Source organism: Trichosurus vulpecula, chromosome 8 (assembly GCF_011100635.1).
Source record: "Trichosurus vulpecula isolate mTriVul1 chromosome 8, mTriVul1.pri, whole genome shotgun sequence".
Taxonomy (NCBI): Eukaryota; Metazoa; Chordata; class Mammalia; order Diprotodontia; family Phalangeridae; genus Trichosurus; species Trichosurus vulpecula.
In genome coordinates, this window is record NC_050580.1 from 55,214,121 (window position 1) to 55,358,299 (window position 144,179).

Here is a 144,179-nt window from a genome sequence, read left to right on the forward strand (position 1 = left end):
AGTAGAAAGCATAATGATGTAACAAATTATGGCAGAAATGAGACTTCTGTCCATGTAGTGTGGGGGTAGGGTGTCCCCTCTTCAGTTCCCCTCTGAGTAAGATGTATCAGACACGTCATTGCAGAGAACTTGGGAGAGAAAACAATAGGAGGATGACTTTTTTAAGGGAAAATATCAGTAAAAAAAAAACCTTGTTGACGGTGCAAGTCTGTGTTTCTACAAGGGGTCAAGGCTCGAGCAATGCCCAGCTTATTCACTTCATCCCCTTCCTCTGATAAAGTTGCCACGACTGCTGATAAAGCCTCTGTTCTTAAAAGCCTAAAGGTCTCAAAAATTTAAACTGAGAGTGCTACACCACAGAAGAAAAGAAAAGGCAGTTAGAGGATGCTCGGGTCCTTTGGCTTGGTCAAGAACATGTTCCAGGTGCTACTTTGGGCCTTCTGCCTTTTCATCAGAATCACACCAGTACTGCCGATGGGTGAGTGCGTCCATGGGGTATCCTGCCCTTGGCCCATGCTTGTTGCCACTCGCTACTGTAACCTGGGATCCAAGAGCCAGAACCCTTCAACACTGGCTGGAGGAGGGCCTTGAGGTTTTAGAATCCCTGTTGGCCTGTGAGAACTTGCTTGTACAACATAAACTGGGCCTCTTTTCTCTTCTGTTGATTCAGTCTCCTGGATTTCCACAAGTCTGGCTGCTCCACTAGTTTCTTGATGCGTTCATCACTAGACTAACATCTCCTAGGTCTAGTCATTACTCTAATGCCTTGCAAGAAAAAATACTAAAATGGAGGTGTTAACATCTCAAGGCTCTTTTTAGGCAAAATAAGACAGGAATTCAGTTCAGGGTGGAGTTTCCTTTTAATTGTTGTTTAATTAATCCATCCCTTCTACTATCTCCCCCTGCCTGCTCCCCCCCCCCACACTGAGCATTTAAAAAAAAAAAAACTGCAATCCATAGCTGGATAGCCCAGCAAAACAAATTCCCAAGTTGGCCTGGGAGAAGAGAAAGCTTCGAGGATGATTTGATGATCTGTATTAGAGGTTTTCACATATAATAGACTGAGTTCAGTTCTCACACTTATTAATCTCTAGTAAGGGCAGGAAAAGTGGGTTTAAGTTATAGCATAAGACAAGAATTAGGAGCTTTCTTAAATCCAAAAATGGCTATTGAAGTAGATTTTTCAGAATTTTTGTGTCTTTTTTAAAAAAATTTATTTTCATTTCTATATTATCCTCCTCCTTCCGGCTTCTCCTTGATCCATTAAGAAGGTAAGAAATATAAGACCCATTTTACATATGAAGTCATGCAAACTATATTTCTACATTAGCCATATTGAGAAAGAAAAAAGAAAGCAATAAAAATAAAGTGAAAAAAAAATGCTTCAATCCACTCAGCGTTCAACAGTTCTCTCTCTCTGGAGGGGGATAGCATTTTTTATCATGAGTCATTTGGACCTGCCATGGATCATTGTGTTGATCAGAGCAGCTAAATCTTTCACAGCTGATTAACATTACAACATTGCTATTACTGTGTTCTCCCAATTCTGCTCACTCTACTTTGTATTAGTTCATCTAAGTCTTCACAGGTTTTTCTGAAACCAGGCTTTTCTTATTTTTTTACAGCACAATAGTATTCCATCATAATCACATAATATAATTTGTTCCACTATTGTCCAATTGATGGGCATCCCTCAGTCTCCAATTTTTTGCCACAGCAAAAAGAGGTGCTGTAAATATCTTTGTACATGTGTATAAATGTATATTTTTCCCTTTTTCTTTGATCTTTTTGAGATACAGACCTAATAGCAATATTGCTGGGTCAAAAGGTATGTAGTTTTCTAACCCTTTGGATATAGCTACAAATTGTTCTCCAGAATGATCGGACCAGTTCATAATTCCAACAAAGAATTACTGTATTTATTTTTCCAAATCCCCTCCAGCATTTGTCATTTTCCTTTTCTGTCATGTTAGCCAATGATGAGTATGAGGTGGTACCTCAGAACTGTTTTAATTTTCATTTCTCTAATCAATAGTGATTTAGAGAATTTTTTCATATGAGTATAGATAGCTTTGATTTCTTCTTCTGAAAAATGCCTGCTCAGATCCTTCAACCATTTGCCAATTGAAGAAAGGCTCTTATTTTTATAAATTTGGCTCAGTTCCCTATATATTCAAGAAATGAGACCTTTATCAGAGAAACTTGCTGTAAAAGTTTTTCCCCAGTTTCCTGCTTTCCTACTAATTTTAGCTGCATTGGTTTTGTTTATACAAAACGTTTTTTAATTTCATGTAATCAAAATTATCCATTCTACCTCCTGTATCTTCTCTATCTCGTTTGATCACAAACTCTTCCCTTATCTATAGATCTGACAAGTAAAATTTTCCATGCTCCCCTAATTTGCTTATATCACCCTTTAGGTTTAAACCATGTATTTGAGCTTATCTTGGTATACACTGTGAAATGTTAGTCTATGCCTAGTTTTTGCCAAACTGCTTTCCAGTTTTCCCAGCAATTTTTGTCAAATGGTGAGTTATTGCCCCCAAAGCACAGATCTTTGGGTTTGTCAACACAAGGTTACTGTGGTCTTGTTTAGTGTGTGCCTGATCTATTTCATTGGTCAATCACTCTATTGCTTATGCAGTATCAAATTGTTTCAACAGTTATCACTTTGTAAGATACTTTGGGATCTGGTACTGCTAAACCTCCTTTGCTTTTTTCACCCCATTTTTTCCCTTGATATTCTTGATCTTTTATTCCTTTAGATGATGAATTTTGTTATTTTGTTCCCAACTATAAAATAATTATTTGGTTGTTTGGTATGGCACTGAATAAGTAAATTAATTTAGGTATTCTCATTTTAATTATATTGGCTCAATTTTCCCCTTGAGTAATAAATATTTCAATTGTTTAGATCTATTTGTGTGAAAAGTGTTATAATTGTGTTCATATAGCTCCTATGTGTTTCTAGGCAGGTAGCTTCCCAAGTATTTTATATTGTCTGCACTTATTTAAAATGGAATTCCTCTTTCTATCTCTTCTTGCTGGGTTTTGTTGATAATTTATATAAATGCTGATGATTTGTGTGGGTTTATTTTATATTCATCTATTTCATTTAGATTGTCAGTTTTATTGGCATATAGTTGGGCAAAATAGCTCCTCATAGTCACTTTAATTTAATCTTAATTGGTTGTGCATTCACCCTTTTCATTTTTGATACTGGTAATTTGGTTTTCTTCTTTCTTTTTTTAATCACTGCCTTCTGTAATCTACCCTCCCTCTTATCACCACCCCCTTTCTCTTAGCCTCTTCCCCTCCTACTTCCCAGTTGGGTAAGATGAATTTCTATATCCAACTATATGTATTTGTGTGCACATATGTATATACGTATATGTGTGTGTATATTTTTGTTGTTCAGTCATTTTTCAGTCATGCCCAACTCTTCTTGACCCTAGTTGGGAATGTGTGTGTGTGTGTGCGCGCGCGCACATACACACACACACACACACACACATTCATCTTTGAACCAGTTCTGATGAGAGTGAGGTTCATGAGTTGCCTGCTTCCCCATTTTCTCCTCTATTGTAGTTGTTTAGAGGGCTTTGTACCTTTTTTTTTTTTACCAAGCTATTAATTCTCTTTTTTGTAATTTTCTTGCATTGTTCTCATTTATTTTCCCAGTTTTTCCTCTACTGCTCTTATTTGATTTTTAAAATCTTTTTTTTTGTTTTGTTAAAAATCTCTTTTTAAAATTCTTCTAGGAATTTTTGTTGGACTTATGTCCAATTTGCATTTTTCTTTGAGGTTTTGATTGTAGATGTTATTATGTTGTTGTTGTCTTTTTCTGAGTTTGTGTCTTGATCTCCCTCGTCAGCATTTAAAAGGGGGGAAAAAGCAGCTTTTCAATGGTCAGATTCTTGTCTAGTTGTTTGCTCCTTTTCTCAGCCTTTTTCTTGACTTTGACCTTTACATCAGAGTTGAGCTTCCATAGCTAGATTTGGGAGTCTAGGTTTTTGGTGCTTCTAAGGTGGTGTGAGTTCTGGTCTCTACCCTCCTGATCTGTGCCCTGGTACTTACCCAAAATTAGGACCTCTGCCACCTTGTGACCACAGACCATAACTTCTCCTCTCCATCTTGGAACTGTGACCCAGAACTGGGTAAGTGGCAAAGGAGCTACCACATGGCCCCTGATCTTGCACCCATTGCCAGCACAAGGGTCCTCTGTAATCTCTTCTGATGAGGTGTTTAGTCCCTCTACTATCCTTAAGCTCTGAGCACTCCTGGTGCCGCCATGTTGTTTCTTCCTCTTTGCATAAAAGGTTTTTTTTTCTTTGGTAAAAACTATTCCTTGTCCTAAAACTTGGTCCTAGTATTGCCCATTTAAGAAGTGGGCTCAGCTCGTCCACACAAAAGGCACCCCCTTTGAGCGATTCTCTCCATTTCCAGCACTGGATCCCTGCTCTGCTTACATTAGCTTGAATGAGCCATGGAGAAACACCGAACACCAGCTGAAGGAGGACGATGGTCAACCTGCCTGTGACAGTCATGTGGATGGGGAGTGGTACCGCTTCACAGGCATGGCCGGAGATGCCATGCCCACGTTCTGCATTCAAGAGAACCACTGTGGCACCCACGCGCCCATCTGGCTGAATGGCAATCACCCAGGAGAAATGGATGGCATCGTGCAACGCCAGGCCTGTGCCAGTTTTAATGGGAACTGCTGCCTCTGGAACAACACTGTGGAGGTCAAAGCCTGCCCTGGAGGCTACTATGTCTACCATCTGACCAAGCCCAGTGTCTGTTTTCATGCCTACTGTGGCCGTAAGTAACTTCTCTCTGTTTTTTCCTCTCCCACTGAGGCAGAAGAATTACTGCTATCAGAGAAAAAGTGAAAAGGAAAGGGGTTATGAAATGTATTGCATCTAAGGGTTCCTAGAGACAGAGCTACGACTAGGGTGAGGTGACTGGGATGCTGTCTCAGGGTACAGAAGATAATTGATATCGGAGGGCATACTTACTCCCCCTTGGTCATGATCCTGTGGCCTGTTGCTACCACAAACTGACCTCTGTGACACCACCTGAGGTGAAGCACTCCTCTCCTAGGGCATGTCCTCCCCTACCTCCATAAGAATAGGCTGTCTCTTTCCCCCAATCTGACTGCACCCAACAGTGTTAGACTGTTCCCACACCACCACCCTTCAACTGAATTTATGCTGGGAGCCAGAATTTTTCGTTAAGGGTTTGCCTGGGGATCATGTAACAGAGAGCCTTTCTATTTGGTATTTCTAACAAGAAAATTAAGCCTGTTGGACCAAGAGTCTGTGAGACATTCCTGAAGGATAGAGAGGTAGTAACTGGAATCATGCTATCAAGTCATTCTTGTAATATTTTTTTCTGTCACCTTGGTCTGACAAAATTTCAGAAGAGAAAATATTCTGGTCAGTTAGAGACTGTATCTACAAGACAGAAATGTCAGTGCTTCTCCCTTGGTACCCTCAGAGTAAAGTTGGGAAAATCATGATCATCTACTTAATTCCACTGGCTTCAGGAAACCATCATGGCAGCACTTTGGATAACATCCCCAAAATGGGGATGGTATACACCAGTGAGAGTCTCTAGGCCCTTTTCCCTAATCATCACTATGTCTCTGGCCTTACTGCAGATTTCTATGACATCTGTGATGTGGTGGACTGTCATGGTACTTGCTCTAACTCTGAATGCACATGTTCTGAAGGAACCATCCTGGGCCCGGACCAACAAACCTGCCTGGGTAAGAAAGCAACAGTGAGGTGGGGAATTGGCCAACCAGGTAAAAGGGTCCAGCAGGCAGTTGGAGATACGAGATAGACATTGGAGGACAGATGGAAGCTATGTTTAGAGCTCTGGAGTTGTCTGTGTGGAGATGATAACTGAAGTCACAGGAAGAGGGGCAGTAGATCAGGCCAGTAAGACTCAAAGGGCAAAAGAAACTGGGTGAAGGTGTGCATCTGCAGTTCTCTGGGCAGAGCAGGGCTCAATCCTTCTGCCCTGCCAGATCAGGGGTAGAATCGAAGCGGGGTTTGGTTTATACTGTGATTAGATGAATAGGGACAGTCTAGCACTACCTAAAGAAATTCTCTACTAAAGTGGCACCAGGGTATTTTTATCTTTCTTGGGCAGCAGAAAGATAGGGATAATGGGCAATTTGAAAAGAATCCAGGGCTGCTTAAATTACTTCTTCCACTCTGTGTCTTAGAGAAATCATCAGGCTGAAGATCCTAGCAAATGGGACAGCCTTTTCCTTTCCCCTGATATTTTCTTAATTCAAAGGGAGCGAGATTAAACTAGGACTAATAAAGACCGCCCTGCCTGGTGGCACCACCAAAAAAACCCACCAAAGATGGGAGAGATAATTAGGGGGCCATTCTTACTGGCCAGATATTTTAATTTGTAAATTCAAATCAATTCAATATACAGTTATGGAGTACCTGCTACATCCAAGATACTGCCTTATATACCCTGGAGATAAAAAGTTGAAAATGAAAGTCACTGTCCACAAAGAGGTTACTTTCTGCTGAAGTTATAACATGTATATGGATAAGTAAATCTAAATTATACACCAGGTAATTTTAGGAGGGAGAGAACACAAACAACAGGACCGTGGTGAGAGGGGAGGAGAGAAACAGGGAGCCTGGGCTAATCCTAGAAATAATCTTGGGATCCTAAGAGGCAGAAATGAGAAGTAAGGGCAGTGCAGGCATGGACCATCTGTGAGAAGACATCAAAACAGGAGAAGGAATGTCACATATGGGAAACAAAAAGGCCAGTTTAAGTTTTATGTGTGAATGTGAGAAAAGTGATATAAAACTGGAAAGAAAACCCTTCTGTCCTCATTCCCAACACTAGCTTCTTGTGAAACACCACACATGCCTTAATAAGGGCATACCCATAAGGACTCTTGGTTTCTGCTGAGCTGTTTGTGGGTTTATTCTTCAATCTGTTGACACTAAGGATCTGTGATTTCATCAGTGAGAGATTCAGACGACGTGCTCCGGAAAAACATGAGGGAGGAGAAGTAACTTATTGCTGAACAATCAGAGGTTTTTCCTGGATGAAGGGACGCCTGGGCTGAGCCCTGAAGGTAGCGATAATTAGAGAGGAGAAGGGAGTGCATTCTCATGTTAGGGAAGGCTGCATGAGTGCTTGGAGACTGGAGAACGTCAGGGATCAAGGAACAGTAGTAGCCCAACACTCGGGCCACAAAGAGGGAATTATCACAAGGTGAAAGGAGGAGAAAGTCATATATTTTGGGGCCTGATTATGAAGTTAAAACCCAGGCTAGGTTTTGTTTTAATTTTTTCCAACAGGCAAGAGAGAGCCATCACCAATTCTGGAGCAGTGCAGTGACATGATTGAAACTGTGCATTAGGAAAATAATTTTGGCAGCTTGGATAAAATTGAAAGAGAAAGGAAGCAGAAAAATCAGTTAGTAAGCTATTATAATAGTCCAGAATGAGGTAATAAACTAGGTGGTGGCAGTGTAAGAAAAAAGGATGAATGTGAGAGATGTTATGGAGGTAGGATCAACAGTACCCAGCAATTTATTGAATATCGAGGATGAGAGAATTGGTATAGTCTATGACTCCAAGGTTTTGAGCTCGGGTGCCTGGGAGAATAATAGTAGTTCATCAACAGAAACAGGGAATTTAGGAAGCAGGGCAGATTTGGGAAGGCAAAGATGAGTTCAGTTTTGCATATGTTGAGTCTGAAGATCCAAAACGACAGCCAGGTAGAGGGATACGGCAGATAGTCAAACATAAAGGAAAGGGATTGGGGCCAGGTAGTAGCTTTGGGAGTTATCTGCATGGAGGTGATGACTGAAGTCATTGGAGTAGATGAGATGAAGGAGAGAGCTCAGGGAAAGAAGAGGCTCAAAAGCAGAAACTTGGATCATTGAAGGGTGATAATAAACCAGCCAAGAAGCAGCAGTTATAGCAACAGGAAAAGGACTAAGAGAACAGAGTCACAGATACCAAAGATGAAGAGAATATTAAGGAAGGGGTGGTAGACAGCACCAAATGGTGCAGAAAGAACAAGGAAAATGGAAACAAAACAAGCCGTTAGCTTTGGAAATTAGATGGGGCAATTTCAGTAGAGCTGGGGTCAGAAGCCACATTGCAAGGAGCTGATATGAGTGAGGGATGAGGAAATGGAAGCAGAGGGAATAAGTACAGACTATTCTTTCTAAAAGTGTAGCTGTGAAGGGGAGAAGAGACACAGTCTGATAGCCTGAAGGGATGACAGTGAAGAGAAGGTTGGGCTTGGAGATAAACAGCTTTTCAGGAATGCATGTTTAAGGTCTGTCTGTTCTTTTTTTCCTTGTTTCTTTTTCCCCAGTTACATGTAAAAACAATTTTTAACATTTCTTTTTAAAATTTTGAATTCCAAATTCTCTCCCTTCCTTCTTCCCCAACCCTCCCCCCTCATTGAGAAGGCAAGCAACTCGATATAGGTCATACATGTGTAGTCATGCAAAACATTTCCAAAACAGTCATGTTGTGAAAGAAAATTTAAACCAAAAAAAAACCCTCAAGAAAAGTAAAGAAAGCAAATAAAATATGCTTCAATCTCTATTCCGACGCCATCAATTCTTTCTCTAGGGATGGATAGCATTTTTCATCCTAAGTCCTTCACAGTTGTCTTGGATCGTTGTATTGCTGAGAATAGCTAAGTCGTTACTTTGTACACAGTACGTTTCATTTTGCATCAACTCACGAAAGTGTTTCCAGGTTTTTCTGAGAGCATCCTGCTTATCATTTCTTATAGTAAGGAATCCGTGTTTTGAATAAACAAGGTACACCTATACTACGCACTTGTTAGTATATCCTGACCTGCAAACGTGCCTGCATGTCCCACAGTTTTGCACTGCATATGATTGGAGAGAATTGGCCAGTAGTCTAATTAGTCTTCTATATTTTAGTAGAGAGAAGCTATACTGGTAACCTGCTTGGTGGGTGGAAGGTACTTTGGACCCACTGTGTAATATATAGAGTAACAGAAGGCATGCTGATTTTGCCTGGGAGAATGTAGGTGTTCTTCCAAGGGGTTTGAGTTTCCCTGTAATGGGGACTATCCCGTCTGTTAGAAGAAACCCCCCTCTCCCCTCATCAATTACTGCTTAGTCATGTGTGCTTGCATAATTTCTACTCTACAGATGAAAATGAATGTGAAAAAAACAATGGTGGCTGCAGTGAGATCTGTGTAAATCTGAAGAACTCATACCGCTGTGAATGTGGGGTTGGACGTGTGCTGGGAAGTGATGGCAAAACCTGTGAAGGTGAGAATGGGGGAGAAGGGATTCAAACTAATGGCCAGAATCACGTGTGCAAATTGATAAGAGAAAACAGTGATATTGACTTCCCCATTTCTCTGCAGAGGAATGATTCTCTTATACTAGAGTATAACCGTTGATTTACTGTCCTAATGGGTTGGGTAGAGCGTCAGACCTGGCATTAGGAAGATCTGAGTTCAAATCCCACTTCTGACCCTTACTAGCTGTATGACCATCAGCAAATCTCTTTGTCTCTCTTAGCCTCATCTGTTTAAAAGGGAATGATAATGCCCACAGCACCTATCTCAGAGGGTTGTTATGAAGGTCAAATGAAAAAAGGGTAGTTGATTTTACACCCTGTGAAAGTGCTTTAAGACAGAAGGAAGACAAATAATAAATTCTTCTTTTCAAGATTAGAAATGGGGTATGTATTTTATATAACCAAGCAATAATGAAGCCACAAATTAAAATAATGCTTTGTAGTAGTTATGTAATAGGTGAAACGAAGAAGGCATTTCTACATAATATTCCAACAGCCCCTCCCCTTCAGGATGCCTTTCCTGTTACAGGTAGTTTGTTGGTGTTCAGTCATTTTCAGTCTGACTCTTTGTGACCCCACTGGGGTTTTCTTGGCCAAGATACTACAGTGGTTTGCCATTTCTTTCTCCTGTAAATGAGGAAACTGAGGCAAACAGGGTTAAATGACTTGCCTAAGGTCACAGAGCTAGTAAGTGTCTGAGGCCAGATTTGAACTCAGGAAGATGAGTCTTCCTGACTCCAGCCCTGGCACTCTTCCTACTGCACCACCTAGCTGCTGTCTTCACCTTTCTGGGTCTCAGTTTCCTCATCTGTAAATTAGAAAAGAGAATAACTGTTGGGTAGAGCTCCCATGAGGAAAGTGTCTTGCAAACCTCAAAGGGCTCTGGAAATGAAAGTTGTGTTTTTCCATAAGCTCATTTGGGTCTAGTTGGATTAAATGTTACGACAGCACAGAAAGACCCAAGCGTGACTTGCACCAATATGAGTATTTGAAAGTCTTAGATAAAGGATGTGTTAACTACTGCAGTAGTTATTATGTGCTGCATATGCAGACAGTGCCTCTAAGAACAAGGCTAAATTTATTTGGAATTTTATTGAAATAAATGTAATGGCTTGGATTGTTCCTTAATCTTCTTTATTTTCTGCAATAATCTTTGCATATTTGAGCACTGCAGGAGATAATTAATTCCAAAGGAGGCTCCTGAGGAGCATTCCTAATTATTCAGTATCAGTTTATTAGCTGAACATGTAGTCCATTCATCAGACTTCTCTCAGCTTTGTCATCCATAAATCCATGGATTGAAAAGGAAAACTTTGGCCAAGTTCTACTTCAGGATTTATTTTCCTCTGTTTCCCTTCAGTGACCTGGCTCCTGGTAGTGCAACCACAACCAACTTACCAAAAACTCTTCTTTTATCTAAGTTACTGGAGACATAGAATCTTGAGGTTGGAGCCACAGGGGCTCTAGCCTGAAGCAACACCCTTCTATAACATCTCTAATCAACAGAATCCATTAATCCCTTAGGCCATTTTAATTTCCCCAAAGATGAGAGTACTTGGAATCAGAACTGGTTGAATATTAAAATTTGCTCTTAGCATTTTTCTAAAGAAAAGAAACTTGAGAATTCATCCAATCCAACCTTCTCCTTTTACATGAGGAAATGGAGATTCACTGAATGACAGAACTTTAGAGCTGGAATGGACCTTGGCTGCCATTTAGTTTAACCCAGGGGTGGGAAACCTGCTGCCTTGAGGCCACAGGTGGCCCTCTAGGCCCTCAAGTGTGGCCCTTTGACTGAATCCAAACTTCACATCCTGTGAAAGACCTAGAGGGCCATGTGTAGCCTCGAGGCCACAGGTTCCCCACCCCTGCAACTTTAATCTATATCCTCCAAAAGAATTTCCCTTAAAATATTCCAAGTTGTTATATAGTCTGTGCCTGAAGGCCTCCAAGGAAAGGGAACCCAATAGCTTCTGTTAGGAATTTTTTCCTGATATCCAGCCTTAAATTTCTCCTTTGCAACTTTCCCCTGGCTCTGGCCTGGCCTCTAGCGCCAAGCAGAATGCATCTGATCCCTCTTCCACAAGCAGCACTTCAAATACTTGAAGCAGCTAAATGACTTGTCAGGACCATTCATTCAATTAATCAACATCTATTAAATCCCTACTATGTGCCAATCACTATGCTAAGCTCTGGGGATACAAAAAAGAGGCAAAAGACAGATCTTATCCTCAAGGAGCTTACAATCTAATATGCAACACAAATAAAACATACACAATACAAACAAATATATATATAAAGCAAACTACACATGATAAATAGAAAATAATTAACAGAAGGAAGGCACTACAATTAAGAGGGGTTGGGGAAAGCTTGTAATAGAAAATGGATTTTAGTGGGAACATAAAGGAAATCCAGGGAGGTCACTAGTGAGAGCGGAGGAGAGAGAGCATTCTAGGCGTGGGGGACCACCAGAGAAAAAGCCCAGTGGAGAGAGGGAGGGTCTTCTTCATGGAACAGCCAGAAGGCCAGCGTCACTGAATGGAAGAGTATGTGTTGGGGAGTAAGGTGTAAAAAGACTGGAAAGGTAGGAGGGGGCTAGGCTATGAAAGGCCTTGAATGCCAAACAGAGCATTTTGTAGTTTCTCCTAGAGGTGATAGGGAGCCACTGGGGTTTACTGGGGAAGGGGAAGGTGTAACACATGATCTAACTTGTGTTTTAGGAAAATTACTTCAGTGGCTGGAAGATGAATTGGAGTGGAGAGAGGCTTGAGGCAGGCAACACCCCCCCCTCCCCAAAGTAGGCTATTGCAGTAGACCAGCTATGAGGTGAGGGCCTGCACTAGAGTGGGGGCAGTGTCAGAGGAGAGAAGGGGACGTTTTGGAGAGGTGGTACAAAGGTGAAATCAATAGGCCTTGGCAACAGATTGAATATGGGGGTGGGGGTGGTGAGAGATAGTGAGAAATCCAGGATGACTCCTAGGTCGGGAGTCTGACAAATTGGGACGATAGTGTTGTCTTCTACAGTAATAGGGAAGGTGGCAGGTGGGGAGGGTTGGGGGAGGGGGCTCAGTTTGGGACATGTTGAGTTAGTGATGTCTGAAAAGAGTTTGAAGATGTGAGATTGGAGGTCAGCAGCATAGAGATGCTAATTAAATGCATGGGAGCTGATGAGATCACCAGCTGAAGTAGTACAGACAGCAAAGAGAAGATGACCTGGGACAGAATACCTACATACAGAGGGTAAGATCTGGAAGAGGATCCAGCAAAGGAACAGAGACATTCTTAATAAAAGGAATAAGGAAAGGAAATTTTAACGTTGACTTTTAATATTTTTTCCTACTTGAAGATGCCCAATTAATCATTATTACTGATTCAAACCTGGGATTTCATCCATGTAGGGAACTCCCAATGTGGAAGCACCTTCCACAAAGACAACATGAGAACTTATAGTCTTAGGCAGTCTGCTTAGGTTAAGAGAGGCTCCTGAGAGATGGATTAAGTGACTTGCCTGTGGTCATATATCCAGTACATGCTGGAGGCTAGAATTGAACTTGGGTCTTCCTAAGTCCAAGCACAACTCTTTGTCCAATATACCACAATGTCTCTCATGCAATTAGATAGAAATTTTTCCTCCAGTGGTTTCAGAGGCCAAAGGATTGCCTTTATCTGTTGAATTTATAGCTTCATAAATAGGATTGCCTTGAGTTTATCCATGCTAAGTTTCACAAAGATTAAATTAATTAAATTAAATTAATTAAAAAGTTAATTTATTAATGTTCAAGAGAAACAATATTTTATGCAATCATTGTACACAAAATAATTGAAATCACAACCAGTGATTTTTGTCCCTTCTTGAGCACTTAGATGGCAACCCCATCAAGGAAGGGCCCTTTTTAGATGCTGAGACAAGAAAGTACTCCCAATGAGGCTCTTTTTTGAGGCATCTAGGTGGTTCTGGGCTTGGATTCACAAAGACCCAAGATCAACCTTTCTTAGATATTTACTAGCTGTGTTAATCTGGATATTTTAAATCACCAGAGTGGATTTCAGTTAGGAGTGATCAGGGCTTTGCTCCAGAGCACCAACATTGGGTGGGCGGGGGCGAGGGCAGGGGGAGGGACACAGCCCATACTTCCTGCATGGGAAGAAGGCAAGCTTCCTCTCTGTAATATTCCAAAAACCAGGGCACTGCCTGGTGGTTCTGCACATCCTGGGCAACACAACTTCCTCAAAAAGTACCCTTCGAGGCTCCTATACCTGTGACATTCCTCTCCCTGGACCTGCCTTCCCCTTCCATTTCACCTTGTATGAGATGACCCCTTTCTCAAGTGTTCCCCATCCCCAAACTCACCTACAAGTGAATTTGTCCAATGCGCAAGCATACCTGCTAACGGCTCTGTTTCTATAATGGCACTCAAATGCTATACATTCATCAATATTTCACATTATTGGTCCTCCATTCATCCTCAGAAGACATATGGTTCCTATCTGTAATATCCCAGAGTCATGAGAGAGTGGTTCTAAAGCAGTAGCCTTGATGATGCTTTCCAAAATTGGATAAATTAGTACATTCTTTGAATCTGCCTTTTCCAGTCTCCTCAACAACTTCTTTTTTGCATCTAAGAATTTTTACTGTTCCTCTGGAAGTTTAATAACAGCAAGGTTTGTGTTCTGAAGGTGACAAACTGAAATTATGTTCGCTATAACATTTTTCTTAGGAAGAACATTTTTACTTGGGAACTTGAAAAATGTAATGGTCTTGAATCTTCCCCATAAAGGAAATGTGGGTAAAAGCTCTTTTGGGCAATGTTTCTTAATGTTTTTTTTTATTTCATTCTATTCTGGTTTCGTTTTCATATCGGGCTGTTATCATTGAAAGCCTTAACCTGAATACACTTGGGTTCTGAGATCCCAAGAGCAGCAGGTAATGGACCAGTGGACAATGAATCCAATTCACAAGAGGAGCCAAGATCTTGTCTAGTTGAATTCACATCCTGACAGTAAGAATAACAGATTCTTTCATATTCAATACTGCTCTACAAGCTTTCAAACAGGATGAAGAGAATATTTCGTCAACTGAAATTGGCTTGTTCTGTTTTCCACAAGCTTGGCCTGATTTTCAAAATAGGGAAAATAATAGCATCTACCTCTCAGAGTTTTTTACGTATCAAACAATATACATAAAGCATTTTGCAAACCATAAAGCATTATGTAAATGTTAGCATTACCATTATTATATCACTAGATCACCTATAAGGTCCTTTCCATCTCCAAATCCAAGATCTTATGATAATTGTTTTAAATTAATGAAGGGAGCTTACACACTAGAAGTTCTCTAAACTGAAGAAATCACAAGTCCAGAGCCCAGATCTTGCAAGAGTTTTACTGCAGCATTGCCCTCCCAGGCCAGGAAGTTCCTAGGGTGATATAACTGGCCCACTTGCCTTTTCTGTTTCTGTTGCAGACATCGAGGGTTGTCAAAACAAAAATGGCGGCTGCAGCCATTCTTGCCGTGGATATGGAACAACTTACCAATGTGAATGCCCTCGTGGGTTGGTGCTATCTGAGGACAATCACACTTGCCAAGGTAGGACTTGGGCTATGCCCCAACGTCTATTGAAAGTGACTTAATAGCCTTCTCCTCTCCTGAACCTGCTGCCCTCCAGGTCTCCTCACCCCTACCACCCTTCAATGCAAGCCTTCCTGAGCATAGCATATTCCTGAATCAGTATCCCAGGACTATTCAGGAGGGTAAGAAACTTTCCAGAAGATTTATAACTCCTTAACTTAATTCTTTGAATTTGCCTTTGTATCATTTCTATAGCTTTTATTTACTATTTTAAGTAATAATGATGAAAGAATAGAGAGCCAGGATCAGAGTCAAGTCTGACCTCAGCCACATCCTGGCTGTGTGATCCTGGACAAGTCACTTCCTCTTAGGGCCCCAGGCAACATTCTGAGAATACATCTGTAGAATATCTGCAGATCACTGTTCCTAGTTTATAGAAAATGAGCCATGATGGCTGGCTCTAAATGCAGTAAGGCACACTGGAAAGAGCCCTGAATTTCGCATTAGAAGATTTAGGTTCAAATCATGGTTCTACAACTTGCAAATCACGTATGCCTTTGGCCAGTTTACTTCTCTTCACCTAAGTTTCCTCATTTCTAAGATAAGATTGGGTTAGATGGCTTCCAGAGTCCTTTCCAGTACAAAATTATTGACCCTATGATCACCTAGCAAAGAGATCTAAGTCTCCCTAGATTATGTTGTGATTACATGGCCCAACTCACTAGACTGTGTTGTTACCTGACCATAAACAGACAATCCCATAAATACCTAACCAATATTTATTTTCCTAACAAAGAAGTGAGAAGAATTCGCATGGATGAATGATTCTCCACATAGGTACAACAGCATTTTCTGTTTAATCCTCCAGGGACTACCCCCTCAGAGTAAGAACTTCTCAGTGCTCAGAATGTGATTTCTCCATATTGATTATTATAGGTTTTTTTATTATATGTTGGGCTTTGTCTGGACCCTCATTGGAGACAGGAACTCTGGGGGCTGTCTAAGTTGGAAGAAGAGAATAAGTCACTGTACCTTAAAGGCAAAGCAAATTTTTGTATTAAATGAAAATTAAACTTAATCAATAGTTTGTGGCTTACTAAGTCAAGCAATGACAATCTGAAACCTTTCCCAAACCACACTGACAGCCTCTGTTTTAGGGGGCAATGATTAACAAGAAGGCCACGGGAGTTTGCTGAGGAGGTTTAAGCCTACACATAACAGCACTTTTCCTGCATTGCCAGTAAATTGACTTTATGGGATAAATAGTAATCTTTTAAGAGTTCAGGTCATGGCTTTGTGCTGGCCATATCTTTGGAAGAGATCCAAGCATAGAATATTTTCAAATTCTGGACATGATTCCCCTTAAAACAACAAGAATAACAGAATATATAAGAAATGTATCCCAGAAGGAAGAACTCTTGGGTCATATTCACTGACTTCCTTTGATGTCTTTGAAAGATATTGGAAAACACTAACTCACATAAACAGAATCTTAGCCAACTCAAGTGACCCTAAGGCAAAACTCTTTCCTCGCAGAATCTTCCTTCCCCCAGCCCTTGCTTAGGTTTTCTGGTTGTGCCTGAAAATTGTCACCTTTCTTTCAGTCCCTATGAGATGCCAGTCGAATGCTATTGAAGTGAACATCCCCAAGGATTTGGTTGGGGGTCTGGAGGTCTTCCTGACCAACACATCTTGCCGAGGAGTTTCCAATGGCACCCACATCAATATCTACTTCTCCCTCAAGACCTGTGGCACTGTGGTTGACGTAGGTTCCTCAGGAAGGGAGGACATGGGGGATGATACAAGGACCTAAAGCTTGGGAAATGGTTATAGATTGAATGTTTTAAGTCACAGATAAAATAGACCCATAATAGGGAATTTAATTCAATTTAATGAGCATTTACTAAGCACCAACTGCGTGCCAGACACCTACATAAGAGGTAGCAAGGTGAAGTGGATGGAGAGCTGGCTTCAAAGTCCTCGGGGAACTTACATTTCACTGGACTGCACTTCACCCATGAAATATTTGAAGATATTTTCATGAGAACATCAAGCCCAACTTCTGCCAGACTTTTGGTTACTTCTCAAAGTTGCAATCTCTGCTGCTCTCTCTTAGAATCCCATATTTCCAAATATCTACTGGATATATATCCACCAAAATGTCTCACCAAAACCTCAAACCCAACACATCCAAGACTGAACTCATTATCTTCCTTTAAAAACCTGCCACTCCTTCTAACTGTCCTAATTCTGGTGAATGGCACCATCATTCTCCCAGTCTTTCAGATTTGAAACCCTGCATTCTTTTGTGTCCAATACAGAATGAAGTCCCCCTAATCCTCTGTCCCCTATTTTATCTCTAAATATGAAAATTTTCCTGCTCCTGCAAGGCTCAGCTTAAATGCTACCTTCCCCATGAAATCTTCTCTGAGCCCACCCAAGTAGAAGGTTTGACCTCTTTTTTGGGGGCAGGGCAATTAGGGTTAAGTGACTTGCCGAAGGTCAGTAGTGCCCATTAATGCCAGCTAGTACATGTGTCAAGTGTCTGAGGCTGGATTTGAACTCAGGTCCTCCTGACTCCAGGGCCAGTGCTCTACTCACTGTGCTACCTATCTGCCCCAACCTCTTCTATGAACTTAATTTGTATTATAGTTATTTCTGTCCGTATTTCATGCTTCTACTAGCTCATAAACCTCTGTGTTAGGGATTTTGTTGACTTTCATCCTAGTATCCCCAGTTCCCAGAATAATACCTTCTACACAATATACACTTTAACAAATATTTGTTGAATTAAATTGAATTTTTAATTTTAGAACACAGTGAATGATATAGAATATATAGAAGAGAATCAGATTAAGGGTAGAAAGTTCATTCATTTATCCTTTATTCAGCCTTCTCTATTCTACAAAATACTACTCTGACGCCTCATCACGGCATGTAGGTGACCCTGAGCACTTAAAGGCTGTGCACAAAGCAAAAGTCTGATAGACACTACCATAATGAAAAATGTTCAGGTATAGTACCTGTGATAGACTATATAACCAGTTTATTTGGTGCTGAATTATTTAGCAATGACGATTCACAAAACAAAGTAAGATACAGAACAATCTTTAGTCCTGTGCAGGCTCAGTCCACATCTGCAGTGAAATTCATTCAGTCAACACAAACTTGAAGTATGCAATAATTTGCAAAAGGGCCTATGGGAAATACAAAGAAGCACACAACACCATCTTTACCCTGAAGAAGCTTGCAATCTAGTTGGGGAGAGCAGAAATACATGTGGGGAAAAGTCAATAATTAGTGCCAAATATATGGTTTAGACAATAGGTGTTTTAGGAATTGACCAGAAGGGACTCATAGGAGCTGTCTTGGTCAAAGAAGCCTTCATGGAGAACCTGAACTGAGCCTCAAAGAACATATATGATTTGGTAATGTACAGCAGAGATGGTCTGGCAAGGGAAAAAAACATGAACAAAAGTTCAGAGATGGGAATGAGTAAGCTATGATCTGGAGTCAATGAATAGATCACCCTCTTTGAAACAAAGGGTTAATTTGAAAGTTGTAGGAGATGTAGTTGGCACCAGATTACAGAATACCTAAAGGCTAGGGGGAAAAAGAGGTTAGACTTTATACCATACTAACGGCAAGAACTGAAGGTGTTTTGACAAGTATTGATGTGGGGTTGTGCTTTTTTTGTAGTTATTGTTTTAAGAAATAGTGTTCTAGAAACTTTATTCGTGCAAAGGTGTATAGCTTGATTCGATAGATAGCTATTTGCTGTTGCTGTTGAGTTGTTTCAGTCACATCTGATCCTCCATGACTCCACTTGGGGTTTTCTTGGCAAAGATACTAGAGTGATTTGCCATTTCTTTCTCCAACTCATTTTACAGATGAAGATCTTAGGTAAACAGGGTTAAGTGAGTTGCCCAGAGTCACAGAGCTATGAAGTGTCTACAGACAGATTTGATCTCAGGAAGATGGGTCTTCTTGACTCCAGGGCCTGCACTCTATCCACTGTACCACCTAGGAGAGAGACAGAGAGAGGGGCAGAAGAGAGAGAGACAGACAGAGACAGACAGAGAGACAGAGAAAGAGAGAGAGATCCTTATATATAACATTAATGGTTTGCACTCCATACTTCTAGGTAGTCAGAGCCCAAACCAATGATTCTAGAACCTAGGGCAAGGAGAACAAAAGGTATCATCAAATCAACTTTTTAAGACAAACTCAGTTGGGTAAGGTGAGGAGACCCAGAGATCCTAGGCATTCTAGTGAGAAGAGAACACAGAGCACTACCCCAAAGTGGGAAGACTGAGACCTTGGTACACTTCAAGGCTCCTGCTAAGGAGGAGCAGAGGGGCAGAGCCCAAAAGGGTAGAAGGTCACTGAGGGCACAGTCTTCATAAGGAAGAAACAATACCTTCCTATTTTATCTAATTATTCTTGCTGACTAGGCACCAAGAGGCAGAAGTGTAGAGGACAGAAGACTAGCTTACTTCAAGAACTGCTTTTAACACAAACTAGCTGTGTAACCTTGGACAAACTATTCAAGTTCTCAGCACTCTAGGCAACTAAGTTTCAGATGTTTTTCCAGTACAATCCACACTGGAATCCCCCTATACCAATTAAGTCATGGTACAGACCAAAACAAAACAAAACCAACAAAAAACCAGGTTCTAAGGTCAGTTGTTTCTATGCTGCAGAAGGAGTGCATGTGCCTACTAAATTGCACTATCCTGGGCAAAGACCCTAGTTACAACTTGATGAAGAATAGTTAAGTCTCTAGAGTCACAGAACCAGGGAGAAGAACGTACAGAAGGTTGACCATCTTGATGTCATTCCTAAAAGTAAAAGAAGCAAACAGAAACAATCAAAAGCTGATGCCTGGGTCTCCTGGGGAACTAGGACACAAATAGAAATGCCTTCTGGGTAGGGGGTGGAGCACTACAACCATAACAGCTTCTTTCTTCCTCTACTTCCTCCCACCTTCAGGTGGTGAATGATAAGATCATTGCCAGCAACCTAGTGACAGGGCTCCCCAAGCAGATGCCCGGCAGTAATGGCGACATCATCATCCGTACCAGTAAGCTGCTGATCCCAGTCACCTGTGAGTTCCCTCGACTCTACACCATTTCTGAAGGCTACGTGCCCAACCTCCGTAATTCTCCCCTGGAAATCATGGGACGCAGCCAGGGTATCTTCCCCTTCACGCTGGAGATCTTCAAAGATAATGAGTTTGAAGAGCCCTACCGGGAGACACTGCCCACCCTCAAGCTAAGGGATTTGCTCTACTTTGGTATCGAGCCCCTGGTGCATGTGAATGGTCTAGAAACCCTGGTGGAGAGCTGTTTTGCAACCCCTACAGACAAGATTGATGAGATCCTCAAACACTACCTCATCCGAGATGGGTATGTATCTCCAAATGATCCTCTCAGCCATTTCATCTTGCTCTATTCGTGTCTAGCTGCACCAATCTTGAGATAATACAGCACTCTTGGAAGCCTTAATCATTTAAAAAATGAACTTTAATTGATATCTTTTGCTTTTATATTCACCTTAATGCCTAAATATGCCCCCCTTTCCCTCCTCATTGAGCCTCATGAGCCATTGTCCTGTAACAAAGATTAGGGGAAAAAATCAGTTCAACAAAACTAACCCGCATATCAACTATGTCTGACAGTATATGCCAAGCTCCACATCCTTTGCAAATGAGGGAGGGACATGCATTTTTTCTCATCTCCTTTTAGGTCATCCTGACCATTATATTTACAAAGAATTGAGTTTGGGGTTTTTTTGGGTTGGTCTTGCCATTTGCGTTGTTGTAATCTTTGTGTACATAGTTTTTTTAGTCCCACTTTTCATTCTGCATTACTTCACAAAAATCTTCCCATGTGTCTCTGAAATATATATATATATTCTTCATTTTTCATGGCATGATAATATTCCATTACAATTATATACCAACCAGTCAATATTTATCAAATACCTACTATGTACCAGGTACTGCGCCAAAAAAAAAGAAGCAGTCTCTACCATCAAGGAGCTCACAATCTAATGGAGGAAACATCAAACAAACAAATATATAAAAACAGGCTATATAGAGGACAGATAGGAAATAGTTAACCATAATCTAATTGATAAGGAAGTCCTTTATTCTAAGTGTTAGCACTCAGAGCTTTCCTAACAATCCTTAGTACCTTTAGGAATACTGTGAGTCATTTGTGGCACCTACCACCTATGAACCAGGCAATCGATGCCTCTATAATTTCAATACTTCAAAGAGCTATAATTTTGTCAATGAGATTATTCCCTCTGCTGTTTGCAGATCACAGCCCCTCTCCAACTGAATAAATGATCTTTGGAAGCTTCTGGGACCAAAAAAATTCATCAACCCAGCCTATGTGGTGACGAGGCTCTCCCAACTTGCATTTTATGGTTTACAAAGTTCTTGACATACCTGATCTCATTTGATCGTTGCAAAAAGTATCATCCGCCTTCCATAGATGAGGAGTCAGCCACCATTACCTGCTGCTTTTGTCCTCTAGAGGGGGTCAAAGCTTCAGTAAACCAATGCAAGCGTCCAAGGGGCCAAGTTCAGCCCTCAGTCAAAAGGGTTTGTTTGGCCTTGCTAATAGAGTGTCTCTTGAGAGGCCAGATAAGTTCAATGCACCACTTCATGGTTACATAAGTGTAAGGGTAGAGGTGGAGAATAGAACCAAGTTGTCTCTCCCAGTGGTCCCTTCCCATCTCCTATTTCCATTACTTGAAATGGAAAGCTTGTCATTCTGCACTGTAGTGATAAGCAAAGATAGGATCTCACAGGAAATTATCTCTTATCTTGGTGACCTTAACTTTTCCAAATGGAAAGCAAAAGCATTGGATTTTCCTGTATCATTCCATTTTTTCTTTTTAATTAAAAAAAAAAAGCATGAGCTTTGTACAGAGTAGTTTAATGGCCATATTTACTTTTAGCAAAAATAAAGGCATAATAAAAATATATCACTTGTCCAGAGAAGTTCTGTAAATTTTGGAACATAACCAAGAAAACAAAGAAGGCCTGCATACAACCAAGATAGCAACCATGAAGCCCATGCATTTTACAGTAAAGCCCCAGGCCCTTACTTGAATACCATTTAGTCTTATTTCAGACAGTTTGAAAGCTTAGTTATCTTGTTTCTTAGCCTACAGAAAATAACAAGCTGCAAATTAGACAGAGGTGAGAAACTCCACGGGTAGGCATCAACTCAACATTCCGAGAAAAGGTCAGAGAAAAAACCCACAATCAGACACAATTCAAAAAGCATAGTCTGGGTGTGTGTGTGTGTGTGTGTGTGTGAGAGAGAGAGAGAGAGAGAGAGCGAGAGAGAGAGAGAGAGAGAGCGCAAATGGCCTCAAACTGTAGTGGCTTCCTTCATTTTAATGAGAGCAATTATCAAGTAATTCATGGACACCCTCCCAATTTTAACCCTCCTTTGTTGACCAAAATATGCCCCCCAAAACAAACACTTAATTGTTTAGTAAACAGCACTTACCCAAAGGAGAACAAGGTGATGGGTAGGTGTTGTGAAGGCAAGAAAAGGGAGGCAGGATTGTGTTCCTTTCCGGACCCCATCAATTCAGGAAGGATATTGGTAATCTGGTATGTGCCCAGAGAAGGGCAACCATAATGGTGCAAGGTCTTGAGTCCACGTCATATGAGAATCTGTAGAAGGAACTGGAGATGTTTAGCCTGGAGAAGAGATGACTCAGGGTGCTTCTCTTTTAGTATTTGAAGGCTGTCTTGTAGAAGAAGTTAGATTTGGGCCCTTTGGTCCGGAAGAGCTGATCCAGGAGCAATAATGGGCAGAAATTGTAAAGAAGCCAATTTAGGCTAAAGCTTTAAAATGCACTAAGACTTTTGGGAATCCCAGTGCTTCCTAAGACAGAGAGTAGTCCAAGCAGGACTTCCTCCGCAGGAGGAAGAGGCTTTTCCCTCCTAGGAGGGCTTCAGACCAAGGCTGGAGGACCACTTGGGTGTAATGGGGATTATTTGGGGGACGGGGTGGACTCCAAACGGAGCTGCTCCCGGTTCCCGTTCTTCTGACTCCCCACTTCTGATCCTCGGTGGAGGGTCTGGGCCACTGAGGGAACTCCCCCAGGTTTGAGGGAGCAACGGCTCTGGCCCATACCCTCCAAAGGCCTGCCTACTTCTTTCTCTGACTCTCAAGCACTTGGCTGTTGGTTGCACTTCCCCAGCTGATGGGAGGAAGAGCTCAGGCTGCACGGGAGGTTCATCACCTGCCCGCCATCGCACCTGGTACCTTCGGTATTCCTCCGCCTAGGTAGAAGGCCCAACCTCAACCTGATGTATTCCTCCACCTGTGTGGTATATGTGTGTGCGTGTTGGCACTGGGATCTGCTATGTTCTACCTGCTGTGTGTTAGCCCTGGGGCCTTTCTATTCCTACACGCGCGTGTTTGTGCGTGTATTCCTCCAACTATGACTGGATATATGTGGGGGGGGGGAGGAAGGAGTGAACGCTGAGACCTGTATATTCCTCCACCTCCGTGGAGTGTGTCTGTCTGTGCATGTGTGTATGTGTATGTGGGGCGGGGGGTGGAGGATTGGAGGTGTCGTCTATAATACAAAAAAATAGTCTATGAAATAGTCTATATGGTGAAAATAAGTAAATGACTGTTGTTCATCATAATGAAAATCCATAAAGTGCCGGCGTAGCAAAGGTTGAGTGTATTGTTGTTTTGGGAGTATCCCGCATTGCCATTTCTTTCCCTTGAAACCAATAACTAAAATTGACCTTATAACTAGAGCGTTACAAAAGGCCTGATTTGGCTTTGAGCCAGCGGCACGGGACAGTGGAGGGAGGTCTGAATTTGAAGTCACCGGACTCGGATTTAGATCCCAGTGGTGTGGTCAAGTCACTCACAGCTCTGGACCTCCATTTTCTTATCTGTGAAAGAATGGGTTGACCTGGGTAACCTCTAAGGTCCATTACTTCATTTCTCTAGCTCTCGGTTCCCTCTTCTGTAAAATGAAGGAGTTAGACTAGATAGCCTTTAAACTTCTAATTCTATGATGCCGTGTCACAGCGTGAAGGTGACCCTGGGTTCTCCAAGGCTGTGCTACTGGAATAGAAGCTCTAGAAAGTTCTATCAAACTGGAAAGGCTCCAAATATGGTCTTGGATGATGAATACCTACCTGCCAGGGTTGTTGAGAAGGTAAAATGGGACAATCTATGTAAAGCGCTTTGAAAATATTAAAGCATTATATACATGCTTATTATTATCATCGAACAAAAATCTAGCTTATAAACTACCAGAGGAATTAGCCCATATAAATGTCAACAGTGAGATATAGAAGTTGCAGCTAAATGGAAGCTTCCCATAAAAGATGGCATAAAGAGTTGGTTTCATCTTGCACCCAAAGGCAAAAAAAAGAACCATCGTTTCATGAGATAGTCATTTACCTCTTCTTGCAGTGTTCATGGTAGAACATAAGCGAAAGATAATCACACCTTATTTCTCAACATCTGTTACACAAGATAAAGAAGCAGAGAAATTACTTGAAGAATTTGACTTTTTTGTTTGTTTGTTCAGCTATTTCAGTTGTGTTCGACTCTCTGTGACCCCATTTGGGATTTTCTTGACAAAGACTCAATGGAGTGGTTTGCCATTTTTTTTCTCCAGTTCATTTTATAGATAGGAAACTGAGGCAAACAGGATTAAGTGACTTGTCCAGGGTCACACAGCTAGTAAGTGTCAGAGGGCAGATCTGAACTCAGGGAGATATATTTTCCTGACTCCAGTCCTTGTACTCTTATCTAATGTGCCACCTAACTGGCAAGATCCTTCAAATTGAATTGAGATGAACCTGAGTACCCAGCAACTTCAATGCTAAGATGGGCACAGGAGAGAACAATGAAAAAATGTTAGAAAATACAGTTCAGAATTAAGAAATGAAAACAGTCAGAGGCTTATAAATTATTGAAGAGTCTCATGTTTTTATATCATGAACACAGCCTTTAAGAACAAAGTTGAAGGTACTCAACATGTGCACCAAATTGGCTATATGTTAACAGACAGAAAACAACTGGTCACTGACATAGGAATCATTTCAGAATCAATTATGTGTAGTTAGACCACTAACTGATTAGAGCAAAGGTCAAGGCACTAAATTAAAGTGTAATGATGAGAAGACATGATATACAACTGTTCTAATCTTATCTACTCAAGCAAATTATGACTGAAAAACATAACATGGTTTACAGTAAAGACATTGACTCCAATGATTACTATTTCTTAGAGAAGTTCTATTGATATAAACAGCTGCCGATGCAAGGAAGCCAAAAGAGCCCAGAAAACCACTTCACCCTGCAACCATCTGATCACCTTGAAAAGTAGAGGGAGGTGGCAACCAAGATCAGGAGGAGTATAGAAGTTAAGCTCATTTCCAAAACATTACAGAAGAAGCTGGAAGATTATTAACAAAGTAGTGTCATGAAACAGCAAAAAATATTGGAGAGTAAAATGAACCTACAGCTAGCATGGTGTGAGACCCAAGTAATATAGATTATCCCAACAGCATTTATAGAGAATCTAGAATCTAATTCCAACCATTGTTGTGTGACATAGACCCCTTTGGCAGGCTAGTGAAACCTATGAATACTTTCTCAGAATAATGCTTTTAGATACGTAAAATATATAGAACTGCAAAGGAAACCAACTATATTGAAACATTTTTTAAAAACAAATTAATGGATCCCAAGTTGAGAATCTGTAATAGAAGGCAACAACTAGACACAAAATGGTTTTGCCAGCATTTGTATATCAATCTCTTCACATCATCAGGAAAATCACCACATATAAAGAAATAAAAATGGGGTTTAAGAAAATGGCATTGGGAAGAACAGCTGGACCTAACCAAATCCACACACAGAAGAGATCCATGCTGGATTTAACATAATTTTCAAGGCTTTGGGGAATTGATTTTCAAGATACCTCAAAAAGAGAAAGAATCTTTAAAAATTACAAATGTAATCAATCAATGTTTTTATTATTACATGTATTTTATTAAATTAAACATTTCTATGTTCCAGGCACTGTGCTAGAAGGCTAGGGATAAAAATACAAAGAATGAAACAATCCTTACTCTCTCATCTCTATAATATCTTTAAGAAAATGGTCTATATACATATTGAGAGTGTGCTTGATGAAAGGAATAGTCAGGATTTTGTAGATGATTTCCTCCAACATGCCACATCTACGGTCACAAAATTGAGAGCTGTAGAGTATACAGGATCCTATGTTTATTTCTTACTGACATTTTTATTATAATTGTTTTATTTAGTAAAAACAAACTACAGCCTTCAAGGCTGTCCTCCAACAAGGCGTCTCTCACTCATATGTTAAAGTCATACATGATTTCTCCTTAGATGCAACTACAGAGATAATTGTTCAATGATCTTCTAATTATCACTATCAATGCATCAATATGTCAAAAATCTGTAATATCAATACAAACTGAAGGAAAAACCAAGGAGTATGTACACTAACCAAAGGTATTTGTCACTATCAAAAAGGCTATCCTGGTCCTCTGGATGCTCCTGTTTGTGGGTGACATTTTGCTAATTGCATTAAGTCATCAGAAGACTACTAATTGAGTCCCCTCAATGAGATCCACAACCATTCAAAAGGGGAAGCAATGGGAAAAATCAAGTGACTGAAGAATGCATATTGCCTAGGGCATGAGATACAATTGGGCAGTCGCCTCATTGAGTTGTTCCATCACTATCTCCATCTTAAACAGGAACTATAGGATGGGCAATAAGTTGGACCCAGAATTGAGTAGGAAGAGGAGAGCAGGCTGAATTGCATTTAGGAAAATGGACAGTGCTTTTAATAACCCCACACTGCTCACTAACACAAGAACCCAACCTCTAAGACTATAATATTAGCTTAGTGGTGCTATATGATTACAAGTCATGGAACATCTGGATCTTCAAAGAATCAAAATTGTCAGCTCCCATAGTAAGCAAAAACAGGCTGATGCAAATTATGGATGACAACTTGCATATAAGAAGTGGTGTAAAAGCCATTATCAAGAACATATATGACCAAAAAAAGATTTTGTAGTTAAAGCAAGAGAATAACAGAGATACCTCAAAGGCCAGACTGGTACCCCAAAATGTTGAAGGACCTAGAGGAAAGGTTTCCATAGATCCTGTCAACTGTATTTCTGGAAGGAATAGGATTCATACAGGATGAGAAGACAAGGACCTATTGTAATCTGAACCATCGGAGGACATGTTCTCATTGTTGAGATCATGGATCCATTGGACCCATCAAAGTAATTCAAGTATGTGTAACGAACATAGCATGACCTAATCTCACCAAACACCGGACCAGGAGCCAAGATTCCCGAATTTGATTCTGTACTGTAGTTGTGATTGACAGACTGACCCTGAGAAATTTTACCTGCCTGCCTCAATTTCTCCAAGTGAAAAATTGCTAGTAAGAAGTATTTTCAAGTAAAGAAGTATTTAAAAGTGCTTTGGATATCCTAAGATGAAAAGAACTGTTAGAATATTGAGTACCAATTTTTTTTTGGTCAAAAGATAAACCAAAAGGAATGTGCTTTAGGGAAATGAAGGAAAGGAAATAAACGAGAGCAAATGCAGAAATACTTGGTTTCTTAACTCCTCTCCATTTCTGATATAAGGTGCTATCAGTAGTGCAAGCCAGAGTGTTTTCTTGGTTGTTGTTAATTTTGTTGGATTTTTCCATTGCACCAAAGCATCAGTAAGTGGTGAAATACTGCGTAATCCAAGAGCATAGGGGAGAAATCTTCAGTTATAACAGCATTTATCTCTCCTCCCTACCGCTTCACCAAACCTGATAAATGCGAGCTCATAGGTACAGGATTACCCATAAAAAAGGGACATTACTCAGAAAAAGACATTCCCTGTAGAAGAGAGATGGGAGGGAAGATATGAAAAGAGCCACCAACTTTGGTCTATAAATATGACCTAAAATCTAAACTGAAGAAGCACAAATGCCAGGAAGTCCTTTTCCCCCATCTGACCCTGGTGGTTCACTTTTAAGTCTCAAGGCTCTTTCCTGGTTATTGGGGCATCTCTTGAAGAGCCCTGATAGAACGGAGCTCTGGGTTAAATGCAAAAAGTGTGTTTAAGTGGGTTAAATGCAAAGAGGAAAAAAAGGGTAATAGCAACTTCTGAGTGAGCCCCTATCCCAAGAATACCAGGTATATTATCAGGACAAAGGTTTCATAGATGACGATGGTGATGATGATGGTGATGATGGTGATGATGCAGTTTTTTGGTCCAGACTTTATATAGAAAACTCCCTCTACCAGTGTAGAACAACAACAGGTTCATAATTCATAGTCTTAGAGTCTGGTCTGAACCCTTAGATGTTAAGGATTACATGTATCAGAAGTAGGATCTGAACCTCAATCTTCATGACCCTGAAGCCAACTATACCACACGGCTCCATCATGTCCTATGTCATCATCATCCATAGAGGAAGCATGAAGCCTGTAGAGAGCCAGCTTTGGAGTGAAGAAGACCTGGGTTCAAATCTTGATCTTACTGCCCACTGGCTACATGACTCTAGGTGAGTCACTGAAACTCTGGGCCACCCCAAGAAGTCTAAAATTATAATTTTCAGAAAAGTTCTTCATCTGCACTGAAGTTTCTTCACCAGAAATCCCTTCTGCCAATGCAATCATAGGCCCAGAACCTACCCTTCCTACCCCTCCCCCCTAAAAAAAATAAATAAATCCATTTACCTATCACCTTAATATTGGCAAAAACAAGCAGTGGGTAATTTCAGACTGATTTCCCACCATATGATTTGAAAAAAGAAACTATAACCCTTTTCATCACCACAAGGTCTCTATCAGTTAAATCTTTTGCTGCTGCTGAAACTCTCTAATATATTAGCTCAATAGAAAATGTTTCTGCCCAAGAGTGATGAGCAAGGCAAAATTAGAGCCAGGCCTGCATCTGGAGATGCCATCACAGGGACTGAATTTAGTTTTTCCTTCATTCCTGAAAAGTTTGAAAAGAACTCAATCTTCTCTGTCCAGTTTCTTTCCTTTTTGGGGGATCAAATGGGTTGGGCTGGGCCATTTTTCCACCTCTGTAAAAGTGATTAGGCCTTTAAACTGTGCTCTTTTCTCTTTTTAGCTGCGTGTCAGATGACTCAGTAAAGCAGTATACGTCCCGAGATCACCTCACAAAGCACTTCCAAGTCCCCGTCTTCAAATTTGTGGGCAAAGACCACCAGGTGAGCTGTGCATGCAACAATATGACTTCTCAGGCCCAAGATCTCCTAAAAACACTGTTTTTGTTTTTGTGTTTGTGTTTTCAACATTCTAGAGGTAGTGAATTGGTCCTCTTTGGGGATGAAGGGTACCTTGGATACCTTTCCATTCTGGAATATACCAAGAATATAAATTAGTCAGATATTAAGTGACCTGAATCTATCCCAGCAACTACAATTATCTACCCATAAATAGGTGCCCTTTTTAGTATGTAATACCCTTTGACACTGATTTGGAATTACTATGTGCCAGTGTGATTGGAAAGGCCCATGTGGAACAAGTCAACAACAGTCTTTTCCCTGTGGAGCATGAATTAAGTTGACCCATTGATCAATGATGATCCTTGTTATCCAAAGTGTTCATTTTTAATGATACCTCTAAGATTCAAGTTAGGGATATAAGGGATCTTAGAGGCTAACTGGTCTAGCTCCTCACTTTACCGATGAGGAAACTGAGGAGTGAAATGATAGGTCCAAAGTTGTAATGGCAGTAAGTGGCATATCTAAGACTTGAACCCAGGTCTTCTGACTCCAAAGCTGGCATATTTTCCCCTGTATCATGTTCCTTATGTGATATATACATATATGCATATTTATATATGTGTGGGTAATAATATTTATATATACTGTCTGTATCTCTATACATTTGTGTGTATACATATATATATATACACACACACATAAAGATGTACAAACATATACTATCTAAATAAACAAGAAGTACAGCTATCTTTGTGTCTTTATACCTTGATAATTATGAGTCTACACTAATTCCTAGCTCTGCTTTCCCCTCAGTTTCCAGATTTGCAGAATGAGTAGGATAACATTAGTCTTAAAAGTCATAAAACACACGACAGGCTAACGCCTATGACGAAATGTAAAACATTTTTGTTGTGAGGTATAATGTGGTTGGGCAGCTAGGTGGGGCCATAGTGCACAGAGTGCTGGGCCTGGAGTCAGGAAGGCTCACCTTCCTGAGTTCAATCTGGCCTCAGACACTTACCAGCTGTGTGACCCTGGGCAAGTCACTTAACCCTGTTTGCTTCAGTTTCCTCATCTGTAAAATTAGCTGGAGAAGGAAATGGCAAACCACTCCAGTATCTTTGCCAAGAAAACCCCAAATGGGCTCACAAAGAGTCAGACACAACTGAAACGACTGAAAAACAACATAACGTGGTTGTTTGAGAATGTCTGATTTCAGTCTCTCTGGCCTTCTTTCCTCACAGGTGGTGTTTTTACATTGCCGAGTCCTGGTCTGTGGGGTCCTGGATGAGCAATCCCGCTGTGCCCAGGGTTGCAACCGACGGATGCGACGTGAAGCAGTTAAGGACCAGGGAACTCACCTGCAGAACCGCATACTGACTAGTGGCCCAATCATCATCGACAGGGAGGACTAGTAACAAATCTGCCATCATGTCTCTGGCTCTGGGGCTTCTCTGTGAATTGTAACTGCTCCCCCAATCCCTTCTAAAGCTTTCTAAGGAAATTGGATCCGCATTCAAGAAAGCTCGACATTCAATGACACATTTTCTGTCATCTTAGGGTTGTTGAAGATGCTCATGCCATCTAGCTACTGGTTTGTAAGGATCAAGACCTTGCTGAATGGCTTGGCTTATTGTATACGGAGCCTGATGCTTCTGTTGTTGAGTGGAAAACCATCCATTCAAAAATCCACTCATTCTCCCCCAACACACTCACTCTTTGTGGTTGTATTCCTCTTCTTCAAACATCTCAAATAATTCTAAGTGCCAATGTAGTCAATAGTAAGGAACTGGTTATCAGTAGCCTTGAGTCTAGTTTTCAGCTTTCAGGTCATTTAAATAACCTAGGAGACCTTTGTTCCCAGAGAAAAGAGAATGATTTGACACTCAAAGACATGGGGAGCAGACTTACAATTTAAAAAAAAAGCCATGGACCAGTAGTAATGGAAACACTAGCACAAAAAGTCAGGGTCCCATTTCAAACTTAAATCATAGAAGTGGTAGAGGAAAAAAAGTGTCATGTGAAATTATACTTTAAAATGCGAGGGCTCAAGGCCCTTAAATATGTAAATTGTCATTGTATCCTAACATTTCCAATAGGCATTCAGGGTCACTTCAAAGGTGCTTATATGCATAAGAGTATTTAATAAAGGAGACTATTAAGTTTTTCTCTGACATAGTATTTTCTCCTTTTTTGTGCTGTGTTGCTTGTTCTCTTATTTTTGCATTGTCTTTATCTTTTAAGGTCAAGGGAATTGTCTCATTGGCCACAGTACTTGGCACATAATAGGCTCTTTAATAAATGCTTTTTGGTTGAAGCCTGTGATTGCTGTGGTATAATATAGCCATAACTAAAGTAGGAAAAACAGAGCTGTACTCCCCTTACTTCCTTGCCATCTCTGAATCTTGATTCACCTACCACAACTGTCCCCTAGCTGCCATTACCAAGGTCCCTCTCCTTCTGTACACCTTCTCCCTTCCGTGCCCTCCACTTTCTACCGCCAACATCTGTAGGTACAAGAGACACCCTCTCTGAGACAGACAACTCCCTCCTGGCATGAATATACCAGCAGTCAGACTATCTGTCCTTTGTGCCATGGCATAACAATGAATTTGTCCCCCTTGCACCCCACAACTCAGCATTATGAATAGAGCCCTGGATATAAGATTAGCTATCCTGGGTTCAAATCCTGAATCTGCTACTTACTGATTATGTGACCTCAGCTAAATCACCTCACCTGTCTGGGCTTGTTTCCTCATTGGTAAAATAAGGAAGATAAGATAGAATCAAAAATTACTCATGGTCTGTCTGGCTCTAAATGTGATGACCCAATACAATGATACACTTTTTTTAGCTTTAGACATTTTTTATGCTGTAGCTTTTTATTTTTTACCATTATTTTTCTAATTTTGAGTTCCCAAATTTTCTCCCTCTCTTCAGATCCTCCTCCACTCATTGAAAAGGCAAGAAATATGATACTCTTTATGTTTATAAAGTCATGAAAAATATATATCCATATTAGCCATGTTGCAAAAAAGCAAGAAAAATAAAAATAGTGGAAAAAAGTTTAAAAATGCTTCAATCTGCACTCAGAATTTATCAGTTCTCTCTCTGGGGTGGATAACATTTTTTATTATGTCATGGATCATTGTATCGATCAGAGTAGCTCAATCTTTCACAGCTGATCATCATTACAATATTGCCATAATTGCATAGTGTTCTCCTGGTTCTGCTGATTTCACTTTGCATCAGTTTATATAGGTTTTTCTGAAACCATCCTGCTCATCATTGCTTACAGCACAATAGTATTCCATAACAATTATATACTACAACTTGTTCAGCCATGCCCTGATTGATAGGCATCCCCCACAGTTTCCAATTTTTTCCACTACAAAAACAACTGCTATAAATATTTTTATACATATAGGTCTTTTCATTTTTTCTTTGATCTCTTTGGGAAACAGAATTGGTAGTGGTATTGCATGTCAAAGGGTTTGCACAGTTTTATAGCCTGTCAGGCATAGTTCCAAATTATTCTTCAGAATGGTTGGACTAGTTCACAACTCCATCAACAATATGTTGGCGTACCTATTTTTCCATATCCCCTCCAGTATTTGTTTTTCTTTTCTGTCATTTTAGCCATTTGATAATTGTGAAGTGGTACCTCAGAATTGTTTTATTTTGTATTTCTCTAATTAGTAGCAATTTAGAGCATTTTTTCCATATGACTATTGATTGCTTTGATTTATTCTTCTGAAAACTGCCTTTGAAAACTATTCATGTCCTTCAACTACTTACCTGTTGGCAAATGGCTCTTATTTTCATTAATTTAGCTCAGTTTCCCACATATTTGAGGAATAAGGCTTTTATCAGAGAAAGTTGATGTAAATTTTTTTTCCAGTTTCCTGCTTTCCTTCTAATTTTGGCTACATTGGTTTTGTTTGGGCAAAACTTTTTTTAATTTCATGTAATTTTGCCTCCCATAATTTTCTTTATTTCTTTACTGGTCATAACCTCTCCCCTTGACTATAGATCTGAGAGGTAATTTTTCCCATGATCCTCTAATTTGCTTATGATGTCACCTTTTATGTCTAAATCATGTGCCCATTTTGAGCTTATCTTGGTATATTGTGTGAGATGTTGGTCATAGGCCTAGTTTCTGCCAAACTGCTTTCCAGTTTTCCCAAAAGTTTTTGTTGAATAGTGAGTTCTTGCCCCCAAAGCTTGGATCTTTGGGTTTGTCAAACACTAAATTACTCTGATTGTTTACCTCTGCACATTGTCTATCTAATCTATTCCACTGGTCCACCACTCTATTCCTTAGGCAGTATCACATTGTTTTGATAATCACTGTTTTGTGGTATAGTTTGAAATCTAGTACCGCTAGGCTGTCTTCTTTTGGCTTTTTTTGCTCATTGATGTCCTAGATATTCTTGACCTTTTTTTCTTCCAGATTAATTTTGTTATTTTTTTCTAGCTCTATAAAATGATTATTTGAAGTTTGGTTGGTATGGCAATGAATAAGTAAATTAATTTAGGTAGATTTTTCATTTTTATCATATTGACTTGACCTACCTATGAGCAATTAATAGATTTCCAATTGTTTGGATCTCTCTTTATTTGTATGAAAAGCATTTTGTAATTGTATTCACACAGTTGCTGGGTGTGTCTTGGCAGGTAGGATCCCAAGTATTTTATATCATCTACAGTTATTTTAAATGGAATTTCCCTCAATGATGTACTTTTAAAAGAAGGGCAGTGGCCTGAATTATAACTAAAGTAACATAACAGGCTGCCCTGTTGGATAGCCAAAAAAAGAATCTGGAAGACTTAGTGAAAGAGAAGAAAAGACTAACAAATCCATCCTAGAAATGGTCAATGATTTCTATCTGTTTTTGAGATAAGGAACTAAACTTGGTTTAATTATATTACAGCCCTTAAGTTTTGCAGGTAGGGCTCATGATTTTCTCTCTCTTTTTACTAAGAAAGGACAACAGTAAGCACTGTCCTCAGGGAAATCAGCAAAATGAATAAAAGGAAAGAGAGATTTTCCATCATGCAAGGGAGGCCGGGAAAGGGACATTAGAGGACAAAGCTGAGTAAAGGAAAAATATTACATTCCAATTCAATCCAGTTCTACAAACTTATTAAGTACCTACTTGCATGCAAGGTACTGTGCTCAGCCCTGGGAATACAAAGACAAAATTTAAAAGTCCCTGACCTCAAAGGGCTTATATTCCACATTCCACATAATATTCTCCTCTATGCTGATGGGTATTCTCCTCCAGATATCAATATTTGTCAAGAAAATTATTCCCTACCACCAGTGGAGAACCACAGACAATAGAGAGAAGGGTACACTGATTTCTAATTCTGAAGTAGAGAAACGAGCTCAAGGTTATAGCTTCTTGAGTGCAGTAACAATATCTGTTTCTTTGTTTCTCCCAGAATAGTGGTATCAAACTAACCCATCCATAAGGATCTCTGGGGAATGTGTGTTGCTTTAGTTTTAAAATGTAATATTATCTACATTTTACTGTATTTTTATTTATTCTGTTAAATATTTCCCTCTAATGTTATTACATAATTACATTAATTTTGTCCCTTTAGGCAGTACTTGAGAGTGTTATGGTTGGCATGGCACGCTTGATACCCTTGCCCTAGGGTATAGTAGCACTGTGCCTTCCAGGTTGTCAGTAATGTGCAACAACTACTCATTGAATAATAAAGAAATTAGAAAGTCACTTAGAGGATGGCTCCCAATGACATCCATCAGTCAGGACCCTAGAACCTTTAAAAGGCTCCTCCACTGAGTACCAGCTAGCTCTGGGAAATACAAAGAATCAAAAGGAACCAAGGGAAACACAAAACATCAGGGAATGTGGGACTATAGATTTAAAGCTGCAACGACAACTAACAACTAACAAGTGTCTACTACGTGCCAGGCGCTTTGCAGTTGCCATCTCATTTGATCCTCACAACCCTGGACGGTGGGCACTATTAATATCCTCATTTTACAGATAAGGAAACGGAGGCAAACAGAGGTTAAGTGACTTGCCAGGGTCACACAACCACTAAGTCTGAGGCTGAATTGTGAACTCAAGTCTTCCCAACACTTCCCAACCCATACCCTATACACTACACCACCTACCTTGCCCTACAAGTCAAGTTGTTGTTATCAGTTGTTTTGGTCGTGTCCAACTCTTTCGGACCCCATTTGGGGTTTTTTTGGGCAAAGATACCGGAGTAGTTTGCCTTTTCCTTCTTCAGCTTATTTTACAGATGAGGAAATTGAGGCAAACAGGGTTAAGTGACTTGCTCAGGGCCACACAGCTAACAAGTGTCTGAGGCCAGATTTGAACTCAAAAAGATGAGTCTTCCTGACTCCATGCCTGGCTCACTCTCTCCACTGTGCTAGATTTGCCCAAAATCAAACAGTTAGAGAGTGGTCCTGTCTAGAATTCCAAGCAGGTTTTTTGTCTCCAAATCCATCAGTCTTTCTACTACCCCAGGGAAAAGGACTCTACTTGATGTGTTTGACTATAAACAGGGGGAGGTGCATCCAGACCTAGTCACATCCTTCTCTTTCTTAGCAACCATGCGGATGATAGTGAATGCCAGTCAAACTCACCAAGTAGATTTCATGGCCTTTATGAGTAAGATACTAGAATCAGTTAAATGGGGATGACTCAAAGCAGTTCTTTTTGAAGTTTTTTAAAAGTTCACTTTATTATGTCTAGCAAGGGACAACCAAGGCATGGACTGATGGAAAGCCATCATCTGCCTCACGAGAGTCAAGATTTGCCCAAAGTTCATGTGTGAACTCAAGCTTCAACTCCAGAACTCTCAGAGTTTGCGTTGTATTTTCTCTGTATGAACAGTTTTCCCAAGGCAGGGCAATTCCCGGGACTTGCAGTGGGATACTGGTGCTTCCCATCCCCAAAAGTCATGACTCACTTTCCAAGCTGTCATTTACTGCTCCCTCCCTCTTACTTTGTGGTAGCTAGGCTGTTATAAGGAAGGATGGAATGTAGCTGATGGAGTATCTCCTGGTTTCACTGTCCCCTCTGAGGGAGGGATGCAGGCAGGTGTGGTCTCACTGAAGGACAGTGGGGAGCCAGCTCTTCATCACAACTCTTCCTTCTCTTCAGCACAGAGGCAGGCTGCTCTCTGACTGTTCATGAATGGTCGGCAGCCCAAGGTCCATACAGTATTGAATATTGTGTCGGCGAGTGAATCACAAGCTACACAAAACAAGTGGAGAAAAGAAAGGATGAGATGTAGTCCAGGGTCAGCCCAAAGCATAGAGTAATAGCTAGGGGACAATGTAATTTAAGGGATGGCACGACATCCACCAGAATTTTGGTCCAATGCCAATCCAAATGGTGAAAAAGTCAGTTGCTCAGCATTTATTAAGCACTCAAGTCAATTCATCACCCTCCTGAGGTCACTGGTTTTCCTCAAGAACAAAGAATGAACAACAAGAGTATAAACGCTCACTAGAGGCAGGCACTTGCTAAGAACAAAAACAAAAGATAAAAAAGAGTCCCCCGCCCTCAAGGAGCTCATAGTCTAATGGGAGGACAACATGCCAACAACTATGAACAAACAAGATCTAGGCAAGATAAATTGGAGATAATCAGCAACAGGAAGGCACTAAAATTAAGAGGGATGGGGAAAGGTTTCTTCTAGAAGGTGGGACTTTAGCTGAGACTGAAGGAAGCCAGGAGGCAGGGGCAAGGAGGGAGAGACTTGTAGGCATGGGGAAAAAGCAGGTGCTTTTTAATTTTAATTTAATTTTAATTTAATTTAAATTTAATTTAAATTTAATTTAAATTTAAATTTAAATTTGGGATCCTTTAGTTGAATTTTACAAAGAAACTAGAGTCAGTCTATTACCCCAAGAACACAGTCGCCATGTATCCTTGGGGGCTCAGAACCACAGAATCTCTGAGGTAGAAGGAACCTCAGAGACCCTTTAATCTGACCCATACCTGAGCCAGACTCCCCTGCATATTTTACCTAAAAAGGAGTCTCAGGCTAGGAGTGAGTGGTGGGTGGTGGGAATGTACACAGGGCACGCTTTTAAGTTTAATCTATGACGTTAAGATTTTCTCTCTCGTTTTCTTAAGTCTAGACAATCAACAAGCTCTGACTTGTAGTATTTACCTATTTCTGAGGTTTAAATACTCAGACTGGAAATGTAACAACCACTCTTGAGAGCTGGTTCAAGCTGACTCCAGCACACCCCTGACTCAAGCCCATCACTCATTGCCTGCCTCCCAAGGTGCTTTGAGATAGAGCTAATTATTAGAAAGATCTTCCCTCACTTGGAGCCTAAATCTGCCTTTCTGCACCTTCCACACAGAACAAACCTAATCTTTCCTCTACCGGATGGCACAATCAAATACTTGAAGGTAGCTATCATATTCCCACTAAGCATTCTCTCTTCCAAGCTAACCCACTCCCTTCCTTCAACTGCCAAGGCCTTGTATGACATGGCCTCAGTATCCATCAGTATCCCACATCCCTTTTTGGACATTCTTAAATCTGTCTGTATTCTCCCCTCTCCACCCCCACCCCCCCATTAGATTGTGACCTCCCTGAGGGCAGGGGAATCTTTTTATCTTTTTGTTGTTATTATTGTCGTTCTTAGCACAGTGCCTGGCATATAGCGGGTGCTTAATAAATACTGGGCAACTGACTTTTTCACCATTTGGGTTGGCATTGGACCAAAATCCTGGTGGGCATCATGTCATCCCTTAAATTACATTGGATATGGTCTGACCAGGGTAAGGTGTAGCAGGACCACCACCTTCCTATTTATATGATCATAGATTTAGAGCTGACAAGGACCCTAGAGACCATCAAATCCAAATTCCTCACTTTACAATCCTTTTAAAGGTCAGAAATATAACTTAAACCCAGGTCCTGACTCCAAGTTCAGTACCCTAGCCATCACGCCAGGCTGACTCTTCAATCCCCAGACACCATGCCTCAATTAAATGCAGTTTTAAAGAGAATTTGCTAATGTTTTTTCGTTCTTATGTTGCCCTGTTAATTCATGTTAAATTTTCAGTCCACCAAAGCCCCCAAATCTTTCAGGTGAACTGCTATCCAGTATCACCAAGTGAGAGAATATTAACAGAAGTGCTTAGCACACATAGTAGGTGCTTAGTAAAATCCCTTGCCTCCCCCTCACCCAACCTTCCCCATCACAATAGCCCTTGGGCTGTAATTTCACCTGCAATAAACAATTCCCTTCTAAAGTACCTCCCCTGTGATGAATCTCAGTAACTCATAGTTCATTCATACAGTCTAGTCTGTACTTCCCAGTCGAGAGACACAGGGAAAGAGCAGGTCAAAAGCTGTCCTGTTGACTTTAGTTTTCCCTCTTTGAGTTGTGGGTGAAAGGTAGACAAGCCAATTACTCGGGTAGAAAATGTCTTGACCTGGTGTGGGGTTAGCAGCCAGTACTTTCTCATCTGCTGCTGAAACTATTAGACTAAACATAGATAAACAGATAGATACCCCTTCTCCTGGGGCCCATTTTTCCTCCAGATTAATAGTTCATGTTTGTAGACTCTTACACATTTATTTTGAGGTCTAAGCATAGCCCTGTGAACAAGTCCCAAGCCACTCTCTGATGTTCCCTTTCCCTGGGAACTGAGGCCAATTGCTTGACCTGTCTAAGGCTAATGTTACCCTTTTAAAATATATAGTGTTAACAGCTGGCAGTACATCTTTGGCTTCAGAAGCCCATGGATAAAGAATAAAACCCTCCAAGAGGCACTAGAAAAATTTCCCCAAAAAGGGAACAGCAACTGAGGACTTTTTTTTTTCTTTGAGGCTTTTAAAAAATTTTTAATATTTATTTTAAAAAGTTTTTTCCCCAGTTAAATGTAAAAACAATTTTAACATTCATTTTTAAAACTTTGAGTTCCAAATTCTCTCCCCTCCTCCTTCCCCACCCCACCCTATACTGAGAAGGCAAGCTGTTTTATATGGGTTAGACATGTGTAGTCATGCAAAACATATCCATAATAGTCATGTTATGAAAGAAAACATAGACAAAACAAAAACTCAAGAAAAATAAACTTCTTTAAAAAAGTATGCTTCAATCTGTTTTCAGACACCATCAGTTCTTTCTCTGGGGATGGATAGCATTTTTCATCATAAGTCCTTCAGAGTTGTCTTGGATCATTGTATTGCTGAGAATAGCTAAGTCATTCACAGCTGATCATCTTAAAATATCGCTATTACTTCGTACCTAGTATATTTCACTTTGCATCAGCTCATATAAATCTTTAACTGAGGACTTTTTTTAAAAAAATTCAATTTCATTTTATTTTCAGTTCCAAATTCTCTCCTTCCCTTCTCCTTTTCCCTACCCATTGAGAAGACAAGAAAAAACAAGACCTGTTAAAAACATGTATAGCTATGCAAAACCAATTTCCACATTAGTCATTGTTAAAAAGAAATTTGAAAAAGGATGAAAGAGAAGAAAATATACTTTGATCTGCACTTTGTCCATCACTTCTCTGTCAGGAGATTGGTAGCATGTTTCATCATGAGTCATTTGGAATTATGGTTGGTTATTGTGTTGATCAGAGTTCCCAAATCTTTCAAAGTGGATTATCTTTACAATTTATTGTAACTATATAAATTGGTCTCCTGGTTCTGCTTACTTCATTCTTCATCAGTTTATAAAAATCTTACCAGGTTTCTCTGAAGTCATCCCCTTCATCATTTCTTACTATGGCAGTCCATCACATTTGTATATCATAACTTGTTCAGCCATTCCCCCAATTGATGGACATCCCCCAACTAAAGACTTTTCACCAAGTATGAATATGAAAGGTCCTTACACAGAAAACCATGACCAGCTTTCTCAATCTACAGTAACAATAGAAGAGGGAATAATTATCCCTAAGAGAGAATTTCTGATATATATTAGAATAGCAGAATGCACAATCAACAAATCATTAACTATTATGGGATGACCCATGCTTTGTTCCAAAGTGCTAACATGTGAGTAGAGGAAAGGGTCTTCCTTGCAGCAACCACCATCCCTGAACCTTCCCTCAAAGTCCTCTCTCCACCTGTGCTATGGGGCAAAACCAATCTTTCTCTTGGGGATTCCCTTTCTCCCAACCCTGAAGGGGACAAGGTCATACCCTCCTTTCTAGATCAGCTACATCCAAAGTAAGACTATTGTTCATGCTGAGTCTCCCCATCACAACCCAACAGTTTTTTCCCCAACTCTTTTTGCCCCAGGTGAAAATAATCCTAGTTTCAACTCTGATGACCAAGGTTGGTTGTAGAATTTAATTCATCCTTGGAGATTTTTTGAAAGAGGAGATAATTTAACTTCTCTACAACGAGCTAAACGGAATTCTTCCTATTAGATGTTCATGTGGTACAGTGGATAGAGTGTTGGCCTTGGAGTTCAGAATATCTGAGTTCAAATCTCACCTCAGAAACTTACTAGCTGTGTGACTCTGGACAAGTCATTTAACATCTCAGCCTCAGTTTCCACATCTGTAATATGGGCATTATAATAGCACCTACCTCACAGGGTTGTTGTGAAGATCAAATGAGATAATATATGTAAAATATTTTGCAAATCTTAAAAATGAAGACTAATATTATTAATAACAGGGTTGGTACCAGAAGCTCCTGGGACTTTCCTGGGATAGTATCTAGAGTCCTGTCCCTCTTTTCCTGAAGCAGTCACAATATTCCATATTTCTGCAGATCTCTTCCTGTTGTATACAATGGTAAAAGGGGGTTCAGGCCACTAGGCCAAGGAAAGGCAGGAACCACCTGCCTACATAGAGTTGAAGCTATGTATTACCTGCCACCTTGGAGACGAAACCCAGGCTGCGCTTGAGGTCTGAGCAGATGGAGTGGAGGCACCAGCGGAATTTGGCATCGCAACGGTATTTGTTGGCTCCACATGTGTCATAGCAAATATCCAGCTGGTTGCAGCACTTGGTCATTGCTGGGATCCCCAAGTCCATCTGAGAGAGGAGATCAGGAAAAGGATCTTATATTCAGAGCCCTGGGGCTCCGGCAAGAGGGCCAAGGCATTATTTTTCCCCCAAACTCCTTATTAGTGACGTCCTTATCCAAAGTCAGCCACTTCTAAGGCTTCATTTAGATGCATATAGAAGTCTCATTGAGGAAGCTGAGTGGCACAGTAGATAGAGCACCATACCTGGAGTCAGGAAGAACTGAGTTCAAATCTGACCTCAGACACTAATTGTGTGATCCTGGGCAAGTCACTTTACCCTGTTTGCCTCAGTTTCCTCACCCTAAATGGGGTGAGTAAGAGTCTGACATGACTGAAATGACTGAATAAGAAGCCTCGCAGGACAGCGGGCTTAAGCAGATGCGGATACTGAGGGTCTTGGATTTTGCTACCAGTTACTAAATTGAGTAACTCATTTCTCCTCTCTTTGCTGGCTATGTCCAAATCACTTGTTGAAGATCCATTCCTGTATATGGTACCTTGTTAGATACTGTACATGGTGGAGAGTGAGGAGATATGGAAGTAGTCTCCTACCCTCAAGGAGATTATAATATCACATGTGAAAAAACTCAACACATTTATCAAGTAAACTTTACACAGGAACAAATCATCATAGCACAAAATGTGGAGGGCTTCCTCATGGAAGCAGGTTTTGAAGATACTGAAAGACACATTGGGAAATAGAGATAATTATAAGTGTAAAGAAACATGATTGTAAATGCATGAAGGGCAGTGATCTCAATAGGTGGGGTTTAATCTGAGACCTGTAGCAAAGGAGTAATAGAACAAGTAAGACTGGTGAGTAGGTTGGAAAGGCAAGTCTACAGATGGTCATGAGAGGTTAGGGTTTAGACAAGACAATGGAAATCCAGTGAACAAAGGAGTAAAATAATGAAAATAGCATTTGTAGAAGGTTATTCTTAAAATTACACAAATGATTGGGTTAGCGAGGACTAAGAAACAACATGGTGCATTAAAGAGAGTCCCGGACCTGGTGTCAGGAAGGCATAGGTTCAAATCCCACTCCCAAAGCTAATTGTCTGACCATGAGCAAATCACTTAACTCCAGAGACTTATTTTCCTAAGCTGTAAAGTAGGAATAATAAACCCATAGCATCCTCTTCACAGAGTTGTTGAGAGGTTCCATCAAGGTAATGTATGTAAATTGGAAATAAATTGCAAATTCAAGACATAATATTTTTTCAAAAAAGAATTGCAAGACTGGGTGACTAATTCAACGTAGGAGGAGAAAAATAAGTCTAGAATGACTAAAAGTCCTTGGGAAGCAGGAAGATGGTGGTGCCATCAACAGTGGACAAATCAGGAGTGAGAACAGAGAGCACATATTTGCAAAGAACAATGGTGAATAAGTAGCTGCAGAACAACTTCCTTAGTGAGTTCTTCAATATAATAATGTTCAGCATCTTGTAGAGCAGATAAGTCACAGGACCTACAAAAGACTGTTTAAACCGAACATTATTAAATTAAAAGCCAGTTCAGGTGAGGAAGTCAACAAAGGTCTAAGCCTTTGCAGTCTTGAGTTTATTCCTAGTATCTTTCACGGATGACTTTCCTAGAATCATAGATTTAGAGAGTGAAGGGACCTAAGAGATCATCTTGTCCCACTCTCTCATTTTACAGATAAGGAAACTGAGGCCTGGAGATGTTAGATAACATGCCTAGAGTCCCACAGCTACTGAATGATGGAGCTGGAACTAATATCAATGACTTGGATAAAGCCATAGGTGGAATACTTATCAAGTCTGCAGAACACAGAAACCAGAGAGAGAGAGAGAGAGAGAGAGAGATGAGGGAAGGAGAGAGGAAAGGAGGGAGAGATCACAACACATTGGATGACAGGATCAGGATCCAACAAGATTTCACCAGCTAGAATGCTAGGTAAAATTAAACAAGAAGAAATTTAGTACTGATGAACATAGAGTCTTAAATTTGATTTGAAAAAAAAAATCACCTTCATAAGAACAGGATGAGAGGTGTGGCTACACAGTAGTTTGGAAGAAAAATAATCTAAGTCTTTTAGAGAATTACATGGTGAGTCATCACTGTATGAAGGCAGCCAAAACTCCTCATGAAATCTTGGGTCTGTAGTCATCACCTCCAGGACGAGGGAGGTGATAGGAGTTCCTTTGTACAGAATATTATGTTTAGTTCTGGGCAACATATTTTTAGGAAGGACAATGATATACTGGAGTGGAAGGACCAAGAGATATTTAGCATCAAGAAAGAAGATTTGGGGGATGAGGACCAAGGGGGAAATAGTTTTCTTCAATGATCTGATGGGTCATAGTGTGGAAAATAGATTAGATTCATTCTGCTTGGCAGAAGGGACATAAATGGGAGTAGGCTGGATGCCAGGTAAACTAACAATGAGTGGGATGGACTGACAGTGGGTGTCCTATCATTGGCAGTCTTCAATTGAAGGATCAGTGACCACACAAATGTGTTGCAGAGGGGGTGGGCTGGACTAGACAGATGCTGAAGTCCTTTCCAACTTTGTGTTTCTGTGATTCTGTGAGTGGTAGTGAAAACCCTTAGGGTTAAGTTGGGGGAGGTAGTTTTCAAACCTTTGATGCCAAACAAGGGCTTTATCCAAAAGGGATAACTAACCCCAAGGATGGATAAAGTAACAGTTACCTACTTCAAAAATGATTTTTTTTCTCCTGCAAAAAAGTGATTATGATTTTACTGGCAAGCATTTTCCCATGACCTTCTCCCCAAGGATCACCATTTGATTCATTCTCCTGATTAGTAAAATCATACCAGGTAGTAGGTAAAGTGTTAGCAGTACATACACTGTCCGGTACCTTGAGACCCAGGAAATAAGAGCTGCAACCGTTGGGCTCCTGCGGCTTATAGCCAGGCCTGGGCATTGGTGCCTTCCCTGGCAGGAAGGAGAGAAGAGAATCAGAAAGAAATCCTTTAGTAGTGTATTATTTCAGAACATTCATCAAACAATGACAGTGACCAATATGATTTTGTTTATTTTAATATTTTATTAATGACATAGGCTTTGCCTCATAATCATTTCCTGAAATCCTCCCTATTCCAAATTCTTTCTTATAGCAATAAAAAAAATCACTTAAGCAGAAGCTATAACACGATAACAACCACATCTAACAGTATACATAGCATTCTGAACCCATAGTCTACCACCTCTCTACTGAGAGGAAAGAAATGTGTTCTCATTATCAGTGTTCTCTAACCAATGTTGGCCATTGTATTTTATCTGAATTTTGTTGTCTTTAAGTGTTGTTTGCACTTATGTTAATGTAGTCATAGAATATACTTTCCTGACTGTTTTCTTCACTCCGTGTTGGTTTAAACAAAACTTCCCACATTTTTATAAATTTCTCTTGTCATTTTTCATAGAACAATAGTATCTAGTTACATTTAGATAGATAATACATAGATAATGAATTTAATAAGTACTTGCTTAAAAAAAAGAAATAAAAAAATGCTGAATTCAAAATAAGGGTACCTAGAATCACAATTCTGCTATTTATTACTTGTGTGACTTTGGAAAACTCACTTAACTTATCTGGGCCTCAGTTTCCTCATCTGTGAAATGAGAGTTGGGCTAGAGTCCTGCTAAGTTCCCTTTTAGCTCTAAAGCTATGACCTTATGAGTCTAATATGAGATACATGAATGGCACAACCCTACATCCTTTGTTGTCTCTGCACCAGAAAAGAGAGGTGCAGTTGGGGCACATAGACTCATAGTCAAAGTCTCAGAATATAAGTGTTTGTCCAAGGCACCTTGTATCAGTCACCTTCTTTCTACCCTCATGGATCCTAAACCACTTTAGATCGTTTTTTTAACCTCTCAACCTCATTATTTTAAAGTTTTTACTCTATCTCCCTTCCCCCAGCCTCTCTCCACTCCAATGCATTCTTCTTACAGCTTTGTCTTCCTAATGCATTTGTCTGACTACATCACCCCCCAAAACCATCAATGATGCCTCATCATTAGGGAATAAAATGTATCTTAACTTGGTAGTTCAGTTTTTTACCTCCTTTTCCAGTCTTTTTTCACATAACTTCCCTCTGATAGGGTGCTTGGGTGCTTGTGCTTGAACCCTAATTCTAAAATTTCTCTTTAGCCTCTGCTTGGATGCCTGTGCCTGAACCCCAATTCCAAAACCACATCCAGTTCTAAAATCACATCTCTCCCTAGCCTCAAAATACTGTCTCAAGCAGTTCCTCTCTAGTTCAAGGGCAGCATGCCTTAGCAAAACACTTATCTCTCCTCCTGATACTGCAGCCAGCTGCACCTATAGAATTTATTGGACTCCCTGTGTACGTGCTAATTGGCTGTGCGCTGGGCCTTAATGATATTTACTACTTACTGACCTTACTGATATGTATCCTAGACACAGTCAAATGTATACTCCCTTACATTCAGCTTGTCTAACAAGACATTCAATGAGAACCACCTGGATATTCCCAGTCAGCCCTGACTGTTAGTTGACTTAGTGATGTTTCACAGTCAAAACCACACCTCCAGGTCACCCCCCACCTTGGACTATTTCCCAGTGAACTCTGGGTAAGATACCTGCGCAGTAGATACAAAAAAATGCTTGTTCCTTTAAGAACTGACCACCCCTTAACCATTCCCTAATCCCCCCCCAAAACACCTAATTGACAGGTTTCACCCCCAAATCTTGTATATAAACTTTCTCTGCACCTCTGTAAGGCTGCAGGTTCCCTAAGAATTCTTGCCCACTGTAAAGCGTAATAAATCTTTGCCACCTTGACTTGAAGAATACTTGAGATCGTGAATTCACTCCAGAGGGCCCCAACAGTCTCTAGTACTCGGGTCCTTGAGGGGTACTCCCCCTTAACAACTCCATCTGGGAACTCCAGTCTTGGGGTTCCTGGACCTTGGTTCCCTCAACCTTCAACATTTCCATGCTCTTTACATTCACACCAAATTAGACAACTCACCATTTCCCAATCTTATCCTTGCCCTTCCATCTTCATACCCATAACACACCTGAAATTGTTCCTGAGCCCAGCCATTTCCAGATATGGAAATCTTTTCTGTCCCTTCAGACTGAACTCTGGGGAACCTCCCTCATGAAGCTTTCTGTGACTGCACCTTCAACTTCCACCCCCCACCCCCAGCGAGAAGTTGTCTCGTACTCTCTCTTGGAATCTTTTCCTGACACTTTGGTCAGGCCTTTCTCTTGAGATTGAAACATTCTCTTGGGTATCATAGTGGCAACAGATAGGAATCTCCTTGAAAGCAAGGACCAGGTCAGAGATTTGAAACTAGAAGGGACCTTCAAGATCGTTTAGCTTAGCCCCCTTATTTCATTTTAAATTAAAGTTTCATTGATGCTTTTTGTTTTTACATCACAGTCATTTTGGGATACCCCAGCCCCCACCTCCACCCAACAAGTAATAAAGAAAAACCAGTGAATTGTACACAATATTCTATACTCATAGACCCCCACCTCTCTAAGGAAAGAAAAAAGGTGTATTTTTTTAATGTCTTCACTAAGTTAACCTGCATATTTTACAAAAGAGGTAAATGAATCCCAGAGAAGAGAAGTAGCTGACCCAAGACTGTCAACAGACATAGCAAGATTCCCTTTGGTAAGTCTTCAAGAGCCATATAAATGTGAACCATTAGATGATACATAGACCCATGACAAGCCAGTGGCCACACCAAGGCTGAAGCCAAGCATCTCTGATTCCTTGATCAGGCAACACCATTCTAAAGAGGAGAGGAAGGAGTTTTTCATTGGGTGCTTGGGTTTCAGGCTTGAAATGGATTACTAGTGACCTCAGTGTTCAGGAATCTTTCCTCCATGATTTCAAAGCTAAAGGGCAGTTGTGCATCATCAGGAAAACTCTGGAAGAGTTCTGAGTTGGAAGAAGAGGCAGAAAAGCTTCTGGCTGTAGTCTAGAAAGTATTCTAGATCTAGCTTTCAATAGAACCTTTTTTTAAAAAAAGAAAGCAAACTCATCTAGACAAAGACAAAATAAGACAGGATTGCAACAAGTCAGTAAGTACAGGCTTTGAGCAAGATAGTTCTGATTTTTTTGAGAATATATATAACGCCTCTTTGGTGGCTTTTTTTTCCTTTCCTTTCATTGCAGCATTGATGTGGCCTGATATAATGGGAGGAGTGTTCGATTCGCAGGAAGCCCTACAAACTAGCACTACGAACATAGGTTTAGAACTCAAAGGGCCCTTGGAGATCATTTAGACCAGGGGTGGGAAGCCTCAAAGCCACATGTGGCCCCCTAGGTCCTCAAGTGAGGCCCTTTCACTGAATACAAATTTCACAGAACAAATCTCCTTAATAAAAAGATTTGTTCTGTAAAACTTGGACTCAGTCAAAAGGCCGAACCCAAGGATTTAGAAGGCCACATGTGGCCTCTAGGCCACAGGTTCCCCAGCCCTGGTCTAGACTAGTTTCTTATATTAAAAATGAGGGAACAAACTCAAAGATGGAATCATACAATTAGTATCTCTAAATATAGTGTTCGTTTTGTAATCCTGGACAATTTACTTAATCGCTCTGGGCCTCAGTTTCCTTATATGTAAAATGATGGGGTTAGGCAAGTCAGCCCCTGAGGTTCCTTCTCCTAGGTCTATGAATCTATACCTCTGAGTCCACATCCAGAGCTCACTGGTGTGACCCTGGACAAGTAACTTAACATCCGATTCCTCGTCATGGGCATGATAATATAGTACCTGCTTCACATGTTTTTTGTGAGCTCAGATGAGATCATGTTTATAAAGAGGCTTGTAAGTTTTAAAGCTCTATGTAAACTTCAGATATTATTGTTAACACAACTGTTCAAAGCTTTCCTAGGCTTAATGCGGGCCCCAGGACCTCTACATCCCTGATGTCAATCAACATTTTCTGCCATGACTTTGAATCAAGAAAACACCTTTGATCACAAGAACACAATGAGTTTTGGAAAATCAATGAAAGTTGAAAGACTGTGAAATCTGACATTGAGCAGAGACCAAAAGGCCATTCATTTATGTTTGCTTTTTTTGTTAGTATTTTTTTTCTGCAGATATGGAAGAATGTAACATTGTTCCTGCAGAGTCATTACAACATGTTTGCTTTGTACTTTTAAAAAATTCTGATAAGTGTAAAAGAATCTATTTCTCCCTGTTGTTTTCTTTGAGCTTTTTTGTCCCTGGGGAAAAGGTTATTTGTTTCTTACATAGAATTTTCATAGTCCAGAGAATTGAGTCTTGGACCTAGAGTCAAGAGTACCTGGGTTTGCAGTCACCTCCATACAACAGGACTTGATTCAGGCAAGTCACTTAATTTCCCTAAATCTTGATTTCCTTACCTGTAAAATGGGCCTGTCTGATTCCCTATGTCACAGGGGTGTTGAAAGGAAAATATTGTGTAAATTTTAATGTTATAAATGTTTAATATTTAAATTTTAATGCTATAGAAATGTGGGTTATTATGAGTCCTCCATGCAATTTTTTACTTTCTAATGAGAATGATTCCTTGTCTCTGCTCTAAATATCTGTATTTCCCCAGATGTGTCCCTCCTCCCCACTCCCATCATTTTGTGCTTATTTTGTGTTTCTCCTATTTTTAATTATTTGTGAAAATCGCCAGTAAAACGGAAGCTCCTTGAGGGCAGGAACTGTCTCACTTTCGTATTTGCATCCCCAAAGCAAGTACAGTGCCTGTCACATAGTAGGCTTTTTATTAAATGCATTTTAATATGCATTTATTTAATAATTGCAATAATAATATATTTAATAAATGCACTTTAATAAATACAATAAAAGTTAAATAACTGGTAATGGTACAAAGTGGGTCTCATGAGAAGGGATTTCAAGTTCTTCCTTGTTTTCTGCAAATTTAATTTTGAGATGTCAGTTAATTATCTCAGAAATAGAGGGAAGACGAGCTTCTCCCATAAAGGAAGCTTGATTGGCACTCAAGGGTCATGTGCAAAGCCAGAATGGGTCAAAGCTTCAGGAAAAGGCAGCCTAGGACAGTGGAGAAAGGAATGGAGCTGGTGTCCAATAGCCCTGGGTTCATGTCTGACCTTTGCTATTTGCTACCTATGTGACCTCAGATAAGTTACTCATATAGAGAGGTTTGGATTGCAGTGCATCCCATAGAGTATAAGATGAGCTTCCTTGACTACTTCAGGCACTGCCTCAGAACTGAAGGATGCTGACGCTGTGGGATGATGAAGCAATTCCTTTGTCGATCCCTTGGTTCTACAATGGCAGTAAAGGTGTCAACATCAAGATTGGCCAATGAGCCAGGAGGAGTAGCCTGCTTAGTGGCTCTTAAAGGAAGAGATCAACCCTCTTCCCATAGGTCAAGGTCAGGACTCCTCAAGCCCCTCCAGGGTACTGCTCAGCCAGCACAGATATGGAAAACCAACCTCTCAAGCATGACAATCAACATGCATGCTGACTGTATTTTCTAGAGGCAACAGGGTGCCCTTGAAGCTTCTTAATCAGAAAGGAGATATGGTCACTTGTGTTTTAGGAATATCCCCACATATGTAAGCATATGTAAGTGTATAAGTGATGTATAGTTCATCCAAGATACTGGTTTTTCATTAGGGATCCTACAGAGTTTCTTCTTATGGTGCTAATAACTGTTAAGTGACTCCTTGATCAAATTTGAGTTCTGCCCTCATCATTCTTTCCAGGTCTGTTGAAATACACTGACTAGCCCTGAAAAAAAAACCAGTAGAGAGGTGTGTAGCTAGGTGGCACAGTGGATAGAGCACCGGGCTTGAAGTCAGAAAGAACCAAGTTCAAATCCAGCCTCAGATACTTACTAGCTGTGTGACCCTGGGCGGGTCAATTAACCCTGTTTGCTTTAGTTCCTTATCTGTAAAATGAGCTAGGGAAGGAAATGGCAAATCATACCAGTATCCTTGCTAAGAAAATCCCCAAATGGGGTCACTGAGAGTCAAACATGACTGAAATGACAACAACAAAGAGACAGGGCAAGAAGATAATTGGGTCCTAATTTATTTGGCCTCACCTCTAAGATACAATCTGGGTTTGGCTTAAGGTATTCATTCAAGAAGGGCATTTGTCTTTTCTTCCCTAAACATCTACCACAGTGTGCATTTGAGTGAGATCGGTGCTACCATTGATAATAACTCATGCAACATAATAGGGAACCACTAAGGTTTTTTGAACAAGGGGGTGGACATAGTTGGCTACAGCGCATGTTGCCTACCCAAAGGAAGAATCAAGACTTGAGGACAGCATTCAAATGTACACACGTGCACTCGAACACACACACACACACACACACACACACACACACACACACACTGTTTCTACTATTGAATTCTACCAAAGAGAGGAATGTTGACATTTCGTTACATCATGTTTTATGCCATTATTTATATGGATCCATGAGCTTTCCAAGGTATGCCTTTCTCCACCTGTGAAGGTTGCCACTCTTCCAAACCCTCTCCACTTCTCTTACTCTAAAATACTTTGGCATCATCTCATCCTTTTGCCCATCCCAGCCAAAGAGGTGGCTCTTCTCTTCACCATGGCCAACACTTACGTATGTGCACCTGATCCCATCCCTGCCCACTTCCTCCAGCAGATTGCATCCCCACCTCACATCTTCAACTCTTCCTATCTAGTTATGCCTTCCCTACTGTCTTTGATCATCTCTGTCTCCCCCATCCTTTAAAAAAACTTTCACTACAATCTCTCTTCCCCTCAAGCTACCATTCTCTCTCTCTTCCCTTTCTCAAACTCCTTGAAAACATTGTTTGCTTTTACTGCCCCTACCTCCTCTCAGTCATTCCTCAACCCCCTCTAACCTGGTCTCTAGACTTATTACTCTTACCCATTTGCTCTATGCAAAGTTACCAATTAGTTCTTTTTTCCATTTAATTTTTATTACTTAACTAAAATATCCAATGGGCAGCTAGGTGGTGCAGTGGTTTGAGAGCCAGATATGGAGGCAGGAAGCTCTGAGATCAAATTCAACCTCAGACACCTACTAGCTGAGTGACCCTGGGCAAATCACTTAATTTCTACCTCAGTTTCCTCAACTGTAAAGTGAGGCTCATAATAGCATCTGACTCCCAGGGCTGTTGTGAGGATCAAATGAGATAATATTTGTAAAGTACCTGGTGCCCAGCATATTTTCTCTCTCTCTCTCTCTCTCTCTCTCTCTCTCTCTCTCTCTCTCTCTCTCTCTCTCCCTCCCTCCCTCCCTCCCCTTCAAAACAGAAGAATTCCAGTTGTGGACTTACTATATTTTAAGTGAATATAGGTACATTATGCCAAAAGAATAGAAGATAAATTAATAGCTTAAGTATTATTTATATAATATCTAAGTCTGCATGGTATCAGACTAACTGTAGAAACACAGTTTTCCTTTTGTTTCTAGATGAGAGCGGCAAAGGGAACTCTGGCGGATTGGAAATAAAAATCTCTTTGCCTAGTGCTGTTGCTGCCCCTTCACACAGCACATCAACTTTTTTCAGGGACAAAAAGTCCCCGATCTTGACATTAGAAGTGCTCACATGTTACCATAGCCCTTGGATGGAGGACTTCCAAGGATGATGTGGCAGGTGGCTGCTCTTGCCATCTTAATGTTTTGAAAAAACCAAGGATACCAATGTTCAAATCAGCCAGAACTCTCTGGGTCTGGGTCACACTTTCTATGGCAAATCTAATTTTTCATTTTTTCCTAGCAATTTTTTCAATTGCCTTAGAGAGGGTGCCTCCCTCCTTACATTTGCATTTTCTGTAAATATTTTAGGAAAAGATCAAGTCTAGCCTAATGAAAGCAAGGGCATCCTCTACTTGAAATCTGAGAATAAAAGCTTTAATAAGTAAACAGCTTTTGTTGGAACGGTTTCATACTTGGTTTCTTTACAAGTCCTGATTTGTACCTTTGTTTACTGTTAAAATTCAGTCAAAAGGCCAGCTAGGTGGCTGCCCTTAGAGTCAGGAAGAACTGAGTTTGAAACCTGCCTCGGATACTTTCCAGTTGTGTGACCCTGGGCTTGCCACTTAACCTCTCTGTGCCTCAGAGTCCTTATCTGTAAAAATGGAGATAAAAATAGCTCCTACCTTAACAGAGCTGTTGTGAGGATCAGATGAGTTAATATATTTAAAGTATTTCTCAAATCTTAAAGTGAAATATAAATGCTAGCTATTATCATTATTATTATTATGTTAAATGCTCCCTGAAGTCCCAAGTGTGCTAAAAACAGATGTAAGCATTTTCGTCCAGTTCTCTTTAAAAGGGGTAGATCTGTTGGCAGGTATCAGAAATTTTTCATTTCACTGCTGATTCCTGAGAATGTGTCTCCAGGTGGAGGAGGAAAATCAGGCTTCCTCTGGGGCTTGGACAATATCTCCTATCTGCTGCTTTTGACACCTTTGACAACCCTCTCTTCCTCGATACTCTATCCTCGCTGGGTTTTTGCTATACTGCTCTTCCTGGTTTGCCTCCTGCATGTCTTCTCTTCTCCTTGTACAGTCTCTCTCTTGGTAACCTCATCAACTCTCCTGGGTTTAATCACCATTTTATACGCATGCCTCTCACATCTGTATACCCAGCCCCAGGATCTCCCCTGAACTTCAGTCTTGCATCCCTAACTGCCTGTTGGGCATTTCAAACTGGAAATTCCAGCAGCATTTTAAATTCAAAATGTCCCAAACTGAATTGATCATATTTTCCTCCAAATCCTCCCTTCTTCCAAACTTTTCTCTTTCTATCAAAAGCACCATCATCCTTCCAGTGTCTCAGATCCTAGACTCCTCACTCTCCCTCACACCATATATTACCCTGTGGCCAATCTTGTTATTTTCCCCTTTATAACATTTCTTGCATCTGACCCATTCTTTCTATTCCCACAGTTACCACCTGAGTTCAGGCCTTCATCATATCTCACCTAGATTATTGCCCTCATCATATCTCACCTAGATTATTGCAATCTCCTGATGGCTCTCCCTGTCTCAAGTCTCTCCCCACACCCGTCTATTCTATACTTGTTGCTATGGTGTTGATTTAATCGTGTCTGACTCTTCATGACCCCATTTAGAGTTTTCTTGGCAAAGACACTGGAGCAGTCTGCCATTTCCTTCTCCAGCTCATTTTACAGATGAAGAAACTGAGGTAAACAGGGTTGAGTGACTTGCCCAGGGTCACACGGCTAGTGTCTGAGGTCAGATTTGAAGTCAGGTCCTCCTGACTCCCTGGGGCCAGTGCTGTATCCACTGTCCTACGCACTGCTACCAAAGTAGTCGCTGATCGATTGATCGATTCTTAACCTCCCATCATACCCAGAGCACTAGAGTTCTTTCATTAACAACATTACTATGAGTATTCACAATTCTTCTCTTAATGAATTCTGTGGGATAGATCTCAGTCTTCTCATTTTTTTTTTGTTTTTGACTAGGGAGTTGGGAAGCTCCATAAGGAGAAACCATTTTTTATGTAGTAAAGCAGAAATGGAACTGGGAGCAGAGTCCAGAAGTATATCTTCTACACCTCAGCATGGTCCATTTCACTGTCAGGCAATGAAGTCTTTCCTGGTCTCCCCTATTGTTACTGCTTCCCTCTGAGATAACCTCCCTTTTATACTGGATATATCTTGTATGTGCAAATACAAGCTGTGTGACACTGGGAAATTCACTTAACTTTTCATGTCTTAATCAATTAACAACCATGAATTAAGCACATACTGTGTACCAGGCACTGTGCAGATATGTCATCTGTAAAAGTGGGGATAATGATAGCACCTACCTTATAGGGCTGTTGTGAGGTAGTTATTTACTTATGGCCTGCCTCTCTCCTTCAAAACTGAAGAATTTCAATTGTAGCCCTACTAGAGTATAATTGAAAATAGGCATATTACACTTAAATATTAGAAAATCGATTAATAACTTATATGTTATTTGTGTACAAAAACTGCAGCCAGCTTGGTATCAGATGAATTAAAGAAACATAATTTCTACATAGAATCAACTCTCTTAGAATGTGGGCTCCTTGAGGACAGGGACCTATTTTTTTTTAATCCCCAGCACTTAGCACAGCACCTGACACATTGTAAACACTTACTAAATGCTCATTGCCTGCCTGACCTCAGAGGACTTTCCTGAGAGAAGCTGGAGAAGGCTGAGGTTGAGGAAAAAGTTGGGGTCTTCCTCTGAGCCCTTCATGAGCTTCCTGGAGTGCTCTGGTCAGTGTGAAGTCCCACCATTACCTGATCATTGTCAAGTTAATGAGCCTACTATCAAGTGCCTACTATGTGCCAGGCACTGTATTGAGCACTGAAGATACACAGGAAGTGGGGAAATTTTCTTTTAGATAGTCTGTTCTTCTGGTGCTAAGATAATGGAGTGAGAAAGAACCCTCTGAAGACCTCCCAAATTCCCATCCAAACACCTAGAGAACCACCTCAGAATAGATCTAGGAGCAGGGCAGCAGCTTAGCAGCCTGGCAGGAAAGGCTTGTCTCACTGGGGTGGGAGGGGAACCAGGTTCAAGAGCAGCAGCAGCAGCCAGCCTCACAGAAAGGGGCCTGCAGCAAGGCTCCAAGACTGGTGATAATCCTCCAGCTGCCCCCTAGACAAGAGAGCAGTCTGCACCATACAGCAAGGTCCCACCCCAGCAACCTCACCCCCAGCACAGACTACCAGCAAGGCCTTGACCCTATTGCTGAGCAGTAGTGAAGCCCTACCTTTCAGCTGACCAGTAGCAAGACCCCACCCCTGGGGCCTGCCAGCAGAGAGACACTGTCTCCACAGCAACCCAGCAGCAGGGTCACACCCCTGGGGCTGGCTAGCAGCTAAACCCCACACCCAGGGGAAGCTGACAGGGAAGCTCCATCCCCAGTAGAAGCCAGAAGGATAATCAACCCTCCAGTGAAAGCAAGCTGCTAAGCTTTGAAGCCCAGTGAAAGCCAACAGTAAGACCCTGAGCCCCAGCACAAAATGCTTGGGACAGAGCAGGACCAGAGCGCAACTCTCACATAAAAACACCAAGTCACAAAAAAGGAAGAAAAAATGAACAAAAAACAACAAAAACAACAAAGGACTTGAAAGTTACTATGGTGACAGGGAGGATCAAGGCATAAACTTAAAAGAGGACAATAGCATCAAAATGACTACATGTGAAGCCTCAAAGAAAAATGTAATTTGGTCTCAGGCCCAAACAGAATTCCTGAAAGAACTTTAAAAGGATTTTAAAAAGCAAATTAGAAACATAGAAGAAAAATTGGGAAAAGAAATGAGAGTAATGCAAGAGAATCATGAAAAAAAGAGTAGCATGGGAAAAGACATATAAATTTTTACTGAGGAAAGTAACTCCCTAAAAAGTAGACTTGACCAAATGGAAAAGGAGGTACAAAATCTCACTGAAGAAAATAATCTTTAAAAATTAGAATTGAGCAAGTGGAAGCTAATAACTCTGTAAGATATCAAAATACAATAAAATAAAATCAAAAAAGTAAAAAAAAAACAGAAAAAAATGTGAAATTGCTCATTGAAATGACAATTGACCTAGAAAAAGATTCAAGAGAAATAATATAAGAATTATTGTACTACCTGAAAGCCATGATTTAAAAAAAATCCTGGACATCTTTCAAGAAATTATCAAAGAAAACTCCCAGGAATATCATCACTAAATTCCAGAGTTTACAGATGAAGGAGAAAGTACTGAAAGCAACCCAAAGGAAACAATTCAAATACCATAGAGCTACAGCAGAATTATACAGGATTTGCCAGTTTCCACATTAAAGAACAGGAGAGCTTGGGATATGATATATCAGAAGGGAAAGGAGTTAGGATTACAATCAAGAATCACCTACCAAGCAAAACCGCTGATATCTAAACCAAGAAGAGCCAAAACAGAGAAAGAAAATTATAGTCCAATTTCATTAAAGAATATTGATGCAAAAAAATTTAAATAAAATACTAGCAAAAAGATTACAGCAATATGTATCACAAGGATCCTACACTATGACCAGGTGGGATTTATATCAGAAATGCAGGGCTGGTCCAATATTAGGAAAACTATTAGCATAATTGACCAAATCAATAACAAAACAACAGAAATTATATGATTATCTCAATAGATGCAGACAAAATACAGCACCCATTCCTATTAAAAACACTAGAGAGCTCCATAAATGGAGCTTACCTTAAAATGATAAGTAATATTTATCTAAAACCATCAGCAAGCATTGCCTGTAATGGGGATAAAGCTAGAAGCCTTCCCAATACAATCTAATGATTCACAGATGCACTGTAATCTGTATTGTTGGAAGGGCTTTCCACTAAACTTCCTTTCACTAAATGGATATTTAAACTGATGGATCTTTCCTGTATTCGTGTTTTAGTAACTATAGGGAACTGAATAATTGGGTTAAAAAACAAACAAGCAAACATCAGGGGAGAAATCTTTAAGAAAATCAGAACCTTTAAAAAATACTGATGCTGAGTGAGGGGAGCAGAACCAGGAGATCATTATACACGATTACAGACACAGTATCTGTAAGGACTAACTTTGATAGATTTGGCTCCTCTCATCAATGCAAGGTTCAAAGACGGCTCCAAGACTCATTATGGAAAAAGCTATGCACATCCAGAGAAAGAATTATGGAGTCTGAATGCAGGCTGAGGCAAACTATTTGCTCTCTTTTTTTCCTTCTTTTTTGGTTTCGTTTCTTCTTTCTCATGATTCATTCCATTGGTTAGAATTCTCCTTTACAACTGGACTACTATGTAAATAAGTTCAATGTGAAGGTATAAGTAGACCCTACATTGGATTACATGGCCACTCAAGGGGACGAAGGAGGAGAAGGAGGGAGAGAAAATTTGGAACCCAAAAACTTGTGGAACTGAGTGTTGTAAACTAAAAATAAAAAATAAATTTATAATTGAAAAAAAAGTAAATCTAGAACCAGCATTACTTGTAGTGGGACTAAGCTAGAAGCCTTCCCAATAAGACCAAAACTGAAGCAAAGATGCCCATCATAACCAGTATTATTCAATATTGTAGTAGAAATGCTAGCAATAGCAGTAAGAGAAGAAAAAGAAATTGAAGGAATCAGAATGAGCAATGAGGAAACAAAACTATCACTCTTTGCAGATGATAATATTATACTTAGAAAATTCTAGAGAATCAATTAAAAACTACTCGAAATTATTAACAATTTTAGCAAAGCTGCAGGACACAAAATAAACCCACATAAATCATCAGTATTTCTATATATTACCAACAAAGTCAAGCAACAAGAGACAGCAAGAAAAATTCCATTTAAAATAATTGTAAACAATATAAAATACTTGGGAGTCTGCCTGCCAAGACAAACCCAGGAACTATATGAACACAACTATAAATGACTTCACACACAAATAAAGTCAGATCTAAACAATTGGAAGAATATTAATTGCTCATGGGTAGGAGCCAATATAATAAAAATGACAATTCTACCTAAATTAATCTATTTATTCAAAATGTCATACTAATCAAACTATCAAAAAATTCTTTTATAGAGCTGGAAAAAAAAATAACAAAATTCAGCTGGAAGAACAAAAGCTCAAGGATATCAAGGGAATCAGTTTTTAGAAATGCAAAAGAAGGTGTTCTGGCTGTACCAGGTCTCAAATTGGATTATAAAAACTGTATTATTGATTATAAAATCAAAACAATCTGGTACTGGCTAAGAAATAGAATGGTGGATCAGTGGAATAGATTAGGTACAAATTATATTATAGTAAATAACCATAGTCATCTAGTATATGATAAACACAAAGATCCAAGCTTTTGGAACAAAAACTCATGATGTGAAAAACACTGCTGGGAGAACTGGAAAACAGTATGGTAGAAACTAAGTATAGACCAACGACTCACACTGCATACCAAGATAAGGTCAAAATGGGTATATGATTTAGAACTTAAGGGTGATACCATAAGCAAATTAAGAGAGCATGGAATAGTTTATCTGTCAGATTTATGGCTAAGGAAAGAATTTAGCACCAAAGAAGATCTAGAGAACATTACAAAATGTAGAATAGATAATTTTTATTTCTAAACTGAAAAAGTTTTTGCGCAAACAAAACCGCTGCAACCAAAATTATAAGGAAAGTAGAAAACTGGGGGGAAAATTTTGTAACAAGTATCTCTGATAAAGGCTTCATTTCTCAAATATATAGAGAACTGAGTCAAATTTATAAAAATATTACAAGTCATTCCCCAATTGATAAATGGTCAAAGGATATGAACAGGCAGTTTTCAAAGAAATCAAAGCTATCTATAGTCATATGAAAAAAATGCTCTAAATCACTATTGATTAGAAAAATGAAAATTAAAACAACTCTGAGGTACCACTGCACACCTATCAGAATGACTAATATGATAAAAAAGGAAAATGTTGAATTTTGGAGGGGATATGGGAAAACTAGGACATTAATGCACTATTGGTGGAGTTGTGAACTGATCCAATCATTCTGGAGAGCAATTTGGAACTATACCCAGAGGGCTATAAAACTGTGCATGCCCTTTGATCCAGCAATACCACTTCCAGGTCTATATCCCATCTAAGACATCCAAAAAAGGGGGGAAAGGACCTATTTCTACAAAAATATTTATTGCAGCTTTTTTGTGATGGCTAAGAATAGGAAATCAAAGGGATGCCCATCAATTGGGGAATGGCTAAACAAGCTGTGGCATATGATTGTAATGGAATATTATTGTGCTGTAAGAAATGACAAGAAGGATGATTTCAGAAAAAAAAACATAGAAAGACTTATATGAACTGATGCAAAATGAAGTGATCAGAACCAGGAGAACGTTGTACACAGTAACAGTAATATTGCTTGATGAAGAACTGTGAATGACTTTGCTATTCTCAGTAATACAATAATTCAAGACAATCCCAAAGGACTATAGATAAAGCATACTATCTGCCTCCAGAGAAAAAACTGATATTGATTGAGTACAAACTGAAGCACGCTATTTTTCACTTTCTTTCATTTTTGTCCTTTACTTGAGTCTTCTTGTACAAATAACTAATATGGAAATGTTTTACATAATTGCACATGTACAACCTATATCTGATTGCTTACTGTCTCAGGGAGGGGAGATGAGAAAGGAAGGAGGGAAAAAATTTTGGAACTCAAAATTTGAAATAGAGGCATCCAGACAGTGCGCCGGTCTGGGAGAGCACTGGGCAAGCAAAATGCTGGAGCAGGAACAGGCCCAGGGCAGAAGTACCGGCTACAGCCCCAATAGAGCCTCAGGCCTCTCAAGCCAGGACAGGAGTCTGTCGCAGCACAGAGCCTGCGACTGTGGGAGCAAATAGCCTGGAGGCCTCCAACCCACAGTCTTTATAAAAGTTTGAAACTAGCATCCTTGAACTTCCAGGAGCCATGATGGCCAGGTAAAACAGCTCTCATCCCTCCCTTGAATAAACCCAGAGAATACTACCTCAGGAGAAACAGAGGAGCTAGAAGGGGGGCTTCAGTAGTGAGAGAAGTTGGGGAGACAGCCCTGCTTGTGGTGGTGGAAGGAGACTAGTGCAGGAAGAGAGGTGTCCCAGCAGCCCTCACCTCAGTAGAACAACGAGAGTAACAGAGCCCCGGGCGGGGGGGGGGGAGGGAGTGGAGCTAACAAACATCATTGCCAGGACCCCAGACGTGGCTTTGAACAGCCAGGGGAAGTGGAAGACACCAACACAGACAACAGCTGATACCATCCCTGCTGTAGAACAGTCCTAGGGGGAAGAGGAGACTCCCAGCTGCCAGATCACCCCTCCCCCACACCTCACGAAACCAGAGGCCATAGAACATAAAGCTAGATCCCAACACAAGAAACTTGGGACAGAGCCCCCTGAGCCTCAGAAACAGAGATCCACTTTAGAAGCCAGGAGGAAAAAAACACCATGAAAAAACATGCTAAAAAGCCAAAGACCATTGATTTGTATTATGGAGACAGGGAAGATCAAAATACCAATTCAGAAAAGGAGAGCATGGACACCATACCCACATTTGAAACCTCAAAAGGGAAAATAAACTGGTCTTTAGACCAAAAAGCATTCCTGGAAGAACTCAAGGAGGACTTTAAAAACCAAATTTGGGAGGTAAAAGAAAAAAAATGGAAAAAAAATTCACTGAGGAAAACAAGTCTTCAAAAAGTAAAATCAGTGAAATGGTTAAAGAGAATCAGAATGTAAATGGAGAAAACGTCTCAGTGAAAAGTAAAATCAACCAAATGGAAAAGGAGATAGAGAAGCTAAAGGAAGACATACACAGGATAAATCGGAAATGATCTCATAGAGAATTGTCACTGTTTCACTGTGGGAAGAGGGGAGGTCATGAGTAGAGTGCTGTGGGGGACAAAGCAGAGATTTTCTTATGCTTCTTTATCAAAGAGAATCAGGGAATCAAGGCCCCAAAATTCTAGAAACAGAAAGAGCAAAAATTGGAAGGGGTTGACTCTTGAGACCCAGTTGTTGAAGGAAGCTGTAGGAGCATCATAGATGTACAGCTAAAAAGAACCATAGAGATGTTTTAGTTTAACCTCTTCATTTTACAAATGACAGAAATGAGGCCCAGCAAGTGACTTACCCAAGGTCTCACATAGGCAGCAGAGTTGGAATTTGAATCCAGGATCTGTAACTCCAAATCCAGGACTCTTTCCACTGTATCAGCTCCATTTGTGTGGTATGGATCAGTGTTAATTTTTTTAAATTTTATTCATTTTGATTGTTGTTCCTCTGTTCTTGAAGAGGGCTAATGATATCAGGAGGGTGATGTCTTGGCATGCAAGTGAATAGGATTTAAGTGAAACAGGGTGGTTCTAATTATCAGCCTCACTTTTGCCTCCAGAGTCATTGGAGTCCAGTGGCAAGACATAAGTCAAGAAGACCAGCAATGGCCCTGGATGTAGTGGGAGACCTTGGTCTTTTTAAGCTGAGGTCTTTCCCAGTTCTCAGTTTGTCTAAGGTAACACCCATTCAATAATTAAAGTCTAGGTAAGAATTCGGGGAGAACATTCATTTTGAACTTAAACACAAAAAGACTCAAAAAAGGGCATTTCCATGTACACCACATAACATAAAAAGAAGATTCAACATAAAACCATGAATTTCCATTTCATATTGTTTGCTTTTTTGTAAAACTATGTAATAAATACTTCCCATCATTTTCAAAGCTACCCAGTTTTTCTGTGCTTCCTTCTATGTTTTCTTTTGTTAGCTGCTGTGCACTTCGTATTTTTTTCTCCCTCCCTCCCCATCCCATCCTAGAGAAGGCTACCATTAGACATGAATATGTATATTTGTGTAAAACCATACTGTACATACTTCTATTTTCCAGTTCTTTCTCTGAATGTGGGTAGCATTTTCCTTCACAAGTCCTTTGTAATTGATTTCAGTATTATAATACTCAAAATGACTTAGTTGTTCAAAATGGTTCTTAGAACAATATTGCTGTTCCTGTGTACAACGTTCTTTTGGTTCTGCTCATTTCACTCCACTATTTCATGCAAATCTTTCGTGTTTTTCTAAAATCATCCTGCTCATCTTTTCTTATAGCACAGTAGTGTTCCATCACAAACATATACCACAACTTGTTTAGCCATTCCTCAGTTGATGGGCATCCCCCCAATTTCTAGTTCTTTGCCACCACAAAGAAAGCCGCTATATTTTGGAACATATAAGTTCTTTTCCTTTTTCCCTAATCACCTTGGGAAACAGACCCAATAGAGGTATTGCTAGGTCAAGGGGAATACACAGTTTTATAACTCTTTGGGCATAATTCCGGATTGCTCTCCAAAATGGTTGGATCAGTTCGCAGTTCCACCAACCGTGAATTAGTGTCCCAATTTTTCCAAATCCCCTCCAACATTTGTTATTTTCCTCTTCTATCATTTTAGCCAATCTGATAGGTGTAGAATGCTATCTCAAAGTTGTTGTAATTTGGATTTCTCTAATCAATAGTAAGTTAGAGCATTTTTTCATATGACTATATATAGTTTTGGTCTCTTCATTTGAAAACTGCCTGTCTATATCCTTTGATCATTTATCAATTGGGGGATGACTCTTATCCTTATAAATTTGACAAAGTTCTTTATATATTTGAAACATGAGACCTTTTTTCTGAGAAAGTGTCCATAAAAATTTTCTTTTAATTTTCTGTTTTCCTTCTAATCTTGGCTACATTGGTTTTATTTGTACAAACTCTTTCTGATTTAATGTAATCAAAATTGTGCATTTTATACCTCACAATGCTCTCTATCCCTTGTTTATTCATAAATTCTTCTCCTATCTATAAGTCTGATAGGTAATATATTCCATATCCTTCTAATTTTCTTATAGCTCCCTTTATATCTAGGTCACGTATCCATTTTGACCTTATCTTGGTAAATGGTATAAGATATTGGTCTATGCCCAATTTCTGCCAGACTGGTTTCCAGGTTTCCCAACAATTTTTACCAAATAAGCAATTCTTATCCCAAAAGCTTAAATCTTTATATTTGTCAAACACAAGATTACTATTATCATTTGCTACTGTGTATTACATGTATACTCTGTTCCACTGATGTACCTTTCTATTTCTTAGCCAGTATCAGATAGTTTTTATAACTACTGCCTAATAGTATGGTCTAAGATCTAGTGCTGCTAAACCTCCTTCCTTTACATTTTATTCATTAATTCCTTTAATATTCTTAGCCTTTTGTTCTTACAAATGAATTTCATTATTTTTTCTAGCTCAGTAAAGTAATTTTTGTAATTTAATTGAGATAGTGTTGAATAAATAGATTAGGTAAAAATTGTCATTTTTGTTATATTGGCTCTGACTATCCATGAACAATTAATATTTCTCCAATTATTTAAATCTGACTTTATTTGTAGATAAAGTGTTTTATAATTATGTTCATGTAATTCCTGGGTTTGTTTTGATGGGTATACTCCCAGGTATTTTATACTGTCTACAATTATTTTAAATGGGGTATCTCTTACTATCTCTTCTTACCAAGGTTTGTTGGTGATACATGGGAATGCTGATGATTTACATGAATTTATTTTATATCCTGCTACTTTGCTAAAATTATTAATTGTTTCCACTAACTCTTCAGTTGAATCTTTAAGATTTTCCAAATTTGTCATCATATCATCTGTAAAGAGAGATAGTTTTATTATCTCATTGCCCATTCTGATTCCTTCAATTTCTTCTTCTCCTCTTATTGCTACTGCTAGCATTTCTAATACAATATTGAATAATACTGGATATAATGGACATCCTTGTTTCACTCTTGATCTTATTGGGAAGCCTTCTAGTTTAGTCCCACTATAAATAATGCTGGCTCCAGATTTACTTTTTAAGAGTTCTGATTTTCTTAAAGATTTCTCCCCTTATGTTTGTTTGTTTGTTTGTTTGACCTCATCCTCTAGTTCCCTATAGTTAGTAAAACATGAATACATGAAAGATCTGTCAGTTAAACATCAATTTAGTGAAAGGAAGTTTAGTGGAAAGTCCTTCCAACAATGCAGATCACAACCCTTCTGTGAGTCATTAGGTTTTTGGGTATCGATTAAGAGCTGGAAGAGCCTTTAGAGATCACCCCTCATTTTACAGGTGAGGAAACTCAGACTCAGAGAGGTTACATGACCTATCCAAGGCTATGTAGGTAGCAAGTAGGAGGGCTAGTGTTTGAATCCAGGTCCCCTGACTCCAAACTGCTATTTTTTTTTTCACTGTACCAGCCAACCTGGGGCACATAGAGACTGAGTCCCGTCTTCATCATTTCCAACTCAGTCCTCTGACCATTAGGCAACACTGCCTCTATTTAGCAGGGGTAAAAAATCACCTTAGAAATGTCCAAGAAAAAAAAAAAAAAAGAAATGTCCAAGAAAGTCCGTGAGGGGGCAGCTAGGTGGCGCAGTGAGTAGAGCACCAGCACTGGAGTCAGGAGTACCCGAGTTCAAATCTGGCCTCAGACACTTGACACATTTACTAGCTGTGTGACCTTGGGCAAGTCACTTAACCCCAATTGCCCTGCCTTCCCTTCTCCAAAAAAAAAAAATAGAATTAAAAAAAAAGTCTGTGAGGTATTTCATGGAGAACAGGGGAGGGGAGAAATTAGGGGTGAAAGCTGAGATTCAGAGGCGACAAGGAGGCAAACCCTTGGCCTTGTAGGTGAAGGACAGCAGCCCAGATCCCCTTGAGCCAGAATCAAGAAATATCTCTGAGAGTTTAACAAGGACAGAACATTCTGGGTGACATTGTTCTGTAAAACTTAAAGCCTGATAACAAGGTGAGTTATTATTATTATCACCTGTCTTTATCTCTGCATACCTTTCTGTTCAGTCACTGTCAAGGACTGCTAGGGTTTATTACCAGGGCAAGGAGCAGTTGTTAATTTCCCAGTCTCTAGGTGGGGTCATTTATTTAAATAACCACAGTGTCTGCCTGTGTGTCAGAGATCCTGGGAAACTTTCATTGAATGTCTGTGTTTCTCTTAAGCTTGAAGTGGTCACTTAATTTTAAGATATCTATTGGATTTTATTTCCCAAAAGAGTTGGAGCAAAGTATAGATTAAATTGAATATTTAAACATCTTTAAGATGAGACACTTAAAAGATAAAAACAAACCAGAGGCCATCAGAAGGAAGCAGAAGAAGTAGATATTCCCAGCGAACAAGGTTGATCAGATTACAACACTTCAGCAATCAATTTGGCTCTCTGACAGCTAAGCCTGTCAGAGAAAGGGAAGGTTGGATTCCATAGTTTTTGCTTTCTGACAAGAGATAACTTGCAACTAATCATCATGGAGACATTATAGATAGAGAACTGGAAAGTATCTGGGAGCTCAGTGAATCCAATTCTTTCATTCTGAGTCCCCAAAAAGTCAAGAGATTTGGCCAAGGTCTTACAAGTTAAATGAATGGCCACCATGATTGGAAATCAAGCCTTCTGAGCATTTAATTTTCAGAAATGAATTTTTCTTGGAACTGAACTCAAGCAAGAATAGACTGAGTATACTGTGGCACATGAATGTAATAGGATATCATTATGTTGTGAGGAAAAAACAAAAGTGATGGATACAGGGAAAAAATGGAAAGACATGATACAAAGTAAAATTAACAGAACCAGGAAAACAATATACTCAATAACTACAACAACGTAAATGAAAAGACCAACCATAAAACAATTAAAATTGAAAGCTGTGGAATTATAATGACCAAAGACTTCTGGCTAAGCTGGCTGCAGACTGCCCAGCCCTCACAAACTTATTCTAGCAAAAACCTGAAATTTGCTCCATGATGAATAATGATTAAGAAATTCAGTGAGGAATTATAGGAAGTGACTGCTTCCACCCTAGAACAGTGCAAAAGGTCAATTAGAAGCCACAGGCAATAAATAGGGTGATGGTCAGGAGGGCAAGAGCCAGCCAGGGCAAACAAGCCCACAGGCTTCCAGGGACCAGGGACAGGGGAGAGACATGTATAGTCTGTGACACTCAGTGTCCAGAGGCAGAGAAAGAGGAGGGCCCTTTCAACTGCTCCAACAAATGTATCTTCCTAGGTTTCTCTTGGGTCTTGTATTTGTAATGCAAAGCTCTGGTCTTTTCATCAGCCTCAGGATGGTCTGAATCCCACAGGATGGAGGTGGCACTTAGAAGTCTCAAGGAACAGCAGTAACCAGGGTGACAAGGTCAGGGAAGGCATTCAGAGGATCCAAGATTCCTGACACTCTGTTCTGAGACACCACTGAGTGCCCTGAAGACCCAGCTCCCTAAACTTCAAAGACTTAGAGGAGCCTAATCCTAGGAGGTAGAGATCATTGTCAGAACCCAGGTGATCCAGGGTGAGACCAAGCAGAGCCAACCACTCCACCCAGTGTCACACAGGCGGCAAACAATGGGCACAGCATGGCTCTGGAACAAAGCCCCATTTGGGGGACTAAGGCTGGGGAGAAAGAAATCACTGTCTTGAAAAAAAAAATTCTTGAGAATATAGAGTTGGCCAAAAATCAACCTTAGAAGAAAAAAGGAAGTCCATAACAACTGAAATCAGGGCCAAGAGAAAATCATGGATTTTCCACAAGGACTTACATGACTACCCAGAAGAAATTAAACAAGATATTAAAAATGAACTAAGAATTATAGGGTAAAGAATTGGAAGGAAAATAAATACTTTACAAGAGAAGGTGGGAAGTCTACCTAAGAAATGGAGTCCCTGAAAACTAGAACAGACCAAACAGAAATCAATGACTTTATGGGACAACAGGAAATATTAGAACAAAGTAAAAAGACTGAAAAACATAAAAGAAAGCATAAGATATCTGATGTAAGAAAACACATGGCTTTCAGAAAATTAAATGATTTAAATTATTTCTCCTGACCTGTTTTATAGGTCAGCTATTTTTTAAGAAATCTGAATACTATATTCAAGAAATCAGAGATGAAAACCATACAGTTCTATTAGAACAAAAGAGCAAAGTGAAGAAAGAAGGACTCTACTAATTCATTTTCTGAAAGGAGTTCTAAAAGGAAAAGTTCCAAAAATGTTATAACCAAAACTCAGAGTTCCCATATCAAAAAAAAAAGTATTTCAAGAATCCAAAAAGTCCAAGTACCAAGTGACCACAGTCAGAGTCACGTACGACCTGGCAGCTTCTACTGAAAACAAGAAGAGATGTTGGTTACAATGGTCCAAAAAACAACATAGAGGCTTATAACCTGCAAAGTTGAGAATATACCTGCAACAGAAAAGCAGACCTTTGCTGTAATACTTTTGAGCACTTCTGATGAAAAGACTAGAGTTTTGAATTACAAACACAAGAATCAAGAGAAACCTAGAAAGGCACATTTTTTTTTGAGCAATTGAAAGGGATTCAGCAACAACAACAGAAGACTTAGGGGTCTATAGAGGGCTATAAGAGGGAAAAGAGAAGACAGGGTAAAAGGAGTGCGTGGGTGTGGAAAGGAGGAAAAAGGGGGTGGGATGTGATGTTTCTTATAACTGAAATGCATGAGAAGTAGAACTTAAGGACACTAAAGAAGGAATGATGGGAGTGAGCATCAGACAAATCTCTTGCTTATCTGAAACAGACAAAGGATGGTCGAACACCCCCAAAGAGTCAGGTTTAGACATACAATGGAAATAAGCAGTGATGGGGACAAGGCATTAAGAAGAAGGGAATAGTCACTAGCAAAATGAACTTCTTGATTGGGGGATCAGTGAAGCGGTGGCAATTAAAACAAAAAGGAAAAGGAAAAGAACTAGAACCAAAGAGAGTGCTCAAGTGGGGAATGACTGGATAAAAGGAGGTAAATTAATGTAGTGGAATATTGTTATAGCATAACATAGGATGAACAAGATGACTTCAGAGTATCCTCATTAGTATGAACTGATGCAGATTGAAATGAGCAGAACCAGAAGAGCAAAATATACGAGGACAGTAACATTGTATAGAAAAACAACTTTGAAAGACTTAAGAACTCTGATCGATGCGATGACTAACTGTCTCCAGAGGACCTATAATGAAGCATGTTACTCATCCTCCTGATAGAGAGGTGATGGGCACAAGGTACAGAAAAATGGATTTCTGGACATGGCCACCATATGGATTTGTTTTGCTGAACTATGCTTAGTTGATACAAGGTTTTTTTTTTCTCTTTTTAATGGGAGGATTAAAAAAGAGAGAAGGGTGGTTAGCAAGTGATGCCAAAAAAAAAGGAGGGTCATTGAAACTTTTTTTAATGTGAAGAAGAGAAGGATTTTTCAGAAGAAAGCACAGACAAATAGGACAGTTTTGAAAGTAACTTTGGGAATTTATTATATGCTTTTAAAAAAAAAGCAAATAGTATGAAATACACATTCGTCATTTTACATAGAATCTTTTTGTATGTTCTACTCTGTGGATAGTGCTTTTTTTACATTTAAATTCAGAATTTTGAAAATTAAAAAATAAGGACACAGGAAAAAACAATTTTAAAAAGTTATAATGCCCAAGCCTGGCTCCAAAGCAGAGATGAGAAAATGCACGTTTCTCTCTTCTTTGCAGTGGTAGAGAACTAGGTGTCAGACTTGGTTGATATGTTGGGCAGCTTTTCTGGACCCCTTTTCCCCCTCTTTTAAATCTTTATCATAATATACGGCTCTCTAGTAAAGTCCTTTTGGGAAAGGAATATTGAGAAATGTAGATTATACAAAAGTGAAAGTATGTGGGGATTTGGGGAGGGTTTAGGAGAGTCCTGGATACATGATTTCATTGGCTTAGGAAATTCCTGGCAAGGAAACCTCTTTGACCATAGCAGGTTGGCAACTGCTCTTCCAAAACAAAATATATCAATAATTTTCTAAACAGAAAAGACTGAGTAAGTCCTTGTTTACAAAGGACATTGAGAGACATAGTGGGTGATATCTCAACCACAGCTCTATAGAAGCTACAAGAACCTGGTACAAATGGAGAGTTCTCACTGGCAAGATCCTATTGGATCCATTGGTGAGAGGTTATCATGTCCCTCAGTGCAGATGTTTCTTTTAGGGCCCGAGTTAACCCGGCACAGGCACAATCTAACTTTATGCAGGGATAGAACCAGGAAAATTAAACAAACAGATGATCATTGTCAAGCACTGAATGTCTTAAGCAAACTGTCGATAAGCGCTGTATGTCAGTCTTTTCATGAGCAAACCCTCTACACGAGGACAGATATTTGTATACTGCTGATTAAAAGGAAACCTGTATGCTTTTGATATCAGATATGAGGAAAGCAGAGTTGATATTCTGTTGTGGAAGTCTGAGAGCCAGGCTTGCATTCTTGCCCAGAAAGAAATTGAAGACATAAGCAACAGGAGTACCTTAAAGAGATAGCCCTTTTTTTTCAAGAAGTTTTTCATCTTCTCAAACTCTGACACTAGTGTTTGGTTTGCACCACTGGTTTCTATGACTGTAAAACATGGAAACTCAGTGTCTCATCATAGTGTGGAAATGACCCTGGTTCTCAATGTTTACAACAGCAGAGAGCTCTGCCAGGTCCTACAAGCTTTCAAATGAGGATCTATTCCATCAACTGCAGACCATGCCTAGCCACATTTACAGAGGCTCTTCACTTTTGTCACCTAAATTTACTAAATTTACTCTTTGCTAATCCAACGAACATGTCCCATCCAATGAACATCCCCCATCCAATGAACATTCCCCCATCCAATAAACATCCCCTATTCAATGAACATCCCCCACCTCGCCAACCATATCACAAGCTGTCCCTTCAACACAGCCTCCTGGGATCCTAGCTCCCCTCTGGGCTAAGCTTACATAACATCTCGTGCAAAAAAAAAAAAACCCCTTTCTAATTCCAGCAACTGCTGGAATGTGTCCTCTTCCCAGCAAATCCTGTAGTTCATTCCCACTAGAATGTAATCTGCTTGAGGTCATGACTTCTTTCCTCTCTGTCTTTATCTGCCCAGTCTAGCACAATGTCTGGTATATAGAAGATACTTAATAAATGCTTGTTGGATTGAATTAAATTGAATCACCAGAAGGTTGGCCACCAAGTGATGATGTCTTCTAGCCATAGAAACTTGGTAAAGAACATGTACTAAATTGGGAAGGATTTGTCACCTGCCCCTCAGAGAGCCAGAACCAACAAAACTGAGGTGTTGTAAAAATGAAAGATAGCAACAAGAAATTATTGTAAAAAAAAACTCCGTAAGACAATTTCTAAGGAAACTGGGAAGCCTATTATGAACTAACACAAAGTGAAAAGAAACAGGAGAACAATTTATACAATGATAACATCAAAGGGAAAAGCAATTTGAAAGACTTTAGAATTCTGATTAGTGCAATGATAAACCATTAATCCAGAAGAATAAAGATGAAACATTCCACTCATCTTTACAGGAAGGTAATGGACTTAAAATAGAAAAGCAGACATACATTTTCAGACCTGACTAATGTGGGGATTTGTTTTGCTGGAATATGTAGTTATTTTTTTTGAGAGCTTTGTTTTTCAGATTTGATTGTTCCTTTATTTTAAATATGCTCAATAAGGGTGGGAGGTAATGTCAAGGACAAATTCACTTTAAAAAAATTTGTTGGTTAAAAAATAAAAATAATAAACTATTTTTAAAAGCAAAAGCTGCCAAAACTTTTAAAAAGTGAAAAAAAATCCAATAAATTCAATCTGGGAGTAGTTGATTCTAAGCTGCTTTATCTGGTCATTGTCACTTTTTCAAGGGACAATACTGTGCCTCAGATACCTTCATGGGTGGGTCAGTAAAGTAAACTGAGATGGAAAAAAGTCCTGGCTGATTGTTAAGGGCACAGGAGGGCTGACAAAGGAGAGACTTTTAGATATTGAAAGAGTTTTTTGTTTCCCATTATGATTTAAGAAGATGCTTCTAATAAATTGAGATCATCCCCCAGGTCCTTAGATCTTTCTGGTTCCAGAGATAACCAGATTCAAAACCCTCTTCCCAAGTTCCTCTTTGGCCCAGGTCCCCTCCTTGGAAAAGTTCCTGCATTTGAAGTAGGGGCTTTGTTTACCTTCGTGCTAGTTCCCTCTTATCTTCTCTCCAGTCTGCAGAGTCTCTAATCTCCATCCTACCCAGCTGGGAGCTTTGACACTCTGCAAATTACTGAACTGGGGCCTTTTACTGCTGTTTTGTTGGGGGAGGAAAAGGAGGAGCAGCCTTGTTTTCCTGGAAGAAGTCCTGCAATTCTTATATTCTAGGAACTGCCTCTCCAAGGAGGTATTTAAAGAACTAGAGCCTTATCTCTTAGGTTGTCTGGGGAAACAGTACCTGTGTTGATTCAGGTGACATAAATGAGCAAACTCCATTCCTAGTAATAGCTGATGCTTAACTAGTACTTTGGGATTTACAAAGTGCACTTCGTTCTTTATCTCCTTTAATTCTCTCAATGAGGAATGTTATTATCACCCCCCTTTTACAGATGAGGAAACTGAGACTCAGGTGAAGTGAATTGCCCAGGTTGCACTGTTAGTAATACCTGGGGTGGGATTGGAATCCAGGTCCCTTTCCCCACTCCAAGTCATATCCTTTCCACTATAACACACTGCCTCACCCCTACCCAGAAACCAAATTGGTATGACATGGACTAATGATGACTTTTGTTACTCTGAATCCTCTCCCCCACAACCCCCAAACAAAAAACCAAATAAACTTTTTTATGTAGTCTGACTTGAATGGCCCAGGTATGAATTATTAGTCTAACTTGGGGAGGAGAAGAAAGGGGAGAGGGACTTTGAGACTCTTTTTCTTTGGTGTAGAGAACTCACCATAGTAGCAGCATTTGAATCTAGGTTTTCTGGGCTCCAAGGCTGGCTTACCCACTACCCCATCACAGCCTCTAATTAGCCTTACATAGATAAGTCTATAGACCTTACGGAATGTTGACAGAATTAAGGGTGAAGGGACAGCTTCTCTCTTCATTCCATCCACAACCAGTGCAAAAAGTACTGTTAATTACAGAATATTTCGTTTTGTCCCTACTGTGTCCGCCATCTTTCTTTCCCTCTGGTGGCTTATAAGAAAGTTCATTCTTTGAGTCAGAAGTTTAAAAAATTAGGATGTCCTTGGATATTTCTAGTGCACTGGAGTAACCCAATCTTGGGTTACTTAGGCTAAAATGTGTGTGGGGGCAGAGGGGATGTTTCAAAGTGACTTGTCTATGGTCATTTAGGCATTAAGTGTCACCAGTGGGATTTGAACTCCCTACCAGATTTCTACTACTGTTCCACTCAGGGTCAGGCATCAGAAGATACCCATCATCCATACCAATGATGTTTTCATGACTCTTTTCAATCACAAACAACAACTCAGGGAAAACATGAGTTGATGCATTAAGGACCTTAGATTTTATGGATACAGGAACTCCCACATGTGAGAACACCCTCTATAGTGGTAAATGCAATCTAGCTGTGACTTTATAGTCTTAGAGAGTTTCCTGAGGTTTAGAGAAATGACTAAAATGACTTTCCCTTGATCTCATATCTAGGAACTATCAGGGGCAGGATTTGAATCCGAATCACCCTGCTTCCAAATCTAGCACTCCATCCACTACTTCACATTAAGTGGGAGCAAAGACAGAGTGAAATAACTCAACTACAGAATGACAGGTTCAAAACCTCCCTAGTACAGTAGTCTGCCCCTGGGGAGAATGTTCCACCACCTGGCAGCTATTTGGGATATTTTCTCCAGATGTTCAGGCATATTTCATCTCTTGTTGATTTCATTCTCTTCCTGCAATCTACACGCCCATCCTGGGTCTTCAAATGACAGCCTCTGCCCTCACTCCACCCTATCCCTCACCCCACTTCTTCATATGTCCTGACCTCTCCCCACCCCAGGCAAACTGCAAAGGCAACGAAAAGGCAGAAGGCCCTTTGTCAGCCAGCAGGACGGTGGGGGCAGGGAGGACCATGACAGATGGGAATTGTGGGACAAGTTTCTTCTGCAAGAGGCAGGCAGTTCCCAAGCCCTGTAGCCAGAGATGATATTGACATAGAAAGACATATGACTCACCGTATCTGCATCTGTACTGGCAAACCCCATTCTTCCCTCCTAGCAGCTCAAGAAAGGAGTCAAAATAGCTGTTGACTGATTCAAAGCTTCCCCGGATGTGCCGAAGACCCCAGTCGGAATAGGATTCCCCAGGTTCGGAGGTGGCTTCTTCACTCTGGGCCACACAGCCCCTTAGACTCAGCCACAAGAAGAGTGCTCTGATAAGTAACTTCATTCTGTAGCCAAGTAGAGAAGACAAGTCCTCTCCCTAGACCCCAGCCAGCCTGCTGGGAAGCCCAGGTGCCCAATGACCAGGCTGGGTGGTACTGAAAAAGCTTCCAAAGGGGATTATCGAGAGCATTCAGCTTAGGTGCTCCCCTGTGAGGTGGACTTTAAACACTGCTGCGGTAGCTGGGCTGAGATCAAGGCAATTACAAAGAGTACAAAGGTCAGGTATGGGAGGGCCCTTCAAAGTTGGATTCCAAAACAGGTAAAGGAGGATTGACCAATCTCTGAAATGTAGGGGCCAGGGGCGGGCTGAAGATAGACCTCCTCCCATAGCATGCCCTCTGTGTGGTCATCTAGTGGTCACATGTTAGAGTTTACTTGCCTCTCTGACCTCATGTATTCATTCCCTTGGCCATGAGCTCCAGACCCAGCTGTGTCCCTCTGGATGGAGTTCCAAGGGTGACCAGAGAACATGGATGGCTGTTTACCACATGGTATGGTCAGAAAAGCAATTCTGTATAAAAAACATTCAGTGTTGCTGGTGGCTCTAGAATACCTTACTCTGAGGAAGGGGTAAGTCAGAATTGGATGATTTATCTGTCTTCATCACTGATTAGCTAGATGGCTCAAACAAGTCACCTAATCTCTGTGTCTTATTGCGCCTATCAGTAAAGGGGCCCCTTCTGCCACTCTCAATTACAAGCATACTTTCCATGACTTCTAAAGTACCTTCCAGCTCTAAATTTAAGACCCTTTGGCCATCATAGAGGGGAATAGAGGAAGGAAAGTACCAGGAGAATTCAGAAAAGGATTCAGAAAAGGTGAGAGGCCTTTTCCTCTACTAAGCAGACTATTAAAGCCAAAGGACTGGTTTATCTGGAAGGTTTTTGTAACTTTGGGACACCTGTACATTCTAATCTGAAGCCCCATGGCTAGACGCCATTTCCAGGTCGGCATTCCGGCTTTCATTACACAAAGGGACATAAATTCCCTTCATGAGACCGCTGGGAAATAAAAATAATACCTTCATTGATCAAATGAATCTTTTGGCCTCTCTCAACCATGCCTAGAAAACCCCATCGGAAATAAAGGATTGAATTTCATTATCTCAGATAAGGAATCCCTCTGTTTGAGGGAAGAGCACCAGAATTGCTCTGAAATAGAGACCTCTGGAGCCCCAGAAGGGGGGGAATTGCTGCTAGGCAATATTCCAGAGTAATAATGATACCACCTTGTGTCCCACAGCATTTTTAAGTTTTCAAAGTCATTCATGACCTTGCTTCAGGAAGGCTGACAAGCTTCATGCAGAGAGCCGGATGGCTAGAGCCGATGGATGGAGACTGTACTTGGCACCTGGGGCTCAGATCTCTGGGTTCAATTCCCAAACCAGACCTTTACTAGCTGTGTGAACCTGGGGAAGTCACAGATCTAAGTTTGGTGTTAATAATGACAACTATCTCACAGGGTTGTTGTGGAGATCAAATGAATTAATGTGTGTAAAACACTTTGAAAGCTATAATATATACATGTATATGTGTGTGTATATATATATATACACACATACATACATACATATATATGTCAGCCATTGCAATATTAATGCTGAAAGAGATCATGGTGTACTGGATAGAGTTGGTCGAGAAGACCTGGAGTCAAGTGCTGCCTCTGATGCATCCTGGTTGTGTTACCCTGGACAAGTCCCTTAACCACTCAGGGTATTAGGGCAATTCTTTATGACAGTTAAGTCGCAGAGAAGATGCTGACCTGCACTGGCAGAAGGCATATCCTCATCTTCAAGTTCCCTATACCAGTGAAATCATGGGGATGGTCCCTATCCTTGTAAGAATAATAATAGAATGCCCTAATAGAATACAATCTCCTTAAGGGCAGGAGCTGCCATTTTCATTTTAGTATCCCTAAGGATTAGCACAGTGACATAGCAGTCACTTGAGGTGGTTATTAAAATGAATACCATGGTTATTTCATTGTGAGGTGGCCCGAGATGATGGATGTACCTTCATAGATGAATTTGTCTAATTAGTTGGGGCAGTAGCCGGGGTCTCCTAACTCCCAGCTCCATGTGCTTTCACTCTTATCCAACTCTTCCTGACCCCATTTGGGGTTTTCTTGACAAAGATACCAGAGTGGTTTGCCATTTCCTTCTCCAGTTCATTTTACAGATGAGGAAACAGAGGCAGGTGAATTGCCCACGGTCACACAGATAGTAAGTGCCTGAGGCTAGATTTGAACTTAGCAAGATGAGTCTTCCAGACTCTAGGCCCTGCACTCTATTCACCGTGCCACCTAGCTGCCCCTTGGGCCCCGATGTCTTAAGCTAAAACTTCTCATCAGAGTGAACTGGGAGCCCAGTCTCAGAATGTTCATTCACATTAATTTTCTTAATCAGATGTTGAAGGACTGAAATGTCCCTCTCCCTGCCTCCTATGTCCCTGATCGTGTAACAGAGGACACCTGATGGCTTCCTATTAAGCCCAAGTTGTGGGATTCAGGGGTCCTGTCTAGAGTCAAATCCCACCTCTGACCCTTAACACCTATGTCACCTTGACTAAGTCACTTAAATTCCCTGGGACTCAGTTTCCTCATTTCCAGGATTTGCACGGTCTCTGAGGTCCTTTCCAGCTCTGTATCTATTGCAAACCCCTCTACCGTATGTTCTTGCTACCCTGGATGTAGAGATGTTAGATTTTCCTGTTAGGTGGGAAGATCTAGTCTGTGCTAACATCTCAGACTCAGCATTAGAAGTTAATGTCAAGATGAAACATAGATGGGGGATGAGTCTTTATTATAATTTTCGGACCCCACAGAGGATTGTGGAAAAACAGAAAGAAGCGCCGCCCCCCCCCCCATCGTCTTCCTATTCCATTTGGATCCCAAAGGGCAAATCACACACTCACCAAATATCAAAATTTGAGACTTTGGGGCTCAAAATGGTTCACTTCCATTTACTAAGTAAACATTATTTTTAGCACCTAAGAAGTTGTTTTGCTAGGCACCAGGGGCATAAAAATGAAAGTTATTGCCCTCAAGAAGCTTCCATTCTATTGTTTATTATGTTCTGTATTCAGCTATTTAGGAATGGCGCTAGGAGGCAGAAGATAAAACTCCCTCACTAATTAGACTCCTGCCCTCGAGGGGCTTGCAATCTGATTTGAGATACAAACGGACAGACTAGTAGAAAACAATAACTGATGCTCATAAAGTACTCGTTTGAACCTCCCAACAAACCTGTGTCATAATCACTATAGGTATTATCATTATTATTATTGGAGGCAGCTAGGTGAATCAGTGGACAGGGTGTTGGGCCTGGAGTCAGAAAAACCTGAGTTCAAATCCAGCTTCAGACGCTTACTGGTTGTGTGACCCTGGGCAAGTCACAACCTCTGTTTACCTTAATCCACTGGAGTAGAAAAGGGCAAACTACTTTGGCATCTTTGCCAAGAAAACCTCATAGACAGTATTGGCACGCTGTGTCCGCGGGGTCATGAAGAGTCGGACAGAGCTGACAACAACGACAAATTATTATTATTACTATAATTTTTAGAGAAAGGAAACGCCACTCAGAAGGGTTAAAAGACTCACCCGGGGTCCCAACAGCCAATGAACATGAGTAGTGAGAGATGAGTCCAGATCTTCCTGACTCGGGGCCCAGCACTTTATCCACTACAAAAACGCGCTCAGGGCCAAGTGAAACAACATTCCAAACAGGGGTTTCATGGAGGAAACAATCACAGAGGTTTGGAGAGGCTGGAGAGTGAGGTACTTGAGTAGAATTTAGATGGGGGCAGGGGACAATGGAAAGACAAGAGGAATGGCTAAAGCAGGAGTTGCTGGTGACAATAATAAAAATTAAGTCTCGACAACATCTCATGATTTGACACTTTTTCATAATCACCCTGTGAGGGAGATAGGATAATTTAATATGCCCATTTAACTGCTTGATAAACTAAAGCTCAAAGAGCTTACTTGTAAATGCCAGGATGAAAATTCGAACCAGAGTCTTCTCAAATCCAAAGCCAGTGCTCACCATTACACCAGAATATCTCTATGCGTGCCTTGCTCATATTGGAAGGACCACAATTCACCTCATCAAGCATTTAGAAAGCAGTTGATCTGTGTGAGGAGCATCCCACCCCTTCCTTCAGGGCCCAGTTGGCCCCAACTCTTCCATGGAGACCTCCCCCGAATTCCAATCAACATGGTTCTATGCCTCTGTGGACTCCGAGCACCCCAGGGGTCTGTATGGCCCCGGCTGGCAGCACAGGTCTGGGCACCTCATCCACGCTCTTCATGGAATTGAAGGTCCCTTGCGCCTCCCTCTAATCTCGGGAGCTAACGAATGCACTCTGGATGGCTGTGCCAGCGGCGGGGCCACGGGAAATGCTCAGCCAACACAGAATCTCACCATGGCTAAGTTCAAGGGCGTCTTCGAGCTCCCGATAAAGTCCAACAGGTCCTGTCTCAGTACCGCCGCCCAGTGGCCGCCCAGCTTCTGCCCAGAGATCTCTGCGGACCCATCAAGGAGACACATTCGGATTTTGGACAGCTCTAACGTACGAGTTTTCCTGACATTTAGCCAAAACCTGCCTCTGAAGTCTGCCCATTGTTCCTAGTTCCACCTTTGTAAAGCACTTAGCACGATGCTTGGCACACAGTAAGTATTTAGCATATCCTTCCTCTTTTCCTTCCTCTCTTCCTCCCTCCCTCTCTCCCTTCCTTCCTCTCTCCCTCCTTCTCTTCCTTCCTCCCTCCCTTCCTCCTTCACTCCATTTCTTCTTCACTCTTTTCCTTCTTCCCTCTATTCTTCCTTCTCTCCTTTCCTCCCTCCTTCCTTCATTCTATTTCTTCCTTCCTTCCTCCCTCCATCACTCCCTCACTCCATTTTTTCCTCCTTCCTTTCCTTCCTTCATTTCCCTCCTTTCTCTCTTTTCCTCCCTTCCTTCCTCCCTCCCTCCTTCACTCCATTTCTTTTTCATTCCTTTCATTCTTTCCTCTCTTCTTCCTTCTCTCTTTCCTTCTCTCCCTCCCTCACTCTATTTCTTTCTCCCTTCTCCCTCTGTCACTCCCTCACTCCATTTTTTCCTCCTTCCTTTCCTTCCCTCATTCCCCTCCTTCTTTCTCTCTTTTCCTCCCTTCCTTCCTCCCTCCCTCCTTCACTCCATTTCTTCTTCATTCCTTTCATTCTTCCCTCTCTTCTTCCTTCTCTCCTTCCTTCTCTCCCTCCCTCACTCTATTTCTTTCTCCCTTCTCCCTCTGTCACTCCCTCACTCCATTTTTTCCTCCTTCCTTTCCTTCCCCTCTCTCATTCCCCTCCTTCCCTCCCTTCCTCCCTCCTTCCCCTCTTCTCTCTTTTCCTCCTTTCCTCCCTCCTTCTCTTCCATCCTTTCTCCCTCCCTTCTTTCTTCTCTCTTCCTTCCTCCCTCCCTTCCTATTCTCCTTTCCTTCCTCCCTCCCTCTCTCCCTCCTTCACTCCATTTCTTCTTCACTCCTTTCCTTCCTCCCTCTCTTCTTCCTTCTCTCCTTTCCTCCTCCACTCTATTTCTTCCTCCCTTCCTCCCTCCATCACTCCCTCACTCCATTTCATTCTCTTTCTTTTCCTCCCTCCCTCCCTCATTTCCCTCCTTCCCTTCCTTCTCTCTTGCCTTCCGTTCCTTCTTCCCTCCTTCCCTTCCTTCCTTCCACTTAGGTGCCACCCTTTCCCTATTCCCCTAGGTTTAAGACCTCTGTCCTGCCTCAGATGATCTTATATTTCCCCTCTCTGTGTAAAAGCGGTCCCTCCACCCCCACCCCCCAGTAGAAATGTGAGCTTGCTAAGGACAGGGATAGGTTTTTGTTTCATCTTTGTATCCCCAGAGCCTAATATGGTACCTTGTTCATGGAGGGTCTGGACGGGTGATTTCATTGGCACAAGGGATTCCCAGATAAGGAGAACCCCTCTGCCAGTGCCAGGCTGCAGCTCCTCCTCTGACAGAGCTGCCTGGAGCACTGAGAGGGTAAATGTCTTCCCCCAGGTCACACACTGTCAAAGGCGGGACTCAAACCCAGATACCCCCAACTCTGAGGCCAGCTCTCCACTACTCCCTGTTTTACATATAGGACCCACTTACCAAATGCTTGTGGAATCGAATTGAATAGAAATAATTGAATCAAAGTCCTCTAGCTGAATTCTGGAACCAAGCAGGGCACACTTACAGCCTCTTGTGCACACCAGCCTTGCCTAAAAATGTCTGTCTCATTCTGCACCAGCTCATGTCTTCGGCTACCCTCTGCCCTCCTCCGCCTCCCCTCCCCCCACCCCATCCTGAGGCCCAGTCAAGCCCAATTCTGGTCCATTTCCTTCCTCACTGGGATTGCATTTCTGTGCTATACAAGCAACAGCAAGAACAGGTTAATTCACATTGCTCTTTGACATTTGTTAAGAACTTTGCATTCATTTACCCTCTGAGGCAGGTCTCGTGATCCCCATTTTATACATAGGAAAACTGAGGCTTAGAGGAGATAAGTGGCTTGCCCAGGGTCACACTAGTGGTAAATGTTGGAGGCAGGATTTGAATTCAGGTCTTCTTCACTTCAAGTCCAGTGTACTATCCACTATATTATATTACATTGCTTCAAATAATACATAAGTGTGTGTGCATACTGAGGAAACAGGAAAATAATGAGTTCCTGACTTAAGAATGCAAATGCTACAACAGCTACCCAACATTTCACAAAGTGGAACCAGTGCCATCTTTTCCCAGGTTGTAGGGCTCCAGGGCAAAGGCCCTGAGTTACTCTGTGGAGAAGGCAGCCCTGGAAGGCCTGAAGCATCTTATTATGCCCTCCCCAATTCTCTGCCTTCCCCCATTAAAAATAAAGCTGATAAAGCAAAGGTGGGTATTCTGGATGGAATTCTCTGTCTCTTGGATTGTGCACTTATTAGAAGGCTAAGGAAGAAGGGAAGACCCATGTCTACCCCCTGATGACTGTGGTCTGCTCCAGGTCACACAATTTGAATTCCTTTGAGTGTATGTTTTATACATGTTAACCAAGGACAAAGATTCTCTTTTGGCTAAAATGACTGCTCTGGTTTCTCATCCTCTCCCTCTCTCCCTCCTTCCCCCCTTCTCCTTATTTCTTCTTCTCCTCTTCTTCCTCCTCCTCCTTGTTCTTCATCTCCTCCTCCTCCTTCTTCCTGTCTTCTGTCTGTTTCTTTGTCTCTCTCTCCCTCTTTGTCTCCCTCTGTCTCTCTCCCTCTTCTCTCTCTTATCTGCATGACCTTGTGTCAAAGTAAACCAAGGAGAACTCTTTTAATCCCGTCCTTTTTTATAGGGAATTTATGAACACTTGTCTGTCTTCTATCTTTAGATTACCATTAAATTCCCAACCAAAGAAGTTATTTCTGATGGATTTTCATATTTGTACTGAGCTAGTAATTGACCCCAAAGTCCATGAGCTTTTTGGTTATTGTTTTTGTTCAGTCATTTGCAGTCGTGTCTGACTCTTCATGACCCCATTTGGGGTTTTCTTGGCAAAGATACTGGAGTGGTTTGCCATTCCCTTCTTCAGCTCATTTTACAGATGAGGAAACTGAGACAAACAGGGTTAGGGAACTTGTCCAGGGTCACACAGCTAGTGAGTGTCCGAGGTCAGATTTGAACTCCGGAAGATGAGTCTTTCTGACTCCAGACCCAGCACTCTATCTACTCTGGCACTTAGCTGCCCTTCCATGAGCTCACCAGTCCCCATTAAATGTTGCTCCCTCCTTAAAGTCAAAAATCCAAATAATTAGATACATACATACACAAAAACATACATATATAAAATAGGTCCCTTGTCTAAGTAGCTCAGAACCAGAGAATCACAAAATCCCCAAGCTGGAAATTATCTCAGAGGCCTCTCTGTCCAAGTTATACACATCCTATTTATAGTGTCTCTAAAAAGCAGTTATTTGACTCATGTAGAAATGGAGTGAATAATGAGTTTACTAATCACCTTGATTTGCTTGAGTTCCCTTATTATCTAGGAGAGGCTGAAATAACCTGAGAATCAAAATCAGCCAATCAGGAGGCAGAATGAGTGTTGCTCAAGTTTGACATACCAGTGATCCTTTGTGGGGACTGCTAAGTGGGCTATGGAGGAGGAACTATGCTAATAGTGAATCCACTCTCCTCAAAGACCAAGGTGGGATACAGGAGAGTGTGCCTGATGGGTTAAGGGAAAATGTTTGTACTTAGTTCTTCTTATGTTTTCAAAGTAAATATCCCTTCAGAAAAGCCAATTGATATCAAATGGTTATGTGACACTGGGTGTTAGTCTCTTACATCTAAGTGAGGGAAACACAGCCAGTAGGTTCTCAAACCAATAGTGTTTGAGAAAATGCACCCCCAGGTCCCTCAGGGAACCCTAGAATCCGGAAGGGAGCAATGGAGCTGGCCTCTCTGAGACAGTAGTAGGCCAATGAGTAGTGGGATTGAAGCAACCCAGCTATTTGTCATTAAGCATCTAATCTTCCCTTCCAGCTCTAATAGGCCAGGATTCTGTGACTCACTTTCAGTTCCTGTCCCCACCCCCAAAGGCTATATATCCATATAGCTCTAGTGAAAGGAAGAACCCGGGAGGCGTTCCCCCTTGCCTTTCCTGACAATCCCTCTCCTTCTGTTTCTGAGATGTTGACATCTGCATTGGGGATCTCTGCGTTCTGAATTTCCAGGCTTAGACTGTCTTTCCCAAATATGGAACTCTCCTGACAGAGAACATGGCCCGAATCCAATTTGTTGACACTTTAAAAGAATGTATAGTGAAAAGAATCCTGGCTCACTGAACCTGATCAGAGCATGGAAGTTCAAATCCCCCTCCTTCTCTTACCCCACCCCAAAGTCTTTAATTAATTTGTGTGACCCGGAGCAAAGGGCTTGGCCTTCCAAAACTTAATTTCTTCATCAGTAAAATGGGGATGATAATAGAACCTATCACAGGGTCTTTTTGAAGATCAGATGAGACAATATGTATAAAATACTTTGCAAACCTTAAATTGCTATATAAATATGAGTAAATACTACTGCTGCTCCTGCCCCTGCTGCTCCTACTACTACTGCTACTACCACCCTGTACTTGGAATCTACCGATCTGGGTTTGTTTCTTGGCTTTGTCTTTTAACAGCTCTGTGACCCTGGGCAGTCCGTGTAATTTCTCTAGGTCTCTTCCATAAGATGGAAGACAGAGCTGTTCTGAGGAAAGCACACATTTGATCCACATTTTTCTTGGAGACTAGATCAATGACAGGACAACCAAGTGGAAGCTGCCTTCTCCCTCGGCCCCTCAGCTCCCTCCTCCTATTGGTGGGTTGCTCCCAGAACTTCCATCTTGCAGACTGGCCAGGACCAGGCATCCTTCCTTCTCTAGACTTTGCCACCATGCCCCAATGTCACTATGTCACCCCTCCCAGCTCTGTTTTTACCTCTCTTTTATATGTTGTCTTCCCCCATTATAATGTAAGCTCGTTGAGGTATTGTCTTTGTGCTTATATTTATATCTTCCATACTATGTCTGGAACATTTATCGTTCAGTTATTTTCAGTTGTGTCCAACTCTTTGTGACCCCATCTGGGGTTTTCTTGGCAAAGGTACTGGAGTAATTTGCCATTTCCTTCTCCGGTTCATTTGACAGATGAGGAAACTGAGTCAAATAGGCTTAAGTGACTTGCCAAGGGTCACACAGCTAGGAAGTATCTGAGGACGGATTTGAGCTCAGAAAGAGGAATTTTCCAGACTCCAGGCCAGGCACTCTATCCACTGTGCCACCTAACAGGTTAGAAATGATGGGACTGTTTCGTTTATTTTTGTTATAGCACCCCAGGGAGCAGCCATTGCTGAAGGATTGCTGGCAGCTGGCAGCAGCTGTTCCCCTCCCCCTCCTGGATTCCTAATACCATCTCTAGGTTTCTTCAAGTCTCACTGTGATATGCAGTTCTTGGGGATAATCATATGGTTGGTGGAGGAAGGGTGGGAATTGGGAAAGCAAACTGAAATGAGTCTGAGAGCTTTTTTTCCCTAACCTTAAAAAGACTGTGGAGTGTGGCTACATGTGTGGAAGGAAGGGGTGGAGAGAGGCAAAGCAGAAAAGTATGATGCCTAGGCTAGTGTCTCACCGTCTCTGACAGTGAGGCAGGGAAGAAGTAAATTAAATAATTTAATCATCTTAACATAAATAGAAGGAGGAAAAGAGCTGGAGACCTTCCACTGAGAAGGCTAGTCTATAGAAGGTTTTCACAATTGCCTGAGGCCATTTTAGTTGATGGGGTATAGTTATCCGTGGTGCACTGATAAATATTTAATTGGCTCTCCAAATTATAAAAAAAGAGTATGCATGTAGTTTGCCAATTTCCAAGGCATACCTAGCACTGCCCCCCCACCCCCCGCCTGGTATATGCCTGTAGATCTGGAAATGTGTTGATCACCCTTATGGGATAATAAATTTAGAACATGGAGAATAGTGCCAAAAATATTCCCCCCAAATCCCTCAAGAGCACCCATATAACCCTGAAGGGATCTTGTAGTTAACCTCTGGGAACCAGGTTTATCATGGATGTAAGAATTAAGATAGCAGCTCCAGAGCATGTATTAATCACAGAGAGATTAGGTCTCTTGCCCAAGGTCACAAAAGTGGCAGCTGCAGAGAGGGGCTGGGATCAAGTCAAGTTCCTCGGACTCCAGATGCAGAACTCTTTTTACTGCACCATACTGTCTCTAATAGAGTGGAGAAGCATAGAAGAGTAATGGATACCATAGTAGTCCTAGAGTCAACAAAACTTGGGTTCAAATCCTGCCTCCGACGTTTCCTCAGCGAGAGGCATTTAATTCCTCAATGTGGCAGTTAATCACTGAACCTCAGTTTCTTAACTATAAAATGATCATGAGAACACCTGTAGTAACTACCTCACAGGACCATTATAAGACTCAAATGAGATCATGTCTATTGCTACATAAGTTTGATGGAATACTGTTCTGCTATAAGAAATGATGAGGGGGATGGTTTCAGAAAAACCTGGGAAGATTTATATAAACTGATAAAAAGTTCAATATATAGATCCAGGAAAATATTGTACATAGTAACAGTAATATTGTACAATGATCAACGGGGAAAGAGAAAGACTTAGCTATTCTAATCAATGCAGTGATCCAAGACAGCTGATGTTCATCTTCTGCAAGAAGTCTTTGATCACAAAACCTCAGAATCATAGTGTTAGATGACCTCGACATCCATTTAGTCCCACCTGTGAATGAATAATAACTCCATCGACATCATATACTTGGCAAATGGTCATCTATGCTCTGATCGAAAGATCTCTAGGAAGGGGGAACCTACTACTTTCCCAGGTTTCATTTTAGCATATCTCTAATTGTTCGAAAGATGTTCCCAGACTGACCCATTAATTCTCTGTGTCACCTTAAGTGGGTTGCCTCACCTTGTGGATGTCAGTTTCTTCATCTTTAGGATGAGAAGGGAAGAGGTGGCATCAAAGGGTAATCGTTGTCACTGAAGCTCTGGGCCAAAGAAATCAATTTTCTCTCCCAGCAATCCAGAAAGCTTCCTGTGAATTGTCTACTTCTAAATGCTAGACCCTAAGCAACTTTGAAACCCTCATGCACTGTCTTCAATTCTCCTCCTTAAGCTCAGATTTTTCTGTCTATCAGTTCTTCTTCCTCATTCTCATACATTAAAATGAGAGCCTCCTGACTCTCAGAGATTTATGTTTCACTTACAAATTCACAACTCCCCCAACTTTTCCCATCAAATCAATAGTCCTTTTAAAATATCATACTTCAGTCTCCAAATGCTTATGTGATTTCCTTTTTGCTGTTGAAGTTTCACCCTCAGTGAAAAAAAAAAGTTACTTAAAAATGAACTGAAATACATATCATGCTTGTAGCTCCGAAGGCTTCACCACGAGCATCCACCACTGATACATCACCTTGAAAATGCATTCCTATACATGCATTTATCTAATTTTTAATAAATGAAGGATCTTTCCCTGCCCACTTAAAATATCAAACTGTTCCCACACAAGTGAGGCATCATCTTACATCATTCACAAAGGGATTTGAGTCTTTATATCATATACCACAGGTATTTTTCATCCAGATCTTATTTGAAAGCCATTATATTTGTGTGTAACAAAAGAATCTTGTCTAAAAATATGCTACATACACATACACATACACACACATTCCCATATGTATCATATTTTAAAACATGGTTGTTTTGTTACTCTTTAGCTATTAATCATCATCTTTAACAGCCACAACATCTTATACCATTTAATAATTAACATAAATCTTTTCCTTTACACAAAAATGTTTTCTGCCCTTTTCATCACCAAACTGCAATGTACCCTTACACTATGAACAAGTTTCTAAATACCACATGAAACCACAGGGTTCAAACCTTTGGTCTGCACCCACAGAAGGAGAACCTGGAAGAAGAAATAACTAAGCATTCACCCTTTGCCCACCCAAGACTCCCCATTGCTCAGTGTTCATTGTTTAGGACAAAGAAATTTTTGTTTCAAGAATTGCTTCTTCAATTAGATTCATGAATTTTTGAATTAATTCTTCATGGAAACCACTAAGTTCCTTAAAGGATCAGCTCAACTCCACCTATATCAAGATCTTTCTTGGTTTTCCCTAGTTGTCAGTAGCCCTGTCTCACCATCAACACAAACTCAAGGTTTTCAGATATCAGCAGTTCAGTATATGGGGCTCAAACATAGGGCTCAAAACAAGAAAATAAAGCAAGGCAGCTGTAATGAGACTTCCTCTGGCCTTCTAGCAAGACAGCAAGATTACTGTACTCCTTACACACCCCAAATTATGTTAATTTTCTACACATCCTATGTGTGTAGAATTACATGTGAATGAGTTAAATCCCCATAGAAGAATATAAGTTCTCTGTCACTCTAGGCCCCTAAATTTCAGTTCCTAACAACAACAGCTGTTGAATTAGTGAATTAGATGAATTAGTGAATCAGTGGAGAATTAGGTGGCCAGGTAGGGGCTAGTTGAGCCTGCCCATGTTAAATGACTCCTCTCTCAAGTCTCAGGTCTCTTAGTGAGAACTGCTTTCTTATACGATACAAAAGTTTTAGTGTGTTGTTGCCATGTGATTGGCATGTAATTGACATGTCACTCACTTTCCTGGTAAAGTGTTTGGCATATTGCTGTTTTCAAGTTGAAGTGTTTGTGTTGTTGGTGTGTAATTGGCATGTTGTGTTTTGTGTTAGCATGTAATTGGTGTGTGATTACAGTGTTTGCATGTAGTTGGCATATTGTGTTTTCTGCTGCTGCTGTTACTGCTACCTTGCTGCTGCTACTACTACAATAATTCTGTGGGTGTCGTGTTAAATGTCATCGGCTAAATTTCCAGACCATAACCTGTAGGGACAGAAAATATGTCCCTAAAATGCTGGAATCACAGAGTTAAAATGCATATTGTAAATGTCTCAGCAGACATTTTCTCTGGGGGCTCATCTTCCCGTTCAGCTCATTCGGTGAAGATATATATCTACTTCTTTTAACTGTCTTTCTAAACTGGTTTACACAGTTAATTGCCCATTGGTTAAATTTGCAAATTATAAAGCAGGAAGCCATTAATTTGAGTGAAAATAAGTTTTATTTCATTGTTGAAAGTTATTAATGAAATGGTTATATCCATCATTTTTAGAATGCGATGTAACTACCAGAAATTAATTACCATCTAAATTGCCACTTCTGTATCTGAGCCCTTCCCTCCCCAAGAGAAGGGTTTCCTGGAAAGTACATATGACATGAACGTTTCTGGGGCCAGTGGGCTCAAGTGGGTTAGAAGCCTCTGGGGTATAGTAAAGAGTCCTGGATTTGAAGTATGGGAGACCTGAGTTCAGTCATATCTCGGGCATTTCAGGCTCATAAATCCAGAACTAGAAGGGTCATTTTAGAGATGAGGAAACTAAGAAAGAGAGAGATGAAGTGAGTTATCCAAGGCTGCAGAGGTCTAAGTGAGAGCATGGCACAGTGGAAGGAGCATTGGATTGGAGTCAGGACCTGAGTTCAAATCCTAGCTCTGATACCCAGACCATAGGCAAATCACTTTGGGTCTCAATTTCCTCATATGAAAATTAGAAAATTGAGCTAGAACTATGCAATCCCCTATTACAATAATCAGCTCATTTAAGTCTAAGGGGCAATATAATGGTCCCTAAGGTCCGAGGGATGCAATCTTCTTTAGGTAGTTTATTTTAGACAAAAAGTAAGGTGTTTAGTCACAATCACTCTGAGCCCCCAGTTTGGAAAATGCCTAACATCTAGGCAGATGTTTGATGCTTTGGCTAACTGTATATTTATATTTACAATGTTGTATATGCATAAATTGTATGTTCATATGTAAACTATATACGTGTATATGTAGATATGTGTACATAGTGACATGTATATACATATATGTGCATGTGCATTACGTGTACTATTTATATAAAATAAAGGGCCAGGGTATCCCATTGCATCCTGGATCATCTCCAGTCATCCTGATGAATGTCTGGTCACTGGATCCAGATAGTTCTGAAGGAGAAAGTGAGGCTGGTGACCTTGCACAGCCCTCTCTCCCTCAAATCAATGTCAACTGCTAGTCATGTCATCATCTCCCTGATGTCATGGTCCTCTTTGAAAATGAAAGACAAACGCAACACACATGTAGTTAATTCCTGGCCTTTTTGTAGTTGAAGCAAAATTCAGCTTACTGGAAACATTTGGGTAACAAAACAGCAAATGATAGTCCAATGTCCATGGCTAGACAGGCACTGGAGGGAGAGTAAGGTGAAAAGCCAGCTCTTTCTCAGTGCCTCCCTCAGCCAAGATCTTCTATTCCGAGATGCCTACAGAGCCCATGACCTGCCTGGATACCTCACTTCTTTGCCATAGCTCAGTCTTATTTTTGATCCTCAGAAGGGAGGGGAACTTTAAGCTCACCCTAACATCTCTGCTTCTAGACCCTCAAAATCTTTTTATCTGTTTCTGAGAGAGCGCCATCCTTTTATAAAATTTCCTTAGTATTTAACCAATTCTCTCATGCAGTTGATTCAAAGATGTTCATAGTTAAAAACTGTTTTTACACTTTACTGGGGGGAAATTAAATACTAAATAAATACCCCCAAAAAACATGTTTATAATCCCTGTTCACAACAGTTCTAGATTCATTGATTTAAACGAGGTAGATGATTACCTAATAAGAAAGTACTTTCAAGTGAGTAGAATAATCTATAAATCCCCACCCTCACACTCTCCCTTCTTCTATTAACAAAAATCATTTTTCTCTCTCTAACATTGAAAAATAAAAAACTCAAAACCTTTGCAATAAATATACATAGCCAAGTATAACAAATTCCCACACTGGCCAAAAATTATCTCATTCTTCATACTGAATCCATCACCTTTCTGTCAGGTAATAGCATATTTCATTGTGAGTCTTCTGAAATTAGGATTGGCCATTGCATTGATCAGAGTTCTTAAGTTTTCCAAAGTTGTTCATCTTTGCAATGTTGTTACTGTATAATTATTAGTTCTCCTTACCTTACTCTTCATAATATACAAGTCTTTCTAGGTTTCTCTGAAACCACATTTTTCATCTTAAAAATTTCAGTAAATGATATGTTTTAGTATTTCTTTCTTCCTACATTTTGAGATGTCTTTATGCCCTGCAACACATGGTCAGTTTTTGTAAAGGTGTCATGTACAAGTAAGAGGTATGTAAATTCCTTTCTAGTCTCACCCTGGAAGATCTCTCTTCCCCTGGAGACTTCTCACCCTAGAGGATCCTTCCACCTTTGTGGCCCCTTCCTTTGATCGGTCAGTTCCTCCTACCAGAAACTACAGAAAAAATGGAACCCAAGATGACATATCCTGCAGATTCAAGCCAATTGTCAATGAAAGAAGATGAACATTCAATAAAAAAGAGGCATTTGAAACCCTTCTACAAAAAAAAAAAAGATGAGAAGAGATCATTAAACTTGCAAATTCCCCTAGACAACAGAAATAGAAGAACGATAAACAAATATACCTGCCAAGGAAAGCACATGTAATTAAATAAATTATCCCCACCTCCAGAGATGATTGAAAAGGGGGAAAAGGCTTTTGGAAGAGAAAGACATGTGTGGGATTGAAAGCAAAAACAAACAAAACACCAACAAAAGGGCCAGTAAGAGATTTCTTTCCAAAAGTAAATAAGGGGATAGAGATGAAAGTTGAACTTAAATATTCTCATTTGACCCTCATAAATCAGGGCCTCCTGACTCTTGGCCCAGCACTCTGTCCACTACACCTAGCTGCCTGTAGCTGCCAAATCTCTCCAGATTAAACCCATTATGAAATCTTCATCTCCCATACCCCTGAAATCAGGAAGTTCTGTATTCCAATGTAGCCTCAAACACTAGTGTGTGACCCCGGGCAAATCATTTTCCTCAATTTCCTCATCTGTAAAGGAAGGATGATAATAGTGATTGCTAGGCTCCAATGAGATAATTATAAAGTGCTTAGCCCAGTGCCAGACAGGAAGTAAGTGCTTTATAAATGTTAAGCTATTATAGCAGTTAGCTATTTGGTGCTCAGAGAGATTATTACCTCAGGGAGACTGGTGTGCCTTCATGGATGGCATCCTGCCACAAGAGAAGAGAAGTTCAGAGTTCCTGGGGGCAGCCAACACACAGGATAGGAGGGCATGAACCCAGGAAGGAGATTGCAAGGCCAATGGAAAACATGGGGAAAATCATGGGAAGAAATAGAAATGTACCACACAATCAGGGAGGCAGGATTTGGGGCAATCTTTCTTTACTTTCTATCACCTACAGGAATTGATACTTCTAATTATGAGGCACAATAGAAAAGGGGGAGAGCAATATTTACAAGGCAGGAATATAGAAATTGTTTAGAAGACGGAACTCAAAATAGATACTTTAAAATTTTAATTTCTATGAGAGACACCAGGACTAAAGAAGGAATAAATAAGTATGAGGACCATGAATCAAAGAATAAAAATTTAGAATAGATGGAAAGATATGAAAATTAATGAAGAGAACAAGGTTAAAAATCATTTTTTTTAAAAAGGCACATAAAATGAAAGAAGAAACTAACAGACAAAAGAAGTCAAAGGGGAGCAAGAGAATTTTAATTAACTACTAAACTAAAAGGGGAAGAAGGGGGGGTGGAAATTTGATAGCTATATAAAAGAAAGAAAGAAAAAGAAAGAAATAAGTAAAACTCCAAAACTAGGGAAAAGAGTGACAAAATGGAGAGAAGGTTGAGGGTGAAGGGAAAAGAGCCTGTGGGAATAGGATTTCCTTAAAGCACATTAAGCAAAAACAACAAAGAGACAAGGTAAAATCTTTAAAGAGGAAGAAGAACAAAAATACCATAATTTAGACAAAAAGCAATATTAGAGACAAATGGAAAAAAATTAAGCCTAATTCATAACTTTAAATGCGAATTGCTAACAATTGAATAATGTGAAACAGAGAGACAGATTGAGTAAGAAAACAAACCCCACAATCTGTTGCTTATGAGAAAAGTAAGGGCATACAAAGAATAAAAATGAAGGACTGGAACAAGATTCACCAGGCATTAGGTGAATCTAAGAAAAGCAGGAGTTGTAAACATGCTATCAGACAAAGCAAAAATAAAAATTCACAATATAAGTAAAGATAAACAAGGAAATTACATTATGCTGAAAGGAACTGTAGATAGAAAACCAATATAAATATTAAATTTACATCTTCCATATGCCATATCATTTAAATTCATAAAGGAAAAATGAAATAAAAGAAGATATAGAGAACAATACAACAATAGTAACAGACTTTAGTGTCTCTCGGGGTTAGACAAATCTAACAGAACGATAAACAAAAGGGACATATCAAGTTGAACAAATTGCTGGAGAAACTAGAGCTAAAAGACTTATGGCACCTTCTAAATGGGAGTACTAAATAATATATGTATTTCTCAGCACCACCTAGAACTTTTACAGAAATTGACCATATATTAGGGCACAGAAGTACTACCAAGAAATGTAAAAAGGCAGTACTGGTAAATGTCCATTACAGATCATAGCATAATAGTAATAGCAATCGATTCAGAAACCATGAACAAAAGAAACAGACCCAAATGGAAACTGAACAGTGAAGTCCTAAACAATGAGTGGGCCAAAAAACAAAGCAAAACAAACAGTAATTATGTGAAATAAAATTATAATGATGAAACCACATACTAAAATTTCTGTGATGCATCTAAAGTACTTCTAAGGGTAAAAAAAATAATATTTCTCTCCCCCAGACATATTAACAAAATAGAAAAGGAGAGAATTAATGAACTAACTATGCATTTTTTAAAAATGAGAAAAAACAAATCAACCCAAAATAAGCAAAACAGAAGTGATATTGAGAAATAGATAAATTGGAAACAAAAAAAGACTAGAGAAATGAAAAACAAAGCCAAAAGTTCATTCTTTGGGGGCAAAAAGTTCTAACGAAATGATAAAGCTTTCAACAACCCGATTAGAAAGAAGGAAAATCAAATCAACCAAATAGCAAACAAGGTAAAATCACAACAAAACCCAGAGGAAATGAAACGAATTATCAGTACCTATTATTCACAGTTACATGTTAACAAAACTGAGAACACAAAAGAAACAGAGGAATATCTTTAAAAATACAAAATATACAAATTAATAGAAGCCCAATTAGAGATCTTAAATAGTCCAGTCTCAGAAAAGGAATTAAAATCAGCTATAATGGAATCATCAAATAGAAAAAACCTTTGGGTCCTAATGAATTCACAGAAGATTTCTATCAAACTTTTAATGAACAATTAATACCAATACTACAAAAATTATTGTCAAAAAATTGGAAAGCACTCCAGACTTCTTCTATGAGATAAATGTAATCCCAATATCTAAACCAGGGAAGGATAAAGGAGAGCTATAGATGAATATCATCAATGAATATTGATGCAAAACTTTTAATAAAATCCTGCTGAACAAACTATAGCAATTCATCCAAGAAATCAACCATTATGACCAAGTTGGATTTATACCGGGAATTTGAGGATGGTTCAACATTGGGAAAACAATCAATATAATTAATCATATTGAAAACGAAAATATCCAAAACTGCTTGATTATCTCAATAGAAATAGAGAAAGCCTTTAACAAAGTTCTAGAAGGACCTTTAAACATCATTAAAAGTATCACCATAAAACCTAAATCAAGCATCACATACAATGTAAATTGATAATTAATTTATGAAATTATGAAATGAGGCAGGCAAGCCTGGTTCTTTGGGTACTTGCCAGGGAAGACCATGATGGAAGCAGGAATTGCAACTGCAATCACATTTTTAATAAGACACAGAAGGTATAGAGGGAAATGTCACAGAAAGTACAGAGACAAGCAGTGAAAAGGAGATATAGAGGCAGACAGTGTGGGGACAGGATCTGGGGCAGTGAAGAAAGGCAGGCAGCATGAGGAAGAAGATGGTGAGGAGATGAATAACATACACAAACACATATCAGAGATGAGAGTACTCAAGCTTCATGGATCCTTAGGAGATGGAAGAGTACTGAAGAGGCAGGAGTTTGAGATTTCATTATTTGTAGGGTTTTTGGGGGTGGGGCGGTAATAGACAACTCTTCTCTGTGCTGCCTTGGAGTCTGCCCACTATCATATCCAAATCATTTCAAAGTTGTCAATAAACCTTTAAAGTTAACATACCCACATCATCTCAGAATTATCAGCACCATTCAATGTTCTGTTGATCTTACTTTGGGTGTCTGAAATTTGTCTGAGATTTACATGTCATAGGACCAAAAAATTCTGGCAGCAAATGCTGAATGGCATCCTCTGATATAGAACATTTTACTAGGAGGTGATTTTTGGTTACTATGTGATTCAGTTTGTAAATTATGCTCCTTTGATCTTTGGGACAGTTTGTACATGACTTCTAGGTTCCCCTTTGAATCTTACTTCCTGCTCTTGCTACTTTAAACTGGCCACTTATAAACTTGTTAGACTGATGCAATATCAATTAAGTTGGGACTTTTATACTGGCCCCAGGCCCAAACCCCTATCTACTAGGTGTTAAGCCTAGGTGGGCGTGAAGCCCTCAGGGTCCTAAGGGGAGTTGCTAAGACCAGAGCCAATAGTAAGAGCCTAAGTTCTGGTTGCTCAAATGATATTTTATGACGACTAAAGAGTGTGTAAAAAGAGAGAACAGAGCTATTTGTGAGAGGCTCTCACTCCTGGAGTAGTGTTGTTGCAGGACTCTGGGCAGCTGCTCTAAGAGCCTCCCAGCTCACCCAGAAGTTGATGGTTTCTTGGTAACTATGAATTGTATTTGGTCTGTTTATAATGTATGTTTGTAATTTGTTTGTATTTGCTCTGAAGTTCAGGGTGCTGGCTTTTGCCCCTGAACTAAGTGAATGATATTTGTATGCTGGATTAAAGTAAGATTGTTAACCCCTTAATGTTGCTTTCCTTAGTAAAGCAGATCAAAAGAACCTGTGCTGGCAGTGTTCTTGTTGTTGGTCTTGTGTTGGTCTTTCACCCCTACAGCAGCTGCTAGCCGAATTGTTGCAACAACTGAACAGAAGAAGATGGAGGCTGGGGGATGGGGGCGGTCAGGAGGACCAGAACAAGATAAAATGTTAACATTTGACTATGTTAACTATGACTATGTTAACATATAACTATGTTAAATATATATATAATATACATACACATAAAACTATATGTAGTTATAAGTAACTATATATAACTATATATAGCTATAAGTAACTATATATAAAACATACATATAGTTATAACTAACTATATATATAAAACTATACATATAGTTATAACTAACTATATATGGCTATATATATAGTTAACTATATATAAATATATATAACGATATATATAACTGTGTTAACTATAAAACTATATAGTTATAAGTAACTATATATATAACTATATATAGTTATAAGTATATATATAACTATATATAGTTATAACTAACTATATATGGCTATATATAGTTAACTATATATATAACTACATATATAGCATATACATAACATATAGCTATGTTAACATATAACATATTAACTAGAAACTTCCCCAATAAATACAAAGATAGCCACTCTTCCCACCATTGTTTCATAAAATTTTAAATTTTTTGGAGGGGGGAATGCAGGGCAATCAGGCTTAAGTGACTTGCCCAAGGTCACACAGCTAGTAAGTGTGTCAAGTGTCTGAAGTCGGATTTGAACTCAGGTCCTCCTGACTCCAAGGCCAGTGCTCTACTCACTGCACCACTTGACTGTCCCTGTTTCACATAATTTTAGAAATGCCGGTAATAGCAATAAGACAACAGAAAGAAATTAAAGGCATAAAGAAGGGCAAAGAGGAGATAAAGCCATCTCTATTTGCTGATAATCTGATGATTTACTTAAAAATCCTAGGAAAAAATCAAAGATACTCATTGATACAATTAATAGTTTCAGGAAAATTGTAGGCTACGAAAAAACCCCACAAAAACCAACAGCATTTCTATATCATAATATCAGAACCCAAGAGGCAATAAGGGGAAAATCCCATTAGAGTGACCACAAAATGCCTAATCTCCAAAAGAGTGGTGCAGATTGACAGCTCCATAAACAACGCACTGGTCTGCTATCTTCCCACAATTCTTCCAACAATGACCATTCTGATCTTTTGTCATTTTTGCTAATTTTCTGAGTGTGTGGTGAAACCTTAGGGTCCTTTTGATATGCATTTCTCTCATTTTTCACGATTTGGAGCACTATTTCATTTGGTCATTAATAGTTTGCAATTTTTCTTTTGCAAATTCTTTGATTACAAGTAATGGGGTAATGACTTTTGGATATATACATAGGTGTGTATATGTATGTACATAGAAAGATATGCGCGCGCACACACACTTATCTTTTAGTTGTTTCTGTATCCTGGATACCAAAACCTTATCTGAGTAATTAGATACATAATTACCATTAGATTATCTCCATTCTTATCCTAGATGCATTATTTTATTTGTGCAAAAGCTCTTCAAATTTTCCAACCAAAATTTTATCTTTTGCAATTGCCTTGTTCGGCTAAGAATACATGTCACCCTCACTGATAATCTTGGAAGGAAGGACATTGGTGAGAGGTTGAGCTGATGCCTTTAGAGAATTACCTCTGACACAGCTTGGGTACCCCCAGGACCCTAACAGGGAGATATAGCTAAGCCCTGGGGACCTGACTCATCACTGGGGGTGGGAGTTGGAATAAGGATACCCCAGAGCTTACTTAGGCTATAACCGGATCATCTCTGAGGTCCCTTCCAGCTGTAGATCTCTGATGCTAGTTGTTTGACTTTAGGTAAGTCATTTAATTTCTTTCAGATTCAGTTCTATCTGATAAAAAGGGATAACAACAACTAACTCAATGGTAGGTAGTAAGTCTAGTGAGGTTCAAATGAGACAAGTTATGTGAAGCTCTTTAAATCCCATATAAATGTCTGCCAGTATTATTTAAAATTATTGTGAGGCTACATGCCCAACAATGCGGGTGAGGCAGTGGCTGGCTGGACAAATCATGTTATATGAATGTGTTGGCATATTATTGTGTTGTAAAAATAAATGATATAATAGACTCAGAGTGTAGGCTGAAGCATATTTTCTTCTATTTTTTTCTTTTTTCTTGCTCCCCCTCCCACCATGGAACATGACTGATATAGAAATTTGTTTTGCACGTCTATACGTATTTGTTATGGGTTTTTCTTGCCTTCTCAATGAGTGGAGAACAGAGTGAAGGAAGAGAATTTGGAAATGAAAATAAAATAAAATTTAATTTAATTTTTTTAAATGATATGAAAAATTCAGAGAAATCCAGATTTTTATGAACTGATGCAGAGTGAAATGAGCAGAAACAAGATAATTCTATCCACAATGACTGTAACAAGATAAATGAAGACAGCATTAAATCACAAAACCCAGGTCAGATGTAATGGATGGTGCTGGTTCTAAGTAATTTACATTAGAGCACTCAGCCTTCCTTTCTGTGAACAAAAGGTGAAACACCAAAATGGAAAGTGACATGTACTCCTAGGGCAATTACTCCTTCAGGCAGTTTTTCTTAATTTTGGGGGAGGGATGATGCAGTTTAAGGAGGTTTATATATCAGGATGTGGCTGCTGTATCAGAACAAGATGTATAAATAAAATATCAAGATAAATTTTAAGTGAGATGTATCAATAAAACAAATATAATTTTTTTAAAATTTTTAATTCTTATTTTGGAGTCTAGAATTTAAAGGCACAACAAGTCTTATCTTTGATCAAGACTTTATTTGCCAAACTCCTCAGCTTGGAGGATTCATTACCATAGAAAGTCCTCTACAGTCTGTCTCCAAGCCTTGCTTTCCTAGTTTATTTCACATTACTCCTATAACAGGAGTATGGAAGGTACTCAGACTTGTCCTTCCTGATGATATTTCCTTTCTGCCTCCAACCAGATGGGAGCTTTGAGTGTGCTTCCAGATGCATGGTGATCAACTACTGAAAGGATTTAGATTTTTTTAATAGGATAGAGCCTGAATAGTCAGTCCCTTGGTCACCCCAGCAGGGCTAGTGCTGCCTCTGTTAAGAGACAGCTTCCCATGGCCACCTTCTGGGATTCCCATACTCCCCTTGCCACCACCGGTAGCCTGCTCTTACTGCTGCTGCAACTTCAACCACAGCTTCTCCCATTGACAGGTACTGATACCACCACCTTCCATCATCACTTCCAGATCTTTCTAAGTGCCTAAGGCTAGGAAATACAGCTCACTACACTTGGGTGGGATCACCATGACACCTGGATAAAGAATGACCCCCTTCTCTCCAGTTTCTCACTGGAGTCACATCCCAGCACCCAGGGAGCTGTAGCCAAGAGAGTTCCAGCCAGAAACCGACCCTTCTTTTAACAGTTGCAACACTCCATATTAAAATGCCAAGTCTTCTGCATAATGGGTAAATGCATGGTGAAGCTCTGGCTCACGTAAATCAATTCATGAGCAAGTCAAGACATCATCTGTGATGTCATTGGTCCTCTTCGAAAATGAAGGACGAATAACAACAAATGCACAGCCAGAACAGACCCACAAACTAAGCAAACAGAAAATATCTGTGGGAGCTTGCTTTGTACAGTCCAGTAGGGGGCACTAATCACAGCATGCCCCATGTCCCTGTTACTCTCCCCTTTACTTGTGTGCTCCATTTGAGCCAAACCGACTTACTTGCTTTTAAGCAAGAATTCAGAATCCTGTGACTGCTGACCTCCCTCCTCACGTTGGCCTCTTAATTGCATCCTTCAAGGCTCAGCTCACGTGGTACCTACTGTAGGAAGCCTTTCTGATCATCTTAGCTGTTAGCATTCAAATCTTCCAAGTATCGTGTGAGCATCTAGGTGGCTCAGGGGATAAGGTACTGGACTTGGCTTCAGAAAGCCCCATGTGCAAATCCTGCCTCAGATTCTTGATAGTTGTGTGACCCTGGACAAGCCACTTAACTTGCCTCAGTTTTCTTATCTACAAAATTGATATAAAAAAATAGCACTTACTTCCCAGGGTTTTTGTGAGCATCGAATGAGAGAATATTTGTAAAATACTTTGCAAACGTTAAAGCACTATAAAAATGCAGAATACTACTACCCACATACTTCTCTGTTTACTTGTTTCCATCTTGCTGGTGGAATGGAAGCTTCTTGAGGGCAGGTGGTGGTTTGTTTTTTTTTTTCACTTTGTGTCTCCAAACACCTGGGACAATGCCTTGTCCATGACAGGTGTTTAATAAGCACTGACTGTATTGTTGGTCTGAAGTTACCATCTCCTATTACTATATGTTCTGGGAAATTGCAAAGCTCCTTTACTAACCCCAACCTTCCCATGAAAGCTAGCTTTTTGTACTAACATTCAATTAGTGCTTCCATTTGGTAATGAGCCATGCATTACAACTGCTTCAGAAAAGCTAAAAGAGATAATCCCACAGAGGCTATTGGAGAGGCACACAGTGGGTGTGAGCAGGCTGCAAAGGTCAATGTGGAACATTTACAAAGAACAGGAGTAAAAGACATCATTAAGGCAGGTAGGTGGAGCAGTGGTTAGAGAGCTGGATATGGAGTCAGGTAAGAACTGAGTTCAAATCTTGCTTCAGACATTTGTGACCCTGGGAAAGTCCCTTAACCTCTGCCTGACTCAGTTTCCTAATTTGTAAAATGAGGATAATAACAGCAATCTACCTCCCAAAGTTGTTGTGAAGGTCAAATGAGACAGTATTTGTAAAGTACTTTATAAACCTTAGAGCACTATATATGAATGCTGGTTATTTTTTTTAATTTTGTGTTGTATGATAGAACAAGAAGATGGGCTGGTCATTTGGTAAGAATGAGGGATGACAACTGAGTCCTGGAAAACATTAGGAGAAAGCAAGGAAGGCCTCCAACCTAATGAAGAGACCATCTTTAGTGAACTTTTGAGCAAACATAAATAAGACATAAGTAAGGAATGGGCTGCAAGTTGTATCATTAGGGGAAAAAATCTGAATCAGTAAGTTCACAGATGCATTTGATTATTACTATATGCTTGCTTTTTTAAGAGAGAAATAATATTTCAAGGAATGGGTTTTAATAAATGAATCCTTTTAGCTTTTTTTCTCTTTTTCTTTAAGTAAAGTCCAGTTCAATCAAACACTCCAATAAAAAAAACTAGAAGTTAATATTTCTCTTCGATCATACTGTTTTCTAATATTTTCAGGTACCTTCAGAAGTCATATAGTTCATCCCCCTGTTTCCTTTAGTTGTCTTGTCCCTTCTCAGAAACCCGATTCCTATAAAACCCTGTAGTCCAGTGTCTCTTAACTGTCATAGAAAATTCCTTCTAATGACTTTCCTGCCACAATTTAAGGTCAACCCTTTCACGTCATCCTCTGTGAAAAATGCAGAGTAGCTCTGTCCACCGTGTTCTAACATCCCTTTGCATATTTGAGGTGACCAATTGGCTGCTCTAACACATCTACCCCAAAGCTAAGCATCCCAGCCTTGGGTGATGTGGCTCTGGTGTGAGCAGGCTCTGGGCCACTCCCTCTGCCTCATAACTTGCTTCCTCTCGAGTGTCCAGCTTTTAGCCATTCATGGCAAACTGCTTTTTGCTTCCTTTGTTGATAATCAACTCCTATGGGGTTAGTCCAAATAAAGAGAGCTGTTGGCCATGAAAAATATGTGTGTATTGGAGGAGGGGGGTAAAATGGGGAATTTGCTATCTCATTAATCTTTTTAAGCACATTCATTTCTGGCATTTATTCCCAAGACCAGAACTACATCTGCTTTTCCCTGGTTAGTTTTGGTTTCCTAATAATTCCTCTACTGTTTTTTTTGGCTAACAGTGTCAGCTGACACTCTAGCAAGTCCACCTTGGGTCACAGAGGCTCCATTGTCTGGCATCTGGCCTCCGGAATGTGATCCCAGCTCAGGAATTACTTGGCTGCTGAGTGCAATGCTGGAATCCAGGTGCCAAACCACACGTGTTTTCAAAATGAGCAAGCCTGTCTCCACCTTTGGCTCCATCCAGGCCCTTGGGTCAATGAGGGCCTATTTCTCTTCATGGTCTCATCATCTCCTCTCAGAAGGATACACACTGTGGTCTGGATTCTGCCTCTGCCATAATTCCCATCTGTCTCCTCTTCTCTAATCCCACCTCTGCCACACAGTTTGCCCTTTGTGTCAGGACCATTGAAATAGCTTCATAAATGGTTTCTTCTCCTCTAGTCTCTCTGCCTTTTAATTCATCCTAAACACTGATGGAAGACTAATCTTCCGAATCAAATCTATCCAATACAAGGGTTCTTAAATTATTTCATGGCCTGGAACCCTTTGGCAGCCTGATGAAGCCTATAGACGTCTCAAAAAATGCTTTTAAACACATCAAATACATAGGATTACCAAGGAAACCAATCTTGCTGAAATACAGTTATCAAAATATTTTTTAAAAAACAAGCTCACAACCTCAGGTTAAGAATCTCTCATCTAATTGATAGAATATAGGCTCCTTGAGGGCAGGGACTACTGTTTTTGTCTTTGTACACCCAAGACCTAGCAGAGTGCCTAGCATTTGTTGTTCAATTGTGTCTGACTCTTCACGACCCCATTTAGTGTTTTCGTGGCAAAGATATTGGAACGCTTTGCCTTTTCCTTCTCCAGCTCATTTTACAGATGAGGAAACTGAGGCAAACAGGGTTAAGTGGCTTGCCCAGAGGCATGCAGCTACTGTGTCTAAAGCCAGATTTGAACATAGGAAGGTGAATCTTCCTGACTCCAGACCCAACATTCTATCCACTACACCCCGTAGCTGCCCATTTAGTAAGCATTTAATAAATGCTAGTTAATTGACTAACAATCATGGGATGCCCTGCTCAAATGCTTCCATGGCTCCCCATTGCCTACTCAATAAAGATCAAACCCTTTACTTTGGCAAACAGAGTCTTCTACCAACCCCTTTTATTTCCTACGTGTTCTCCCAACATGCCCCTCTCTTGCCAAACCATTTCTCACTCTAGGCAATAGTCTGTTCTGTTACTGGGCCTTTGTTCACCAGGTAGCCTGTCCTGTAATATCTTCCCTCTAATACTCAACACTTATACACCTCTTTAAGGTTTGCAAAGTGAATCATATGGATTATCTCATCTGATCTGAGCCTAGGAGGTAGGTGCTATGATTATTCCTATTTATCAGATGACGGAACTGAGACCAACAGAGGTATGTGACTTGCCCTGGGTCATCAATTAGTGTCTGAGCCTAGATTTGACCTCAGGTTTTTCTGACTCCAAGTCCATAACTCAATCCACCAGTTGAAATTTTATTCATCATTCAAGGCCCTGGTCAAATGCAACCTCTCTGATGTAGCCTTCTCAAAGGCTTACCATTTAACTAAAGCTGCTCTCTCCGAGGCTACCAACGGTCTCCTAAATGCTAAATTCAGTCTTTCTTGACTTTTTTTGCAGTGTTTGGCAGGGTTGACCATCTCTTCCTCCTGCATTCCCTCTCCTCTCTGGGTTTTCATCACCCAGCTCTATCCTGGTCATCTTCCTACCTGACCAACATTTCTCAGTCTCTTTGTTAGATCACCATCCATGCATGTCCTGCTCCCTCAATATGGCTCTGTTCTAGGTCTTCTTTTCTCTCTATATTCATTCTCTCAGTGATCTTGACAACTCCCATGAGTTCAATGATTATCTCTGGGCAGATGACTCCCAGACCTATAGATCCAATCCTAATCTTTCTCTTGAGTTCCAGTCATACATTATTAACTCTTTGTTTAGTGTCTCCACTTGAATGTGCTATAGGCATTTCAAATTCAACATGTCCAAAAGAAAACTTATAATCATCTCTATCCCCAAACCCACTCCTTCTTCCAACTTATCTGTTTCTGCTGAGGCTATCACAACCTCCCAGTTTCTTGGGTTCTTGACCTCGATGACCAAATCATCCTCTTCCCTCTCTCTCTCAACTCCACCCCCAATATCTGGTCAGTTGCTCAGTCTTGTCAATGCTACTTTCATGACATCTCTTATGTCTGCCGTCTTCTCTCCACTCACATGGCCATGGCCTTAGTTTAAGCCTTGATTATTTCTCATCTGGCCTATTGCAATCTCCTATTTGGACTTCCAGCATCCACTCTTTCCCATCTCCATCTTGTCTTCTACCCAGTTGCCAAAATAATCTTCCTAAAATCTAAGGCTCTTGATCAAAAAACTTCAATGGCTTTCTATTGCTTCTAGGATAAAATACTTGGGCATTCAAAGCCATTCACAATCTGGGTCCAGACTGCCTCTCTAAGTTTATTACACACTATTTCCCTTCAGATTTTTTTTGTTCCAACAACACTGAAATACTTGTTCTCCACCAAACTTGAAATTCCACCTCCAGACACTATGCTTTTGCATAGGCTGTCCCCCATGCTTGGAATGCCCTCTCTTTTCATCCCTCCACCTCTTAGTCTCTCTAGCTTCCTCCAAAGCTCAGTTCATGGGCCATCCCTTCTAAGAAATCTTTCTTGATCCTATTAGTTGTTAGTTCTTACTCCTCCCTCTTCCTTAAACATGAAAATATGTGTGTTTGTATGTTGTCCCCTGTTCCCCAATACAAGCTCCTTGGAGACAGAAACTATTAGGAAAATAAAGGGTTTTGCACATGTATTTTTGTATATGCATATGGGAAGATTATTGGATTCAGATAAAATTCTGTGGGAAGACTTGCATGAACTTATGCAGAGACAGAGGAGTGCATAGAATCAGGAGAACAACATACACCATGACCCCATAATTAAAGGAAAGCAATAACGAAAGACTCCAGGACTGATCGATGAAGTAAACAATTAGGACTTCAGAGACTGGAGGTGTAGCATGCCTCCTACAGCTTGGCACGGAGGTGATAGACTGACTCTAGATTGTGAGATGGATAAGGCAAAATGAGACACACATTGTCCAACACAGTCAGTGTGTTGATTTGTTTGGCTTAACTGTACTTGGTTGTTTCAAGAGAGAGCTCATCCTATCATGGGTTGGGGATTACTGGTAAGTGACAGCAATCCTTTTAAAAAGCATAAGTAAAAATATATTTTTAAGAGAATATTGGATCTAAAATCAGAGGGACTTAGAGTCACATCTCAGCTCCAGTAGGACCTTGGTTAGGTCACATGACTTTTCTGAGCCTATTTCTTCATCTGTAAAATGGAGACAATAATGTTTACATCACCTACCTCACAATATTTTTGGCGAGGACCAAATGATGTCACACATGGAAAGTTTCCTATAACTAGTAACGTGCTAAATAATCATCAGCTGTTATTATTATTATTAGTATTATTAAATCTGGTACTTGTTCCCGCCAATTCCCCTGAGCTACTTGGACTTGCTAGAGAACTTTCCTAATTGACTGATCATTCCAGCCCATATACCTTCTACCAATTGATGCTCTTCTCTATACCAGCTCTTTATCTCTTCTCGAACCCATTTCTACAAACTTCCATTTTTATGCTGCATGTTCAACTCTGGGGTCTTATAAGACTGACACTACCTCTGTGCTCTAGTATCAAGCTGGCATTGAGGTCAGGTACATGTCTATCCATTTAACGATTAGTGTCCATTTGGGATGAATAACAGTATATATGATATTCTTCTTAACCTGTTGTAACTTATTAGCAGCAAAAACCAGAAATCTATACGTCTACACATAAGGAAGAGGGAAGTTTTTGCCCTGAGATAGTCTTCTGGAAATACCTCCTGTTTCTTTCTTCCCAGCCTCAACTCTAACAATCTAAGCCAATCTCTTTCCTCACAGCCAGCTTCCACGTCTAAAGCAAACTGGAAAACTGGACAATCATTTCACCCTGCAAAAGTCATTGGAAACTCATGCTATGATATAAAATGCATCCTTTATAGAGGGGGAACTGAGAGTTTGTGCTTAAATGTGGAAATCCACTTACCTGCTTAGGAAACCAGGCAATTTGTTGGCTTGGCGATCCAACAGCAATAAAAGGATTCAGAAATGTTAACGAGGCTGGCTGGATGCAGAGCACATTCTCTCCTGCCATGAGATAGATGTGCACAGGGGAAAGCCAGCCTTTAGATTATGAAAAATGAATACTGATTCCTTAAGCTAAAGAATTTTCCTTTGTAATGGTGCTGATAAAACAATCCAAATAAAAGTAATAGAGAAACTCATTAATGAGATTCAAACCACAACAAGAATCCAAGTGAATTTTACCTTGTTTCTAGTTCCATTCTTAACTTCAAGCCTGAGAAACCAACTGCATACTCATTCAGTTAAGACCACAGAATCCCAATTCAATCTCCAAGCAAGTACTTGGCACCACAACCTGTGGCCCTCAGTAAGGGGACCATGCTGGACAGTGGAAAGAAAACAGAATTTGGAGACAGAAAAGCTGGGTTCAAATAATGGCTCTGCCACTTAATAGCTGTGTAATGTTGAGGAAATCTCTTCAACTCTCTGGGCCTCAGTTTCCTCATATGTAAAATGAGTTGGTTGGACTCAATGACTTCTAAGACCTTCTGACTTTAAAATCTTCGATCCTGTGCATTCCATCAGTCGACTAACATTTACAAAGTGCCTTTCCTGCACCAGGTACTGTGGCAAGCACTGGAAGCATACTCATAGCAGCACTGACTGAAGGACCTCTGATACCACCTAGTCTAGCCCACACCTGAACCAGAATCCTTCCCTGCAACATCCCAGTGGTCACCCAGCCTTGCTCAAACAACCCTGGTGAGGTTTACTTAATTAAGTTCAACTATAGTGAAAAATTCATCAGCTTAAGAATGACCTAATAGGTGGCTTTCCCTCACCAGCATCTCCGGCAGATGTGCTTTGACTTCACCCTAAGCCAGCTGTGCTACTCACAATTTCCCCTAGTGGGTGACTCCTGAAAGCCTGACTAGGTCCTTTGAATCCCAAGCTGTTCTTTGGATACTGAAGAAGGTCCTTGATTCTTCTCATGTACCTCTCATGTGGGCATCACCGCTAACATCATCCTAACCAGGCAAACATCCTGAGGAGCAAGAATGTTTACCCCTAAGTAAATAGCTTCAAGCCCAATAAACAACTTTTTAAAAAAGGAAATTATTTCATTTCTTGTCATTTCTAAAAGGGAAACTGGCTAGTAACAACCATACACACACTCTGCAAAGACCTCCTTGAACTATCTGAGTTTCATGTAACCTTTATCAAATTGTTGCAGAAAGGGAAAAAAATCATGCTTGGGAGATTTGTTTTACATCAAGACAGTGAGACCTTTTTCTCTTTGTGGATGCATTCCAGCAACACTATTATGAAAATCAGTATTTTTTAAAAACTGGTGTTCTATAGAAGCTGGGAAATGAAGATTCTTCTCTTATATTATCTTTGTAGTTACTAATTGGGGCAGCTAAGTGGCACAGTGGATAGAGTGCCAGACCTGGAGTCAGGAAGACTCCTCTTCCTGAGTTCAAATCTGGCCTCAGACACTTACTAGCTGTATGACCCTGGGCAAGTCACCTGACCCTGTTTGCCTCAGTTTCCTCATTTGTAAAATGAACTGGAGAAGGAAATGGCAACTCATTCCAGTATCTTTGCCAAGAAAACCCCAAATAGGGTCACAAAGAGTTGAATATATCTCAAAAAAGACTGAACAACAACAAGAAGTTACTAATTGGCCATGGAGCAGGATCAAAGAAGTTGAGTTTGACCACTACTTGCTACCTGTGGAACTTTGGTACTTTTTCTTCTCTGAGTTGTTTTCCTTTTCTGTAAAATAAGGAAGGGGATGTTGGAGGACTACCAGGAAAGATGGCTTCCTGAATGGAGGCAGCCCACTCAGCTCCCACAGACCTACTCCAGCAAAAACCTGAAATTGCCACGATATTCAATAACCATTAAGAAATCCAATGAGAAACTATGGGACATGACTTCTTCCACCCCCAAAGGGCACAAAAAGTCAGAACAGAAACTCACAGGCAATAGGAAAGGGGGATGTCAGCAAATATAGCACATAGTAGGCAAATGATCCCAGCCTCCCAGAGACATATATGTCTACAAGGCTCAGTGTCAGGAAGCAGCAAAAACAGAGTTCTCAACACTTCCCAAGAAAGCTCCAAGAAGGTTAAAAAAAAGCTACAGGATGATCAGAAAGCCCCAAGGTGAAGACCTTAGAAGACCCAACAAGAGGCAGTGACCAAAATAGCAAGGCAGAGCTTAGGTCAGGACACCTCAGGCACCTAGGGGCTCCTGGGGTCATTAGTACTGTGTCCTGAGATGCCATAGACAGCTCTGAGGATCCAGCACCTGAACTCAAGAACCCTGATCTCAGGGGTCTTAACTCCAAGAGGTGGAGGTCAGTGCAGGCACACAGGAGGCCCAGGGCAAGATTAAGCAGGAATAACTACCCCACCCAAAAGTACAGCAGAATTTAGCCCTGGAACAAAGCCCCAGTTCAGGAACTAAAGCCAAAGAAATAGAAAATCAAAGAAGACTTCAACCTGTGTCAAGAATGATTGTATATCTAACTCCATAACAACTACAAACAATGACTCAAAGGGAAAAAATGGATTTTCCACAAGGACAACATAAATACCTGGAATAAATGGAGTAAGAGTTTAAAAAAAAAGAAAGAAACAAAAAATCTGGAGGAATGAATTGGGAAAAGAATAAATACCTTACAAGAGAAAATGGTAAACCTTAGTAAATATATTCCCTGAAAAGCAGGACAGATCAAACAGAAATCATTAATCCCATGGGAGAGCAAGAAATATGAGGATAAAATCAAAAGATTAAAAGAAGAAAATGAAATGTCTCTTAGCAAAAACAGCTGAACTAGAAAACATGTCAAAGGGAGGTAACTAATGAATCACTGGACTCCCTGAAAACCATGATTTTTAAAAAATAGCCTGGATACTATACTTCAAGAGCTCATAAATAAAAACTGCCTAGGTACATTATAACCCAACGGAGAAGTGAAAAGACAAGGAAGAAACCCACATCCTGAAGAGGTAAAATAAAAACAAAAGGAAAAGTCCGGGAATGTCATAATCAAAATCCAGAGCTCCCACATCAAAGAAAATATAATGCAAGTATCCAGAAAGAAGCAATTCAAGTACGGAGGAACTACAATCAAGATTACATGAGATCTGGCTGCTTCTACCACAAATGAGAGAAGATCTTGGAATACCATACTGCAAAGGCGAAAGAGATGGACTTACAACCAAGAAGAACATATCCTGCAAAACTGAATATATTCTTACAAGGGTTAAAAAAAGGATCATTAATGGAATAGTTGCTGTTCAGTCGTTTTTCAGTCATGTCCAACTCTTCATGACCGCATTAGGGGTTTTCTTGGGAGAGATGCTGGAATGGTTTTCCATTTCCTTCAACAGCTCATTTTGCAGATGAGGAAACTGAGGCAAATAGAGTTAAGTGACTTTACCCAGAGTCACACAGCTAGTAAGTGTCTGAGGCCAGATTTGAACTCAGGAAAATGAGTCTTCCTGACTCGTGTTCTATCCACTGCACCAATCTAGCTGCCCCTAATGGAGTAAAGGATTTTCAAATATTTCTGATTAGAAAAACAGAGCTGTGTAGGGATTTTAAAATATACACACAGGAGTCCAAAGATACCTAAAAAGGCAAATTTATTTGAACAACTGGAAGGGGTGGTGTGATAACATTTTAATGGGGGAAGAAGAAATGTGTCCTTGCAGAACCTCAATGTGTTCAAAGACTATTGAGGGATTTCATTAAGAAAAACCAAGGACTTTGGGTTAGATTGGTTCTGTTCTGATCATTTTAAGAGAAGGTAAGATAAAAGAAATGCAGTTGTGCAGATAAGGTGTGACTTTGTTAGTCTGTAAAAGGGAGGTACATGAGAAGAATATACAAATGTGAACGGAGGAGCTGGGGAAGCAGGCATCAGATGAACTCATCAAGCAGACTAAGAAGGACTGAAAACGCACACACACATACATATAAAGTACATCAAACTCAATAAGGAAATAAGCAGAGTTGGAGTTGAGGACAAATTAAGAAGACAGGTTATAACAAGGAGAGAACAGCTATAAGCAAGTCAAACTTCCAGATCCCACAGTGGGGATTAAAAAAAAGAAAGGAAGGAAGGAAAAGAACTAGAATATAAAGGATTCCCCACAAAGTAAAGACTGGTTATGGTAAATGACTATATAAATGAAATATTATTATGCTATAAGAAATTACAAAAGAATTTATTTCAGAGAATCTTAGATAGTATGAACTAATGTAGAACGAACCGAACGCGAGAAATAGACATGGACAACAATGTTGTAAAAGAAAGCACATTTGAAAAACTTAAGAACTCTAATCAGTACTGGGCCTGGAGTCAGGAAGATCTGAGTTCAAATCCAGACTTAGGTATGCCCTACCTGTGTGACCTTGGGCAAGTCACTTAACCTCTGTCTGCCTCAGTTTCCTCAATTGTGAAATGGGGATAATAATAGCATCTATCTCACAGGGTTGTTGTGAGTATCAAATGAGAAAATATGCAAAGTACTTAGCACATTGTCTGGCATATAGTAGGTGCTTAATAAATGCTTGTTCTCTTCCCTTCCTGATCAATGCAACAGCCAACCAAGTCTCCAAAGGACCCATGATGAAGCATATTACCTGCCTCCTGACAGAAAGGCAATGGACCCAAATGCAGAAAGAGAGATACTTCTGGACACAGCCACAGTATGGATTTGTTTTGTTTAATTATGCTTGTTACAATTTTTTTCCTTTCTCACTTTTTAATTGGGGAGGTAATGAAGAGGTTAGCAACTGATGCCAAAAAAAGAAGGCCATTGAAATGTTTTTTAAATGCACAAAAGAGAACAGGAGGAAGTACAATCAAAACCATTTTGAAAGTAACATTTATTATATATTTTTTCATATTTTTCATTTATTACATAATTTATCATATACTTTCTTTTACAACTTATTGTAAAGGGAGTGGTATGACATGGACATTCATGGTTTCACATACAATTGTCTGTATATGTTCCTCTGTGTGTATGGAAATGCTATTTTTATTGGTGTTTAAGTTCAGAATTTTAAAATTAGGGAAAAAAGGAGAAAAAATAAAAGGAGATGGGACTAGGTAATTTCTAATATCTATTCAAAGTATAAATTCTGTAATGCTATTGCTTTTATTTGTGGTCCTTCCAAATGCCACTTGATTTTCAAATATAGCATTTGGGGCTACTTTCATTTAATGAGCTCGCAGAGTACTGGCAGCCAGGCTGTTGCGTAGCTCCATTCTCAGCCAGCGATCGAGCCACACACTCAGGCAGACACAGACAAGGTGCCCTCTTGTTCCCGTGTCACCCATGACTGATTTGATGAAAAGGTCTTATATAAAAGAGCTCCGGGAGGCTTTATCCAGCTGATTGTAATTCAGCACCCCAGGAGATTCAAATTGCAAGAGGCTACTTGACATCACTATCTGAGGTCATTTCTATGTGTTCAAGGAGAAACCACACCAGATACCTGCAAGCAAACACAGCATCCCCCTTTTCCTCCCTCTGAGCTGAAAACCTTGGCTCATACCTCCCCCGTCCCCCCCAAAATGGAGGCTTTTCACCAATTTCTCCCTCTTCTAGTCTCCCCTCCATCTCACCTCACATCATTCAGACATCTTCCCCTACTATCTTCTCCACCCGCATTTCAGACAAAGACATGGCAAACCCCTCGATCCATCCCCTCCCATCTACTCCAACAGGTCATCCTCACTATTCCCCCCTCCTCACTAATTTTCAGTCTCTCCCTCTCTACTGGCTGTTTCTCTTCTGCCTACAAATATGCCCATGTGCCCCCATCCTTACAAATACTTCACTTGATTCAGTCATCCCTGATAGTGATCATCTTAGGTCATTCGGGTTTTTTTGTTTGTTTGTTTTTGGAGGGGGGAAGGCAAGGCAATTGGGGTTAGGTGATTTGCCCAAGGTCACACAGCTAGTATGAGTCAAAGAGTCTGAGGCCGGATTTCAACTCAGGTCCTTCTGACTCCAGGGCTGGTGCTCTACTCACTGCACCACCTAGCTGCCCCCATCGTAGGTCATCTGATGAGTGAGCAGAGGTGTCTCCTCTGACACAGCCGCCATCCTGGTGCCTGCCCTCCTCACCTCGTGTCTGGACTAGTTCTCCCTGCCTCCAGTCACTCCTAACTGCAGTCAATCCTCTACTCACTCATCGAATTGATCTTCCTAAAGCTCAGGGCTGACCATGTCATCTCCAGACTTAAGCAATTCTATTCTTCCAACATCAAATATAAAATCCTCCGTTTGGCTTTGAAAACCCTTCACCACTTGACCTTTTGAGCCTTCTCTTTACTGCCCTCCTTGTACACTACAATGCTATGTGCAGTTCTCCAAACACAACATTCCATCACCCACCCCAGAGCCGTTTTACTGGCATGCCTGAAATGCTCTCTCTCTCCTCACCTCTACCTCCTGGCTTCCTTCGAGACTAATGAAGTTCAACATTCTTGCAAACTCCACACTGCTAGTGCCTTCCCTTCCTCATTTACACTGTCTGTATCTTCTACGTATGTGGTTGTTCATGTGTATTCTCTCTCATTAGAATGAGAGTTCCTTGAAACCAGAGTCCTTTTTTTTTGCCTTCATACCTCCAGGGTTTAGGAATAATGATGCCCTCCCCTAAAAAAAATAGGACCATTGAAACAGTTTTTGAAATGTGCAGAAGAGACCAGAAGTTCAGAAGGAAGGAGAGACAAGCAGGATGGTTTTAGAAGTAACATGTAGAATTTATTGAGAACTTTATTGAGTACTTTAAAAAATAAGATGGAGAGTCACAGTTTCATACATAATCTTCTTTTGTGTTCCGGTGAATATACACAAATATTGCGTGTTTCATTTCAAAATAAAAAATAAAATTTAAATTAAAAATGTTTGGCATTTGGAGAGTTGTCTAGAGCATGGGACGTGCAGGCCAGTTCTTAGAATGGTTATGAAGGTCCTCAGTTTCCCACCCCTCCCCAATCCTGTCTCTCATGACTGCCATTAACACCATCACACTGCAGATAAAATTCCCCAAAAGACTGATAATGTTTTGTCATAGACTTATGGAATTTAGAATTGTAAAGGATTTTTAAAATCATCTAATCATAGAATTTGAGCTAGGTGAATATTAGTAGCTATCTCCTTTAAGTCACTCATTTTAAAGATGAGGAAACTGAGGCCCCAAGAGTTTAAGCAACTTGCCCAACATCATATAGTAATTGTCAAAACTGAGATTTGAACTCAGATCTTTATTCCAAACATTCTAGGTAGTGGCAAGACAAGGAATAGAACCATATTTCAGAATCCTAGCGGGAAGTTGGGGTAGGTAGAGGAAAGATGGGTAAAGTATTAGGGACCTGAGCTACTCATGAACAAAGAAATATCATAGAACAGAATCTTAGGATGGGAAAGGACCTCAGAGGTCTGGTCCCAGCTTCCCTCCCACTCCATGCATAAAACCCCTCCACATCCCCAACACACCCTGTTTGAACATTTCCTTGGAAGGTGGTAACTTATTCCGCCATTAACTCTCATTGTTAGAAGATTCTTCCTGGGTCTGAGAATCCCTGAGGGGATGTGGTTAAAGGGCCCCAAGTTCCTCTAGGGAAAAAGGACAACTGAAATTCAAAGGTAAAGAACCCTTTGCTTTACTTCCAGAATGGGGTTCTCTCAATGTTTCACCTGCACTCTTTCCATCTTGCAGGAATCTAGACCAAAAGTGCCAAATACGCAGCCCATGCACCCATCTCCCCTGCAAACCTCCCTAGTGCTGCTGGAAACATATTAAAATGTAGTTAGGAAACATTTGACAAAAATAAAAACATAACAAAATATGTTGATAGCTGGTTTTCTAAGCCAGTATGTCCCACAGTCATCTTTGTGTACACGTTAGTGGCCTCTGTTTAAGGCCCCGGTCCAGATCCTAAGACCCATTTTTTGAGGGGAGCGGGTAAGAAGTCTTTCAATTCAATAAATATTGAGTACCAGCTCTTACAAGAATACAACAGAGGAATAGCATGGGTCATAGTGGTCACAGGATCACAGACTTGGGGGCTGGAGTCCATCAGGAGAAAGCCTAACAAGTGATTTGGAAGTCATGCAGATTCATGTATAAGGACCAGCATGTGCATGTTCTATTCAAGAAATGAGTTCATGTTGGCTGTAGCATGGTTGCGGATAAGCCTGGAAAGAGTGACAGGAACCTTTAAGCTTTGCCTGATATCTTGAATGATCTGTGATTTTATTCACATGGTTATTCTCCCTGTGGAAGCAGACTGCGATCCCACCACACCAACACCTTTTAAGAGAAATCTTGTCCATGTCTTCCCCATGATGCTCCACAGAAGAGCCACTTCAGGAGCTGAATGCCTTCCTCTGGTTTTCTTAATGATTCAGGAACGTTATTTTAGTGTTGGAGCGGACCAACTGCCATCTTTTATTCTCAATACTTGAGCAGCTCACCTTTGTGGTCATACATGTCATAGGACAGATTTTGCCTATTAAGTTTTAAGCCTCTCCTCCCTACACTCACACACATTGGGGTTATGCAGGCTTAATTACTGAAAACTGACTGTCCTGATGAAGAACTGTTTCCAACTGTGGCCAAGGCTTTCTGGTGGTGATCAGAGGAAGAACAATGTGATGTCTTATATCCTGCTCTCCAGAGAGTAGAAATCAGTAAAATATAAGGAACGCATAGAAACAACCTAATTGGCCACCACTCACACAGCTCTACCGTGCCCCACCCCCAAATTAGTTACATATCTCACAAGCAAGTCAAAGGCTGAAATGTCTTTTTTACAAGGTACAATTAGATGGCAAACCTGAACAATTTGGCTTAAACTATGAATAGTTTGAGCATATTGAAAAGACAGAAGGTGACAACTTCAGATGTGCTATTTCTTCTCTGAATAAGTGATGTGACTGGTAACTCTGGTTAGAACTAATAAAATCTGAAGAGCTGCCATTTTATGTTAGATTAATGCAAGAGATGAAAGTTCGGAAAATTCATAGTGCTCCTGAACCAGTGAGAAGAGATACAACTTTAGTGATGTCTCAGGGATGCTGCTATTTGTTAGCACAACCAGGAGGAACAAAGAACCAACATGACAACAGTTTAAAATGGAAGTCATTTTTAGAATCCGAACATGTGATGACTGTCAGCTCCTTGAGTGCAGGGACTGTGTGTTAAGAGTTCTTGGCCTCCTCTTCTACCACCCATTATGTTGTCTTGCACATAGAGGATATTTTCCAAACATCTGTTGGATTTGCAGGGCTAGTTCCTTAAGTTACTGAATAAATGTTTCCTCTCTCAAGAAGTTTAGAATGATTTATCTTTGTTCTGATTTAGGATTGATCCTAAAATGGAGACAGGATTAAGCACATTGTTTTCTGCCTGGTCAAAGATGAAGTCCAGTAGCTGGACTTCTGATACCAACATAATTCTCCTTTCTACTAGGTAGTGCTTTTGACAATGACTTGGCAACTTGGCATGACTGCAGGGGAGGTGGTATACAAAAAAAAAGCCACCCAGGATAGTGGCAAGAACACTGCATTTGGAGGTTGATGACCAGCCTTAGCTTGCTTAAACCTTGGGCAAGTCATTAAGCTTTCTCAAGCAATAGTGGATTTCCTCATTCATAAAATGGGGATTATAAGGTTATAAGGGTCAAAAGAGAACATTATGTAAAGCACTAACGTTGATATAGAATTTGAAGGTGGGAGCTGAGGAGTTAGAGGGCATTGGAGCAGAGGGGGAAGGGCTGAACAGGGAGAGTTGAGAAATAGCTTTCATCTATAAATAAGAAAAAATATTTTCCCTTCAGGAAAAAAGATATTCAGATGTTCTTTGAGGGGAAAAAAAGACATTTCTGGTAACAAATCTATACAAAACACCCATAAAAGGGCTAATACCTTCAGCCTTGGAGTATATACACAGGCAAATAAAAACTCCTACCCTCTATTATTTGATCAGAGCAAGGCTAACAGATATGATAGAGATGGATATGACTGGGGCTCCAAATGAATTCAAAGTATCCAGAAATCCTTATGACTAATGCTCTCTTTAAAGCATGCTTCATACAAATAAGGTTAGCTGCAAGTAGCCTTGGTATCAGATGGATATGAAACACACGGCCATTGCCATTTATCCTTGTGGGGGGAACATGATGATCAGTTTATTGTTCTCCCTCAAGGTCAGAACCCTGAAAGATAAATGCTCTTTGGTAGTTACTGAAAGATGAGTAGTATATAGTCCTTACCTGTCATTTTGTTATTTCTCATTAGATAGAGGTTTCGATCCCAAATATAACCAACAACTATAATTTTTTAAAAACTTTGGCAATTAGACTTTAGTCTAATTGAGACTTTAATACAGTTTTAGGGACAAAACCCTAAAATGCAGTTTGATCATATCTTATCAAGAAATTCCCATATTAATGTATTTGAGATTAAATAACTCTAATGAGTATTAATAAAGCCCCAGAACGCAATGTAACTCCAAGAGAATGTGGAAGACTTATTTTAAACTCTCCTTTTACTTTTTCAAAAATTAGGGAGAAAAAATTAAACAGTGAAGTCAATCACCTGCCAGTCACCAGCCACATTTCACAGAAGGCTGTGTTCACACACACAGAGCTCTAAATTCTGCAGTCCTTAAAATAAAGTTAAGAAAGGACAACAAGCAAAAAAACTTCTCTAGGGCAGGTGGCTATGGAAGAAACGGGATGATACACATGTAAATGAGCAGAGTATGAAGAAAGGACCTATTTCCCTATACTGTTGAGAGCTAGTCATTCAAACAGTTGCTTGTCTTATTTGGCTTCTGATTATTCTATTTTTCTACATGCTATCACCTAGAACAGTTGCTCTTATCTATACGGTCTGAGTAAATCAATATAAATAAGGAAAAAGAGATGCAGCATTATGTTGCTTCCTGTCCTGAGATTATAAGATTAAGATTTGTATTTATTTCATACTTATCTCCCTTTGCTTCTAAAGTTTCTCTGTATAACTGATTTCACCCTAGACTACCAGTGCTTTTAGGGCAGGTTCCCTGTTTTATCCGTGAATTCCCTTCAACTGGAGTTGACTGGTGTTTTGGACAAAATAAAAGGAGCCTTTTATTTTTGTTTAAAATTTATTCAAAGTCTTCTTGCTGTTGTGTAGTAGTGTACATTATGGTGAGCTTGTGGAGTTGAAAGTCTGGGGGCAGGGGGGAGCTACCATATTGCCTAAGGATGGGTAAAGTGTTCAAGAGAGACACAGAACAAGCCAAGGCTCACTCCGTGCTCATACTGAGATCCTGAGTAGCGTCCATATTTCTAGCCCAGGCAACACAGGGAGACTATAATCTTAAAAAAAAGTTTTTCTAAATAAAAATGTTTTGTCTCTTATTTAATGAACAAATGTAGATAGTGAGCTAAGTTGAGGGTGGTACTGCAAAATGTTCAGCCTGAGAATGATTTTAGAACTGTTTTGCCAACTGCCACTGTTGTAACAAGGTTTATAAAATTAAGAGAAATATGACTTTTTGCTGTGGTAGATTCTGATCTATTTAGATATTTCAATAATAAATTATAAATAAAATAATAAAATTTATGACTCATAAATAATAAAAAATAAAAAAATTATAAAGATATATTGGATATAATTGGCCTATACCCCAATTTTACATCTATACTTGAAATTTATAGTATTTCCAAAAGTGGGAGGATCATAGTCACTGTAATTCATGTGACTTGTTCAGAATTCACTCACTAAATGAAATGTTATAATTAATTCTCATTTTATTTCTATTAAAATGGAAGGAAGGAAGGAAGGAAGGAAGGAAGGAAGGAAGGAAGGAAGGAAGGAAACTCATTAAGTTGATAGAAGAAGAGCAAAAAAACGAAGCTTCTTTTTCCAGGGTAGTCAACCACATTCTTCTCTGAATATTTAATTACTGCCCAAAGATTTGAAGATGAAAAGCTCTAAAAACGGTATTAGATTAAGCCTGAGTCTAATAGATTGTCAGTGCCACAAAAAGCCTTTGCGTGAATTAGATTAGCTAGAAGAATATTTGTACATGTTGCTAGAAAATTAGGATAAGACCCAATTAACACACTTCATTAGTTTCCCAGTTTTATAACAACACAGGATGGGGATTGCACCTGCGATATCTCTGGCTGAGGAAACTCACAGGTATGGAAACTATCTCTACCAGTACAGGCTGGCAGCTTTTCTGTATCCTATAAAAGCAGAGAGTTGTCTGGCACAGTAAGAGGTTAAGTGACTTGCCCAGGATCATACAATACTGTTTTTTTAAAACAGAAAAAAAAGGCATTTGAGTACCATTATTATCACTAAGTTTGTAGCCACATTAAAGTGAGAGAAATCTTTTTGAAAACTCATTCAGGTTAAAATGTTACCAAGTCTTTGAAAACTTCCTGAAGGCATGACCATGTATTTTCCAAGATAAGGTCTCTGCTTGCTAACTCAGCAGCACCAAAACGAAGGTAGATAAGAGTGTGCAGAGGCCACCCCGTGTCCCATACCAGGGGGATACCACAAAAGAGAGAGGCGAGTGTCTGCTCTGAGATGCGCTCAAACAAAAGAAACACACAGAACCAGCAATATTTAAAAAAAAAGATTTAAGATTATAAATAACAGGTCATTGTCACAAAACATTTCAGAATTGAAAAAGCAAACAATTTGGCTTTTCAGGAATAAAAAGCTTTCAATGCTTGTAATTTTACCTCATTATTTAAAGGTCTTATACATTAACTTTCCAGTCTCCTAAGGCACACTTGTTGATTCAAAATGCTAATGTTACCATCCTGCTCTGGCAGGAATAACTGGCAAAGCATTAACACTAAGACGTGAGAAAAGCAGCAATTGTATGGTCACAATTATTCAAGAAGATAGGAGAAACAAGAACATCTAGGGATTCTAGGAAAAACCAATACTTGGGAGGTTATTTGGCAATCCTGCTAAAGTACTTTGGGCACCAATCTGATCTGAGATTTTCGTTTTAAGTCAAATGCACTTCTGAGGTCGGTGAGAGAAGATGGAGATTAATGATGTGTCAGAATCTTTTTTTTTTTGAAGGCAGGGGAGCTCACTGTAGGCTGGCGTATCTGTGGGATAAATTCTACACTGTACAAAGTGTAAATGCCAGCTTTCAGGCAGACTCTTAAGGATAAAAGATGATGCGCATGCCCAAAGAAGTTGCTCTCAAAAACCAGCTTGCCTATGCCTAGCCCACCATTCACAGACTGGAAGAGTCATCATATAGTTTGATATCCACAAGCTAGATTTCTTTGAAAGTCAAGAAATTCCTCAGGGTATATCCTATAACAGCCTTATTATCTTCTTATGTGAGACCCTGACTTGGTGTTGCCCCATCTTGTGAAACCCTAAGGTTTTACATAAACACAATGGGTATTAATTTGTATTATTTTAAAAGGAAAAAAGAAGAGATTGTCCACAGATGAAACACGGGATGAGGTTTGAGACTGAATCTGTAGTGGAGTGTTGTTAGTCAATTGTAAACGGCTAAATTTGGAAAAGTGTGTACTACACGATACACATATTTAAAGGACAGGAAGAAGGGAGGGAACCGGGAAAGTCTGTATCATTCCAACTCTGACAAGGTGCATGGTCTTCGGAATTCTTGTCCACGTTCATGAATCCATTTATTGGATACTAGGAGAGAGGAAAAAAAAGTTTATTGCTTCTTCACCTCTCCCCAGCCTCCATGGCATGGCAGTAAGAACACCAGGCAGGCACTAGGTTCTAATCTCACATCCATGTACTGCCCCTGGGTGACTTTGGACAAGGCACACTGACTTCCCTGGGCTTCAGTTTTGTCAAGATCTGGTGAAGTCCACTGGCAACCTTCTCAGAATCAAGTTTTTAGGTGCACAAAATATATAGGCTTACCAAAAAAAAAATCACATTGAAATTCAATTATCAAATTAACAAAACAAACACAAACAAGCTGATGCAGCCCAGGTTAAGAACTCCTGAAGGGAGGACTATTTCTGAGGCTCCTCTAAGGGCCAAATCTTAGTATTCTTATGAGCTCTTCCCATTTGCTAGATCTCTAAGAAGCAAATCATCTATAAAAACCCAATGTGGGCTAAAATTTAAGAAATCAGAATCTGGCTACTACTACAGATCTGCTACTAAGAATACAAAACAGGAAAAAAGAAAGTTGCTAGATATTTAGTTTGTTTTCATTTCCTGGTGTTGGCTGCTTTTTAAAATGAAGCTTTAAAGTCAACCACCCCCGGGGTTCCTATGAAACACACATCAATCTAAGCTATACGTCCAGAAAACAGAGATCATGGGGCCATAGTCAAAAGTCTCCCTGTATTAGAAGAGGAGCCTCCAGAACTCAGAGTCCTTCACTATCTACTTATCTATCTGCTTACTTGATCTATCTCTTTATCTGCCCACTTGTTTGTTGGTTTACAGGCGGTACAAGCTTCTGTTCAATCCGACTTCCCCAGCCACTGGCACCATTCTACGCTATGAATACTGAAGGCAAGAAATGTCATGTCATGGCCCCAAACCCAAAGACACTACAAGTGAGACAGATTAATTGCCATGTGACTTTTGGATTTCCTCGATTTAATTTCTATGAAGTTTTAAAATTACCTGTCCCTTTCTCCTCCTGGATGACATCAGTTTTTAAAAAGACACTACTGTTAATGACAAGCCATCTTTAGGGCAGCGTAATACAGAAGGAAAGCCTGGACTCCACTGACCCCTCAGCTGACACAGCCTCAGGTCTGGCTGCCTGACCCTGCAGGTCATAACTCTTGTCCATAGCCTCCCCTCACTAACCCAACCAAGGGGCAGAGCAGGTACCAGACTGCTTTTGGTAGGAGGAAGTTTCCTCCCCAGGTGTTAACTATTGCAATGAAATCACAAGACTGGTCCCCAAAAAGTTATACCCAATTGTACCTTACTGTGCGGGGCAAAGTTTCAAATCTTCAACAGAACCTAGGAGGTGAGATGCCTACCCCATTTGTTTCCAACCAGCACTGGACAGGCTGCGTGCCTCGTACTATAGTCGCCTTCTCCGCTTGCGAACAGATTGTACCAGAACACTGCTGTTCCCTGGTAAATGGGAGAAGAAGAAAAAAACTCATCTTCAAATAGCACCTAAGTCAGGCTATCCCTTCCCTTAACATTTAGAACAAACTTCCTCGCGTTTCTATGAAGGAGGAGAACTCTTCTCAAGCAAAGCCATGTCTCCTATGTCTCTGAGAGTTAAATCCCTAGGACTTGAAAATCCTAAACTTTTAAGAACTGAACAAGATGAGAAGATGTGGCAGGACTGCGATCTGCCCAGAGAGAGAGCCCCCAGAGATGAGATCAGAGCAGGGACATCAGAGTAGCTGTGCTGCTGAACACCTTTAGCTTTCTTCTTTTTGAGGGGGTGAGGGTCACCCCACCACCCTCTCGGTCCCAAATAAACCTCTGCCATTCTGGGTCTGAAGATTTAAAACACAGACCCTCAAGTCTTCTCTACCGCACACAGACACACGCATACAAACTGCATGCTTCAGCAGGCAAGCCTCACAAAAATACACAATTGGAACTGAATTCAAAAAGCACAGCTCTTTAACTGGATCACAAATTAGAGAAGTTGTCCTCCTAGATCTAAAGGCAAGACTTACCTTCTTGGGCCAAACACTGGCTCCTACTTCAGGAAAGACAGTAGCTCCCCCTGCTGACACATCACTCATCTACAAAAGACACAAAAAAGGACGATGGATCCCTAAATACTGAAAACCCACAAGCATCTAAAGGGACTTTGGAGGCTCCATACAGAGTCATCTGAAGCAGCATAGATTTTCAAGCTGTGCCAACTTGTAGGGGAGGTGGGGAAGAAGGTGGAAGCCAATTTCACTACTTTACCCACCATCTTCAGAGATAAACTCAAGACAAACAGAATGGGGTATCTGGTTAATCAAATACCCAGACTGACCACCATATATCGCGCATAGATTACTAGCTTTGAAATAGTTAGAATTTGTGACACTCGTGTTAATAGTCAGAGTATAACTGCACTGAAGATGCTATTATGATTCAAATAAGGGGAAAATAAAACATCTCCATCTACTCAATTCTTGTGCAAACCTTAAACGTGGATGTTGAAAGTCAACTTGTTTTAGTAAGACTAATGCAGCCAACCTATAGGCAGTTAGGTGGCACAGTGGATAGAGTACTGGTCTAGTAGTCAGGAAAACCTGAGTTCAAATAATGCCTCGGTCAAATAATGCCTTTAGTCGTATGACCCTAGGCAAGTTTTTGAGGGGGTTGAGGGTCAGATTCCTCCTCTGTAAAATGAGAATAGTATAGACCTCCTAGAATTGTTGTGAGGAACAAAATGACATAGTATATATAAAGTGCTTTGCAAAGCTTATGTTTTGTGCTATGCAAAGGCTAATACTATTATTATCCAGTATTAGCAAAAGAAGTATAAAACTAAACATTATAGTATAGGTGTTAAACTGAAGTATAAACAAACTCTATGATACTGTCAATTCACTGGCTATGTCAGAATCATGTCAAATAGCACCTGAAATAACAGAGAAACCCTTGTCATGCAGAGATTTTTTTTTGTTCTAATAGAATTTGGTTCATAACAACTTGCCCAGAGAGAACAGAAACGGCCACGGGTAACTTACATAGAACAACCATGTAGCGATTCTATTGCCTGTACCCAGCTCTTTGAAAGCATCTGGTTCATCTTTCTGTGGATAAGGCGGAGAAGATTAAATAGATGTCAACGTTTACGAACCAAATAACCAATACAACGGCGACTGATCAATCGCAGGCCAAAGCTTCTGCCAAAATACCAGTTTCCTTTGCAAATTCGGTGTTTTCCACATCATATCTGACTGACGTTTGAAAAAGCATATAAATTCAATATGTATGTATGCTAAATATTTTTAACCAAAATACTAACCGAAAAGAGAGACTACCCACCATCACTTACTATAATTTTACACCAATTAGAAACAAAACCAAGGAGACGCAAATCCAATTTCCTAAGCGTGAGAGCCTATAGTAAAAGGAAGTTTTTTTCTGAGTAGTGCTCCTACGTGGGGCCTATCATCTACTTAAAAAAAAAAGTTGCCTAGAGTTTTACAATTGATCTTTGATTAGAAAGTCCTTTGAAATTCTAAAGGACAGAAGTAATTTCCACAATCGAATAAATTAATCTTCCTCTGGCAGTTACCAAAGACATTTCAGCAGAAGTACACATAGATCACACTCTGGGGTTTTTTTGTAGGCTAAAAAGTTCAAGGCACTTTCTACCACGAGGCCTATCCAAGGGCAAATTTTCAGAAAAATTAAGTTACTCTGTATTATCTTTCACTTTGGACAGCTAGCATTTTAATCTCTCCACAGGAAAGTATAATTTAAATCTACTTTTATGGAGAATAATCTTGTTACTGCTTAAATCCCATATTCACAGTCTTTTAAAATGAGTCATTTTTAGCCTGTTAAGATATAAGGGCTGGGAAATGTGTCTTTGCTGGCACAAACAGATTTGGAATCTCGGAATTTTGCTTAAAACACCAAAGGGTTGTAATACCACAAAGACTGATGCAGTTCTTTTTACAAAGTCCTAGCTGTTTTTAAACATTAGAGAGTCTAAAAAAGTTAACTGAAAATATTTGGCACAATGGGACAAGACGTGCTATTTCTCATAATTCTGTGTAATTAAACAGAAACTTATCAGCAAGATAAACAGTGTAGCAGCCTGTAATGTAATCTTAAATTATATTACTGGAAAAATAAGGGAGGTGATTGTGCCACTATATTCTGTCCTAGCTAAAGCCCTTCTAGAATACTGTGTTCAGCTTGTCACCTTCCCAAAATACAGCACCCCAAACTGAACCACATCTTGAAGGTGAGAAAGAGGACATTAAATCAAAACTATAACATGGGAAGATCAGTCACAATAACTGGGGATGTTTACTCTAGGGGAGAGAAGAATTAGAGAAACCACAATCTCTGTCTTTAAGTATTTATCTGTTATGCAGAATAAAAAAATAGGCTAATTAAAATAAGGTATTAAGAAGACAGGCAGATTTAGGCTCAAAAGAAAGGACTCCCTAACAGATCTGTCCACAACAGAAGGGCCAGCTGATCTTGGCAAGTTTCTATTCGTAGAATAAATTCATAATTCAGGAAAGAATATAATTAGATAATGCCTGCCAACCTCAAAGATTCTATGACCCCTGATTTTACGACCAGATATGTTGAAGTGTAAAATGTGGTTTTTATTTTGGAAGATAAAAGGAGACAATGTTTGTATTTGTATCTGAAGAAGGGAGGAATTACTATTTCATGACAATAGTACAAACGCTTTCTCCCTCCCTTCATTAAGCAGACTATGAGGCAACGATAAAATCACATGCTATGTACCATGTACCCAATTTCTTTGCTGGGACTATAAGAACAAAGCTGATCTTGACTGATTTACCTTAAAATTGTTTTTGTTTCTCCACAATCAAGGGATATGCTCCTGTTACCCATCCACATGTGAGCTAATTTGGTTTGTATGAATTTTCAACCATTTCAGAAGCTGATTCATGCAATTAATATGTATGTGTATTAGTTTCTACCATAATCAAGAAAACAACAGTGTTTTTCATCCTGCTGATTTCCAACAAAACACATTTATATAATGGTTAGTAGATAGTCAATAGACTACATTAGTGTCCATTTTATATTAATGCACAGACACCCAAAGTCACCAGAATTCAGTAGAGGTATTTTAGTAATAGTTACATGTGCAAATCACAAAAAATCTATTTTTGTAAAGAAGACAGATTTGAGTTTAGTCAAAAGCACAATAAACTCCAGGAAATCCAAGCAACTGGAAAGCAAAGGGCCTCTATTCTGGTACTTTTTTCCTAATTGAAAATGACATTTATATTTTCAATTTAACTTTATTCCAATTTGTCCAATTTGCCAGTAATGTACAGAACAAAGTATTTGTGACTTAGAAGGGAACAACACACATCTAACAGGTTCTGGACTTTTTTTTAAATATAAAATGCATCATTTTCACCACAACATTCTTGACTGAATGTAACTGACGAGTTAAATGGTGACCCCCTTCTTTCATTTGTTCCCCTGGTGGTTTAGTGAGCTTCACTCAAATAATCTGAAAGAGATGGTAGGCCAAGGAATTTTTTTAAAAATAATAATACTAATAATAGCAAGAGTGTGGAGAAACACTGTGTACTGCCTATGCTTTAGTGGATTATCGTCACCCCTTCGTCTTTTTACTTGCCCGTGCAAAGTCAAAGTGGGGTTCATACTGGCCTCCCACTCCATAATTTGCCACCTGAAAGAGAGAAACAATGCACATAAAGAACAAAACATAAGAACAGGTGGACTTACCCTTCCAAAATCAAAGTGAGGCTCATACTGGCCTCCTACGCCGTAGTTGGCTACCTATGGTGAAATGAGAAGCGACATAGCTAAAAGCAGTTACAGTTCCTGGGAAATCGGGGAGAGGACAGGAAGCATTTACTGTGTGCTACCATGATCACCTCGAACCGAAATTTGGGAAAAACCAATACTTCCTCAGCGTCCTCACTCAAAAATCAATGCAGGTACAACATGACGGCTCAAAGGAAACGTTCAGTGAAGACCAAGGATTCTTCCAAAATCCAAAATGGTGGCAAACCCCCAACTGCTTTTTGTTTTCTACTCAAACTAGGTCCTTGTCCTGCCAGGTTCCTTCCCCCCATTTAAGGTAATACATAGAGTGCTGGGCTTGAAGGCAAGACTTTGACTCTCTAGACACATCATTCTTTTCCTCCCGCAGCCCTTTAAAATACATACATACATACACACACACACACACACACACACACACACACACTCTCTCTCTCTCTCTCTCTCTCTCTGTCTCTCTCTCTCTCTCTCTCTCTCTCTCTCTCTCTCTCTCTCCCTTCAAGAGCAGAACAAGTCTTAAGAATACATTAGAAAGACGAGTGCATTGATCCAATGAATGTCAAAAAAGGTAGAGATCCCTAAGGAAGTCACCTTGTGAATTCTCCTATAGTGGAGCTTCTTTCACCTGCCTGTTGGAGCCTGAGCAACAAGTGACATTAAAATGACAAGTAGGATCTGTTTTTAAGTGTGGTACTGGGAAATATATCAAGGAGGAGCCCTTTAGGAATGGCGAAGAGTAAAGGTCCTTGAAGCAGAGTGACGGGCCAGGGTAGTGTATTCATTTTTAATTGGGTAACCTACCTGGAGTTCCTCTGCTGTGGAGACATCCAGCCCAGTCAGGTCCTGTATTCTCATGTTAATTCGAGACACCACAGGGTCTTCATAACCAGACAACCAGGCACTAAAACCAAAACCAAAACCAAAATCACTTGTACCAGCAGGAACCCAATATGATGTGTTCATTAATGCTTGTCATTTAGAAAATTAAAAAAACTCCAAGGCAACAGTCTTCTAATTGGCCTTTTAACTAAAGCAGTTAGCTCATTAGGTTGTCTGATTTCCATCCCCACCCCCTCCTTTCAGCTATGGGCATTCCTCCTCTAAAGTCTTATTCTTATTCTATATCATTGCGGCATGAAGGGCTCTCTCAGATGTTACAGCAGCCAAGAGAAGGTCTGGCAGGTTTTGAGTACATGCCCAGGGATGTATCTGCTGTCCAAGGCCCAGCCTGGGTAAGTCTGGAGAGAGGCTCATCAGCAAGCTGGCCACAGGGCAACTGATTTTTCAATCACAGAACCTCTCAAAAATCATCTACTAAATTAAAGAATGGCTGTGCCAGTGGATTTGTTATTAAAAATGCCAACATACACAAAAGAAGATAACCTTGCCTTTCTGTTTACATCTCTAGCCAAAGTCTTACTACAGGGCCTATTGTCACAGTTAAGTACTGAATAAATGCTTTTTTACTCATTCATTCTATAAAAGAGTAAGGTTTCATCATGCTTTTAAGATGGGGTAGTGAGAAAGGGGGTAGAATTACTCTGAATCTTTAAGCAAAAAAGGTACCACAAGAATCTCTCCCTCTTCTTCCTAATCTACATCATTTAAAATTCTTTTTTTAAAAACTGCACGGGTGAATATTTTAAATACACTAGCATATTTTAATCAAATATCTAGTAACGTGAGAACATAAGAAGGGTCATAAAAAATTTTCCCCACTATTTTCTAAGATTAAAATATTATCTGAAATTGGCGTTGCTCTTCTGATCTCCCAAACAGGACTGATGCAAAATGAAAATCCTAAGTAACAATTCCATTACTTTACTAGTCTGCAAGGAGTTCACATGCTCTAGCAGGGGATTCAAAGCCAATTGTTTAAAATATAGACAGTTCTCACTTTATATAAATTCATATTGTGCAAATTTTGACTTTACATAAAGAATTCTAAAAGAAATCTGCATTCCAAAAAAACACCTATGTTAACTATACCGTACAATACTGTGCGCTCTCTCTCTCCACTCCTGCCCCTTGGCTCAGTGTTCTGCAGCCTCCCCCACACCCTGCCAAAAGCCCACCCCTCCAAGTGAAAGCAGAAGAACAGACGCTGGGAGAGACCAGCACTGCTCCACTCTGTCCATTTGCATGCAGGTACCACATACATGTCATCACCCTCCTCTCCTGTCTGTGTCCGTGTCCAACTCCCATGTGTCTACCTTTCCATGTTCTTCCTCTTGGTTCCAGCCAGGCCCCCACATGGCTGGCTCCAGCCCCCTCCTCCTGCTTTCCCTTCTCTATCCTTGGCCCCAATCTCTCCTTGAACTGTGTGCTGGCCACTTTCCCTCCACCTCCCTCCCTCCCTCCCTCTCATTCACATTACATAAAAATCACTTTACATAGAAGTCTGCAGAAGAGTCCACTTACATAAAGCAAGAACTGTCTATAACACTTTTCAGTGGTTGTCTATGACAATGGAAGCGTTCCCTAATGTCCAATTTCCTGGCTATCACAAGTCTATTCTACAATGTCTACATTAGTAATTGCCTAAATGCTAAAGCTAACCAGGTACCGCGGCTCACGTTGAATTCACTGCAGGAATCACAGTCTCTCAGAATGGCAAAAAGTAAACAAAATTAATTACCAATGCAAGCAGTCCTTCAAGATCTGAAGGGTATGACAAGCAGCCAAAAAATCTACTTTCTCTTGAGAACAATTGTTCAGAGGGGAAAACCACACATTAGATAATCTCTCTTGTCTTTCCCTCCTTTGTCCATAACTTCATGTGAATCCTTCTCTTTTAACAGGAAATGGACACGGGAGTGGTTATTGGGACTGGGGCCACTTTGGGACATTTCTTGTCATCTCCTCTACCCTGAAAAGTAAAATGCATGTCCACCCCTACCCCCACACCCATACAGTTTATAAAATAATAGCATACTCCTTGGCCTTTTCATTTATTTATTAACCAAAGGAATCTCATTCTGCCTCTTACCCTTATTTCTGGAATGGTTCTGCTTCTCTGCTTCCCAACTGTACCAGTAAAAAGAGCACTAGACTGGAGTCATGGGATATTGGTACAACAAATCCTAGGCCCTGCCACTTCCTGGGTGATCTTGGGCCTGCTCAGTCAAGGTATCACCTCTATTTTTTTAGGCCTTAATATGCTGCTGAATGAAGCTGGAGAAAATCATGAAACTATGTTGGCCAGATCCAATACAAATTTTTGTTACACAACCTCAATTGGACAACCCTTCTATACTTCCCTTATCAACCCACTATTCTACTCTAGACAATGGTTTTCCTAAACCTTTTCATCCCTCCTCAATCCTCCCATGGCTCCCCCTTCTCCCACATCCAATCTTGCCTCATCTTTCACTGAAAAAAAATTGAGGCTCTTTGTTGTAAGCTCTCTCTTCTCCCACTCCCTTCACCTCACACCACTCAGATGTCTTCTGCCACTGCCTCCTTCCTCACCCCTCTCAGGTGAAGGGGTCACCCTTCTCTTTGCCAAAGCATATCCCTGTACTAGGATCAGTATCATTCCATTGTGCCAAGACACTTGAGGTTTTTGTTGTCACTGTTTTGTAAGTATTCAAAGTACACTTTTTTGGTAAAAATATTAAAAATCACCCTCAGAAATATGCTAATATAATCAAATATGATGTTAAAATTTTTTTGTGAAACTTAAAACATGCTATTATAAATTCCTATTTCTCAACTTTAGCTAGTCCTTTCAACCTGCCTTCAGAGTAGCATTTATCAGACACTAAACCCTATTTATCAACTGTATACTAAGCCACAGTTAGGTCCTCCTCGATAGGACTCTTAAACAAAAAGTATTTCAAAATTTCAGTTTGAAAGACATAGACGACTTGCCAGCAACTTGCAGATGGTCAGTGAAATAAACAAAAGTCCTCTTTTCAAACAGAAAGAGAGCTAGACGCACATTTTGCCTAAGAAATCCTTTTTGGAGGAACAAGTAAATTCTTACTTCAGCTGAATATGATGTAATCTTTTATAAATTTAAAAAATAATAGTCTTTGAAGTTCTTCATTGACCCTTTCAAAATAAAGATGGTCCCAGAGCAAAATATTAAATTACCACTTATTGACATCAGCACACATAAATCTTTTCTTATTTGAGAAAGAGGCTCTCTCCCCACCCCTACCCCCATCCCCACTATAATTTATGAAAGGAACATAAAACATTCACTTAAACACAGTACCAAGTTATAGTACCATATTTTTTAAACGAGATTTGTAATGAAGAGAGAAAAAGTTCAAGTATACCTTAAAATACTTATTAAATTATCAGAAAAGTAAAATTCACTAGTCTAAATGTTATGCTATTTCAACACAACTACATTACTATACTAGTTTCAGTAACTCAGGGAAGAAGAGCATTCAAATAATTTTTTAAAAAACTCACAATCAATATTGACAAGACATGAAATCATACTGGAAGTTTTATATAGAATTGCTTTCTTAGCTCTTGCTTTATAGGCAATAAGAATGTTTTAAAAGGAAAAGAAAAGTTGGTAGGTCCAATTTTCCTAAGACAGACTCTCTGAACCTCACTGTGCCATGGAAACTTTATTTTAACCAGGCTGCTTTAAACACACACACATATATCTGTTCTCTGCCAACACTAAATTTATTCTGGCCTTACTCTGAGTTTGTCATGACTCCTGATGCTACTGGCTAAACTGCCTTCCTTTGCCACGTTCTACATCAACTGTAACGGTGCCCTTCCCAGAAATCCAGGAATTCTGTCTTTCAGAAGAGTCATTTCATTTTAATGTGTGAGGTTTGGTTGGTTTTTTTTTCTTTTTAAGGAAACCTGGAATGTTTAGAAATATTTAGTCATTGAGAAAAAAAAGTTGTTTCTAGACTGCTCTCCTAGGAATGATTTATTTTAAATTGCTGGCAAAAAGCCCCATAGCCGTAATGGCAATATATTTATTCCAAAAAACCTATTATGTATCTATGTGCCTTGAAAAAATTTTCCAATTAACCAAGTTCACATTTTTTATTTACTCTTGAGATGGCTCACTGAAATGACTAGTCTAATCTGTACGTTTAGTAGTTGGTAGCACAGACACAGAAGTCTCCAGGATAAATAACAGCCTAATTTCTGTGAAAAAAAAGATAGACTTCCCTTAATTTGTGAGATTTTAAAGAAGAAAGAGGTCATGCTATCATGGTACTGGGATAAATCGTCCAAGGTTTAAGAACACTTAACCTAAAAGCTGACTTTTAAAAGTCTTAGCTCCTAAGGAAGTAGGCAGTTCCTAAACCCAGCTACCAAGAGTAGAGACTCTGTCTGTGAACAGGCAGCTTTTAGTAAGGCTCCTTCAATGGAATTCTCCTCATATGGCCCAAACTAAAAGCACATTGGAGCAGATACAAATTTAGTGCCGCTGGATTATTTTGGTTTATGAAAAGAACACACACACACTGAAAACTAAGTTAATACACTAAAGGATACATGGAATGATGCCAAAATATGGAAATGCTAAATTAAGGCTCTCTTTCTAGCCTTGGCACTGCCGAGGTGATGAATTACAGATGCTACCAAGTGGCTATTTTAGCTGAATTTTCTACCCTCCATAGGTTGAAACTGCCTACTCACTTCCAAGTGTGTATAAAGTGTGTAAAATGTTTTAGTTTCATTGCCAAAGCTCCTATTTTTAAGTATTGGTTACTGATGATCCTTTGGGATTATACAACTCTACTGGGGACTCCTCTCCTTCCAAAAGAAAAAGAGATAGCAAAGTATATGATTATTGTGGGGAATATGATTCCTTCTGCAATAAAAGTTCAACCTCACTCATATTCAGAGGACTGATTTTTTTTTCTCTTCATTTAGGAATTGGTATTCTCTGGGGATTTTTTTTAGGTTGCTCAAAGGATTACAACAATGATAGATAGGCTTAAATCTTAACCATCCTTCTCTAGGCCCTGCCTAAAAATGAGTTAATGATAACCAGCCCAGCTTCACTCTGACATGTTTGGCAGCTGTTTAGCTATTTAGGAAAATCCATGCAGGTAGACAAGTAGCCTTTATTAGCACCACCATATTAAAATACCACTCCATTACATTTCACATACTTTACATTCTCCAAAAAGCAGCAAGCATAAGCATAGCTAAATTCTCCCCTTTGCTTCCCAGTTAAAGCAAAGGGAAGAAAAAGCCAGAAGATTAAACCCAGTTAGGATCAGCTGGAGAAATCCTAATTTTACATGTGGTCCATTGGCTACTTTCCCCTTACCTCTTAGATACTCTGTACTGTGCTGTGGTCAATTTTCCAGTCTCTGGGTCATGTACTGTAGCCCGGCTCAGCTACAAAAAAGAGAAAGGACAAGAACTTACTCTTGTAGGAGGCTTTGTTTTTTGTTTGTTTTATTTAGTTTTGTTTTGGCCAAGCCACGGATGATCAGAAAGGTTCCGATTGGTCTGGATAGTATGTAATGCTCTCAAATTGGCAGACACATTTAGAAAGGTGGCAGCAAAGGGAGCCACTTCCAAATCAAGGAGACTTGGATAAACATGTTTAGTTGCAAATTGGTTGTCCTTTCACTTTTTTAAAAAGTCATTTGAAGCTTTCTACAAATAACTTTTAGCATTGTGTTTCACAGGAAGTCCCCAAACTCTAGAAGGTTGATGCATTTTGTTTTTCTCAACTAGGTTTCATCTACAGAGAGAATAATATGAATAATCAAGTTGACTTCCATGAAGAAATCAACACTGAGTAACAGCTGTCAGAAACTCATCTTTTTAAAAATATAATTCATTGAAATAAAGTTTTCTGGGGTTTGTTTTTGGTTTTTTTTTTAGCATTTTGCTGGAGAAAACCATAAGACAATTGAGTTCACAAGTTATAGGTTTTGGAAAAATACCTTGAGAGATGGAAAAACTGTAGTATTCTCTCTTAGTGCCAAATCTGAGTCAGCAAATTTGTAAAATTAAAAAAATCCAAATGGGACAAAGACAGGTTAAGACTCTGGACAAAGTGATTTTATGTGACTGATGAACAAATGTTACTGAAGGCTGATGCTAGAGTGACAGAGCAGAATGTAAATTCTCTGTAGCACTGGATGTGATGGACATTAATAAGCATCTGAGGCTGCCAGATTCATCCAGGCCTAGTTTTCTTGGCAGGGACAGAGAAAAAGAAAACAGGCATCAGACCACATCTAGGGATATTCTGTATCTCAAGATCAAAGCTGCAAAATGTCACATTAACTCCCTGAAAATAAAACTGGAACTAATTAAAAACTAAAGCCCTCACTTCTAGCTGAGGGGCTCCACTTGTGAAACACAAGAGCAGCTTCTCTATGTGTATTACAATGGCAGTGACTTTGAGCTGGAGACTCAAAAATGAAAATATTGCTTTAGAAAACAAGCTTCACTCCCTGAATGAGCACAATACCTGTGGGAAGTACAAAACACTCATTACAGGGAAAAATATTCAGCGTTTGTCTCTCTTACCTTTTGCTAATTCTGTAATGGGCCGTCTCCAAGACTCCTGTTATTGGATTTGAAATGGTGGCTCGCCTCAGCTGTGAAGCCAACCATCAAAATAGTTGTATTATAAAACAAAAATTGCATCACATTTCTCCGACCAATCAGATCCCGGGGTTGGGGGATGAGGGGCAGGCAATGAAAAACTCATATGATTTAGACACTACGTGAACCTTGATTATTTAAGTTTTTCTACTTTTTCCCTAGAGGCGTTGGGAGAGGTGGGATGGTAAGGAGTGGTAGTATAGTCATAGTTTTCGTGCGTATGTAATTACAAAGATGATTTTTTTAAAAATCTAGACTTGCGATCTCATTGATATAGGGAACACCCAGTGGTGAAACTTCCCCTTTTCAAAGCAGATCAACAAATATTTTACAGCTTATGGTCTTGGAGAGTTAACTAGAGCAAAGAGAGGTTATCCAAGATCACACAACCTAGTAGGTATCAGGGTAGGACCTGATCCAGTCTTTCTGACTCTGAGGTCAGTTTTCTATCCTATGCTAAGGGTCATTTTGTTAGCCAGTCTATCTTTTTTAAACTGGGCTATTATATCTCTTAAGAATGGATATTTCAAACAGCCATTTAGGTTCTGCCTTGAATTTTTCTTGAGTGGAGAAACTCCCCCTAAAAGTGTTGCCCATTTAGCAAATAACACATTCTAAGGAGGCACTTTAAGATAGATCAGCAACATTTAGAGTTACTTTCCTCTCAGCCAAAGGAAAAAAGCAGATAAAAAATGGTCCATCTTAAATTCTAAAGATTATAGGATGTAGCTACATTGAGTTCAAAGTAGAAGGACTGGTCTTATCCAAATAAGGTTAGCAAATTTTGTTGGTAAGATCAGGGACTTGTTAACTACAGATAACATCCTTATGAGACCAATATAGGATGAGGATTCATCTTCAAAGGCAGATGGCTCTAAACACAGACTTAATTGTTTCCTCTGATTGCATCCACTATTGCCAAGGGCATACATACCACACCACACATACCATTTAAAATTTATTATTATTTTGTAGGGATAGCTATAGGACATGATTCACTGAGACAGAAATTCAGACACGAACTGATACCACATAGTAGCAGAGTTGTTTCACCTAAGATTATAAATTATAAGACTTCAACTTCAGGGCCCCAGCATTAAAGGCTAAAGCAGAGCCATTAAATGGTAAACCACTTTTCCTCAATTTACAAAGTGGTCCTCTGTTGGTAAGAAATTGAAGAATACCAGTTTGAACAGCTATTATGGCTTAATTCAGATGTTTTTTAAAAAATTCAATTAAGAGGCTCAAGAAACTTTAACCTTTCATTTTTGAAGGAACCAAGGAAGCTATTCACATTAAATTAACAATCTCCTCTACTGTTTATTCTGTATTCTGTATGCAAATGATGGCAGTTTGTTTCCTTTCCAACACAATCAAAAGCAGTCGGTTCAATTCTACGACTACAAAACATCTTTTAAAATGAGCTAATGGGAAAAAAAAGAGGGCCTGGACCACAAACTGACATTTTAATCTAGCTCCTGGCATATTCTCGTAAAATAAAAAATCATTTTCATCATTTACATGCTCATGTTTGTGCTATTAAGGGGGGTGGAATAAGAATCATAAACAGTACTACAAACATATAAGCAAGCATTAAAACATAGTAACAAGGGACCGAAACTAAACGAAATACTTCAACTGTATTTTCCGAATGCATTTTCCACTGAAAGTGTGGAAAGGACCCTTTCCAGGTGAGTGGACTACAAAACCCTAGAACATAAAAAATGTCTGAGCATAATGCTGAAAGAATTATCTTTTAAAAAAAAGTATCATGTGTGTTTTTCTCAAAGATGCAGTTCAAACACAATTACAACGTAAATCAGCAGGTACTGGCAACATACTGGGAAACTGGCACAAACAGAATCTAATTGCTACATTTACGTAAGAAGTTATGTGTTTTGCTAAGATTCCAGTTTAGGTTAAGCCATAACCCAACAAAAATAGATTAAAGTTACAATCTAGTTCAATTCATTCTCAAAGTCTTACAAATGAAAAAAAAACTGCTATAAAATTATATCAGTCTTCAAAAAACCAAACCGAGTTCTTACACACATGGCACTGTCTATAAAACTCCAAAAAATTCAAATGAAATTTTTACCCTTGGTTTTGCTAGGTCTTTAACAACTTCAATCTCAGCATCAGAAATTATTTCATGAAAACGAATAATGCGAGGTTTATCCCACTCATCCTCTTGTTTGGCTGGGGCCAAAATAAACTTAGGGTTCCGATTTCCATCATGGTAGCGGCAGAAAAGTTTCTTCTGTCTCCGAGGGGTCTGAAAATAAAGGTGAAAGAAATGGGAAAACATAAGAAAACAATGTATTGTGAATAGCAATAAATACTCAATCCCTAGAAAGGATACAGGGCTAAGTAAGAAATTCCCAGGTAAACTGAATTTACTTTGATAAGGGAAGGTTATTTCTCATATAATAAGACCATCTCAAAAAGCTTTGATAAATAGTAAGTCTTCTTTACATTAAAAACAACCTGACTTTCAGAACAAAAAATCAATTTTGTTAAGGAGTTTTTGCTTGTTTTTGTGGAGAAGGAAGATGGCAATGAAGGAAGAAATAGGTGTTTTTCATCAAAATAAAATTCCAGGTGTCAAAGATTCCTTCATAGTAATTGGGCAGCTTCCTTATTATAAAGCAGTACTTCCTTTTGGTTTTCAACCCACTCTACTAGTGGTTTTCCACCCATGGGATTCCATCTCCCACCTCTGTGCTTTTACAAAGGCTGTGCCTCATGTCTGAAATGTACTCTCTCTGACCAATGGACTCCTCAGCTTCCTTCAAAGCACAGCTCAGGTGCCACCTTCTATTCAAGGACTTTATCATTTCCTCCTTCCCACTCCCCACTGTTAAAGTGCTTGAGCTCGCTCACGCGCACGCTCTCGCGCTCTCTCTCTCTCTCTCTCTCTCTTTCTCTCTCTCCCTCTCTCCTTATATCCTATTATACTTGCTTATCCATGCATACCATCCCCCCCATAGAATAGAAGCTTCTTGAACCTAAGCTTCTCATCTGTGACTTTGTACAGATAGCACTTCACAGGACCCTTCACAAAATAGGTGCCTGTTGACTGAATTGAGTATTTGTTCTATGCTGCTCCAGAGGATTCGGACAGAACAAGGACCAGTGGGTGGATGTCCCAAGGGAACAGAACTCTGTGAACCAGAACGGGCTACCTACCATTTAAGGTGAATTTCCTCTCTAAATGTTCAGACACTTTGGATAATCACCTGTCCAGGATACTGCAAGACAGGATTCTGGCAGAAAGATCCCTTCCAATTTCATGATTCTATCCTTCTATGGGTGATGCTACTAAGAGCCATGCTACCTAGTATGATGCGTGAAATTCCTAAATTATCCTACTTGAATCTGTCTTTGAAATAGAATGTAAGGAAGTCCTTGAGGACTCTGCATCCCAGCACCTACTATCCTGTCTACAACAAGCAGATAATTAATAAATGCCTGTTGACAGACCCCAAATGAAGTATAGCAAAGCTATGCTAAGGTCCCTATGGACCTACACTAGAAATGGCTTAAATAATCTTTGTCATATAGGCTGACTGGGGTAACAAAAATGTTATGCTTACAAATTCATAGAGGTCATTTTCATTATTATAAGAAAAATTTCTATCTGGGCAGCTACTTTAATATCTATTCTCTAGGTATAAAAGCATTTTTGACCTTTCCTGTAGTATGATGCTTTGAATATCAATTTCTAGCACTTTCAGGTGCCTCTTTTTTCAAAAAATCTCTCTCTCTCTCTGTCTCTCTCTCACACACACACACACACACACACACACACACACACACACACAAATTGGCTGTTCCACTTTACCATTTTGAGACCCTCCCCACGGCACAGCATTTCGTACTTCCGCCTTTCGGACAGGTAATCCTTGGCACGTTCCTTTCTCTTAGAAGCACTTTCCTGCTCAGGTTGGTCGTCAGCAGGTTTTGTGGTAGATTTATTAGAGTCTTTTTCTTTAGCCATTATATATTCAAAATACTTCAAGTTTCCATTGGCTCTCTGATGTTCAGGATCTAGTAACATAGTAAGAAAGACAGACCATAGATGTTTAAGGATCAGCATATTGTAATAACACGGCAGTCCTGAAAGAGAAGCATTTACTTCAGGCTCACAAGCACTACACTTCTACTTTGGAAATTTATTCAACCACAACTTCTTTGGTTATCAATGAAGAAAGGCTTTCCCAACTTGGTTGTGTCCAGAACAAGGGAAATAATTTTTCTGAGACAAAAAAAAATCATCAGTATGTGGGATTCTGTCTACTAACATCTCTCATTCTGATGCTTCATTAAGTCACAGAGGTGACCCTGGGCTCCCAAAAGGCTATGCTAGTGGAGCACAGCCTCTGGTAGGTCCTACACTGAAATACAATGACTTCAAGTTTTGGTCCACCAACGTCTATCAAAGGACCAACCTAGGGTCAAAGATTTAGGCCTCAAAGGGATCTTAGAGATCATTTTACAAATGATGAAACTGAGGCCTTAAAGGTTAAGTGAACTATTTAAGGTCATGGAGGGAGTGGATCCAAAGCTGCGTCCTCTGACTTCAAATCCAACACTTTCCATTACCATCTTTTCCATCATACCACTATGCCTCCGTAGCTAAGTTCAGAGAGACTAATCACCAGGACAGCAATAATGGGATGAAAATTTTTTTTTCAGCAACTCTTAAAGACAATCTACAAAGCCACAGAGGGTTTGCAATCTGTGTTGGTGAAAGGAATGTCATACAGACAAAAGTCACAGATCTTATTTAAGTACAAAGAAAATACTGGGCAGAGGTCAAAAAGCAACTGCCACCACAAATAAATGATATTAGAATTGGCCTACCTCTGAATTCTAGGAGCATTTTAATCCCAACATTTCAAGAAGGAAGAGGAAATTAAGTTAAATTCATAACTTCCAGATAAGCTAAAAGCCAATAGCTACCACAGAATTTCTAGTCAGAGCTGCCTGCTACTTTCAAGGCTGAGGGGTTGAAACTTTTGAAGATAAAAATAGATATCATACAAGTAAAAACAAGTCTAGAAACCTGTATCTATCATCCAGATTATAAAATGACTTGTGATCATTGTTCAGATGTTATCCACGATATTTAAGACTCCAACTACTCTCCGTTAAGAAAGAGTTCAAAGCGAAAACACTTTCTGAATTTTAAGGGTTACTTTTACATTATGCTACATGCCCTGCCAAGTAACAGTGATGCATGTGCAAAACAAAGATAGTAGGAAGGAAATGGGAACCAAATTTCCAGCAAAACAAACTTCAAGAGAATCCTAGAGCTCTGGTTCTGCAGAAAGCAAACCTCACTTCTTTTATAAAGACAGTAAAATTAATAAATATGGCAACCTAAATTGAGTCACAGGATCTAAACCCCATTTTTTAAACTAATAAAATGTTTAAGAATTAGGCATTTATATTACATAATATAAACAGTACAACTGTTATATATAATACACATCATGATGTGTTAATAATTATAACTACTTAAAGATTAAACCCATATGCTATATCTCTCCCATATCATTAGGACTGTCATAATTTATTTTTAAATTCAAAGTACTGACAGTAGGAAAATCTATTTTAAGTCAATGTAATTTTGAAGAAAAGTACCATATATCAAACAAAAACCCCATACCAAACTCTATACCCATAAAAATTAGGAAGCAGGCTATAGTTTAATATAGCATTAGTTTTAGATTGAATAGGCCATCTTACAATGTGATTATGAAATTCCTTAAGAGAAAAGGTTAGAGAAACTCAGGCAGTCTTTAACAGAGTGGCATTACCTAGTTTTATCAAAACTGTTCCCTAGGAATGTCTTTTGAGAATGTGAAAGGGAAAAATGGGGCAGGTAGCTCCCCTAAGTCAGAGTAAGCCAGGTCAGAAATAACTAACTTCAGAATAGGATCAGTTCCAGCCTACCCAGTTCAAGAAGCTTCTTGGTGAGCATGAGAGCCTTCTCCAAGTGCCCTTGTTGGTAGACTGCATAGCTCCAATAGTCTAGAACTGAGACTTTGTCCAGGGTGGACACTTCTCCTTCCTCCAGCTGCTTTAATGCTTGTTCCATCCACAGCTCAGTGTGGTAGTAGTCGGCTTCTGTGTACGCTATCTTGCCCAACTCAAAGCAGTCCTCAGCTGTCAGAGAAGACTTATGTTTCACTCCTACAAAAAGAACAAAGCACATGATACAAAGAGTCTTAAACCACAAGCGTTTGTCCTTCTATTTTCCACAACAGAATCCTTTAAGTAGGTACAACAAGTAACATTTTTTCTTAAATTCCTAAGATGTTTAATAGATCTCCTGGAGTTAATATGCCACTGACATTAAAACGTGTTGCTTATCTGAGCACAGTACCACCATTTTGTTCCTCTTAATTCACACAGGGAGCTCTGATACTAACATAAAATGTTATATTTACTAGATATGTAGCTTTTGTTAGCTCAAAGCAGCTTGAAGGCAGAGGAGAAGATCACAGTATTTAGAAATGAAAAACTTTAGAGATCAAATGGTCTAACCCTCCCACTTTATAAAGGGGGAAACTGAGGCCCAGGAAGGTTAAGTGAATTGCCCAAAGTCACAAAAGGAAGCTAGCATTTTAATAATGCTTTAAAGTCACTGAAGCACTTTATGTATATCACCTCCTCAGCCCATGAGTTAGGTACTAAAGGTATCCCGATGCCAGTTGTATAGATTAGCAAACTGAAACTCAGAGAGATTAATTCCAAGGCCAGCCCTCTTCTCCCTACACCACACTGACCATACCAGGGAGGAGCAGAGAACAAAGTCAAGATTAAAATCCAGGTGCTCTGACTCAACTGCCTCTGCTGCCTCTCCTCGAGAAGCCAAGACAGCTCATTTCTGAAATAAGGCTTTCACTTAGAGAAATGGATGTTCCACAGGGGCCTCTCTGAATGCTCAATGAAAAGCCTGCAGAGAAAATTATGTATTTTCCTTTCTGTTACTACAATTTAGCACCTAACGGGGAGAGACAAGATGCATAAACTCTGATGACAAAGAAAAGAACGTCTGGCATGTGAGAGAAAACAATAAAACAAAAACTGTTTCTGTACCTCGGCCTAACAGAGAAGTGCTCACCATAATGTATCCCCCCCCCCTCCACCCTAAGAGAGCTTCAGAGAATAAGCTAAACTTAGAAGAAAGCATATTTGCACCAAGGGAAGGTAAAATGAGAAAAAAAAAATCATCAAAGGCAGGCTAATCAGAATTTTATTTGAGAAGGCAGGCAATTCTGTATCTGTTGAATAAGCTGACTTTTATAAAGGGGATAGAAGAAAAAGGAGTTTATGGCTTGTTTTAAAAATCTGTTCAACAGAGCCAGCGTCTGGGATTAAATACAATACGTCAGGAACTCACTGTAACTAGGTTTACTATTATTTTGTTTTGGAGATAAAGGGTTGAAAGCTTCTTGAGCTGGTTCAGAATTGCAATTTAGTCAAGCTATGACATTATGAAGCAATATATAACTTCTAGAGAGGACAGTATGTTTTACTTTTTGTCTTTACCCAGTTATGGGCAGAAATTAAAGTAGGTAGAAATTAACTCTACAAATAAAGCCTTCAGAAAGTGTTTTCAAAATATGATAAAGAAATATTTGCTTAGCAGTTTCTCATGTTTATTTAAACCTAGAAATAAAGTTCAATTACATTATCTGTTTCCAGGGAAGAGACAAATCAAGAGTCGGCAGGAGTCTTACAGTCGAACTAAAATCATTTTGCTAATTGTTTATTATTTATCATTCCCTACTCCTGGAGCCTACAGGGAATCTAAGGCTTTTCTAAAAGAAATTAAGGAAATTGTTGTGTCCCCGGAGCCTAAAAAGAAAGTTTCTTTTAGGCTCACCATTTTGCTTTTTTAATCTTTTGGTTATAGGATATTGAAGTGAACTCAGCAACAAAGTATTAACTACCAAACATCTAGTTTTAAGATAGTTCACTTTCACCTGAGAAAAGGGATGAGAAAGCACTTATTAAGCTCTAATTATGTACAAAGCACAAGACAAAATGACCAATGGTCTTTGCTCCCTGCCTTCAAGAAGCTTGTGTCAATTGTGGTGAGAAAAATGTGTTAACAAAAAAATTGGAGAAACTACTGAACTTACAAAAAAATTAATGGATCTGATTTTTAGAACAAAAAGCTTCGCTTCTAAAATAAGGAAAAGAAATGGGCTGGGAAAACAACACTTCTGATAAATATCCCTGATAAAGGTCTCACATTTAGAGTTAACAAGGAGCTGAGAAGTAATACATCCTGCCCTATGGAGAACTGGGCTAAGGACCTCAAGACTATTTTTGAAAGGAAAAACACAAATCAATAATAACCATATGTGAACAGTACTACACCTACAGCAAGTCACCCACCCATCAGACAAAAGGAGCACCTTCTGAAGTTCACATTATGAAGAACAACAATACTGTCTCCCTTAAAACATAACCTTGATGCTGACTGACTCGGAAGTTGGGAAATAATAACTGTATAAATACAGCTAAAGCAAATGATGCCTTCCTTGCCGCCAGTGAGACATTCTATACTCTAAGCCTTGGGGAGGAAGAGTTTAAAGTCCCACCAACGACTCCACCTCCAGAGTCAGACCTTGGGAATGTCAGATGTACTGTTACCCTTTCGAGGCCTCAGTGATCCACTTCCTGCATAAGGAAATGAATTTACATCTCAGTTTCTCCTCAAACCTTGAATCTTCCTTCTATTACAGTATCAAGTAACCTTGTGGAACAGGATGCTACAATCCATGGCAATGTATTGCATATGGAGCATGCTGTCATATCATCAAGCTCACTCCTTGATCATGAGGTCTATTGTCCATATGATAATAATGTTCATTCTGGAATTGTGCCTGCTGCCCACCTCACATCCCTTAACTGGCCTCAGCTCAGTGCCCAACGCGGATTAAATTTAGGGGGCCCTACTATGTCTCACACATTGCCTTCACCCCCCAAGAGCAAATCAGTAACTCCTTTCCCATCAAGCTCTATCAATGAAGATGATGCAGATGAGAAAGAGCCATTGGAGAGAGAAGAGCTACTCCAGATTCTGGCAAGAAGCCCAAAATTCCAAAGAAGAAAGATTTCAATGAGCCACAGAAACCGGTGTCAGCCTATGCGCTATTCTTCAGAGACACAAAAGCTACAGTTAAAGGTCAAAACCCCAACGCAACCTTTGGAGAGGTCTCAAAAACAGCAGCATCAAAGTGGGAGAGCCTGGGTAAAAGACAAAAGCAGGGATGTGAAAGGAGAACTGATGCTGCCAAGAAAGAAAACCTAAAGGCACTTGCTGCTTATCAAGCAAGTCTTGCTTCCAAGGCTGCTGCAGAATGGCAGAAGCACAGACAATTACAGCAGGCTCTGGCGTCTACTAATTTATCATCCTCCCTTCTCCTCTTTCTCAACATGCACCAATGTCAGACTCGTTCACAGTCACTTCCCAGGGTAATTGTTCCTAAATGGCTAACCATGAGATTGCCAATGAATTGGACTATAGCTACCCTTACCACTGCAGCCAACATGCCAACAAACATTTCAGCTTCATTAATTATCTGTTTGGAAACAGCCATGGTTGCCGCACCATCTCAGCGCAAACCCAACAACATCATATATAGTTGCAGCAGCAGCAGCTACAACAGATGCAAATCCAATAACAAATGCAACAGCAGCATTTTCAACACCACACAAAACAGCAACAAATCCATGAATCCGTCAACACCAAATGCAGCAAGAGCTACAGAATATCCAGTTGCAACGAATGCAGCAGCAGCAAATGCAACACATGCAGCACCAGTCTCGGGCTTCTCCAGGGCAACACTCCCCTGTAGCTTCACGGATCACTTCATCCTTTCCTGCCATTGGAAGTCCCCAACCAGCACCTGGGCAGTACCAGTCACAAATACAGGCCCAGACACAAAGTCAAGTTATTATCACAGGTCTGTATCTTCTGAGGATAAATACTGCAAAACTGATTTGCATTTATTTGGGGAGAGGAGATGTAAGGGTAAACCATATTTGGCTAAAACTGTAAATTGTTGACAGTGGTTACATAGGGGTGCATTATAGGTCAATGGGCCACAGAGAGTCAATAAACAACTACAATGTAGCTGTGTATCATGTTTTAGCTAACTATAAATCATCTAGTTTTTTAAAAAAAAGATGTATTCTTTCAGGTGATGCTTTTTTAGTTTATTCAAGTTTTACCTACAATATGTGAATCCAATGTTCTAGTAAATATGGGACATTATGATGAAAAAAATTTTTATTTGAAATATGTTATCTTTTAGTCATGAAATTAGCAAAATATGAACACGACGAAAACTCACTTTGATGTGCAACAGGGGAAGACTATAGGCAAATACAAACATTTTGAAAAATGTCACAAAACTGACTCAGTTGTCCTATTACTGGAATTCTATCCCAAGAACATTACTGAAAGGGAAAAAGAACCTGCATACAAAAATATCGATAGTCACTTTACCTGTCTGGAGGGCAGGCAGGCACAAAAACAACATGCACGTCCAACCATTAGGGAAAGTTGAATAAATTAAGGTATATTAATGTGCCTCCACAAACTCCTAATCTGATGCCTCATTGTGGTGTGTGGGTGGCTCTGAGTTCTAAAAGGCTCTTCAAGCTGAGTGTAAACTTTAGCAAGTGCTACACTGTGCTGGAAAAACCTCAGAGGTATGGTCCTAGCCACAAACCATCCACTTTCAGAGGATCGGGCCGCTAAATAAATACAAAGAGGCTTATCACTTCTTAGCAGGTCCCTTGGTGAGAGTTCTTTGGCCATGGCAACCCACGAAACAAAGAAAAATACTAATGCCTCTGTCCTTCATAGTTCCCTTATATTTTCACAGTGACAAAGCAAGAGAAAGAAGAACAGAGGGTAGTGAGAATAATTCATTTTTAGACCACATATAAATACTGATCTAGCTACTGGCATTCTAAATGTAAGATTTTTGTCTTACATTTAGATGAATGGCTAGATATACTACTTAAGGAACTCAGTCATATCAGTCTTTACATTCTTACTACAAATTAAATGAGAAGACTAAAGAAAGTTGCAGCTAAACAGAAGGATGTTTCACATTAACTTACATAGCAAAAATAAGGGAATTGGTGGAATTATTTTGTCATGCATTAAAAGCAAGAAGGCACTTTTCATGGGCCACCTGGTCATCTCATTTTGCTGTACCCACAACACATATTTGCAAAATGACCACTATGAATTAATTGCCATATCTGTTGCACAAAGGTCAGCAGGTGGAGAAATTCTTCAAAAAACCCATTGAGAATATACTGGAAAATGAATGTGGCAAAAAAAAAAAAGGCATCAAAGGACAAACAAGGCCCTTGTCGAGACTTTCCAAATTAAATCAACATAAACTTCGATATGGCGACTTAAATGCAAAGCTGTGTAAAACAGAAGACTGTGCAAGATATTCACAAACACAATTCAAGAGTAAGAAACAAGAGAGTTTTGTAAAAGGCTTATAAGATCATTATGAGAAATGTTACACATATATCATGAGTGCATTCTTCTGGAAGACTGTCAGAAGGCAATGAGCACGACGAATACTAAATAACACCACAAACGAGGAAGTTAATCATAATTAGCTCTATTTTGGCAGACAGGAAACAACTGCAGGAATCACTTCTAAATCAGTTTCATACAGTTAGACTATTGAATCAGAAAAAGCTCAATATCAATACCAACCTAAAAGAATATAAATAAAGTAATGATTTGCAATTGAGACAACTCCAAATCTGGTCTATTTAAACAAGTTATTGACACACACACAAAATGGATAAGAAGAACAGACATCAACAGAGACTATCATCATTTGCTAAGGAAATTTAACAGATGTACGCCAATTGCCACAATGAGGCAAAGCAGCTTAGAAACCTTGTCAGCTACCATACACTTGCTCTCTCTTACCAGGCAGATAGATTTGGAGGTCAAGGAAACCACAAGAATACAAATTCATTTGTGAAATATTACAGAGGAGGATGGTAAAATACTGTTGAACAGTAGCAGCTCAAACAATGAGACGTCTGGAATTAAAAACAAGTCTAAAAAAGTGTGATAAGAGATCCACCTAAGGCAGCATACCCCAAGGACGTTTAAACATAAAACAAGAAAAAGAACAATGAACAAAATAAATTGAAGAGATATTATCGAGAGAGTTCTACAACAAATTTCCCTATCAATGACAGTGGAAACACCAACATTTGGACCCTAACATCCCTGATGTATTGCACGAGAAGTAAAAATAGCTCTGAAGAAAACAAAGATGGGAAAAGTAGCTGGACTAGAACAGGCAACACAGAGGAGGTCCATGCTGGAGGCAACACAGTTCTGAGGACACTGATGGAGTCATTTTCAAGATGTAAGAAAGAGTAGAATATGTCAAAGGTTTAGAAAAAGTCATGGACCCTGTTATCAAAAAGGGCATCAGAAAAAATACCAAAACTATCAATCCATATGTCTACTTTCCCAACTCAACAAAAATTTTAGGAGAATAATCTGCACATGCATAGGGTGAATCTTTCATGAACGCATGAAAAGGGAAGAGGAAGCTTTCATAAATGATAACCTATAGCCGGCCAGAACTTTATAGTCACACAACTGACTGAAAGGTACAAAAAACACAAGTATATACTGTGTTTGTTGTACGTTGAATATAAACAAGCATTTGCTTCTCTACAGCAAAATGCTACCATCTTTATAGGCTCTCCTCTTCCAATGTATGTCAAGATTGCTTAAAAGACAACAGATAAACTTGTTCAATGACACAGAATATTAATAGATAGCAAAGCATAAAAAATAAAAAAATAAGACATTTCCTTGTCAAAGCTGTCTGACCTGATATAGGATGTTCAGCAGAGAGTACAAATTGAAGAAGGACTGCCAATGGGAGGTGAGCTCCTTCAGAGATGCCTGTTTGTGGTTGACATTATATTAACTAAATGAAGCCTCAGAATGTTACAGAACCACCTAAATGAGATCTATATTCTCACAAGTTCAGTCTAACTATTCACATAGAAAAAAACTGAGCAGATGAAGAAAATCTGCTGTCCAGATATACAATTGTATATACAACCCACAGATCTGGCTCACCAACACATTTCTCCTTGATAGACTCTGATGTTGGACAATGAATTGGAGCCTAAAATGGACAGAAAGGAAGTGACATGGATTGTCCTGGGAAAAGGGCAAAGCTCCTTTCCTTAACCCCAGGCTTTCCATGAGGGCCCATCTTTTCAATATTAACATTCTACCAGTGTCACTATATAGCAATGAGACACAGAACACAACTACTTCTGAAGAACTAAAAGTAACTATCACAAAGAGAACAATGGAGAGGCATAAGATGGATGTGAGTGCACTGAAA

At 39.9% G+C, this 144,179-nt stretch overlaps 3 protein-coding genes across 4 annotated transcripts in view; 1 reads left to right on the forward strand and 2 right to left on the reverse strand.

Moving 5' to 3' along the window:
* The first annotated feature begins 275 nt into the window (after positions 1-275).
* Positions 276-31,561, forward strand: OIT3 (oncoprotein induced transcript 3). Its single transcript, XM_036736307.1, has 9 exons — positions 276-478; positions 4,447-4,821; positions 5,663-5,770; positions 9,194-9,316; positions 14,818-14,940; positions 16,527-16,687; positions 19,915-20,330; positions 29,127-29,226; positions 30,489-31,561. The coding sequence occupies exons 1-9, from the start codon at positions 385-387 to the stop codon at positions 30,657-30,659; spliced, it is 1,671 nt and encodes a 556-aa protein (XP_036592202.1). The 5' UTR covers positions 276-384; the 3' UTR covers positions 30,660-31,561.
* A 4,393-nt stretch (positions 31,562-35,954) lies between these two features.
* On the reverse strand, positions 35,955-73,230 carry PLA2G12B (phospholipase A2 group XIIB). Of its 2 annotated transcripts, none has more exons than XM_036736903.1 (4): positions 72,810-73,230; positions 44,092-44,180; positions 41,102-41,267; positions 35,955-36,488 (listed from the first exon to the last, which is right to left on the reverse strand). In XM_036736903.1, the coding sequence occupies exons 1-4, from the start codon at positions 73,021-73,023 to the stop codon at positions 36,373-36,375; spliced, it is 585 nt and encodes a 194-aa protein (XP_036592798.1). In that variant the 5' UTR covers positions 73,024-73,230; the 3' UTR covers positions 35,955-36,372. The 2 variants fall into 2 exon arrangements, with proteins under 2 accessions (XP_036592798.1, XP_036592799.1); XM_036736904.1 differs by having other exon boundaries at positions 44,104-44,180; positions 72,810-73,191.
* A 43,064-nt stretch (positions 73,231-116,294) lies between these two features.
* P4HA1 (prolyl 4-hydroxylase subunit alpha 1) overlaps positions 116,295-144,179 on the reverse strand; it is a 64,928-nt gene continuing 37,043 nt past the window's right edge. Inside the window, exons 6-15 of the mRNA XM_036734977.1 lie at positions 136,684-136,923; positions 134,567-134,772; positions 132,821-132,997; positions 129,425-129,495; positions 123,958-124,057; positions 123,097-123,150; positions 120,363-120,428; positions 119,349-119,417; positions 118,689-118,785; positions 116,295-117,363 (exon numbers count right to left, since the gene is read on the reverse strand). Of these exons, the coding sequence (XP_036590872.1) occupies positions 117,293-117,363; positions 118,689-118,785; positions 119,349-119,417; positions 120,363-120,428; positions 123,097-123,150; positions 123,958-124,057; positions 129,425-129,495; positions 132,821-132,997; positions 134,567-134,772; positions 136,684-136,923 (1,151 nt within the window). The 3' untranslated portion in view covers positions 116,295-117,292. The remainder of the gene's footprint in view (positions 117,364-118,688; positions 118,786-119,348; positions 119,418-120,362; positions 120,429-123,096; positions 123,151-123,957; positions 124,058-129,424; positions 129,496-132,820; positions 132,998-134,566; positions 134,773-136,683; positions 136,924-144,179) is intronic.

Excerpts from the sequence above, each read along its gene's own strand:
- OIT3 (XM_036736307.1), top strand. The coding sequence starts at position 385 with ATGCTCGGGTCCTTTGGCTTGGTCAAGAACATGTTCCAGGTGCTACTT. Across the intron at positions 5,771-9,193 it reads GGACCAACAAACCTGCCTGG|ATGAAAATGAATGTGAAAAA; the intron begins GTAAGAAAGCAA and ends TCTACTCTACAG. Across the intron at positions 9,317-14,817 it reads TGATGGCAAAACCTGTGAAG|ACATCGAGGGTTGTCAAAAC; the intron begins GTGAGAATGGGG and ends TTTCTGTTGCAG.
- PLA2G12B (XM_036736903.1), bottom strand. The coding sequence starts at position 73,023 with ATGAAGTTACTTATCAGAGCACTCTTCTTGTGGCTGAGTCTAAGGGGC. Across the intron at positions 44,181-72,809 it reads CCAGTACAGATGCAGATACG|GGAAGGCACCAATGCCCAGG; the intron begins GTGAGTCATATG and ends CCTTCCTGCCAG. Across the intron at positions 36,489-41,101 it reads TTTCGTCTCCAAGGTGGCAG|CTTGTGATTCACTCGCCGAC; the intron begins GTAATACATAGC and ends TGTTTTGTGTAG.